This window comes from Colias eurytheme, chromosome 26, assembly GCF_061535395.1.
Source record: "Colias eurytheme isolate Ceu_HAF_F1 chromosome 26, ilColEury1 Martin Lab GWU primary, whole genome shotgun sequence".
Taxonomy (NCBI): Eukaryota; Metazoa; Arthropoda; class Insecta; order Lepidoptera; family Pieridae; genus Colias; species Colias eurytheme.
Window position 1 is genome coordinate 4,478,369 of NC_143005.1, and position 144,179 is coordinate 4,622,547.

Consider the following 144,179-nt stretch of genomic DNA (forward strand, 5'->3'; position numbering starts at 1 on the left):
TATATAATGAAAATGGATATTATAAAGTACGATGAGTTCGGAAATCCATAAAAGTGTAAAGCCCGTTTAGTTGCTAGAGGTATTAGTAAAAATATCGGTTGCAACAATTTTGAACTTAAGTCTTTTAACAGCAGCATGGCTTGTTAGTTTACCAGATTGATTAAACTGCATTTTAAGTGGTCAGTTAATCGTACAGTATATTAAAATACTTGAGGGTGTGAAAAGTGAAAACACTTGTGAACCCCGATTGTAAATTAAACAAAGCATTAGGTAGCATATTGCTTAAAAAGTTGCCAGATGTTGGATTGAAATATTTGAAAAGACTATTAGAAAAAGGTTTTACAAATGATTTTAAGGATCGATTCATGTACATACTGAATAGATGAGATATCTCTAATAATATTTATACTGCTATTATTTATACTGAATAGATGAGATATCTCTAATAATATTTATACTGAATTAAATGTGGACGATCTAGTGATTATAGTGAGTGACTATTGTTGAAAAACGATGCAGAATTTAATGGGTGAATTAATTTAAAATGGGTGATTTAAAAGGAGGTTAAATTCTTATTAAGCTTTAGAATCACGAGACAAAATAATGTCGTAACACTAGATCAAAGCACATAAGTAAATATTAAAACCGTATGAAATAAACTTAGTACAATGGGTGATCAAAATCTTCTTACATAAAATTCAATTTAGATTTTGAGGCAATGGAATCCAATGAGAATGACGGTATTCCATTTCGAATTCTTATTGGAAATCTAATGTATTTAATTTCATGTACAATGATCTGACTTTAACTATAAGCAGACATGTGAATGAAAATAAACAAGAACTCGGTAATGTTTAAAAACAAGTAGATTAAAATTAAATATGTAAAGGAAACATATAAGAACAAATTGATAAGATACTTGATTCTAATTAGACAAATTGATAAGATAATTGATTCGAGTTAGTATTTAAAAAGAAAAGTACAACGGGTTACTTCTTCTAGTTGTATGATTGATGTACAATATGTTGGAGTACAATAAGGCAGGTTCTTCTACAGAAGCTGAATATATGGCTCTGTATGAAGCTGTTAAATGCAATATGGTTGAAAAAAAAAAAACTTTAGCAGCAGGTATAAACCTGAAAACTAAAGAACCTATCTTAATATATGAATAGTAAAATGGATGTACTAGCTAACAATCCAACAAGCCTTATTAGATCCAAACATATTGACATCAAATATTAATTCCTTTGGGATCAATATGAGAAATAATACTAAAATTATTAAACATATGTCAACAGGTGTTCAAATTGCAGACATGCTGACAAAGCCACTACCAGGGAGGTTCCTGGAGTTAAGAGCGAAAATGGCATCAGAAGATTGATTAGTAAATAAGTTGTATCTTGATGTAAACTTATATATTTTTAATGATCTGATAAGGTTTTCCTGGGTTTCCCTTATCGTGAAGACAAATGTCGGATCACTATGTATACGGTTAGTAACAACCGTCCCAGACAAAGAGTAAGCGGAAGGTATGTCGATCAGTATTAAGAGTATTGTATTCAACTTTAGAATTTTGGTTATCATGATGTATTAATATAATTGTATATGTATTAATATGTAATTGCAATTAAAATTGTAACTTGGAAAAGAGATTAACTTTTGAGGGGGCGTGTTGAAATATTGATTTCATTTACAAAAGTTTCTCTCTTAAAAAGCAATTACGTTTCTTACACTATACGTGTGATTTATTGCAACGACCTTTTTTTCTTATCATGCACATTTGGTAAACCTATTGTGAGTCCTGTATACACTCAACACTTGGTAACACATGTTAAACCTTGTGAATATTTATTGTATAGATTCCTAGAAGTACGGGTAAGAAATACTCGAAGAGGGTCATAAATAAAGGTATAATTTTGAGTGTTATATAGACCCTAAAACAGTTGAGTTATATAGCTCTTTGTGTGTAGTTCGCTCGTATCCTTCAGACTGTTAAGACATACCTTCGATACTCTATTTGAAGATAAATAAAGTGACTATCTTCCTACAACAAAGTGCTTGAATTATTTACTAAAAATTAATCACACCACTGTCCATAATCCCAATATTGTTTATAGCTGATTTTTTGCTCAATAATAATTCCCGATACTAATATTCTTCCAACATTAGAATTGTTTGATTTAATACAAATGCAGTACGTTATTCATTTGAAAAACTATTTTTTTCCAAACCCATTAAAGAAGGGATATGGGTTGTATGGGAACAAAACTTAAAAATAGAAAGACAAAATGACATTTGTATCAATTATACTGTGCCGTGGGATGTTATCAAAAATGGGATTAGAATATTAATTCTCTTTATTACAAAAGCTAGTAAAATCATATAAATTTAATTAAAGAGTTTTTCTCATAATAATTTATTCTCTTTTAACATTGATAACCTTTACTTATATACTTTAACAATCATAGATGGCCTGTACAGGAATAGGAACGATCACTTTTAATCAATAACGTAGCTGAATTTCCTAGAATTACATTGCTTGTAGTCTACTGTCTACAAGTAAGTAATACTAGGAAAAAGAGCTACAAGTCGTCGTTATGAGATACCTCTACAAACTTGTAAAGTTTTCTCATAACATGGCACAATAAAGTATACTAAAAATCGACTGAGAACCGAATAATCTCTTACTCTTTATTTATTTTGAAAGAATCTTAATAGCCTAAAATAACGATATAATAAGAAAACCATAACATTATGGCAACGTCACAAAACCCATGATTGTGTGCGTGCCTCGAATATAAGACGAGGGGATTTTACGCGTGACGTTATTGTCAACAACTGTCCATTTTAGTTTTGTTTGGAAGTATTCAGAAGTATTATTTATAAGCCTGTTAGAAAGATATATCATATATTTCTTACGAAAAATACTAAAATATATTAATTATAAGATAAGGTATATTAAAGGTCCAATATTTAAGTGATTTTTGAAGGAAAATATTTATAGGCGCGTTAAGAGTAGATAAAATTTCAATGTCGTATCATGGCAATACCGTAACGTAATGGAGTAAGGCGACGTTTTTGGTATCATTGAATCTTACCAAAGAAGTTTCACTTCCGACACGTGTGCTCTGAACACGCGCTCTTTTTTGATTATCCGTTCAAAATAGATGCGTCTGTTTGTTATATAATATTCAAATAAATAAATGAGGGTGTAGCTTATAAGGAAATCGTTCAGCAAAGATAAATCAAATACCTCGTACCTAATTACATTGTATTTTTTTTATTATTCATTGTAAAAGACGAACAATCCATACTTTATAATATTATAAATGCGAAAGTAACTCTGTCTGTCTGTCTGTTACTCAATCACGCCTAAACTACCGAACCAATTTGCATGAAATTTGGTATGGAGATATTTTGATACCCGAGAAAGGACATAGGCTACCTTTTATTGCGAAATATGTACCACAGGCGAAGCCGGGGCGGACCTCTAGTTTGATATAAATCCCTATAAATAACACCAAATTGATATTTTAAAACTCGCAACCAAATTGGGAATTGATAATTGGGGTAAATAAAACGTTAACTCAATAAAGCGTATTCGTAAATATTGATATTAATATACGAACCGATACACAAAATATGTTTACCTATCTACTTTTTGAGTATGAATGTTGACTTCAAGTATGTATATTACCTATTCTATTAATACCTACAAATACTTATAATTTTAATGAAAACTTAAGTTGACCGTATAATCTATAAAATTATTTATCATTTTATCATTTAGGTACGTATATTACAAACCGATTTTTGGTGTCACAAAGTATTCCATTACTAAATAAAAAACATCCATACACCTATCAAATGAATTTTAATATCAAAGTAACATTTATTAGAACAAAAACAAAACTAACATTTATAAGAAAAATACCAAGCATTTATGTCATATATGGTAAAAATACCATGTATGATGTTAACTAAAAATGATTTATTTTTCGTTTTCGTCAGACATAGGTAGGTACTCAATATAATAACTACGTCTATATTCTACCTACTACCATGAATCGTCTTGTGTGTTTCCTTTAAAAAGCGCAAAATACAAAACTAAACCAGCCAATGACATAACGTTCTCGTTAACGAAAGTTAATTTTCTTTATCGCGGTCTCTCCTTGCCCTACGCGCCATTGAACCCTATTTTCTCACCCGACCTCACACGTTGACGAAGTGCTATTAGGGCCTGAAAGAAATGGACTTTGTCCCCTATTGTACGTAGTAACAGCTTTTTGTTATAATACCACTTTCGAAATTCTATCCTTTTGTATTGCATTGCTTTCTGTGGAACCACATTGTGTTTATGGTTTACTGTGATTGCGTTTTAGATGGCATTTGAAGAAGATTATGAACGAAATTCGCGATCTTATTACTGAAATATTGTTTATGAGAAATGTTTCATGTAATATTATTAGTTTACATATTTTTACGGAGAAATAAATTGAACAGATGTAACTGTATGTTAAATAATTCAAGAAAAGGGCATATTTATATCTCAAAGGCCGGCAACACATTCGCTGTGACCCTATCATCGCGAATGCTTATGGGCGGCAGGCCGCGGCGGGCATCACTTTCCAGTTTCCATCAGGTGACCCGCCTGCTCGTTTGCCCGCTTTAACAAAATGCTTAACTTCGAAGCGCCTGCAGTTTTGATACAGGCAATATAATATGATTGAGGGAAATTTATTTTTTTCAAGGATTTATAACTTTAGAACACGTATTGGCAACAGAAACTAGATTATTTTGGGAAAAGAAACGTTTACGAGGACCTAATGTATAAAAATAAAACTTTGTATTTGAAACAAAAGTATTTATTTAAATATACATGCTGATACATATTTTTTATTATTTGTAAATGTTCGGATAATAAAACATGGTAAAAAATGCTATTTATATAAAAATTCAAACATGTTTTTTTTAATTAATATCAATTTAAACATAAGTACAAACGATTATAAAATAAAAATACAAATAAGAAAAAACTAAAAAAGGATCTCTCCGGCGGGGAATCGAACCCCGGTCTCCCGCGTGACAGGCGGGGATACTGACCACTATACTACCGAAGACTTATGAAATTGTTCGAAAATAACGTATAGTTGAATCAAATTAAGTAATAATATGTATTCAACGCCGTACGTCATGACGTATATTTTTTGTTCAATGCAAAAGGTTGTAAATCATGTAAATTAAGATGCGTACATACACACATGTAGAAATATAGCAAAACTACAACGTTATATTTACAAACTACAAACAAACTACGTTATATTTTCATTTAACATGGCACAAACTACGTTATATTTTCATTTAACATGGCACAAAACCTATGCTATAAAAAAACATAATTCTACGTCTTCATACCTACACCGTTTTTACAGGTTTTTACTATTGCAAATAAATACTTACGTTTTACTTGTCAAATCAAAACAAGATATCTAAACGATAACTCTCAAGTCGTGTCACGTGCGACATCAAAAAAAAGAAAAAAATAAGACCGCATTTGAGGAATCCCTTTCAAAGAGTGTTGGGGCTTTCCGAGTTTCGAGGTCGTTAGAGCCTCATAAGAAGCACTTAGGTTCCACTTTAAAAATCCTTTTACAAGTTACAGCGAGCGTAGGTTTCTCGTAAGTCGGGATTATTAACTTGCAAATGCGTCCAAAACTATATTTTGGTGAAATACATATTTTACAAGTGCACCATAACTGGGATATAATAATTTATGTACTTACCTACTTAAATGTTCAGTAAAAAAAAGAAAAATTTGAATCTATAAAGATAATTGACAAATTCATCAGTAATTTCGCGATAGGAAATAATTACTTTTTGTACAACACTTACATCCATACTAATAGGTACATATTATAAATGCGAAAGTAACTCTGTCTGTCTGTTACTCAATCACGCCTTAACTACTGAACCAATTTGCATGAAATTCGGTATAGAGATATTTTGATACCCGAGAAAGGACATAGGATAGGTTTTATCCCGGAAATCCCACGGGAACGGGAACTATGCGGGTTTTTCTTTGACTGCGCGGGCGATGCCGCGGGTGGAAAGCTAGTTTCAATATAAAAACATTCAGACTAGATAGATTATAGACAGTAGATATCAAAATGATTTTTCATATTAAATGTACCGATTAACAAGTAGATACCGCAAGATTTCTACGCATTATTGAATTTAACCATTTTTGCACGCCTCATAAGCGAAGCGTTGAGGTGGGTACTACTGTCACTTCGCGCAAAACATCTGATTTTTCAAACTTAAAATGTCTTTATGTATCATACATTGCACTTGTAAGATAATACATACACACACATATTAAGAAAAAACACTATTTTTAACGTTCATGATATTTTTGATGTCATTTTTGTTATTTAAACTAGTTAAAAAACAGTTTAAAAAAGTTCTGTCTTGGACGTCCGTGTGTCTGTATGTGCGGATCCTTTTTCTTGTTAACACGATAGCGACCGAAATACTTTACTAATCGAGTCTTTTTATTTCTCTTACGCTTGAGTATGCTCTGGAATAGAACCCTTTCATTTTTCAGGGTCTGATTCGATGTGGTTTAATTGTTATTAAATAAACAAAAATAATAATTAATAAATATTTATTAAAAAAAAATTATGAGGCGTGCACTTTTGGATTTTCCAAATTATTTTTGTAATGCAGTAACTATTTCCAATAAGATCGAACTATATGTGATGTAATAATATGCAAATATTTTTACATAATTTGTGTATCTATATAATGTATGTAACATTGAAATAATATTTAAAGTATTTTCCTTTAAGAAATAGTTAGGTCAAAAAGGTTAGGTCATCGTAATAATTATTATTGTCCTTAATGCCTACCTACAAATTAAATACAAGAAATATTATGATATAAATTTTCTCGGATTATTATAACTCATTTATAAGATCATTTTCTAAATGTTATTACCTACACTTAACGTAATTAATTAAATAACTGTAGGAATGTAGATATTATAGGATAAGTTCCTACGGGAAAATTAAACTTGATGTTTATCTTGCGTGATATGAAATTTTGAAGTTCAAAGTCATTAATTAAGACGAACCTTCTTTAATGAAATAATTAAGATATTTAATTTCAACGTAGACTTATGTATTTGAGATATTTTAATTATAGCAATTAAGCATCCACCTCAAGAAAATTTTCAATTCGAATTTAATTAGGCATTTCGTTACACAAATGTAATCTTCTTATATATAAAAATGAATCGCAAAATGTGTTGGTAAGCGCATAACTCGAGAACGGGTGGACCGATTTCGATAATTCTTTTTTTATTATATTCCTTGAAGTACGAGGATGGTTTTTATGTAGAGAACACGTAAACATGTACCACGGGCGAAGCCGGGGCGGACCGCTAGTTAAGTATACAAATATATAAGTAAGTATTTTTTAATACCTCTATATTAATATTAATTCATTAGTACTATTGATTTGTAATTAATAATACTGATTGGTAATTGATGAGTAATCATTTAATAGTGATAAAAGTGAATTCCCGTGTCCTCTAGTGGGTTTGGGGCAGATGCATTATGCAATATGCATACATCTGTTTCACTGATCGATTATTATTTATAAGGACTATAGTAGGTGATCAGCCTTCTGTGTCCTACCAGATCGAAAAATTTTTGAAGTGAAATTTCTCTAGGCGCGGTGAGTGTAAAATTTCAAGGTCGCGTCATGGCGATATCGTCACGTCATTTTGGTATCTTTGAATCTTGTCAAAGAAGTTCACTTCTAACAAGTGTGCTCGGCACACACGCTCTTTTTTTCACCTGGAATCGAACCCGAGTCCCCACTGTACCTAAGATACAGTCTTATTACATATACAAAATTACAAACACACACATTATACACATAGTAGGTACATCAATTCACTTTAACCTTTCACCTCATCTATAATAATTTATAATATGTCCATTGGTAATTTTTTCTATTTTAATTTTTCATTTAACTTTAGTTACGATTAATTCTTTCTCATTTCATGTTCACGCTCATTGTTTATCTTATAGATGTGATTGTTAATGCTTTGGGGGCCTGGTGACCCGTAACACAAGTATTTTATACTTATCGCGGCCACCAGTCTCTCACAAATGTTAGTGTTAAGATATTATATAGATTAACAATGTATATAATATATTGTGCATTTGTGATGAGAAAAATAAATTAATTTAATTTAATTTAATTTATTTTATAGTACTGCTATGCAGTATGCCGTTATATAGAGTCCACCATGTACAGCGTTTTCATCGTGGGTCCCAGAAAACCAAACAAAAATCTTCAGTTGATACTTATAACGCTAAAAAGCTACCAAAATTGTTACCGTCACAGGAATCATCGAGTTATAATACTGATGTCAGTACCTACATAATTAATAAGTATTTCATAATATATATCAAGGTAAATAGGTATCTTACAAACTTAATAATTTACATGTGAAATGGACGTCGAATTTCAATCACGAATCAATTTCCCCTCCGTCCGCGTCGGTCTCTGATTGCAACTTGTGAGTCCTGTGCATTGCATTTAATTTTTGTAATCAACGGCTGTGAATTGATACTGTTGTTTATTAAAAATGGAGTCGTAATTGTAGGTATACTGGAAAGAATGGAATTAATTTTGGTAAAAAAAATAGTTGTATTGAAAATTCTGTCTTTGAATATTTTTACACTATTTACAGTCTATGTCCTAAGGACGGTTAATGACACGATTGTTTCGAATATAATATTACAATATTAAAAATATTTTTACAATTTAAGTAGGTAATTAAAGTTACAAAGTTTTATTACTTTCGTACCTCTATTATGCCTAATAACTAGCGATACACCAAAAGTTTCACATTTACCTATCAATTTCTTAAGAAAAAACAATATAGGTAATCTACATGTTTAAAAGCTCTATAAATATGAACTCTAACCAAAACTATTACCAACTCCAGCCTTTCTTCACTGACATACCCTCACATTATTTTTAAAGCTAACGCCGAATCTAATTTTCTCGGTTGGCTTATCAAAAGGAACTTCAAATATTTTACAAAGAAATTTGTCTTTCTTTGGAGCTTGGAGACGTTATAAATTGTCCATTAGGACGCCTCGTGTTTAAGTGTCGTCAGTTTTATTTTTGTATTTTAATGAAATTCTGTGACACTTTATTGGCATTTATAATTATAATTTATCCTGAGTATTGATTATTAGATAGAACAAAGGTTATCTTAATTCTTAAGGTTGTAAAAAAATGATTAAACCAGAGCGGTGTGGTAAATCGACTATTTAATAAAATACTGCATGGCTCTGATAACCCAACCTGTTAATTCAGTTCAAGTTCCACTGTTCCAACTTCCAAGTAATATTAACAAAAATGCCATCCCACCAGTTGTGAATAAAAAAATACCTCATGTCGGTTCATGTTGTTGAGATTTGCGGTGTGCGAAATTTAGGATATTCTACACAAGAACTAAAACCATAATCGTAACAAAGTTCTAAAATAAATCACAACAAAGGAACAAACGCTATGCAAACTAACTAAATAGAGCTATAATTCTCAAATAGCAGACTATAAACTAACATTACAGCTACTATAAAACAAATGAGAAACATTACTAGAATAGCAGTTAATGACAGAATAACGTGGACCGTGGTATTTGTGCATTTCAAAATTAATAGCGACGTAAAATTCGTCTTAAAATTGTGTTATTACAAAGTTGAACAAAATATTATTATTGTTACGTTTGAAATGCTAATTTACAGTATGTTTGCTTGAGTTGATGCGAAATAACAGGTGTAGTTAAGAATTCGGATATTTATAACTATGTACCTACTATAACACAGATAATATTTTCACTACCCAGGTAAAAGCATAAGAATATTTTTTTAATAAAATCATTGAAGTCATAATAAAACCATGATATAATGAATATACGTAGAAAACACAATTAAAGTTAAAATCTAAGCTGAAATCATTGGAAATCTATTTCTTAGATTAGAACAAACTCACATTCATTTTTAATTTAAAAGAATTCATTCACATTTACACTAAAAATTGATATACAAGATCACTTGTAAATATACATAAAAAATACAGTTGTAAATTCCATAATTTATCGTAAAGTCGATAATCAGGTTAATTAGCAGTCAATGAAATGGAACATTCTATTAGTGCGATTGCTCGTAGCAATAATCAAGTTAGGCTGATTTACTTTACAGATACAGGATTTGATTCAGGCTTTCAACGCTTGGTTTATACGGCTATAAATTTGCGATACATTAAATACTTGATCTATAAATGGGGAATGGGGATAAGTAAGTGCAGTAAAATTTAAAAACCTTGTGTTTACATAAAAGCCTAAGCAATCTGTAGAAAATTATAAGTGAGAAAACATATTATGCATACCTGTACATTATGTTGATTAAAAGATATTTCATTGCAATTCCATGTAAATACAAATACATATCTGATTTGTAAATGACAATTTCTACAAATAACCTTTTATGTGCTTTTTTAACGTTCAAAATAAGTTTCTAATCTTGCTACCACTTCCACCGAGAATATAGAGCTAAAATGTTCATCTTAAATATGTATCTTAATAATTTTATCTTCAGGTAATGTCCTTTTCGTTGACCTAACTTCTTCATAAATCTAACTTCTATTACACTGTTTATTCTAACACATAAAACTAATAACTTTTCGTCTTGTTTGCCACGAAATATGATAATGAATCCATATATTACATTCTTTCGCATCTCCATGAATGTAAAAGGATCGTTGTCACAACATTATGCCTTATTCATGACTTATTAGAATTTAGATAGGTATGGTATATGATTCTTAATAACATGTAAGGTGTGTTTATCTAAATACAACAAGACATATGAATGTAATCTTCAAAACAACATACGAACCAAGTTTCTAATTCAGTACACATTGACTAGACTTTTTTACGAAATAAAACGTAGATAGTAACGTATTTAAAGATTTCTATTTTATTTGTTGACCCGGCCGTGTAAACACATAAAATTAAAATTCATTTAATGGTTATGTCCTTTGGAAATTATAAGCGTACAAACAATTCGATGACTGTTTTCTTTTTTTATATGGCAATTATTGGATGGATCATACAGGATAGTAATAAATTTAAAATTATGATCTCTTTTATTTGTAAATTAGCAACTTAAAAAAAACTCATGGACACCAAAAAGTATTTACTATGCATGTATTTTATCTGTATCAAAAGCCAAGCCTTATAAATTACCGTTAACCGCGTTCAATCATCGATTACCGTTCAAATTCGCACCCCATACGGGGCTGAAAGTGCCAATTTGCATCTTGCTAGCTCCCTAATTGGGGAGACTGGTGGCTTTGTGCCGGTTCAACCTTTTGAGCTGGTGTTACCATGATGTAGGTAAATCAAATTCACGCGCGGTGACAAGCGATCCTGGTTTATTCAAAGCTTTTTGCACGCGTAGTCATATAGGAAAAGGAATGAGATGTTTCGTTGACAAGTTGGTTTTGTACTGTAAGGGCCGATTTTTCAATACTTTTGATAAAACTTATTCGTCGAATAATGTATAAAACTAACATTTTAAAAACGTAGGTATTCTAATTGCCCGTATTTGACAGTTGACGTGACATTTTAATATTATCGTGTAATACTTTATTGGACGGATAAGTTTAATCCAAGCATTGAAAAATCGGCCCTAAGTCAAAGATAAATAAATAAATAAAAAGTAGCCTATACTATATACTATACCTATTACTCTAGCTACTAGCTAACTGTCTCCAGGCACAAAAATCTCAATCCTACCGATATTATAAAGAAAGTATCTACATATCTGTATGTTTGTCTCTTTTTCACACCTCAAACACTGAAGCGATTTGGTAAAGAGATAGCTTAAGATCTGAGAAAGGATATTATATCATATAGGGTAAGTTTATCCCGGGAATCCCACGGAAACAGGAACTATGCGAGTTTTATGCAATAAATGCGACGTGAATAAAAGCAAAAACAAACAATAATACTTTCATATTTAATAAGGATATGGAACTAAGGATTTATAGACCAGCTTCTCACAACTACTCTCCTTAATTAAGTATAATTAATGAAAAGAGCAACTACAGTTTTTTGCCTGCTTTTCTTTGTAGTGTCTGCGTTTAGAACCGGTACCTAATATGAATATTATAACGTACCTATTCCTTATAAACGTGTCTTAGTTTGAAATGTTTTTAGCTAAAATCATTGTATTTTAGTTTTATATTTTTGATGTTAGAAAATATATAAAAATTCCTTTACTATTTTAACATCATAGGATTAGTTACATAACATAATATCTACATTTTTATCGACACATTAATTATTTCAGGATATAAGTATTTCAGGACAGTTTTCACACACGACACGATCTGATCCCATAATAAGCTTTCGCTTGTGTTATGGAAACCAAATGGCTGATAAACATACATATATAAATTTAAATAAATACTTATATAGATAATTAACACCCAGACACAGAGCAAACATCTAAGTTCATCACACAAATATTTGCCCCGGGTAGAATGCAAATGTGTACCAAAATAAACAAATATTAGCAGGACAACTTATATTTATTTATTAAAACAAATTTAAATCCTATTAGCTGTCCCAAATAGTCGACTGTTTGTATAAAAGTTCGTTAATCTCATCGACCCTCATCACTTAACCCAATAAGTTTGAGAAACTTTAAGATATGATCTGTTTTTGAAGCTCTACCCCAATATCAAATATAATAAACACCTATTAGCATAAATTTTATATTAATTAATTCCACTTTAAAGTTTTTTATTCCGAAAATTTTAATCGAAAATCTGGAACAAAGTTGTTATTATGACGGCCGAAGAATATACATCCATACTAATATTATAAATGCGAAAGTAACTCTGTCTGTCTGTCTGTTACTCAATCACGCCTAAACTACTGAACCAATTTGCATGAAATTTGGTATGGAGATATTTTGATACCCGAGAATGGACATAGGCTACCTTTTATTGCGAAATATGTACCACGGGCGAAGACGGGGCGGACCTCTAGTACATAATATATTTGGCATAGGTAGAGATGGAGATAGATATTATTATAATAAGTATAAAGTCGATTCTACACTTTTTGTTCTAATAATACACTGGTACAGTTTCTATACTTACCTTTGTTCTACATTGCATAGCCTGAATAAAGCCTGAATATGTTAAAATCCAAAGTGTGGTTACAGGCCTTCATTTCCCCAAATTTTTTACTGTATTATTTTGAAACTTTTTCAATAAAGATTTTTTTTTTTAAATTTTCATTTTTCAATTATACAATTCAATCTAGTTTTAGATAGCTGGGCGGAGATGTAGTTGCTCTCCGTTGGGTAATTTTAGTATATGCTAGAGCCGGTTTTATGTTATACAAACTTTCGTACGTTACGCTACGTTTACTGATCTTAAAATTTATTTAATACTAACACATTCGCACAAAATTCTAACTATCTGTAACGAAATACTAAAACAAGATTGTTAAAAATATCTCCACCAAATTACATTTTCACGTTGAAAATTCGTTCTCAAATTCAATTAGAATTTATACGTTGACAAATTTATGTATTTTCCACGCAAAGTACTTTACAAGTGCAGTTAATGAAGGGTGAATCCCTTTTATAGAGTAAAACGTAGTAACGTAGAAAAGTCATGTATTTTTACAACCCTCTAAGTCAAGTTAACTAAAAATAATTTAGCGATCTGGGACACTCGGGCTGTGGTGTAAGATATATTTTTAACCGACTTCAAAAAAAAGGAGGAGGTTATCAATTCGGCCGGTATGTTTTTTTTTTTTTTTTTTTTATGTATGTACACCGATTACTCCGTGGTTTCTGAACCGATTTACGTGATTCTTTTTTTGTTCGATGCGGGATGGTGTCGAATTGGTCCCATAAAAATTTTATTCGGATAGGCCCAGTAGTTTTTATTTTATGAGCATTTTTGTCTGTATTTGTAAATGTTGCAAGTGCAAGTTTGAAGTCGGTTGTTTTTAACGCAGTTATTGACTTGTGATGATAATAGTTATATTTTTTATTTTTATTTTACTATGTTTTTTTCAATGAAAATGTAATTGTTAATGCTTATGGTTCACGGTGTTCTTTCAAGCTGAAATCAGACATATAAATATTATGTGTATTAATATGCTATTTTTATCTGAATACATTTATCCATTCTATTTTTTTAATTCAATATAAATACATATTATAGTAATGTATTTACACAATTACCCTTTCGTGCTTCAATCTAGTATGCAATAAATAGGGACTTTTCTTCACTTTGGAAATTCCTTCATTTATTAATAAAAAGGTAGAAGTAAATAATATCCGTTTCAATGTGTTTTTTCTTGTTATTTTCAGCTAAAGCCGCTCGTCGCTCAAGGATTATCCCATTTATAAGCGGAACCCAATGAGGCAAGTCTCCAAGGGACATAAATCAGGGTGCAGATGTAAACGGAGCTGCTAATTTGAACCTCAAGTCAGTGGTCCTTCGAGCCCGATGAAGAATTATCGTCTCATTACTGCTTTACATAATATAGCTTACGAATACGAATTTTAAAGGGTCTTTTGGCATGTATTTTATGCTAAAAATGTTTAATATAAGAACTAAGAGATACATAATTTATATAATATTGTTGTTTAGTGTTTTATTGATCACTTCAAAAATTGTTAATTAATAATTATATTAGGTATAAAATGAAATAAAAAAAGACCTGCATTGATTTTAAAATTTTTCTTTCATCCCTGTGATGTGAAATGTAAAATGGTAAATACAGGGTAGGATCATGAGTTTAACGAGATTCTGAGCATTGTCGTCTGACATTACTGCTTTGAAATTCGATATTCTTGGAGTCAAAGAATGGCATTTGCACTTCGGAAAATGGAATATTATTCCAATAAACAAATAGAGATCGTCTGCTTTTCCAGTACTTAGAGCGTGGAACTTGTGCAGTTTTTTTTTTGTAAGATGTAAGTACTACCCCCACCTCCTTTAACTATTTCTATTCCTGCTATTCATTAATATTGTTCAATAGATACAAATATGATTTTTTTTTTCGTCATTCAGTAAGTATAGGGAGAAAAATAAGTTATTTAAAACATTATTTTAATAAATGTATACATCAAGAAAAACATGCTGAATCCCTAAAGAATACATAATCAATTTAATTTATTATTATCCCGTAAAGTGTAATAAAAATATTATGAATGACATGTCATGCCCTGAAAGAATCCATACGTGGGCTTCAGCAGTAAACATGTCATTAGTATGCCGGACTTATGCGCGAATATTTTCCCATTTTCCCATCCACGACTAATAAATAACTCTGAGAGAATGTTAAGCTGCCGGCATTTATATTTTTATATATTAAATGGTATTAACAGCTTCTTTTGATGGGTAAAGGACAAAGGTTTAGATATGGCAGGTTATTCGACTAAACACTTTTACAACGTTTGTATTAAAACTAGTTACTGAAACACAATTATCTACATGATGATACATTACTTCAATATTTGCATCCGATTATAAGAAATTCCCATCTCATTCTAATAAATATAAAAATAAGAAAAATTTAAATACCCATTACAGGAACCTACCTGTTGCTATTTAAACTAGCTGTGCTGTGTTAGTAATGCTTTTCAAAAAGACTGAAAACATCACAACTCATAAGTCATTCGATCTATTTATATTATAAAATTTTATAGTGTTAAAATCTTAGATGTTTTCTTAATAAACTGTTTAATGTGAAATCTTAATAGAAATAATGAATAATATCGCTGTATAGACAAACCAAAACAATACGACTAGACAAGCTAAATTTAGTAGAGCATAGAGATTAGAAAATTATTTATTTACGGTTAAGTGAAATAGAATGAACTGAAAATAGCTGATAGCATTTGTTTAAAGTTCCTCGATCGACCTTTTGGCACAGAATAGATATGATTTTGCATGATTTATAGGTTGTAGCTGTAATTACACGATATTTTTATGCTACACTTGTATACTCCTTGTTAAATATCTTTAAAATACTAATTATACATTTTCATTTGGCCATGCATGAATATAAAATACGATAGATATAAATAGTTTAAGCGTACAGTAAGAAAAAAAAGAGCGTGTGTGCTGACCACACGTGTCAGAAGTGAAACTTCTTTAGCAAGATAAACTCAAGATTCAAAGATACCAAACTCGTCGCCTAAACTCCATGACCTGGCGGTATTGCCATGACGCGATCTGAAATTTTACTCTCAATGCGCCTAAAGAAGTTTCACTTCAAAAAGCTAGTAGATCTAATTCTATCAATTTCAGTATCATACAGAAAAGTACTTTATCACATTACATATCAACCATTCACATGCATTATCACTACCATATATCATCCGAAATGTCACAACTCTATTGCCCATTTCGTGATTTTTAATGAATGAGCCAGGAATATTGCTTACTTTACGGCCTACGCCATAATCCCTACACGAGCTAATTCATTGGTTTTCCTATGTAGGTAAGAGTGATTGAAAAGGCTTTTAGTAATATCAAAGCCATGTAGGCGGCTCTATTTACAACACTAATTGATCGTTGCTTATTGGATCGTACTTTCTTTGGTATTTCACATAAAAAAAGGGAGGATGCCGTATGATGGAATACTGTTGAAAAATTGGGTGTATTTCATTGTCATATAAATATCTATATATTTAAATTATTTTTAATTTATCTTTACCAAATAAGTATAAACAGATATCTTAATCACACTTAACTACTACTTAATGAAGTTACAAAATCAAAGTAACATTCACTGTTAAATAAATAAATAAGTCACAGAAAAACTTTATACCTACGTTATACAGCATTAAAATTCTTTCCATAGATATATATAGTACATTTTAAAAATAATAATAATCAAAATGCTCTTATAAATCCAAGAAATCATAACATCAAAAGATACCTACTTTTTCTCTTCAAATGGAAGCTCTCCGAAGTCAAGGCAATTAGGTTGCATTGTACCTGCATAATTACATTGCGAACATTTCCAAGCAATGCGAGCCACTCCATCTTCAGTTTACGAACTTGGGCCCTTAATTAAACAATTAAATCCGAAATCGGGTTTTAGTTTCGAATAGTAAATTGCTTGCATTTCCAAAGTGGACAGAAATTTTGTGGAAGTATAATTAGGACTCAAATGAATTGTGTTCAGAATTTTATTATGTGATGGACTAAAAATTATAATTTCTATAAAGAGAATATAAAAGTCAATAGGTATATGGAGATATTTTCAATGCTATCTAGTTACTAATTTAATATTTCTTTTATTTTGTATAGGGATTAAGTACTTCTATGTCTTATGATTGCCAAGTTCATATAAGTACCCTACGTTATAAACATAAGGTAATTTAACGACTGATCTAAATATTTTTTCAGGTACATTCAGGATGACGTAATTTTCATTACTTACAACTGTCTTTAGGACTTTTTTATAGACTAAGCTGGACCGTAAATATGTCACAAGGCCCTCTTATAGACCGTCCCGAATTTATGTTCGCTTTAACAGTTATGGGGTCACGGAGTCACTATGGTGAGTTTATGACCAACTATCAGGGAACATTCATTTTACGGTATTTTTTATTTTGTCTTTACCTTCGGTGTAAAGAACAAATATATTTAAGAAATGCGTTTTGAAATGAATAGATATTTAATTCATAGATAGATAAACTAAATCTATGTTACGCTCAAAGATAGAAAACGCTCATCGAATGAAAATGAAACACAACGCGTCGTGGTCTTACCACGATCCACGTAACGAAATTCGTGTTTTATAGAAAACGCTTACATATGTTGTGACAACATGTGAATCATAAAAGACCACATAGCGAAAGACGACCACGACGAGTTGTGAAAATGAAGAAAAGCCTTGACTCGTTGTGAACCTTAGGTACCTAAATGGCTTACCATAAAATGAGAGACAGGTTTTCATTACTTGAAACTTCACATTATAGAAAAGTATGTACTTTAACGTAATCCACCAAAACCATACACCAATATTTTATACATACACAATACACATAACATAGCTACCTACTTCCTTCCTGCTTCCCTAATACCATCGATCGGAATCGCTCGTTATCACGAACCAACACGGTTCCCTCCATTATCGTGTTTGTGGGAGACCTCCGTCAAAGGAGATTTATCATTCGACCCAGATGTCACGCACGAACACCTAAGTACTTCAAACATGCTTCAAACTTCGCGCATAGTATAAATACCCTGACGTATACCATCAACACATGGCTCAGATAGGGTTATGTGATAAATAGTTTGTTCTACGGATATTTGAGTTTATAATGGGGCCTATTTATTATAATAAGTTCAATGGGTATGGCGTTTTTGCGAGGTAGTTTTATCAGGATATGAGTTAATTAACGAGATTGGGATACAAATGAGGGTAGGACAATTATTAAAAAAATTTCGATTGCTCTGTTTGTAAGTTATTAATACTAACATAATAGTTGAATCTTCTTAACGAATTTCAATTTTAGTAAGGATGAAATATAGGTTCATAAACTTAATTCATAATATTATGATCGGTGATCCTAAAGATTGTACTGTGAAAAATAACATACAAAATATGTAATTTGGAATCAACTATACATACCTACATAATGTATATTTTTTTACTTTGGTTAAAATATGTACCAACATCCTAAAAAATTCAAAATTCATGTGTTATAACAATTCGACATGTCATGAGATTTAAAATATAAATAAAAGACAATAGTTTCTTTATAAAGGCGTTTATTTCAAAAATATGCTGAACACGTACACATTTTACTACTTATTCCTAGTAATTATTTTACTCAAAAATTCATCAGAATAAATAATAGCTGCTCTGTCGCACTCGCACTTCCCTGAATCATTTAAGAGCGAGAGAGACAAAGCACTCATTAGTTGAGCCTTAAAATAAAGTGTGTTTAAAAAACATTTTAGATTTCAATTACTTTAAAAACTTTTTATAAACTTGAAAATGCTTAAAACTGTATTAAGAAATGGTAAGTATAGATTCTCGGCTTTAATTTAGGAAATTGTCTACTCTTGTTCTTTGCTTGTGTGCGTATTTAAAGTATTTTAATTTCAGAACTACTAGTTTCAAGATTTATTATAAAAACTCTTTTCAAATGAACAATATTTTCTAATAAGTGAGATTATAATTGATTATATGAATTATTAAAAAATCCTTATGGAATACAAACGAGTACTGTGACTAGAAACATAGGATAAATGCACAATGTTCATAATACTTTGGCAAATTTATCATAACGGTACAACTACATAAGGTACCAAATTGAATACAGATGAAAAATAGATATCTCATAAAGATATATCGTAAAAACTTCATTCGTGGCCACACTAAGGCACAACATACACACATTTATCAATGATCTCATAATTTAAAAATACTAGTCCGGGATACATCGCCCATTTTTGCAAGTGATTACTATCAAGCTAATTTTTCGTGAGTAGCTTTATTTTGATGAGATGCCCAATAATTTCACGTACAAAACTCTCGATTGTGGTAGCTACCAGAGGAAACAAGGATAAAATATTTTGATTTGATGGTTCTCAAATATTAATTACTAACTGAATGTTTTTTTTTGTTCAATCTCAAGATAATTATCTAAATTATTCGAAAAAATATTTGTCCTACAAAATCTATGGTTTGATCAAAGAGTCCCCCTTTCCAATGTGTATCGATAACGAAGTCATCATAAATGATTACTAACCAGCTGATTTTTTTATTTTCACTTATTTAATACTTATATAATTCAACAGACATATTGTCCTACAAATTGCGTAATAAATATTTGAGAACCGTCAAATCAAAAATTTTTATCCTTGTTACCTCTGTAAGCTACCACAATCGAGAGTTTCGTACATGAAATTATTGGGCATCTCATCAAAATAAAGCTACTCACGAAAAATTAGCTTGATAGTAATCACTTGCAAAAATGGGCGATGTATCCCGGACTATACCCTCGAGATAGAATAGTAACTACATGGTCTAGTATTTAATTTACACAGTCTACTTAATGCTCTGAAATCTGCAATGCATAAATGCATGCATAGAAAGAAAATTTAAACACCATTTATATAAAATTGAAGTCAAATATCATAGTTAATGTAGATAATTAGACCTTCTGCGTCATAATAGAAATATTTTTAAGACAATCATGTACAAAATTATTACCCAAGGAAAAAAAACATCATTTTCTATTTGATTACTTCTCTTGTGAAGAGAGAAATTGACTTAGAGGCGTGAATTGACATTTTTAAAAAATATTTAAATAAAACAGTATATTTAAGTATTAAGTAACATACTTATGCCTGTCTATTCAATACGCTTATTTTAAATTAAAATGGTATACCTTTATATAAATTCTTGCTTGCTTTCCTGGGTAAGAAACTTTGAAGGTATTAGATAACTTGTTATAAAATTTGTGACTTGTCTTTATAATTTATATTAAAGAAACGTAGACATTTTTATTTCTGCTTAAATTTTGTCAATAAGTATTTAAAATTTATAAAAATCGATATTTAAGTGAACGACATGAATTTGTTTCACGAAATTACATATTATTAAGTAAGTATATTAGGCAGTTTATAGTTATAATATCTATATTTTATTATACAAGTTTTATCTACGATTTACGTGCTCGTATATTTTCTACATAATATATGTATTATGAAATTACAAAAAGCCTAGTATGTTTTTGAAAAAAAATGTCAATGTTAATTTTAAAATGTATAAACAATTGCTTGAATATGGCACAGCTTGACTCCATTTATTAAAAGTTTTAATCAACTATTTAAAGTAATAACACGATTGCTTTAAGCTAAACAATATACATATAGCGTTTTTTTTTATTCATTTTTGATAAACAACAACAGTCTACAGTCTTATGCATACATTCAAAAGGCTATAAGTTCGGATAGGGCAAATGCACTACATATTTAAATAATTTCATCTACTTGCTTAGTAATAATAATTTTAAGGAACTAGTAATCATCAAAAATTGCTTAAATTTTAATACTCTTAGTATATTAACAAGCGTAATATATATTATATATTAATTAAGACTTCATTTTATAAATTATTACTGTGGACAAGACGTGACTAGTTACAATCTTAATAAATTACTTATAACTAAATATGCTATAAAACATTAATTATAGATACATGGACTGTTTATAATATTTTAAGGATTTTAATCGCACCAAATACATTGAAAAAAAAAGGTCTAGATTTACTTTTTACAATAGTGAATCATAAACCTTCAACTAAAAAAAAATATCAAAGTCTATATTTGAAAATAAGTGACAGATCAATTCATATTTTCCTACTACATAATTAGACTTTATTTTGTGCCATAGACAGTTTAAATTGAAATTGTTATATGAGCTTAAATATAATAAAATAATAATATCACGCTTCAGAAGTTCACATTTATCAAGTTTTTAGTAAATAATATAATATCTACAATCTACGTTATCACCAATAACTAGTAACATAGTATAAAGAGAGCAAGTAGGCCGTCTCCAGGAGCGCACGATACCTAAACTCGAGAGGCGCAGGGTTGTCACTTGTCACGTTGATATCCATACTAATATTATAAATGCGAAAGTAACTCTGTCTGTCTGTCTGCTACTCAATCACGCTTAAACTACTGAACCTAATTTGCATGAAATTTGGTATGGAGATATTTTGATACCCGAGAAAGGACATAGGCTACCTTTTATTGCGAAATATGTACCACGGGCGAAGCCGGGGCGGACCACTAGTTTTAAATAATTGTATAAACAAACACCGACCGCTCACAGCACGGGAACAGTCAATAAGAAGGAACCGAGCGGCGTTGTGTGCGTGCGTCAAGCTTGCGTACGGACATGAACGGGGGGCGTGGCCAAGCGCCCCGCGTACATACAAACGGCGTGAAGTACTTTGTTCTCTTTTTACTATGCTACTAATCAATTTTCGTTAATCCATTTGAGATTTTAAAACATATTTAGTATAGGCCGCTAATTTAAGTTCTTGTAAAACATATTTGTTTTAAACATTACAATATTTATTTCTATATAATCACATACTTTAAAACCCTACAAATAATATTGAAAAAGCAGGCAGTTAGTGTCTTGGTAAGACAATAATTACAAAGTGACTAGAAAGTTATTATACATAGGTACAGAGTAAAGAGTATAGAAAAGGTACTTATTACTATTTTAGAATTTTTGCCTTTCTCTCTTGTGTGATGTTACAATAGCTCTTTACTATAGTAAAGTATATTTAAGAAATTCTCATTTCAAAGTATAAGACAGTAGAAAAAATGTACAATGTACAATATAGAACTATTTACAATAAATAAAAATTTGGCAGAACATGCTTACTTCCTTGTGAGGGACATCAAAATCCATGAGCCCAAAAATATTTGTCACTCTGTAAAGACACAAATTGTATTAATAAATTGTTATAAATATTGCATTGAAGAATATTTGAAACCATCTTATTACAAACATGGACTAACTACAAAACCTGGTATAAATCATATAAAACTATGGTCTAAGTACGTCTTATTACAAAATATGTTTTAGTATTAAACCATAGAATATCTATGGTCTAAACTCTTAAGATAAAACATTGCACTCCCTGGTATTACAATGATTTAGATTGTAGGTGCTAGTGCTATAACAAATTTGTTGTATCACTGCTACAGTTCGATTCAAACTTAATGGCGGTTCAGAAGTTAGCTGCGAATGCATGTGCGCGCAGGTATCTGAACCTTTACTTTAAAATTATTTTCCGTTCATCAGCTTGTTTGATGTTCCAAACCACTATTAATATTTATACATTTATAACCACCATTAAGTTAGAATCGTACTGTACAAGTCAATGTAAACCTCTACAACACAAGTTTAAACCACTGTTTTGGCCTGGCAAGACACAGAAGGCTGATCACTTACTTGTCTCTAAAGAAAATCGATCAGTGGAAACAGATGTATGAATAATGCATCTGCCCCGTACCCCACTAGGGGACACAGGGTATCACTTTCACATGGGAATTTCCTTTGAAAGCTAGTTATATTATCTATGAATAATTTCAGTTTCTTGTATATGTATGTATTAAAGCACTATCTACCTTTTTACTGATTTATTTTTCCTATATCCCAAGGTTGCCTGGAAGATATCGCTTTTAAGCGATAAGGCCGCCAATTTGTACATTTATTTTAAGTTACATATTGTTTCTGTAAATTTTATTTTTGTGTGCATTGTACAATAAAGTGTTTTCTATTCTATTCTAATACTTATTAAGCAATTGTTGTAACTTTGAAGGTGTGTGCGAACTTGTGGGTAAAAGAAGTTGTAGTTATACTCACTTGGCAATCATTGTAATCCATTCAGAGTACTATAGCAACATCTGGTATCATTATGGTACAGTTTTCATTTGCATGCGGCGACTGGCAAGTATTCCTTGGTTTTAGTTTTTCTAGATCAACATTCACATTCTTCTTCTTTGCTAATTCCAATATATAATTCCTCATTTTCATGTCACTGGAATTTAATTAAAGTGGATTGCATTAAACAATATTAAGAGACTAGCTTCCACCCACGACTTTATATGTGCATCCCCGTTTTTCCCCGTTTCCGCAAGAATTTCGGGAAATCCTTTCTTAGCGGATGCCTACGTCCTAACATCTACCTGCATGCCAAATTTCAGCCTGATACGTCCAGTGGTTTGGGCTGTGCGTTGATAGATCATTGTATCAGTCACCTTTGAGTTTTATACAGGGTGTCCCAAAAAGTAGTGATGAACGGAAGCTGGAAGGTAGAGGACCTAGAGGGCTATCCGAATCACCCCCATGTATGTTATGCGATTTTTCGTATTTTCGGAGTTATGACGATTTTTTCAATTTTTCACCGATCGCCGAGTACGATGATATTTTCACTCATACTGACGTCAATGATTGCGGAAGATGCTTGATTTTTTTTGTGTGCTAACTTGCTAAGCTGAAAGATAGGCCAATTCAGCATGGTAACATTTACTATCGTTAGATCTTTGAATGGAATAAAAAAAATAATTAAATGGCAAGAAAGATAAAATTACCCAGTATGTTCACCACTTCAAGGGCCCGTAAAAAAATAAAATCACATAAAAAAAATTTTCCGTTTGACTTTTAAAAACTTGCTCTATCTATCAGATAGCTACCCTGAAAATTTCATTTTATTATTCAGAAGGCTTCAATCGAATAATTTAAATCTAAATGTGGTAAGTGCAAAAATTGAATTAACATGATGATCATTAAAACCAATAAATAGGTGTTTAATTACCAGAAATTTTTAAAATAACCCCGCTGTTGCTCAATGCAAGTGCGACATCACCGTAAAAAGTTGTCTTTTAAATGTCTGAATGCCCTTTTATCATTTTTAATGGTTTCTTCTGTTACTATGAATTTCCGGGTTATTGAGCAACAGCGGGGTTATTTTAAAAATTTCTGGTAATTAAACACCTATTTATTGGTTTTAATGATCATCATGTTAATTCAATTTTTGCACTTACCACATTTAGATTCAAATTTTTCGATTGAAGCCTTCTGAATAATAAAATGAAATTTTCAGGGTAGCTATCTGATACATAGAGCAAGTTTTTAAAAGTCAAACGGAAAACTTTTTTTATGTGATTTTATTTTTTTACGGGCCCTTGAAGTGGTGAACATACTGGGTAATTTTATCTCTCTTGACATTTAAGTCTTTTTTTTATTCCATTCAAAGATCTAACGATAGTAAATGTTACCAAACTGAATTGGCCTATCTTTCAGCTTAGCACACAAAAAAAATCAAGCATCTTCCGCAATCATTGACGTCAGCATGAGTGAAAATATCATCGTACTCGGCGATAGGTGAAAAATTGAAAAAATCGTCATAACTCCGAAAATACGAAAAATCGCATTACATACATGGGGGTGATTCGGATAGCCCTCTAGGTCCTCTACCTCTCAGCTTCCGTTCATCACTACTTTTTGGTACACCCTGTATAAAGATTTATTGACATTAGTAGCAGAAAAATCAAACATGATGCGTCACATCAAACTGAAAGAATAGAATAAATTCAATTGCTCTGGCGGGATCACTAGTGGTCGAATTGGTCAGGCGTCCGCCCCGGATTGGCGTGAAAGGATGCAGGATCAAATCTCGTCTAGTGATCGAATTTATTATATTATTCTTTAAAAATTTATACACATAAATTTCAATATTTTGTACCTATTGACTATTGTATAGAAATTATTACTATATTCATCCATTAATAATTAAATTAATTATTACATTTCTCTTAATATACAAACTATAAGTAAGTAATGTTGCAAATTCAACCTTATCGGTGGAACTACAGCTCTACTTCTATCTACCTTCATTCCACTGCACTTATTGTGAATGACTTTTGATAAATATACATGGCAACAGGTATAGTAAAAAGCATCAATTATAAACTATAATTAATGTGCAAAAAGCTTTACAAAATGACAAGGTTCAGCATTTTATTCCATGTTTTAAGAATATCTTTTTTTTCATAAGCAGAGTAAATTACTTTTTCTATTTATAATATTGTAAAGAGATACAAAACTACTATATATAGGTAGATTGAACTTAAGTAGTAGTACAATAATAATTATCTTACCTCAACTTCATACAAAAACAGCAGAGGCAGCAAACAAATGCCAACATCAGAAAAGCTCCTAATGTTGTAATCATGTAGTCAATGCCACTTATATCAGTCATTGTCCCAACTCTAAAAGGATTCATACAAATATTTTATCAATATTCAACAATACAAGAAAATTTTATAAACACCCTCAATAACACAATGATTCAAAGTTGAACTCACAAATGCAACAAATCCAAATGAATAGGTACGTGAATATGCAGAAAAGATGATACTGTCGCTGAATGTATTTTTACTTAAAAAACATATAACAAGATAGAATGTATACGAAGTTTAAAGAAATGTTTTAATATAAATACTTACTATGTATGTAATTCAGGCTCGTAAAAAGTGACACACTAAAGATTACAGATGTAAAAACACTTTCATTATCAGTTAATTCATTTCCCTAGGAAGTTAAAACATTAAGAATACACATAGTATCAAGTTTCATTCATATTTCAGCGTTTATGAGACGATTATTGATTGAATTTTCATGATTGTATTCAAAACTCAGAGGAATAAGAGATTCAAAATGACTGTCAAGTATCAAACGTTTCTCAATATCTCTAAGATGTCAATAGCATAAAATGACACTAGCATTTTTTAATTAGACTTCTTGGTGTTGGTACGAGTCTTTTGGAATGAGAAGGGAATGTCCATTTTTCCGTCAAAGATATCCGATACTCCACAAAAATATCTCAAAAATAATAAAAGGCATTACATGTTTGGAAAATGTATGTATAACAAATCAAATCTTAATAACATTTATTTATTAAACACAATACACTCCTGCGTTATCAACGATTATATTGCAGCTTTCTCCTGATTGGGGTGGTGGCGGCCGCGGCGTATGTGGCATTTTTTTATAACGGTGTTCCCTTTTTAATTTAGCGGCCAAAGCATCAACATCTTTTTTTAATCGATTATCCCTAAAACAATTGTTTAAATACAATAATTAAAGATAGTGACAATAATTTTTAAAGTGGTGACGTAATAGTTGTTGCTTATACAAATTTTTACTTAAATAAATAGAATTTCCTTACATATAATTTATGTGACAGCAATAAAAACACGCCGAGCAAACACATATTCCAGCACAAGCTGCAAATAAAATTACTGAAAAGATTATGTACGTAAATACTCTATTTGCCTCCGAAATTACATTTTCTGTAAGAAAAAAAAATCAATTAATGCTTTGAGAAAACATAATATAGGTAGTTAATGAAATAAGTTCACTGTTTAGTTAATATTTCACCTACCTTGCGTATTATATTTTTCAGTTAATGTTTCCAAAAGTAATTTTACATTTATATCACATTCTTTAGTAGTTTCATTATAGTACAGCATGTTAAAACAAAAATTTCATTTTTATAGTATAAAGAAATAAAACAACATGATACTAAAAATGTTGTGTGGTTTTATGAAACCACGGTAAAAGTGAAACTGTTCGAACGGTTCCAAACACTGCTTTGTGTAGCGCATGTCGCGTGACGGTCGGCTGCCGAGGAGGTATACCTACTCGGCAGCCGCGATACACGCGACATGCGCTACACAGACCAAAAAGTTTGAGACGATGTAATAAAAGTTTCACTTTAATAATAATTTATTGTTTATACGTACGCTGAATATATGTCGCATCCACACTTTTTATTACATTCGTCAGGGCTAGAAATGCAGTCACCATGTTCTCCACAATCACTGATATGTCCCTAAAATTTTATAACTTTATGAATTTATCTTCCCATGAAAACACAACACCATGAGTTTTTAATGTAGTTATAAAATACATACTGACACTGGATTAGAAGACACTGATGCTATGAAAATAAAAAATATACAATTATTTAACTATAATAATAGAAATATTATTCGAATAGAAAATACATAACAACCATAAAGTGTGCAAAAGCTTACACAAAAACAAAAGTAAACAAGTCCACACGACTTTAATAGGCATTATTACTTTAGCACATCCGTTCACAAAAAAAACCCGCATACATATAATATTATAATAATAAAAAACACTTAAATTTTGATAGCTTATTAATTAATACAACTGTTTAGTAAATCTTCCGGGATGAATACAAAAGCTCGGAACTTATATTAGCATTCCATCTGCAAGACTAAAATAGTACTATGACCTCGCCTCGTAGCAAATGACAGTAGGTAGGTAATTTATAACGATGTCGAGCAACTAGGGAATTGTAACTAAAAATAATTTTTGTTTGTAGGCTCTAAGGAGCAATAATGTTCAATTACCATTAGACCAATTTTTCACTTGATACATATGTACTAAGTGGAAAATTGATATGTAGGTAGTTCGTTTATTAATTATACTTACCTACCTAGTTATGTTATAGCTATATAACGCTGAACGGTTAATAATGTTAATTGTGAACTCATAAATGAAATTATGGATATTATAGACCGATTTCGATCCGATCCGATCCGATCAATGTATCTCGATTCAATTTTGCAATGACGAAAACACAGTATTACATTGCAGTATTATACTTTTGCCTATTGTCAGACAATTTTTATTAATTTGTAATCTGCTATAACTGTATTAATTACACATTAACTACAATCGTAGACAGAGAAAGCTAGGATTGTCCAAAGAAATTATACTAATAACTAGACTGGGGATCAAACATATTTGTTTTGATATAATATGCTCTACGACTTTATACTTAAGGTTGCTTTTTCCTTATAAGCGGAAGCTAACTAAAAACGGTCCGAGCGAGAGGTCTCCCAAAAGGAAATGGTCCTTGTCTAACGTTATAACAATTCTTTTGATTGGTTTATCAGTAATGTTTGTAGAAATGGTAGTTAGGGTGACTATGAATTTTGTTTGAGTTTGCACCATCTCACGAAATAAATCGGCAAAAAAATATTTCAATTAAAGAGTTATATGGCTACGATAAAAATTATATTATTCAGCTATGAATGAAAATTATTACTTTCGGTGCTTCACTTTAACGGTACTCTATACGTAGGTACACTATGTTTTGGTTTATTTTTACATATTATTAAATTTACCTATCATAACTAATTTAAAAGCGTATATCCTAAGAATATGTACCCCAACATTTACCCGCTCACTTTTCAAGTAATTTTTCCATTATTTTGATGAGTCATGGTCACCTAGTTAGAAAGAGACAATTTGGAACGAAAAACGCTCTCACTCGGACCGGTTTTTGCGCCATGGTGCACAGTCTAGCTCTAGTGTATATTAGTATTTTTTTTATTACGGCTTTGAGATTGTCCTTCTACGACTTGGAGCAATTAACTAGCCGGCTTGTTAATTGCTCCGAGTTCTACGACCATCTACGACTCCAATGACAGCTGGAACATTTGACCGATCTGTCATCAAATGACGTTTTAACTTTTCCCGTCAAAATTTGACCGTTCAATGCTTGTTCAATGTCTTGGTGTGGTTATAATTTTTTCCCTATTTACAACAATCTTACTGAATAACTCAAACTACCTATATGCAATCATAATATTTTCACCGCTAATGCGAGCAAAGGAGATTTTTAAGGCGTCCGTCATCCATCGGAAAATCTTTTACAAGCTGACACTGAGCTAAAAAAATCCCATTTTCGTAAAAGAAAGTGCAGCGATTTTTATTTATAAATGAAACAACATAAACCAAAGAGTAGTAGGATCTTATAATACTTTAAACTACATTAAAAGTACTACAAAAGTCGCCAGTTGAAATTTAAGCTAAGGTGGCAACCCAGATTTGTCAGTCAAACTCAAGTCTCAAGACTCAAAACCAGTTTATTTACTGATCACATTCAGTAGGAATTTACGACGCGAGTGGTTGTCAATTGTAACAGTGAATACGTCCGTATTCCCGTTAAATTCATTGTTCGTGTGTAACCAACCAAATTAAATATTGTTAGCACACGGTGATATTGTTTGTTGTAGTAGTGGGTTCAGAATTACGATTAATAAAACGAAGGTGAATAAACCGTTTGTTACAAAACTAAGGCTTTAGCGGTATTTTCATAAGGTGTGTCGTTGTAATTTGAAATAGTGAGTGAACCTTGTGCATTCACGTGAAAACAAGTGTTATGTTACTCGCATTTGAATGCACTTTATAAAGATGTTATGTTATATAAAGTAGATTTAAAAGTTTGTTGCATACTCGAATGAACAGCGTGTGATTTCCCAGCGAATGCTCGTCCGGCAAACGTGAGTAAAAGTTATATCTAAATAACTGTAATGTAGTCTAACTTATTGAACATTGCATGCTTGAATAAACATTTTAATTGAACGAAAGAATCAATCAAATATTTTCACTCCAGTAAGATTTCAAATGGAAATGACGTGGTCTTATTGGAATATTATCAAAACTTAATGAATGTTTTGATGCAAAATTTGCATACAAGACGTGCGGCATGCTTGTTTCGTTAGGAGTCGAATGTAAAAGCTTTAGCCATGAGACATTCCATTGTATTGATACTCAATACCAAACCATTTGCATAGAGAACATTGTTATCATTTTAAGTTTTAAATTATTGCGCTTATGTCTAGAATTCTAGAAACTATATTAACTATAACTCTCTAGAATTCTAAATTCTAAATTTCTATTCCATTTTTTTCAAATTATATTTTCTCTACAGAGGTTTACAGGTAAAGGCTAAATAACTAAATTGTACTTTTCGTAACTTACCCAGGTAAATAATTTTGTATAAAAACCCATACACATGCAGATTTTGAACTAGATAAGATATAATACTGCTTTCTTATTAAACTAAAACAAATAATCTTATATCCGACTTAATACCTACCAATTTAGCTGGTCATCTATAGTATTTTTAAATTCTTATTAGGAAGTGATATAAGCTCTGTAACTATTTATTCTACCATCACTTTGAATGCACAAACATTTAAATAAAAATGAATTGCAGAATATCAGTGACAGGCCAAAAAATAGCCTAAGTGAATTTAAATTAAATCATGCATGTTTAAACACTTGTTACATCTTATATTTAATTTTATAGCATTACTTTTTTTAAAATATCTCATTTCCACAGATGAGTGGATCGTCAGCTGTACAACTGTACAGATCCTGATGCCGTCTAGAAGGTTCTACGAGTTTGGCTGAGATGCAGTCATGGCCAGGGGCAAAACACTATACTCATTGGCGGTTGTCATACTTGGGTTTATGTGCTTTGTGGTCGGCGCCATAGCAGTTGGTTTGCCCACTTGGGGCTATTTTTATAGCTGTAAGTGTTTTTAAAATGTTTATGTGTATTTTGTGTTAAATATACCTTTTACTTGGTGATTTAACAACCTTTTCTGAGATGCTTTTCGGTTTATTTGTTTCTTAGATGCTTTTCAATCACAATTTTCTATGGCACTAAAAGTTGTAGCTTATGTATGTTGTGTTATAAATGTATATTTACTTGGTGATTCTTTAGTATATTTGTTTAAGATGGTATTAGATCACAGTTTTCTATGACACATTTTGTATAGCTGTAAGTTGCATGTGTTTGTTTAAACATTAAATAAAACTGGTAATGAGGAATTAAGCATTAAAAATTATACTTCCAACTTGTTTTCATAAAAAAATATTACATACAGAGGATGAATGTACAATATATTCTTTGTTGTCTAATGTTTTAGTTGCCGTGTATTCACTTAAGCTTATTAATGAACATCTATTAAAACTGTAAAAACAAATCTTTTATACCGACATAATAAATACTTAAGCATGCCTTGCTTTTGGTAAAATCACTGAAAATATTGCACAAGTATTTATAATAATACCTTAGTTATTAATGGCAACACTCACATTAGTACTTATTACAATTTAATCAGTGTAAAATATGTAGATATCAAACATTAGACTAATTCTTTCAGATGACTCTGACATAGCACTCTCCCTGCAGTCATATTATTGTAAGTACAGTCACATCACCTTTCATTTAATAATCACTAATAACTTATTTTCAAACTTGCAATTTGATATAATCTATGTGAATTTTTGTGCATGCATATTCATTATTATAAATTTCATTTAAATCTGTTCAGTAAATAAATAAATAAGTATAGTTTTTAGGTAATTATCTGGTGCAATAGTCTATTCTCCAAATGGTGTAAGTGTATGAAACATAATTATTTCGTGTCACTTTAAACTGATAGGTATGTGAGCAGAACAATTCAATCCATATTCATAAACTTCTTATAACATAGAATTGCTATTCTCAAACATAAGCTATTTAAAACCGCGTATTTAAATACGAATCTAAATTCGTTATCATCGCTTGTTTAAATACAAAACGTTAAAAAACCGGATTTATCAACGGAAGTTACACTCCCAGGCGAAGTAGGGCGAGCCGTGGAATCTGCCATACTTGCATTGTCTTACTTTTACCTTTCTAAAGCCCTATCTCGAGATTAACGGGAAATAGATCGGTTTTTGTGTACGGTAAACGTTTTGATAGTCGTGCACAGATCGACACGATAATTGATAGTGGTGTGGCGGAATTGCAGAGGAACACTGGCGAGAAAATTGTATTTATGTTATGTGATTGGCTAGAAAATTAGTAGGCTTTAAGAACGAGTTTATTCATAAGTTTTGCGCAATCCGTTATTTTATGCATATTAGTTTAACTTTTTCGCAATCATTGTTTATGTTTTTGTTTACACAGGTAGGTATATTACCTTTTACAAACTACACATTAAAATGCTTATATTTTAGAAACACACCGCGTCCCTTATCATCTTGAGCACGAAAAAATTTACCGTTTAAAACCTTCTTCGCGTTTATCGCACTGGCCATAAAAGCGTAACACGGAGTTAAAAAAAATTTGGCATTCTTTTCGCGCGTTTTTTTGCATTTTCGAATTTATCATTCTCATGCCCACGTTCCATGGTGCATTTTAAAATGTGGCCCGCCCGCCAAACAGTTCGTTGACCCCGAGACCTTTGTCACAAAACTTGTAGATGTACCAGTGTTGCGCTTATGGCGTTGCTTTTAGATACCGTACGTTCAACTTTGGTGATATATTAAAATCCGGATTCTGTACCTATATGATCCTCGTTAATGCGTCTGTTGCCCAAAATGTTATAGCTACTTTGTTTTTAAATAATATCTATTATGCAAGCTATTTATTAAAACGTAGCCTGAAATTGAAATTTAGTATCTATTTACTGACAACTCATGTTTTTTTAACTAAATAGGTCTATGATTTATGGTGTCTGTTATATGTACATAATATCTTCATCGGTCATACATATTACACCGGTGTTATTACCCATGTACTGAGAAATATACTTCGATGCCCAAAGCATTAACATTTTGCTATTGTATCGTTCATTCTCACGCGGAACCAGAAATGCGTATATCAACGTAGGAATTAGTCATTAAAAAACCTAATTCTCATATTAACTTGCATGGTAATGGACAAGAAAGCTAGACTCATGGGAACAGTGAGAGCTAAATCCAGTGACTACTAGCGTAATTTCTAACGCTAGAACTAGTTGTGTATCATCCATTACAAATATCGATTAAACTTGCCTAGCTTCATACACTGACATCTCATTAATATACCGCCTACATTGTATTGATATGTACAAAAAACTACCTAAAAATAATCTGCTTTTTATAATAGGGCTACATAAAGTTTTGCGTACGACGTGGTTTAACGTACCTGTTTTGATAATAGTATAAGAAGAATATAAGTAGAAGGTCAATAATGAATTGTAAGAGGACGTTGATCCGATACATTGTATCAAAAGAAAATAAGCAAACAACACGTACTACAAAATACTTTACCAACAAAGACGGAAGCGCACAAACAAAATTGGAAAACGGGATGTTAACCTAAATATAATTCTGTTAAATTTTTTAACACATTAGCCATGTCTTGAAAGGAAGACCTGTGAAATTAGTTTAGTTCTCGGAACCCTAAAAAGACGGTCTAAGTAGCCAGTTTAAATATTTATTTCGATATTAATCGCACAAATACTAAAAATGATACGGACGACGTAGAACTAGAAGCTTTATATCTGGTAGTTTGATGCTTTATCTATTTTCTTTTTGTTGCGAAGTAACTTGAGCACAAAGTACACACACTTTTTATCTCTGTAAGAAAACATGTAATATGCAATAGTTTGATAGGCAACCAGATTATGATTTATGTCTCAGCAAATTTAAAGTGGAAATTTATCTCTAATTGTATGTATTGTTGTTTAATTAATATCCTACTGTTTTTATGTCGAAATATTGGTCAATACATAATACAGTTAAAATCTTCAATACAGGTACGTATTCACGAATGAACGCTTTTTGCTGCAACTTCACCAACAAAATATACAATGGAAATTGTTGTTTGCCTATCGATTTGTCAAACAACGTGCATAATGTAGGTACGGATTCTACAGATTAACTTTAACTATCTCGTTCAAGTATTTTTCGTTGTATTTATGAAACGATGGGATATGTACATTTATGTTTAAACATGCGAAAGAACAGAAAACAAGTTCTTCTTTTCTTTCTTCCTTTCCGGCAGATATACGGTTATGAGATTTATTTATTTGGCCTAAAATGATACATTTTAGGTTATTTTCTATTGCTATTACGAGTACTTAGGTATTCTCCTATTAGTAGAAGAAAGGAATTTGTTAACATTAGTTAAAATATATTTTCGTTTCTTATACAACTAAATCCATCTCTGGTAAAGTGCGTATATCACGATGACGATGCTATACAATGACTGACAGTCACCGACCTCGGCTAAAGTTTGGCACATAATGTTAGGAAAGCATTTTTTACCAGCCTTTGTTTTGAGATTAGTATTCAATAGCAGACGAATTCAATGCAAAATGAAATGCGAGACAGAATTTAGTATTTGACAGTTGATATGTTAGCAAAAACTGAACAAAAAACGTTTATTTTATTAGGATTATATGGCATTATGGCTTTATTTAGTAGTAGGCGTTCAAAACCTGCGTATTAGAGACTGCAAATTTTTTTGAAACTAGTTATTATTATGCCTTTAATCTTAGTGTACGATTATTTTTATTATTCCATGGCATTCAAATTGACATAATTAATCATTTGTCCGATATTTTCAGCATATCGTTATATTTAATCACTCCTTTTTTACTTTCTTTTTCATACAAAGGCAACTTAATTAAAATAACATTAATATTAAATCACATCAATCGCCTATTTACTTGTTTGAAAGGCCCGCATTTCTATCAAGCCATTTATAAAGAAAATCATCAACGTATTCTAGTTTACAAAGTCTATAATAAAAGGCGCCAACCAATCAATATCAACCATCAGTCTAATAAAAAATTTACGCCGCGAATTTACCTTCCACAGTGCAGTTTTATGTCTAGATGCGAACTAGGCTATCGGTTTACCGGCGCTCAGTAGAATGTGGTACAATCGTTAAAATTATCGCCTTGCGTTTTACGAGTTATTGTTCAGTACACACACAGTAAATAGATATAATATGAACAGTAGCAAAACTCCCTACAAAACGTTCGAAACGGCTCACTCACACAAACTGCATACGCAACTGGTATTTAAATTTTAAGAGACTTACTTCTAAGCGACCAGCCGCTTCGGAGTACCATTTGGAGACTCGGTATGTTTGTGTGCGTAATATGCGCGTAATGCGTTTGCGTACGTAGTGCATTTTGAACGTTTCGTCAAAGTTTCCGTACCGTTCGTATATTTTTACTGTGGTACACAGCTGTAAGCAGAACTCACGAATGCATTGATGCAAAAGCACCATCCATTGTCAGTGACGACGTAATTCAATTGACTGCTGATTTGTATGAAAGCGTGATTCGTCCTTTTAGATGAGATAAATGTTGCGACATTGTGCTTGAAGTTGGAAGTCACGAGTTTAAAGTCGAATGCGATGCCATTTTTGTAATAAGTTATAAATTAATTTAAACATGAATATAATATTGCATGACGAAGGTTGTTTTTTTAACTGATCAATGTAAAGGCAAAACCAACAAAGGAAAGAGCACTTTTCTGAAGATTAGTCTGTAGATTCCCACGTTAAGACACTACAAGAATATGGCATTTTCTTGTATCTTCTGTCAATGTACACGCGATGGAAAATATTCAATTATAATCAGGGATATACAATACTGTGGATAATATATCGTTTTTGTTGTTGTAGTTTTTCCTTGATTTCAAAGTTAGCGTGTTGTTGTTATCAGTAGGAGGTCAGGTGCAATTATTGGTGAATAGGCAATTTTCAGAATTGTTTTGATAGCTCATTCTTTTAGGCAAGAGCAAATTTTGATTACACACTGTGTAGTGATATTTTCTTGGAAAGGAAGATACAGGAAAATCAAATAACAAGCTCCAGATCACAAGGGAATTCTTTATAGAACTATACAATATACAGAACTACCCCTTGATACGGTAAAGTCTTCGGCCTTACCATTATTAACCTTAAAACATGTATCACATTACATACAGGTGTTATTACGTATATCTTCATACATATATATTTGTATATTCAAAGGTATCGATTCCTATGAATCACTTCTAGCCGTTGACTGCAATTCTAGTGACATACTGAATATTGTTCCAATATATGTACGTACATACATACAACCAAGTGCCTTATGTCGTACATATTAATGTGTGACTAATATCTTGTTTTGATCAGATGTTAACGGCTATAAAAATGCAAGGATAATTCTTCCATCTATTGTAATTTGTATAATGTAATAAAACTGCTTGAAGCGCTTGAAACAGCTAATAATTTATCCCTTTTTAATATTCATATTTAACAATACATCAAATATGTATCCCTATTTTTTCTATTATGTTATCCCATCATCAGTTGGTTGCCTGGAAGAAATCACTTATAAGTGATAAGGCCGCCATCTGTGCTGTGTCTTCTTTTAGTATAAGTTTTCTTTTTGTAATTTTTTTTGTTGGCAGTACAATAAAGTATTTAAATAAATAAATAAATATGTTAATGTGCAAAATAGATAGGATGGTTTCATATATATTGATATCCATTCAGTCTAAAAGTGTTTCAAAGTTTAGCTAACAAAATCCTCATGATTATCAAATATTCATACTAGTAACTTCCCAATTCTTCTAAGGATGTGAATACATCCTACATTATATGCAAACGCAATCTAGCGTCTGAATAGCTATCAATGCAAAAGTTGGCATGAATGAGCCAATTAAAAACGGTATGAGTAAGAAAGCGGGTTGAAACATTTGAACCGCACAAGGTCGGACAATTGACATGTGACTCAGTGTTAATGAGGTGCAAATGTGCCACTCAGGTTCTAGAAGACGTGGTGTAATTAGTACTGCAGCCAGTGATGTAACTTTTGAATGTGCAAAGAGAAGACCCCTATATACTCGACAGTTCGCACCACTACTCATCAAGGCAAAGTCAGAATGATATTTTTGTGACATGGTCTTTCCGATTTCATTGTTATTTAACAAATTGTATTTATACATAAATATAGCTATAGCTAGCAACTTAAATGCAATTTGCCGGCATGCATATTTTTTGATGACGATTTTATTGTGATAAAGGATAATGATTTCCGAATGCGCCTTCGCCCCCATACTCAAACGAAGTTTCTATGGGATTTTTTACAACGGTTAAAAGTAGCCGCTATCTATGTCCGCTAGCCCCCTAAATATCTCTATACAAAAATCATATCTTAAATTATCCGTCGCGACTTCTCCGGTTGAAGGTGACCCAACCTTGTTCGATAGCTGGTCTTCAAACAAACAGACTTCCATTTGCGGCAAATGGCAATGTTCTGTGGTCACTGGTCAATTGTTGATGCGCTTATATCAATTCACGTTCTTGACGCGTTTCTGTCTTGTAATAGCCGATACATATCATTAGTTGAAAGGCTCGACACGTTCGTTTGTATTGAAGTACGTGTTCTATAAGAATAAAGTGCTATCTTACCGTTATAATTAACCTGTTTAAGATTGGTTGATATGCAATAGTAAAACAAATATAGGTAGGTATTTTGTTTTGGTAATCGGCCCATTTGTTTGTATTATTAGAAAAAATATTTTCTTGAAAAATATAAACGAATGCTCACGCTCACTGCATAAGCTTATGCTTGATTACATTAAAAGTAGGTAATCTATACTAATATTATAAAGAGGAAAAGTTTGTAAGTATGTATGTATGTATGTATGTATGGTTTTCACGCATAAACTACTGGACCGATTTCAAAAATTCTTTCACCATTTGAAAGCTGCATCTTTACTGAGCAACATAGGCTATATTGCATTTTCAAAAAAATTAGAGATCCTTACCAAAAATGCAATAATGTAACCCAAGGTGTAAAAAAATCCTCAATAAAACTTCTGTCATCGCGTGCGCTGCGGAATCTATTGAAGATAGAACAAAAAAATGTTCTACGGTATTATAGAATGAATCAATATCTACAAAAAAGTCCGCGATACCATATGTCCATCTTCAGTAGTTATGTTACTACAACAACTTTTTTACGTTTTCAAAGTAAATAGAAGTGCCGACAGTAATCAAACCATGTTATCCATACACATATATTAATCCTTATCCCATTAAATGATGTTTTATTATAGACTGTTTCAATACCAGCAAAATACTTTTTAAATGAAAAGAATTGGATATTCCATTCAAAAGATATAACGAATTTTTAAAAGTGTCAATCTACAGAAAATAGTAGGTATACTGTTCGAGCAGGCCGTAGTGCGGGGGTCACGGAGGAATTCTACCAATATGCGTCTTGACGGAACACAGTGGGGTTTTGGTCGGTAGGAATCCGACATAACCCACGGCCCCTCCCCCGGAGGCCGTGGGTATCTATGAAAGATTTCCCCACTAAAACAAAAAAAAAAAAGGCCGTAGTGCGGGACGGGGTAAAGGTGATTTTCATGTGATTAAAAATTAAACCTATAGTAGACTTTTCACTGTAACGATATCGCTATCTATGCGGGTGAAACCGCAGGGCATTGCTAGTTGACATTTATAAAACTACCTCCATCCTGTTCTATCTGCTAGATGATGTATTTACTCGTATAGGGATGCCAAAAAGGCATTTCTAGTATTGCCAAAAATTTATCAGGATAATATAAGTTTGAAATAATGCATTTTCGGATGTATTATATTCCATCCAAGTTTAGTAGTTTTTGAGTTCAATATAAAATTTGGTACGGCGTAATACTTCATGCTTACTTATATTATGCACCTGCCGATTACCTTACACGCTTTGGAATCGTAAAATTTTGATAAAGCTTACCCTACATTTTAATCTTATTTACTTTCTTTTTACTACTTAGAGCTATTTAATAATCCATACTAATATTATAAATGCGAAAGTAACTCTGTCTGTCTGTCTGTCTGTTACTCAACCACGCCTTAACTACTGAACCAATTTGCATGAAATTTGGTATAGAGATATTTTGATACCCGAGACACGACATAGGATAGGTTTTATCCCGGAAATCCCACGGGAACTATGCGGGTTTTTCTATGACTGCGCGGGCGATGCCGCGGGTGGAAAGCTAGTAATTGATATACACACGCAGTTTTCTATTCTATTCCATTACATTTTTTGTAAAACGGTCGATTCACGTAAAGGATGAAGAGAGAAGGATAGTCAGATATAACAGGAGATTGGAAAGAAATACACGATTTTCGGGTTAAAATAATAAGAAATAGAAATTAGCATCTATCTATGATATAACATAAAAAGGCCGGATTTCGATCTAGACTTGAATAAAAATTCGCCTTTCCAACTCGGGATATCCGTGAGTAGCTTTACAGTACTAACTTTATCAAGAATGTCTTTGCGACCGCGACGGGTAAAATAAGGGCAGACAGTCGAACGAACCTCACGTTTTTAATGTCGAAAAGAAAATGGGTCACGCTCCTACCAATCATGTCACCGCACCCCTCGTTATATAGGGTATAAGTAGAACAGGGTAGTTTTCGTATTTTTGTAAAAGTTTTCATAATATTTCAACTACTATCGGAATACTTTCAAAATCATCTGCCTGGTGGGTTGTTAAGTATAAACGTACGAACGATCTTGAGGTTGGCGTACCTATGTATGAACAATGAATTGTTATTCTTTCCGCAAAATGTTCTGATCCGGTACCTATGAAATTTTGCACAGAGATAGATTAAAATCTTGATTAACACATAGGCCTACTTACCGGTACTACGAGATATATTGCCAGTGAAGTTACAGATACTATTTAAACTTTAGAGAAACCTCCCCATAGTTAATATATTATTCATCGACATACAATTTAAACGTTTATTTATGAATGAAACCAATCTGTGGTTGTTGTTTCTCACGTGAAATAAAACTGGTAAATTATACTCAATGTCAGCTAAACCTCGGTACAAATTAGATAGTTGCCAATTCGCAGGATCATTTCAACCTAGTTAGCTTGTATTTGATACTGATTTACGAATGTTTATGAAGATATTATAATAGACGTAGGTATTGTTACAGAAAATATCTTTCCTATAACTAAAAATCTTAACTATACTGTGGTCTGTGCCTTTGTGTATATTTTTTCTTTCTGTCATATTCTATATGCATATCAATTAATGATCATAAATTCATTTAAAACTAAGCATTAAATAAAATAAAAATTACACAACTACAAAACATGTCACGTCATACATGGTGATGTCAATAATAACTTACAAAGACAGGTGAGGTCAAAACAATAAACATTAATTAATTATTATTTATTTTTACAAAGGGAAGCTCATATTGTGTGTAAAATAACTACAACAACAATTCATGTAAAAAGGGAAATATAGACAAAACATTTTATACGTGTAATCATTTACATATATGTTTATGTACATCGTAAATTTTATTAACTACTAAATATCGTCAATTTGTAGATGTACAATGTAGGAATATAGGTACATAAAAAAACTTCCATACTTCTATGAAATAATAAACAAAATTTAATATTTTCAAATTTATACCTACACATAAAAAGTTATAAAACAATTTTAAACTTAAAACTATTACACGCAATTGTTTCCCATGGCGCCATTCAATAAGACAGTGCGCGCACGAGCAACTTTGTCTCCGCAACTATTTTGTCTCTCCCACCTATGGGCTAGTATGAAAGTGCGCGCACGTAGCGACGCAACTCCCCATACAAATTGATGGGAGAGACAAAATAGTTGCGGAGACAAAATTGCTCGTGCGCGCTAGATCTAAAAGTTACAGCAGAAATTATCTACACGTTTCGCTCACCAATTATCATTGTGGTTTGTGTAATTATCATGACTGAATAAGTAATTAATAGCTTCATTGAGTTAGTCTTGTACGAGATTCTATTATGTCACAAGCAATTTATTAAGCAGGTGATAAATGTAGCCCGTGATGAGTCGGAATAGAAAATATCATGTTTGCTAATGCATCAATGAAGCCCTATAAAATTTCTTTAATTAAAATTGCCCAACTTTCCTACCTATTTTTAGCATTGTAATGTAGTTATTGTGTTGGTTGATGAAGGTTTAATATTACTTAATTCATGATCTTATCCAGTCTTGAGGTTCCAGAAATCTAAAACTAATAATTTTACTGTGTCAATATACTAACAGTCAATACATTGTGTATGACGTGTTCGTTTATCTTCTTGTTAAGAAAATTATAATAATACTAGCGGCCCGCCCCGGCTTCGCCCGTGGTACATATGAAAAATAGATGTTGGCCGATTCTCAGACTTACCCGATATGCACAGAAAATTTCATGAGAATCGGTCCACCCGTTTCGGAGGAGTATGCAGACTAACATTGTGACACGAGAATTTTATATATAAGACTAGCGGTCCGCCCCGGCTTCGCCCGTGGTACATATGAAAAATAGATGTTGTCCGATTCTCAGACTTACCCGATATGCACAGAAAATTTCATGAGAATCGGTCCACCCGTTTCGGAGGAGTATGCAGACTAACATTGTGACACGAGAATTTTATATATAAGATGATTATTATAATTCATATAATAGTGTGTTAATAATGTTATAAAGTAGAAAAATATCCATGGTGAAGGCGATACCCTCACGTTTTGTCTTAATTATTGCAATCAACATAATTATCATTTTTTATAGCGCTTCAATAATTTAATCGTGAGGTTTTCGACAATCCATACTAATATTATAAATGCGAAAGTAACTCTGTCTTTCTGTCTGTTACTCAATCACGCCTAAACTACTGAACCAATTTGCATGAAATTTGGTATGGAGATATTTTGATACCCGAGAAAGGACATAGGCTACCTTTTATTGCGAAATATGTACCAAGGGCGAAGCCGGGGCGGACCTCTAGTAATAAATAAGTCTTGATATCAAAATATTCTAAAATATCTAAAATAAGTTTTAAAAGAATAAATGTGTTTGGACATTTGAATTTACTGTTATCCCTTTGTTTCAGTGGAGAATCCAAACTTCGACCAAGGATACTTCGGACCATGGCGTGTTTGCAAGAAACTTTTATACAACAGGGAGAAATGTGGCACGGACGTGTCGAAGTTTCGACCGACCAGTAAGTACAAAACTTTATTTTTTTTATACATTCGAATTTTTGAAGTGAAACTTCCTTAGGCGCGTTGAGAGTAAGAGAAGAGAAGATTTCAAGGTCGTGTCATGGCAATACCGTCACGTCATGGAGTAAGGCGACGATTTTGCTATCTTTGCATCTTGGCAAAGAAGTTTCACTTCTGACACGTGTGCTCGGCACACACGCTCTTTTTTATCAAAACAATTGTATTCGCTATATAAATACAACGATGAAAAAATAATTTTATTTATGATGTGCAAAATTAAATATTTTAAATTTTAATCAAATAAACAATTGAAGTTATTGAAGTGAGAAAATATTAATTCAAACATGAATTTTACAAACATACTGACATACATTCAATTAACGTCACTCGAGGTTTTATTAAAATATTTTGATATAAAAGCGTTATTATAATGTCCGAGACGATATCGTATGTTTTTTGAAATAAAAAATAAAAAAATTATCGTTAGGTAATTTTTTATTATTTCATATTAACTACCTGAAATGACATAATGCTTGAACGTAACGTAAACGAAACGTTTGAAATTCATTATTTAAATTCAATAATAATAAGCATAACTAAATATCAGTTAGATACCTACGTAAAATCTCAAACATGAAATTTGATCCATAGTAACAGCCTGAGCCGATTTTTGGGAACTTCTATATGATACTTTATGGGCGGTAGTAAAATTCGAAGTAGATGATATATGAGATGGAAAGTTGTATAAGGCACGTGGAACATATAGGAGTGAAGCCACCTGCCAAATTCTAGTGTTTCAGTTCATGTTAAACTACTTTTATACAACATGCCCAGCAAGGACGTGAAATAGGCTAGACAAAAGATGCCAAAGGCGTTTCACCTTAGAGCCACTAATTGTATTCGTTGTTCGTATTAATCGTAAAGTTTTATGCCGTAACGATATCGTATCGAATACTATAAAAATACCCATCGCGTTAAAAATTTAATTGGCTCGTAATTTTCGCGTAAGCGTATATACAAAACACAGTTAAAATAAACCGACTGCCAGATAAAAGCATTGGTGGGCCTAATCGAAAATTCAGTATTTATTAACGATATTTAATGTGCCCTTGAGTTGAAATGGGATGAACTTCAAAGAACCAGGCATACTGATGCGTAAAACATAGAAAGAAAATCGGGATGAAAGAATTTAGGGTGAATCATTGCTGTGAAAAATAAAGAAAAATATACCTGATATTAAACGCGGCATTTCGGTTTTTAAAAAGCGAGGGCTGAATGGAAAATATAATTGAGAAAATTCTGCGTTTAATGTTACAGAATACAAAATTCAGTAGGGATTGAATGGGATTGCTTTAACGTCCAATAACTTGGTATTTTTTGTAATAAAATCCATACATATACATGACTAGCTTTCCGCCTGCGGCTTCGCCCGCGTTTTCAAAAAAAAACCCGCATAGTTCCCGTTCCCGTGGGATTTCCGGGATAAAACCTAGCCTATGTCACTCAGAAATGATGTAGCTTTCCAACAGTGAAAGAATTTTTCAAATCTGCCAAGTAGTTTCGGAGCCTATTCAATTCATACAAACAAACAAACAAACAAAAAATCAAACCTTTCCTCTTTATAATATTTGTATAGATAAACCATTCCATTGAAAGAATTTGATTTTAGTTCCTTAATTTATATTTCAACAATCGAAATAAAATACTACCTAGCGACTATCTGTACATCAGAAGTCGACGCAATAAGAGCTCTTGACCTATAAAGACACAACAAATTTACGATGCCGAAAATAACACTAATATAGACTGAAGGAAAACGCTTTCAATACATTTGTTTTTTTAGGTTCATTTGATTGTCTTGTTGAATCACGGATATCTGCTATCTTTAAAATTCGTTGTAAGTCACTTAAGAAATAAATTGTAGGGAAAAATAACTGCATCCTTTTAAATACGTTTTCTTTTTTCAGACGTTCATCTTTCAGAAATACATTTCATTAAATTTCACACGGAAATAATGTAACAATTTGGATTAATATTTTGTAAATAATTCGTAAAGTAATTTAAAGTTACACGAGTTGTCTGCAAGTCTATTAGTAATCGTTTGAAATAGTATGTTAGCAAGGATACGTCTAACAAACTAGGAAACGTCTAGGAAAAAGCCATAATATAAAAATAGTCCTTGGTTCCTTTATTGATATTAATTTCACTAAAGGAGATTTGCGTTTTCAAATTTACATGTTTTTGGAAGTTTGACTTTGGAATACACATTTTTATTAAGGGAAAGAATTTACGTGAATTTACTGTTAAGTTATTGCTCGTATAGAAGACATTTAGATTCTCTAAATCTCTAGATTACTACATTAAATTCTAGTCCTCCTTTCCTTCTCTTCATAATATGATACTCTATTCGTAATATGCTCAATAAGATAGAGATATGGAAATTATCTAACACAAAACTAGGCATTTTTGTCAAATCATGCATTCCTCTGTCCTCTTAAACTTTCTTTGGTTGACTTTTCTTTTAAAACGTCGTACATATCGTGTGCTACGTTTTTTGTTTTTACCTGAAGTAAGTACGCACAATTCGGTTCAGTGACATTTTAAACATCTGATGTGAACGTTGAATATTATAATAGCGTAAATTGTTGGAAATAGCTTGTGAATTTCCTTTGAGGTTATTGTTTATGACCTTTAAATAAAATAAGTATTAAGCGCATCGCACACGGTGAAGATACTAATATTTTATCTTAAGATACTCTAATATTTTATATTACAGTATCTTAAGGTATCCGGTATCAGCGTTCTGACCATCATTTTTCTTTTTGTCATTGCGTACTAAGACCCCTGTAGAACCGCCATCCTGTTACAAATGACCCGAAATTTTGTGGCGGTTCTACAGGGGTCTTAGTACTCAATGACAAAAAGAAAAATGATGGTCAGAATTTTGTTTCTAGAATTCGGTCACATTACGGTCTTCGGCTTTTCACCATTGTCTATACATTTAAACTCTCGTAAATTTTGCTCACTAACCAACTAAACAAATTTTCTGGCCTACGAATTTTCACGCTCTTTCTTCATCTGAAAGTCTGTAAATTTCTAATACCTTTGTAATACGCCCATATCGAGTATGCTTACTTACGACATCATACGCCTTTGTTATTTATTTTGGATATTTTTTCAAAATGAACAACAAGATTTTAAGACCAAAAATTTATATATAAAGTTTGATGCATGTCTATCTGGTATTGTTCAAAAGAATATTGATCGATTTCTAACTGCGTAATTTCTATGTTTTTGTTACGTAAATCACGAGGTATGTTATAGGTAAATAGAAGGTTTGGTGAATTCTACAGAACGTGTCTGTCAAACCGTTTTCATTAGCACTATTATGTGACAGTTGCGTGTTCTAACATTTTGCAAGCTTTGGATATGTTTTTCTACATATTTTTAGATATAGTCAAGGGTAATGTTTTATGGTAGAACCGTTTTGGTATGATTTATTCGTTGGATAGATATTTTCTACTAAATTGGTGTCTGGAAATAGATAACCGCAAGCATTTGATCGTTTCCGAAACAAATTTGTTATGCATGTGTTTTTGTCAATAAAAAATGTAAGAAGCAATGATATTCGCCGCTTAGGTAATAGGTACGTACCTACTGTTCCAATGAAAAACCTGTTGTGTACATATATTTCTCTGTTATGGAATCAATTTCATTGCATACATTAACTGTTATTTATTCAGCTTTCAGTTTACATGTTCCTTTCATTTCATCCTATCTATCCAACATTCATTTTATTCATTCATACAACTGTCATTCCTTGAAAATTCTTCAGATGCGAAGCTCTAAATGAAATAGTACATTTATTTACCTTTCAACAATTGAACATAAATCGTATGTCAAGTCACCAAAACCTTACCCAGGTAATTAATTTAAGTACATAGCTTCCCCTTAACGAAATGAGCAGACCAATTAGGGCTAGCTCACGCACTCTGTTAGTTTTCTCAGTACCTCGTTGATAGCTTAACGTGTTGAGTAATCATACCGTATCTAAAGGCTTATGGAATTTTTGAGGTAACCGTTTATTTCGTAATTGTTTCAGTGTTATTTGGGGACGTCTAATTCCTGAGCAGTTGTACATTCGTAGATTTAGTTTTTAAACTGGTCGAAGCTACGAATCTTTCTAAGATGCTTATTATAAATTTGGCACCAATTTTATTATGAAATCTACCTACTTAAACAATAATAATTACCAACTTCGATCGTTTTGTCATTGGTGTTTTAAATATCATATTATGTGGTTCCACGGGTCGAAATTTGTCCTTCTTCAAACCACACCTGTCTTCCCTTTCCATTTAGTATTACGTATTATCTGTTACGTATTGCAAACGCTACATAAAATGTGGGAACACTGAAATACATACAAGACGACCCACTACATATTAATCTAGATTCACATTAAAGCTACAGTTAGCACCTCTTAAATTGATCAAATTATAAAGGCAAAAGTTTGTATGGATGTTTGTTACTCTTTCACGTAAAAACTACTGAACCGATAACAATGAAATTTAGCACACATATAGAGGGTAACTTGGATTAACACATAGGATAGGTTTTATCCCGGAAAACCCACGGGAACGGGAACTATGCGGGTTTTCCTTTGAAAACGCGGGCGGAAATCTAGTAATCAATAGGAGGTAAAAGTTCTGTAAGTATAAAGTTACAGTCTAGAGTTTTAATTGTGCAAGTCCAGTTTTAAAGATGTGCTCCACAGAATGGTCACGATCAGAGAGAATCGTGATCCTTGTAGTTGTAACCTTACCTTGTTACTGGCTAGATTGATGCGGGCTTAAATGATAAGGGATTCGTGCTGGTTATTAGAGTTTAGTGGTGAGATGGTGAGAATTTACACTTACCGTTATGTTGTGGCGATGTTTGGCCGTTAGTGGCCAGACTATTTTGTTTATGGATAGTCTTTTGAGCTCATAAAAAGTTGTAGGTGATGACAAGTAAAGGTCAAGAATGTGTACGACGAAGTTTCTTAAGTTGTTCTGTTTTTTTCTTATGGTGTAACTATAACTTTTTTTTAATTGGTCAACGCTTTACCTATATGTTCTTAATTTTAAAATTATCGATTTATATTATGTTCAAAATGTACAAGGGATAAATTATAGAGTGCAGCAGTATTATGGAATATAATTTATTTAGCAACTACAAATAACAGGATTTCAATGTATATTTTTATGACGATTGATGATTCACGTTATATTCTACTAGATTTCCGCCCGCGGCTTCGCCCGCGTTTTCAAAGGAAAACCCGCATAGTTCCCGTTCCCGTGGGATTTCCGGGATAAAACCTATCCTTTGTGTTAATCCAAGTTACCCTCTATATGTGTGCTAAATTTCATTGTAATCGGTTCAGTAGTTTTTACGTGAAAGAGTAATAAACATCCATACATCCATACATCCATACAAACTTTCGCCTTTATAATAGTATTAAGAAGATATTATTAGGGTATAAGATCTGTTTTATTAGGGATATCATACTATGTACATATTATATGTATAACGCATATCATATTAAATAAAACAAGTCGTGGGAAATTTGTTCATACCGTCGCTTATTGCGGTCATATATTGTTGCACTTCACACGTACTACTTTTAAACTTATATGCTCTTATGCTAGATAATTATTATTTTTATAATATACTAGCGGTCCGCCCCGGCTTCGCCCGTGGTACATATTTACGTTTTCTCTACATAAAAACCATCCTCGTACTTCAAGGAATATAATAAAAAAAGAATTATCGAAATCGGTTCAGCCGTTCTCGAGTTATGCGCTTACCAACACATTTTGCGATTCATTTTTATATATAAGAAGATTACACTCATATTATGTTAATACTAGCTGTGCCCCGCGGTTTTACCCGCGTGCCTCCGCTCCTGTTGGTCTTAGAGCTATATAAATGGGCTATCTAACACCGAAATAATTTTTCAAATCGGACCTGTTCCTGAGATTATCGCGGTCAAACAAACAAACAATCTTCTTTATCATAAATGGTCCAAAACCTACGTTTACATGCTTTTACACTACCTACAAGGTCTGTGGTCTTATTAAGTATTCATTTGAAAATTACTAGGACAAATGGAATTTATTATATTTAATAATACTAACGTTAAATTGTAACAATTAAATTGCCATTATAATAAATACCTTTTACATAGCTGAAAATGTAAAGAAGCTGTAAGTAATTTGTAATTTCACAAGAGTACTATTAGCATCGCAATTACAAACAAAATGGACCTGTTTTTACTTATTTTTTTCACAAAGTACGTCATAAATTATTATGAGCCACTGTAAAAATAGATTGTTTTATTCGCTGCTATAAATCGATCCTTCATACTTTCACTAGTCGGGGAATGTTCATGGTAATAAGTAAATTAACTATTTCTTACTGAGTTTTTGTCTGATTTGGAAAGCACGTCGCCTCACAATCAATTTCTGAACCGGTCTATAAATTGCTTGTATGCGCAAATAATTTTTTATAATTTCTCTATGAATCCATCACGTTTGAATTTGCATAGAATATTAGTCGTTATTAATCATAATCTTAATCAAGTCTGGTCGTTTCATATTAAAATTGCTCACATAGAGCATAATCGATATATTACCAGTAATCTTTGAATAAGAATTTAGTAACTTTTCCAAAAGATCCAGAAATCACAAATTTATATGTTTTTCTTTTTATTAACGGTTATGTGTTAGTTTGAAATAAACGATTCTCTTTTTCTTCATTCAAACCGAAAACCGCAGATGATCCTGCGCTCTAATATCCATTGTTTTCAGAAAAATGCCTTTTTTTTTGTGGTGTCTCTCAATGTTAGCCAGAAGGGCTTCTACATTTTAACGCGGACGCGGGGGTGAACTGAAGGTTCACCCTGGTAGCGACATGCACAAGGGCGTCCCCCCTTGACGGGGATCTCGAACCTCGGCTTGGGCTGTCGCTTGAGTGGAGGAGGCCAGAAGGGCCCTAATCGGACGGGAAAAATGCCTTGTCGTTTGTCATACTATAGGAGGGATTCCAAGATATCTTATAGCGGTATTACGGCGCTAGACAACCTATACATAATATAGTCCTGTCATGATTCCACACTGGAAATAATGCTGCTTTAAGACATCATGGTATGGGGGCAGTTCATTAACGAAGAAAGCTAGGTGTGTTTACGTACCTATAGAAAGTAGCTTTAATTGAAGCGTCGTCCGGTGCGAGCGTAATTACTTTGCGATAATATGATTATTATGTCTTATTCGCACGATTTGAATTATTGTATCCGAGTAATATAATGAACTTGGGTCACGTTCTATGTTTTCCTTTTTTTCTGATTTAGAATTCAATGTGTTGAGCAGTCAAGTATTTGAGATTTCATTTTTGTTCATTTATCAATTTACCTACAAGTTATTTCATTCTTCTTTATCAGGTGTTTCAGCATTCATATATAATCACACATTTATATGTTATAAACACATATATTATGAATTATGATATTGTCATAATTCAAGCAATCAATATTTAACAACTTATTTCCTTACTAGCGTCCGCCCGCGGCTTTGCCCGCGTGGTGTTTTGATAAAAGGTAGCCTATGTTCTTTCTCAGGGTCTAAAGATTTGTCTGTGCCAAATTTCATCAAAATCGGTTGAGAGGTTTAAGCGGGAAAGCGTAACAGACAGAAAGACAGACAGAATTACTTTCGCATTTTTAATATTAGTAGGGATAGGGATTAGGTGTTAGCAAAATACATTAAAAAAATTCTAGTGTACGAAAATTAATTTCAGTTGTATGCCTTGTAGACTGTAGTGCCTATGCAGTGTACTATCATGAAGCAGTCGAATTGAAATATTGGAATACTATGTTTTAAGCCAATAGTGATTAACTCATAACTGAAAACCATTAACAAACGATTAAATAATACTTCGTACTTGCTAAGGAAAATCTTCCTTTGCTTGGTCAATAACCTTTATCACTATAACGACTAAACAATTCTGGATATTCAGTAGGGTTATCACGTATTACTTAGAATTGTCAAGAAAACCATACCTAGAGGAAATTAGTTTGCCTACTACTTTTGTATTTATTTTTTAATACCCAATTTATATTATAAATAAATATACAAAGTACTATTTATTATATTAACAATGACGAAAAACACGGTGGGATCATGCTAAAAATATAAAAATCTTCGGTAAAGATTTAATGTATATAGGTCAGTATTTTAAATTGGTACTTTACAGTTAGTATTTAGTAACCCTACTCATACAGTTCGAGGTTATTTTAAAGATTTCGTGTTAGATTACACCTTCAAGTATCAACCCTAAAGCAGAGGGACACAGGTGCGCGCTGGTTTAGGCATTCTTACTGTATAGAAATCCGTATATGGGCCAGCTTTGTTGTGTCAGGTGGCGTTTTATTGTTTCAATTAGATATTGATATAGTTTTGCAATAGATAAAGTTGGTTTATGCACGGTTATACCAAACAAACATTGTGTTATATTCTTGTGAAGTTGGTATTGTAGATACTATGTTTGCACGTTTACGTACGTTACGTATGTTTCCACTATATTATGTGGGTGTGATTAAATATTAACTGAATTATCAATTGTATTATTACCTCTAAGGTACCTTGTACAAATAAATAAATTAACGAAAAATATAGTAACGTGTTTTATATCATTATTCATTATGCCTATGTAAACGAAGAAAAAGCAAAATGCTTAAGGTAAGGGTGACCCAATTCGTGTCTAAATACGCTTCGACACATATTCGAATCCTGAATATTGCTCCTGGGGGCGATGACCTAATTCCAAACAAAATATGCTCGAAAACATTTCTTATTAAAACACACATCAATGAAATTGCTGTTGCCAATGAGATCGAGGAAAAACGATACACTTAACAATTCATGATAATAACTCAAAGTCACGTTATGAAACGTGCAGAAATGTCGCCTACGAATACCTCCGTTCATTGTTTGTGTGATAATAAATCATACTGTTGCAATTATCTATCGATTTGTAAGACAATTCGCTACTAGTAAAATATATTAGTCCGGGAGGCGAATTTGCTAAGGCCTTTGTAAGCTAGAACTAAATTCAATAGTAATGTTAACATAAACCATTGTAATTAAATGACGAAACGGTTGTTATAAATGATACCTCCACATAACTTAAACAACGCAATAGCTGTGTTTTACCTGAAAATAAAACACATATTAAATACTTACCTATATTTGAAGCTTACTTCATTGAGAAGGTACCTAGCTTTTTCCGCCTATTTTGCCCTCTCTTTCCGTTGTATATATGCTATCTCTCTCGCACACCTCTCCACCAGGTGGCGGGGCGCACGATAATGTGCGGGCGCTGGATGTTTTTTCATTGAGTCGAAATCCACAACAGGTGGACGTTAAGTGTAAGCTTCAAATATAGGTAAGTATTTAATATGTGTTTTATTTTCAGGTAAAACACAGCTATTAAACACTTGACCGTAATTTGAAGCTTACTTCATTGAGACCTGTTTGTTACCCACCTGGTGTACAATGTGACGCCAATGTGAATTTGAATACATAAGTACTTAATTACTTATTTCTTTATTTGAAAGAGTAAGGTGTGCAGATAGTATACCTACTAATAAATCACACAAATTTTTATATTATATAATATATTAACAATCCCAGATGAAAAGTTAATCAAATAAGAACCAAAAAGTTAATCATAATGATTAAAAGTATTAGAACTTATGAGATTGGTTCAAGCGTACCTTAGTTAACCTTTTTGGGCTTGAAAAGTTAAAGTTACTACAATTTCCACTATCTTTAGCGTAAATCTGCGAAAGCGCCAGTAACGACTTTCAATTACGCATTTAGATGTTACTTACAAAATGAAGCAACAGCTGATCCCGACGAGGCAAAAATACCTCAAACTCAAACCTTTATTTATTCAATTAGAACTCTGCAGAAGCATCATTGAATCATCTTAACATAGAATTACCAAATGTCTCAACTCACACAGTTTTAACCCAACCTGCTACAAGCGGACAAGAAGAGACCTTGGTCCTTACTTTTGGGGTCAGAAGTAAATTTAAAAGGTCACCCCTTGAATAAGGCATTAAAATAACAAAACAGGTAAATGGTTTAAATTATAAAACAGATTTTTAACATCCAACTAAACCGTGCGGTATCTTTTAATGTTTAGAGCCAACGTCGCAATCATAATCTAAACATGGCTGGTACTTTCAGTACAATGCATGAATTATTTATTTAAAACTGATAGGTCATAAACTCTGTACTGGAAACAAATATACTGAACCCAAGAGACTAAAATGATAAAGAGCTTATCTGTGTCCCAAAACTGCAATTACTACAGCTAAGTACGTTACTTTTAATCAATTCAGTTTTAAGATATAATTATGATTTACATCAGAACTTATATACCGAAAGTCTCGGGACTACATAACGTGACTTATTTATAATAGTGTTTGTGCATAACACTAGGCAGTCAACAGCTATATGAACGTCAGATAGGAAAAGAGCCAAATTTATCCAGTCAGTAATAAAGGATTTTAACTATACTTATTCTAATTCAACCAACTACTACTAGCTACTCCGTATGTCTTTTGGATAGACGGAGGCAAATAGGATTTTTATTCCAACTATATCATTTGATATTTTGAAAATGTACTCCACATTTTCATACCGTCAGAGTCATTTTGCAGATTATAGTGGTGCAGCACTGAACACTGTCTATTAGGTGGCTGGTGCTGCTGACCGGGCCTTCAGTTCCGCTTTCCAGAATACCTTCACCCTTCTAGGTGCTACTACTACTGAAATAGCGGTACTCTATCGCGTCGTTCAGGTCTCTAACTGACAGGATTTCTCATATTATCGTAACAACCTCGCTCGTTCTAATGCTGGGGCCACACTAACGGGAAATGCCATTAATTAACGCGATAATGGACGTTAACTTTAGGTGTAGCCAGTATGATTTAACAACGGCATTAACATTGCCGTTTGGCGAGGCGATAGCTTTATCGCGAGAATTAACGCAATGAAGCGGTCACACTACGTCCATCTTGCTAGAATTTTAGTAAAATTAACGCCGTTTTTATCGCCAACAATCGGCATTCACGTTGACCGTTCAAGTGTAGCCACCCACTTAACGCCTTAAAAATTATCGGAATAATTATCGCGATAAAGGGCATTAGACGTTAGACGTAAGTGTGGCCCCAGCATTACGAGAACAAATTATCGCCAAGGAATTCTGCTGCAGGATAATGGCAAGAGAGATTATAAGCTTAACTATGCATTATTATGCTCTGGAATATGGTGGATTTTGAGTACTATCGTCGTCTGAAAGTATCTCCTTTCGATTAACTTCATTAAGGATGCAGATCTGATCCCATCTTTGTTCCGTAGGAATGCTACGACAGTCTAAACGTTACACTGGACAAAGAAAATTGCCCTAAATATAGTCGGTTGTTCCAACATCCGTAATATGGCTAGCCTACCTTGCTAGCCCTTGATTGTAACTGCTACCAATGCAGGCATTGCTCTCGTGTTGTCCACAGTTGTGCGAGTGCAAAAATGAAGAACAGAGCTCGTGGGGAGCTATGTCCAATGAATCTGTGTTAAGATTATGACAGTATAGGACAGTTAGCTGTGGATGCGAAGACAGGATATTACTTTATTCATCCGTAAACACGCGAGGCAGCCACGGACAGCGATATAGCAAGAACTAAACTAGCAAAGTTTAGTTCGCTTACCAGACTTATATTTTAAAAGCCGTATAGTCTGTACCTACTGCATTTCATTTATTGCCCCCCCCCCCCCCTCAAAGCAAAGAAATGAACAGTCATTTGGCAGAGCTTTCTCGTTAGGGTAGGGGTTCCAAGTAATATCTAATAATAAGAGGCTTTTGTTTGGATAGATTGACTTTCCGTTATTTATCCTCTATCCTATGTAACTCAACAGTCAGTATTCTCAGTATTCGTTGAGTACTTAAACGTTTTACGTAAATAGTTGTATATAACTTTATTATACAATATAATAATCCTGGTGGGATGACAAGAAACTTGTCTAACAAACGATTATCCTAATCCCTCAGCGATTTATTGTTTGAGCCCTGAAGAAAAATCTCATGGGTGCAATAATGAGGTCAAATGGGTTGAAAAACGAGTCAAATAAATTGCCTACAAGACCGGGCAACTAAAATAGGCCTATGAGAGGTCAAATATACGTAATCAATCGTTTGAAATTTGAAATTTGATTTTGAATCAATCGTCATTTGTTACATTCAATCGCTTTGCGATTAAAAAATCTCTTCCGATGTTTTTATATGAAAATTGGTCGGCTAGTGCCATTGAATGACGATACCACACATACCGTTGACCCGCCACAAATCATCTGCGAGATGATATTTGATCCGACTCGCCTTCCTTTGTTGTGAATAGGCTTTACATTGGTAAATACGATTTGTTCAATTCCAATTTCCATAATTGGTAAACCAATGGTGGTTTCCTGATTCCTGAAGCGTAAACTTTTAGGATACGAAGTATCAATTTCATGCGCCCATTATTTGACGTCTCTAACCTTTATTGTATTTATTAGGTCATATTACTATACTGCCCACTGTGAAGAAGATTTCAAAACCTTTTTCTACCTACCTTAGAAGAGTGAAGATCCGATACGGTCATATCCAAAACTTCTTTCGTGGGTCCTCGTTGACGAAAGCAAATATCTATGATCATTTTAATGATCAATCCTTTGTATATTTGCACCAATCGCCATCAAAGCCCCGCGAGGGCTGATATATATTTGCACCATGTCTCCGTGAGGTACTGTTGTAGTCAAAGCCCCGCGAGGGCTGATATATATTTGCACCATTTCTCCGTGAGGGACGGTTGTAATCAAAGCCCCGCGAGGGCTGATATATATTTGCACCATCTTTTCCGTGAGGGACGGTTGTAATCAAAGCCCCGCGAGGGCCGATATATATTTGCACCATTTTCCTGCGAGCGACAGCTGCGCGAGGGATGTTTGTAACTAGAAATAAGTAGGGCCTGCCAAAAAATGCTTAAGAGACACCCTGCGAGGGTGGATTTGACCTGGCTAACCCCTGCGAGGAGTAGTGGCCACATTTATGTATTCTGCTTCGAGCAAGAATACACCTTAGTGCTAATATAAAATTAGCAGTAAATAATCATTTAAATAATATAGCAATTAACAAGGTCCTTTAACTTATTTTCCAATGTTAGCGACAACTGTCCAGGATGAATTAATAAGAATTGATTTGACAATGGTAATTAATTATTATGTTTATATAAAAAAGAACTAACTATTTAATAAATTCATAATTCAAATCAATTCACTAAATTTTAAAATGAACTTCGATTCATTTTTATTTTTGTTCATGCAATCGATGTAACATTTAGTTGCTTTATATCCGTTAACATTCCTTACGAACGCAACCATACCGTCGTAGGACGTTATATTTAATTGAACAAAATAATCTCCACTCACCCGCAATTTTTTACTTTTTGTCAAGGTGTACAAGTTTATAATATTATTGTAAAACGTTAGAAGTGAATTGTAAATCCTTTGAAATAAATGTATCTAAATCTAATTTATATTAAGGTATCTCGATAATTATTATACGATAACCCTTTCAGCACAAGTTCAGTAAACCAAAGAATTTAATTGTAAAATTTTGGTACTTACTCGTTTAAACAAAAAAGTTGCATCATTTGAAACATAGGAAACGTAATTTTCAATCAAATTAGCCGTGTGTAATATGTATATTTTCACATAAAAACGGATCAGAATAATACTCATAAAAAGACACGTATAGACTACGGATAGTTTTGAACGTGTGGTACATTCATGGTACGTATCTACTATACATGAGCGAATTCCATCATTATTCAGTTGAGCTGTAACTCCCGTACGATTTATAAAATAATATCACAACATGTTCTGACATGTCGTGACTTCTTGGAGCTGACTCATCTCGTTCGATAATTTTTAGTAATAAACTATTATAGGAATTCCGAACCGTTCCTAGCGATAACGACAATGTAATAAAGTCGTAGCAATGGATTGTATGCCTGTAAAGCTTTGAGTTGGCTCATATCCATACTAAGTAGGTATTAATTGTAATTTTTCCAAGAAAAATTCACTTGTAACCTTGTAATAAAAACACATTATTAAAAACGAAATAAATAATTAAAAATATCTATATACAAGAGAGGGTATTTGATATATCTAGTAATATCAAATAATCACAAAAGTAATATTAACGATTCGAGTAAAGCCGAACGGTAACACCGTTAAAATAGCTTTACTCACAGTATTAAAAATTCAAATATTAATTAGTACATATTGCATAATGAAATATTTCAAAAGAAAAGTTACTATTTCAAGTAAAATGTAACGGTTGTATCGTTAATTTTAAATATCTTTTTTCATGCTATTAAGTATTTAAGCATATTGAAAAATAAACTATTGCTGAAGGATTCATTAAAAACCTCAGCATTTTAAATAAAGTCCAACGATTATACCGTTGACTTTAAAGATTTTTACTCATTTTTAAGTAAAATATTATTAGAATAGATGTAAAAATAACTCACTGTACCGATCCGACGGGATACACTTTTTAACACTTTTAGCACTTGCTTTAAGCAATACTTAATAGCACCAAGGTTGTAGTCTTGTAGACAACCTTCTCGCGGCGGAAGCTAGACGCCAATGAAAAAACATCCAGCGCCCGCACATTATCGTGCGCCCCGCCACCTGGTGGAGAGGTGTGCGAGAGAGATAGCATATATACAACGGAAAGAGAGGGCAAAATAGGCGGAAAAAGCTAGGTACCTTCTCAATGAAGTAAGCTTCAAATTACGGTCAAGTGTTTAATACACATTGTAAAGTGTTATGTCGTATCTATAACATAATGACTTTGAAGTTTGAACGTACACAGATGTAAATGAAGCACCTACGTTCTCATGTGTCGCATAATTCGTTACATTATTTACAGTGTACACCATAATGGGTTTGACGCACTTGGTGCACTTCTCAACTTGTACACCATGCTCAAATGGTGAACTTAGCAACTTGTACACTTCTCAAATGGTACACTTCGCGACTGGTACACGTCTCAAATGGTGCACTTCGCAAATGGTGCACTTTTTAAGATTAGTTGAGATTTGGAAAAATTGTGTAAAAATGAAAGAATTTTTAGTTTTGGATGTTTAATTTTTATAATTATGTCAACACAATAATAATAATTAAACTATACAGAATCACCTTAAACACTATAACATTTTGGGTCATTTTTATTTTTTCAAAAATAAAAATGTGACTCGGATATAATAAAAATAATATAACTATGTCAAAAAAAAAGTAGATTTACAGTAAAAAAAATCGAAAATATAAAATAATTTGGAAAATCCAAAAGTGCACGCCTCATAATTTTTTTTTAATAAATATTTATTAATTATTATTTTTGTTTATTTAATAACAATTAAACCACATCGAATCAGACCCTGAAAAATGAAAGGGTTCTATTCCTGAGCATACTCAAGCGTAAGAGAAAAAAAAAGACTCGATTAGTAAAGTATTTCGGTCGCTATCGTGTTAACAAGAAAAAGGATCCGCACATACAGACACACGGACGTCCAAGACAGAACTTTTTTAAACTGTTTTTTAACTAGTTTAAATAACAAAAATGACATCAAAAATATCATGAACGTTAAAAATAGTGTTTTTTCTTAATATGTGTGTGTATGTATTATCTTACAAGTGCAATGTATTGTACATAAAGACATTTTAAGTTTGAAAAATCAGATGTTTTGCGCGAAGTGACAGTAGTACCCACCTCAACGCTTCGCTTATGAGGCGTGCAAAACTATTACGTAAATTAGAAGACAGAAGTATTGCGGTGGAACATTTCATGAAGAAGATCACGTTTCTACAATTATTCAAGTAATTTAATTAATAGCTATTTACTTAATTATTAAATAGTAACAATTACAAAGTTTTACTTATTATTACTTTTACTAATTTGTTTTTAAGAAACAGGTTATGATTTAATTTAAAGCTTTTATTTAATTAGTAATAGTTAAAAGTTAAATAATAATATTACAAAGGTTATTGATATAATATGATATTATATCATATCTTTATTATGATATTTTTTTACTGTAAATCTACTTTTTTTTGACATAATTATATTATTTTTATTATATCCGAGTCACATTTTTATTTTTGAAAAAATAAAAATGACCCAAAATGTTATAGTGTTTAAGGTGATTCTGTATAGTTTAATTATTATTATTGTGTTGACATAATTATAAAAATTAAACATCCAAAACTAAAAATTCTTTCATTTTTACACAATTTTTCCAAATCTCAACTAATCTTAAAAAGTGCACCATTTGCGAAGTGCACCATTTGAGACGTGTACCAGTCGCGAAGTGTACCATTTGAGAAGTGTACAAGTTGCTAAGTTCACCATTTGAGCATGGTGTACAAGTTGAGAAGTGCACCAAGTGCGTCAAACCCACCATAATCACTACATAGTTGATAGTATAAAACAAAGTCGCTTTTTCTGTCCCTATATCCTTTTGTATGCTCAAATCTTTTAAACTACGCTACTGATTTGATGCTTTTTTTAATAGATAGAGTGATTCAAGATGATGGTTTTAATATATAATTTATTAGGTTTTAGACAAAGCGGGCGAAGCCGCGGGCGGAAAGCTAGTATATTATAAATCAATAAAGTGGGCTAATATCAACCAGATCTATCCCCAATCCATACTAATATTATAAATGCGAAAGTAACTCTGCCTGTCTGTCTGTTACTCAATCACGCCTAAACTACTGAACCAATTTGCATGAAATTTGGTATGGAGATATTTTGATACCCGAGAAAGGACATAGGCTACCTTTTATTGCGAAATATGTACCACGGGCGAAGCCGGGGCGGACCTCTAGTATTATATAAGTTAGTAGATATTAAATAAACTTTTAAAAAATCTAAAAAGATCATATAAACAACAGAACATCATTTCCTCTATACATCCGGCATTCTATCCTTGTCTCGATTCAGGAACAACGCAAGTAAAACGAATGAAACAATGGTTCTACGAAATTGCATCGACTGTGAAACAATTACGAGATGCAATTCAATGTCATACCATTGTGTCGTGATCATAGTTTTTATGGTGTTTCTTGTTATTGTAAACAACCATCACGCATAATTTAATATCCTAATCGCGGGCGTCTGTGACCGTGCATAAGAGTAGCTGATTGTTTCACTAAATACTGTGGTACTAATATTGTTTATGAGTTGATTTTTAATTCGAGGCAACTAGGAAATATCCTTGTTTAAAAAAGCCTTATTTTTGTTTTCTATTAATTCATGTAAAATGTAAATGATAGAACTGTTAACCCATTGAGCCCCGAACGGCCCGATCGGTCCACGACACAATTATTTTCTATTGTGTCTGTGGTTCCGGGGCCTGAGTTAATATTTCAGTTTTTATATTGAGTAATTTATATCTGAATATATTTTGTGTATGTATTCCACTTGTATCTTGTTACTTTGAAGATGTATACGCACAGTGGATTTTGAACAGCATGGTGTTAAATAATAAGACACTAATTGGCCATACAAATAGAAATCCATCAATATGAATTCATTATCTTCAATTTTAAATTGCGTTTTAATTATGTCTCGATTAATTAGTATTTTATTGACGTCGTAATTGACATTTACACGTGCACATTATTACGTTTTCTTTGAATTGACTAAGGGCCGATTTTTCAATGCTTGGTTAAAACTTATCCGTCGAATAAAGTATTACACGACAAAATTAAAATGTCACGTAAACTGTCAAATACTGGCAATTAGAATACGTTTTTAAAATGGTAGTTTTATACATTATTCGACGAATAAGTTTTAACCAAGGATTGAAAAATCAGCCCTAAAACGCATTAATTAAATTTAATAAACAGTCGATGTGGATAAAAAAAACATATACCGTAAATAAGAAGTAGCTTTTGTACACTGAAATAATGATCTAAGGCTTAAACAGGACAGATATAACACTACCAGCTTAGTCTGTTTTTGCAAAGGAATAAAATAAATATAAAATTGTTGAACCAATTCAATTTTCAATAAATGTGTATTTATTGCTCCAATTTGAATGTTCGATAAGAAGTAAACGAATATTCACGTAGCATTTACCGTACCAAGAAAATGCTAGAGATGATTTGAGTAAATGACCCCTAATTCAATCATCTGTACTGCGAAACAACCTTGAGTGAATTTAGGGTTGTCTCTGTGGATAAAATAAAACACAAATTCATATAATATAGAAATTGTATCGTAACCAAACTTTTCGAAATGTTCAAAAATCATTGGGAGTTCTATAAAAGTAGTAAATTGTATTTTTTAAAGCATTTTAATGCTATAAAAATACAGCTAAGAGTTAAAAGAAGTAAAATTTTGCGTATTTCCTATTTAAGTATCTAAATAGTTGAAGGTTAATTTAAGATATATTTTGCATACATTTTTGAAAAAAAAAAATTGATCGTGATTTGGAATTCGAAGCTGAGTCATATTCAAAAAAGTTGTACGTCAAGAAATGGTTAGTAAATGGTATTGTCACGAAATGTCATGAAATGGTAAATGTAAAGATGCATACTCAACAGTGACATTTCTGGACCATCAATAAATGAATAGCCTATTTAACTCTAGCCTAACCTATTTTGCACTGACTTTTGGCATTCATGTTCTTATAATAATATAATAAAACAAAAATATAAAACCTCTGGTAAAGAAAATTTGAAAAACTTTCGATTCGACCTTCTAAAATAATAAGGAAGAGGTAATTAAGCACATAAAAAATTTAATTTATTTACTTTATTAATAATTAAAAATGAAAAAAAAATAAACAATTACAACACGTGTTATTTTACTAGTGTGTTGGACATTACGCTTCTCTTATATCAATATCATTGGCAAATATATAATTATCGCCATTTCTCAAAGGTTCAGGAAGATATTTAACAATTTCCTTATTATTACGTAGTTTTTTGGTTTAATAGTTCATATTATCTGAAACTTTTGAACCGATTTTAATGCACTGTACCCTAACTAAATCCATAAAAAAAAATTGTTTCAATTTAGTTTCAAGTTTCTGAAAAATATTTGCACAAACACATAAATATACTCATTCATATTATGAAAGTTGGCACACGTGTTTAGAATTTAATATAAACTATTGTTATATAAATATAGCAAAATGCCTACATTATCCCATACTCTTCTTGAATTGATAACTTCCACACCAGTGAAAATGCAGCCTTAGAGCTTGACGTCACTAAAGTCATGAAATGGTCGTCAGTAAATTGGTGTAACACAACCTAAAAATTGTAAAAATGTCTCGCGTATTAAGGTTATTCATTTTCACAGTTTACTGCCTTAAAATGTCTAGTTTCTTAGAGCTAAACACTGATAATCAGTTTTTTATACTCACATTTAGTCCTTCAAACTGCGTTACGAAATGGTATTATATTTTTTACTCCGTACAGTCTTGGAACTTGGAACAACATTTGTAACAAGAAAACAAAATGACAGCCAACTTCTAGGTTGTCTATGAAATGGATCGGTGTTTCCATCTGATATTTACAAAATCTGCCATTGATCTACTAATTGCTGCTAGGAGAAACCGCCTCAGTAATAAATGTCAGTAAATGGTGTACACTTTTAATGACAAAATGTTTTTAATCATTTTTATTACTATAATTTAATTGTAATTATAATGCTATTCACTGAAACATACTGTATACTCTAATTATTTATGTGCCCTCTTTACAATGTGAATATAAATACGAGAATCAATCCAAAATTGCTGTTTTATAAATTGTGTGTACAGGAGGACACTAAAAATATATATGGAATGGATTGGGTAATGACAAAATAAAATGATGATTTCTCTTATTATTTGTTAGGAACAAATGCTATTGATTATTAATTATATAAACAATAACAATAAGTAAGCTATATGAAATTGAAAAATATCAAAAGTGAAAAAAAAACAGGTTTATGGCGGGTTTGTTCCTTACGGACAGCATAATAAGAGACAAGGTACAACTTTTTTGAATATGACTCAGCTGCGTCTTTCACTGTTCCGACGACTGACCACTCGGCCAGTCATTAATAAAATGCGGCAACCCTAATTATTAGGGTTGTAACGGAACTCCGCCTCCGCCTCCGTTACTGCGGAACTTCCGCAAAGAATTTAACCTCCGCCTCCGCATCCGCCTCCGCAAAATTTATGCGGAGCCATATCGGAAGTTCATTTACGATCACAAACAACGCGCAAGGAGCGACGCTAGGCGACGCGGCCGCTCGGCTGCGTGTTTTCAAGTGAAATGGTCGCAGGTCGAGTTTGCTTAAGCCACGGGAACACGGCCAAGCGGGTGGTGGGAGTGTGAGTGAATGAATAACAGGAATCAACTTGTCAAAGCGTTCGGTACCGCGATTGAGCCGTGATTGTTTTAACTTTTAAGTAATTTTGTGCGTAATTATTAGTTACTAGCTGCTCCGTGCGGTTTCACCCCCGTGGCTCCACCCCTGTTGGCCGTAACGTGATGTTATATAGCCTACCTTCCTCGATAAATGGGCTATCTAACACCGAAAGAATTTTTCAAATCGGACCAGTAGTTCCCGAGATTAGCGCGTTCAAACAAACAAACAAACAAACTCTTCAGCTTTATAATATTAGTATAGATTAGTATAGATGTTATTTAAATAACGTGATGAAGCCGAAAACTAGTGAAATTTGGCAGTACTTTGTAGAAGTAGACGATAATTATAAATTTTCCGAACAAATTACACCTCCGCCTCCGCCTCCGTTAACCTCCGCATCCGCGGAGGCGAACCTCTTCACCTCCGCATCCGCCTCCGCCTCCGCTAAGTAGGCCTCCGTTACAACCCTACTAATTATGACCTAAATGTGTAAATGGCGAGTCATTTTATAGTGCAAATATTTAACTTGTTTATAGTGAGTGTCAATAATTATATTATTAATGATCGAATAAACCTCTTCTTCAGCTTAATTAAAATTACTCATCAATTCTTCATCTTTTTACGATTTTTTTCAAGAACAATATTTATTTTCGTTGACAGTATGTCGAAATCAATTTCCTAATGTAATTTCTAAAGATAACAGACATTTAATCTACTAATGAAATAGCACAATGTAATTTTTATATTGTGTTCTTCATTTCAAGGTGTATCCAGGCACTATTTTTCTTTCATGATTATTATTTTTTCCTTGTAATTATGATATTGTTGGATTTCCTGAAACAAATTAATACTTTGTGATTATTATGTACTTTGTAATTTATAAATACAAGATATCGTGAAACCACTCAAAAAGGTTCATGAATTTGCCAAGAACTGGAAAGATTACATTATGCGTCTTTATTTTTATTCGCCTTTCTTTCAATAGAGATAATGGATCAAACTAGAATGTCATATGACAAATTAGATCGGATTTGCAGTTTTTATAACCATACAGAATATGTATTAAGCATATCCATTCAAGAAATGATTAGGTACTTCTAAATGGTTTTATTAAAAACTCTTCATAAAATAGATAATAATTAATATCGTCACAGTGAATTTTACACAAACTAATGTATGGTTATTAATGGTCATGCGCAGCTTGTAGGGCTTATTCACGTACCAAGTGATACGCTATTTTATTTGTTACGTACTGACTGTAAGGCTTATCATTAGTATGACATTATATATTAGTATAACACATTAACACATATTAGTATAACATTTATGGTAAAACTAGTTTTCCGCCCGCGGCTTCGCCCGTATTATCAAATAAAAACCAGCATAGTTCCCGTTCCCGTGGGATTTCCAGGATAAAACCTATCCTATGTGTTAATCCATGTTACCCTCTATATGTGTGCTAAATTTCATTGTAATCGGTTCAGTAGAATTTGCGTGAAAGAGTAACAAACACACACACACACACATCCTCGCAAACTTTCACATTTATAATATTAGTAGGATCATAAAACGTATGTTAAGTAAATAAGCAATGCAATCATGTGTAAATTCGTTGTTTTACCGTATTAGGTAACAAGTGTAAGATCATCCTTGACTTTCGTTAGTAATGAAAATGTTTTATTCATCGCTTTTACTACATGCACGTTGCATATACAGGATGTTCCCTTAAGCAGTGAGTAATAGGAAAGTCTACCTGAGTTGATGATTCAGTTTTCTGTCATTCATTCATCCGCCGGTCTAGTGAAACGTTCTATATTTGATTTTTTTAACATAAACTAACAAATATTTTTGTGATTATCGCTGTTCTGTTTCGATGCGTCTTTTACAAACAATTAAGTAAGTACAGGGTGTTTTATTTCTGAATAGAAAATATTGATTAGTTTTCTACATCTATGAGTATTGTAGGAACCTTGACTTTGTTTGCTAATGGTTAGATAATATTGACTCGAAATAATTTTAAACGGAGTTGAAGCTAGTGATGTGGTAAATAATAAATTGATTATATCACAGTGTATTTGTAAATCTTAGTTGTAAATCATATATTTTGTTTTCAATATAACTAATGATTTAATTTCCTTTTTATGTGAATGCGTATGCCTTTAACACCTCTTGAGTTTATGCTTTCATCTGATAACGCTGGCATTAAAGTTTTTAATTTTCATCCACATTGAATTTTAAGGATCACTTCTTCCTTGGGAATGCGTTGATGTTTGATTTTTGTATATAATAAAAATATGAAGGTTTATAATTTCTGATAACGGCTCAAAATCTGTTACATTCAAAACTAAGGCGAAAAAAAGGTTTTAAAAAATTAAGAAAAAACAATTAATTGAAACCGTATAACCTTATAGATCGGAACGATGTTCGCTCGTCCATAGAAATAAGTTATTTCACGGACTTTATTATGAGTGAAACTCATTTATATTAAAACTGTGTTCATTTTGAGTACTGTTATCTGTATTGGTTGGGTGCGAGTCGAAATCTTTAACAATTGATCACAAGGAGTTATGTTTATTATTATATTTATGGAAAAAATAAGTATCATGAGGTTTTTGAACTCAGTGCAGTGTTTATAGTGTTTATGGATATTGTTGCAGGTACGTAGATGGGTTGAAATTTAGAATTTTTTTCGTCGAAATAGCCTTTTTGTTGATAATGTTCGCAAATATGCTTGAAAATCCCTGGCTAATATTTTCCATGCTAAAGTAACCTGTTTGTCTTTTCATCTGTTACGGTTGAATTTCAAGTTTAACCAATAATAATAAAACTTGAAACAGAATCACAAAGCCTCGGAAAAGCATATAAGCTAGTCATAGCTTTTTTGTGGGTGAAACTTGCACAGGAAAAATAGCTGGTATGGCTTTCACGCTATAATGTTAAATACACGCAAACGAAGCCGCTGGCGGAAAGGTAGCGAGTTTTAAAAAACGATTGATTTAAATTGCCGCTTTTACAGAATCCGTAAAATTGAGCGTGCACAAAATACTGTATAATATGTATTTATAACATTAATGAAACCAAGATTGGTCGTTGAATGTATGAAACTGCATAGTTAACTAATAGATACTTTATTTATTCTTCTTCTTGACTTCTTTTTTTCAAATGGCAACTCCTGATCCCAGTGAGGACGGATTCTGCCAATGTCAAGTTTTGAACGGATGGTCATCCGTTTATTTTTTCGTTAAACGTATATTTGTATGCCGTTATTATAATATATGTAATCAAAACTGTGTCTGTCTTTGTATCTTTTATGACAACTCTAGAAGTAATTATGGTCAATGAATACATAAGTATACAGTGGTAAAGATGTTTCTTATTTTTTGTATTCAAACTGAGACTGCTCATTGTATTTATTTTTTGCTTTACATATGGAGTTATTTCTAAATTTATGAACGAAATATTAATTGTATTATTTAACTATAAGGCATCATTTATACATTGTTTCATGTTTGTTAGAATTTCAGCTTTTTATCCAAACTGTGGTTTTAAATGGAAGTTTTTTGATCCTTCAAAATTCAATTTAAGGAGTTAAAAAAGAGCATTGTACAAAATGACGACGTTAAGCTTTTTATATATTATTGTGCAATTTATTACAATAAATATCTATTCTTGTGATTTACTAATGAATTGTTAAGTGATTTGAAGAATCATTAGATCTATAACGCAAGATCATTAATAACTCACTTTTGAGGTCTTTGCGAATATATTTTGTTCACATAGTACCTAATGCTCTGCGGTTAAATACAGTTATTTATACAGTTATTGTGAATCAGTTTTATATAATTGTAGTACCTAATAAATAAAAAAAACGCTAATTTTAAAGTGATAAGTGTTCCTAAACAGTGTTTATATTTATAATTAGAGTATAGTACAAGTGTATATGACCAAAATTGGCAAAGGATTTAATTCCACATATTATACACAGTTAAACGTAGGTAATAAATAATAATTATTGTAACGTTTCGTTCGGTGATTGAGGAAATAAAAAAAAAATCACGGAATAAAAAAAAATACTTCTTAAATCTTAATTTACTAAGTACATAAACTTACTACTAAATAAATCTTACAATATTATTGAATAGATCAAAGTATCCCACCCTATATGATATGCATAGAACTTTAAAACTACGCAACCGATTTTGATGAGGTTTTTTAGTAGAGATTCGTAAATGTTTGAATGCTATTTAATAAATGTACCACGTTTTCTAATAAATTATCTCTCCTTACAGCGGCGGTGTACCTAGCCGGTGTGGTGGGTGCGATAGGGGTGTCAGTTCTCGGGGTATTCTGCGTGTTGTCCGTGCTGCAGCTGGCCATGATCTCGTCCAAGGAGAAGGTGGGCTTCAAGTACACCCACCTGGTTATGATGAAGTTGGCGCTTGCGTTGCTGGCGAGTGAGTATAAATAAATGATACATTATTATTTCCTACTAATATTATAAATGCGAAATTTTATGAGGATGGATGTGTATGTGTATGTTTCTTACTCTTTCACGCAAATACTCCTGAACCGATTTCAATGAAATTTAGCACACATATAGAGGGTAACTTGGATTAACACATTGGATAGGTTTTTATCTCGGAAATCCCATGGGAACGGGAACTACGGGTTTTTCTTTTAAAACGCGGGCGAAGCCGCGGGCGGAAAGCTAGTTAACCATAAAACTTAAACCACCTTCAAATGATCAGAAATGGGACCAATCTTTCAAGGTCGTTTCATCCAGTCGAAAATATAATAATACAGGCGATTTGAAAACCTCGCCTTTTTTGAACTTGATTTATAAAAAATAAAAAATATATAAAAGTTCGATAGGTATGCATCCGTTCATATGAAGCTTTAAAAAGAATGCGTATCGTATAAAATGACGTAATATATAACAATATTATGTATATGATATGTTCTTGTATTCATACATGCAAATATTTTTGGCAATAAATACCTTTCTAGTTTCTATCTTTCTTTAAGATTATATTTCTTGATTTAAGACATAATACCTATATTATGTTTATATTTTCAGCGCTCCTGTCAATCGCTGCAGCCGGTCTGTTCGCAGTACAAGGCGATGACAGAGGATTCTATCTAACTAGGGGAGAAGCTTTTTATGTACAGGTAATTATTTAAGCATTATACCAAGTGAAAGTAGTATTCAAAATTCATATTTATAAAATGATTATAGAGGATACATATAGGTAAATATAACTGAATTAAAAATAATGGAAGTATAAACTGAAACATGTGAGTTTAATTTTAACCAGAACCAATATAACTGAATCGATTTTAAATATATTTTCTTTAACTTCATATACCTAACTTTTCTTACATTCAAAGTAGTTCTCTTATGTTTATCATGTTTCTCGTGGTATGGTTTTAACTTTTTAATTGGGGAATTTATAGATAATATTAACTTATTTCGTTATTTATATTGACAAGTTACGGATATATTATCTAGCGTTATGTAATATTATTACATTTTGATACATCAGAGAAGAAAGATACCTTCTTCATAAAAGAAAGAGATAGCCAATACATAATATTATATACATAATATAATACATATAGGTATTTATTTCTATCACTATTCTATTATTTAAACGCTAATAATTTTCAATTACAGATAGTATGCATCGTGATAAATTCCCTCCTATTCATAATGTCGTTATACGACACGTTATTCTCGAGGCGGGAAGGCGGCGACCCGACCATACCGATCGGCGAACCGACAGCAACTACTATAAATAATCCTGGTTTTAAGGAAGGAAGAGGTAGTTATATTTTATTTGTACAAAAAGATTGAAAAATTTAAATTATTACATATTTACAAAGATATTTTAGGACAGATACACGCAACCTGTTATAAAACAAAAGTCTGTCTGTTCTCGAAAAACTCGAAAACAACTGCACCTGTTTTCATTCTCTTTTATGGAACTGTTACTATAACTGTTTTTTAATTGGTTCTATATATAAAGTGTATTATTATGGTAAAATTACTAGGGAATTTTACTCCATCTTAGGCCACATTTCGCTTACCAGCAAGCCAGATCGTGGTCATGCGCTTCCCTATTATTAATAAAAAAAATTGGTTGTCTGTAAAGTCGGTTTACTGACGATAGTTGAACGTGACAACGGCCGATTGTGCTTCTTTGTCGCTCGTTCCGCGCTCTCGCTTGCACTTCAAGCCTTACATGGAACGCCTCAGAGCGAGGCAACGCCGCATGAGTCATGTTTTTTTGTGCGTGCAGCTGGCTCTATCAAATTATAAGACGTTGTCACGTCAAAAAAATTAACACAATCTTAACTCAAATATGCATATAAACCATTCCAGGCATATCTATGACAGACGCATCGGGCAAGCCGTATTCCACAAACGGACACGGATCCGTGGCCTCAATGAACACAACGGCGACAACCCTCACAGGGCTGTCAGATGCGAGCACAATAACAAGATCACCGTTACGGTCCTCATTGAAAAAGCCAAAACAAGGCGGTCTGGGCATACAGAACCCGGGGTATTCTGGCAACTCGCCACCGTTAAATCGGAACGGTAGCCAGAAAAAGGTCAGGATACAAACGCATAGCACGGAAGTGTAATTTACAAGGTATTTATCAGCTAGACAAATGACTGGGTATACACCGTTGACGTACAATAAATAAATGGATTCACAATCGCGCTAAATCTGTCAGAATTATAACTGTCGCAGGTCTGTCAAAAGCAAAACTGTCACAGGTCTGTCAGAAGCAAAACTGTCACAGATCTATCAAAAGCAAAACTGTCACTGTAAATTTATTGGATATATCCCGTTTTATTACAAAAAAAAATTCTTCCCGAAAGAAATTGTTGTTATTTGATTTTTAATCTTATTTTAATCAGAACAATGTCGATAATAGTATGCTGCGCCGGCCCTAAGTATATTATTATTTGTACCATGCAGAACATAATATTATGTAATTGTAGATCATATAAAAAAGATGACTGTGAGTTTATGTTTATTGTATGTCAATGTTTATATTAATTTGTTTTTACGAATTTTGTTTATTGATATTCAGGTATTTAGATAGACAATTGTTGTGCGTATGACTGTATAAGAATTGTTTACAAGTTCTGCCATTTTATGTTATGTATGTTTTATGTATGTGTTTGTAAGAAGAAAGGAAAGAGTAATATTATTTTCAAGTATGCAATAATTTTTGGGTTGATAAAAAATAAAAATGGTTTTTGATGTATTGCTTCATTTTGTGTATTTATATAAATATAATATATATACACAAAATGAAGCAATACATCAAAAACCATTTTTATCAACCCAAAAATTATTGCATACTTGAAAATATATAATATTTTAATATATCAAATACTATATGGAGAGTAACGAATAAAATCAAACACATATTAGTTACATTGTTTGATAAGAAAAAAATGAGACATAAGCAATTAAGAACAATTTGACAGTTTATTTTCAACTTAGGGCTGATTTTTCAATCCTTAGTTAAAACTTATTCATCGAATATCGTATTAAACAACCATTTTAAAAATGTGTTACTTGCCCACTTTTTGACAGTGTTTAGGTCACATCTGTATATTATTGTGTAATACTTTATTGGATGGATAAGAATTAACCAAGGATTTTTAAATCAGCCCTTAATTGTCGAAAAATAAAGTATTTATAGGAATTGATTTTTTACATATGCGGTCTCATTTTGAATTTTAATTCAGTGTTCAATTTCTTGGACTACAGAGTAAAAATGTTAGAAATAAAGTATGAAAGAATGTATGAACTTAAAATGCACACATTTTTTTAACAAAGTATGTATTATAGATACTACTTTTGTAGGATATTGACTCTCAAAATGTACGTGACGCACATTAATCCATACTACACTGTATTTTCTTCTCTATTTTTGTCCGTAGTTTTTTTAACAGAAATTTCTTCTACAATCAACAAATTTTAGTGCAATATCATGCAATATTTTATTTTATATTTTCTGGTTTTTATTTTTATTTCTGATAAGTATGTTTGATTTTGAAAATCAATCTTTTATATGGTTTTATAAGAATTTTCTTTGATATAATAAAATTACATTATTTTGTGTATGAACAAAGTTCTTTTCTATAAAAATTGTAAATAGCTTGGCACATAGTGTTGCATTTCTATAAGGGAAGTTTGTGGAATTTTATTATTATAATATTTTAAATATATGCAAAGGTTTATCAGTAAAATAATAATTTTATATAGTTTGTATGAGAAGACAGGGGCAATATTTATTTATCTGTTACTTAAATTTTTCGACTGAACACCTGTCTATGAATTCAAAGCATGTTTGTTATAAATAGCAATATATATATTAAATATTATAATTTCTATATACTTTTAAATATTAATAAAAGCATTTTGTACCTATTTATTCTTTAAAGATTTTATGTTAAGCCTCATAAAAAGCTCTTGTATCATTGTATGTATGAATTAGCTATTTTCAAAATAGATACAATTTATGGAATGTTGTATGAATGAAATTGTAAACATTTTAATATTATAAAAATAAGTATAAATATTGTCCCTTGATATAAAATGATATTTTATTATGTGTGTAAATATGTTTTTATAGGTATACTTTACCCACCAGGCTTGTTAGACGGTAACAAGTATGTTGTTTTGGTCTCGTTTATAAAACTGATAAAAATAACACTGATTTAGTTTTATATAATTTTTTTCTTAATGGTTATTAATGTCTCATTTATTGATGAAAGTCAAAAATGCTTATTCTATATTAACATTATGTTAAGAGATAAAAGAAATATATTAATTAACCTTCACAAAAAATATCTTTACCTCTAAAATATAACTAATTGTGCCTTAAATGAAATTCTTAGGGAAATTAATTCTTGCACTCTGTGTATAACTGGTTAATTTTTATACTTAGTTTAGTGTAAATCCGTCCGCATTCTGGTCTTATTTAAGTCTAGTTAGTTTCACAATATATCTGTAAGCTATTAAAAGGTATAATACCATTATGTTGTTTTGCTTAAATTATATTCCTCTGCGTCAGAAGTGATACAAATATATTATGTTTTTCCGAATCTAAATGATGTATTTTGTATGTAATGTTTAGTGTAGCACTTGTACCTACATAGTATAATGTCAGAATAATAGATGATTAAGTCTCCGTCCGTTATATTTTATGTTTTGTTTGAAATTTCGAATTAAAATGTCGATAATTATATTGATTTTTTATTACTTACTAGAGGTCCGCCCCGGCTTCGCCCGTGATACATATTTCGCAATAAAAGGTAGTCTATGTCCTTTCTCGGGTATCAAAATATCTCCATACCAAATTTCATGCAAATTGGTTCAGTAGTTTAGACGTGATTGAGTAACAGACAGACAGACAGAGTTACTTTCGCATTTATAATATTAAGTATGGATTGCATTTTATATTGGTTTATACTGGTCATGCTTGCATGTATAATTATTTTTATAGTCTTTAATAAAACACCAGTAGGCAGTATCAGTAAGTAGACACACAACTCTAGACACACAACACTAGAGTAATATAGAATGTGTCATACAACCCCACTGAGTTCAGTTGCCCATCATATTTTATTTGATACTAGGTATCCTTCCGCAGGCGGCTTCGCCCGTTTTGTCTAAAACCTTAAAAATTATATACTAAAACCTTCCTCTTGAATCACTCTTTCTATTATAAATACAAAAGCACACGGACCGCGGTCCGCCTGTTGCCGACCGTTGATCTAGATCATATAGGTACCCGTATATAATAAATTACTCTAGATTCTAGATGAACGACATTGGCGAAAAGGCTTTCTGTCATTACCTTAGATGACAGAAAATATATATGAAAAAAGATTTATCGTCTCCTGACAGTGTTGCCTATGTCAACTTTATAACCTCGAAAATTAAGTAGTATCACAGGTAGTATAAAAATTAAACGGTAGCTTATAAATGCTTTTTTGTTGATAATCCCCCCCCTACAGTTTCATCCAAGCCGAAAGATGCTATCGTAACTACTTTATAATACCTATAGCATTAAACCAATCGGGGTGGCCATTGGCAGGCGCTCCCCTCTCGTCAAAGGTATGAGTCCGCCGGTCATAGCGGTTAAATATAAAACTAGTCAGTGAACGTGTAAAAACAGGAGCGAAATATGCCAAATTGCAGCGTATTTACGTGCAAGAAGAGGTCAGAAACGTGGAATGTAATAAAGGATAATGTTTCTTTTCATCTGTAAGTACTTTTACATCAAAATATTTTAGAAATTTTGCAAAATACTGAAATGTATTGTGAATGTTGCCACATAATGGTACTATATCCACTTTTGGGTAATTTTTAAAGTACGTAGACTGTTTTCATATTTAATTATACCTAACTTTTACTTAGTTCATAGTTCATACACAGGTTCATATAATTTGTTATTATAATACGACTAGCCGCTCCGCGCGGTTTCACCCCCGTGGCTCCTCTCCTGTTGGTCGTAGCGTGATGATAAAAAGCCTATAGCCTTCCTCGATAAATGAGCTATCTCACACGGAAAGAATTTTTCAAATTGGACCAGTAGTTCCCGAGATTAGCGCGTTCAAACAAACAAACAAACAAACTCTTCAGCTTTATAATATTAGTATAGATTTGGCAGCACTGACTACGTGGTACATCTATAATCTATAAGATGAAAATTTAATTATCTGTGGTGATGTCATCTATATTAATTGTCAGTTGTTTATGGTTGTGTCATAATGATTCTCTCATCAATAATAATATTTGATACTTATATATTTTGATAATATGTAATTGATATTGTTATAAAAGCAGTATTAGCTAGTAATTGTTGTTCCAAACAGGAGAATAGTTCAACTTCATAATAATAAGTAAAATTACGAAGGTAATTAAAAGGTAAAAAAATAACAACATATTTCTATAGAAATGTTTGAGATTTGGTATGTACTTATTTATATCTTTAATTTCTAGAAATTCAATTTATATCGTAAAACGGGGTGAAACGGAACAAAATCCAACTTCACGCTTTAATTTCCAATAGTACCTAAGTCAGTAAAATGTATAGAATGACTACACAGTTACTGTAATTTAAAATCTGAAAGAATACAAAAGAAATTAAAGAACTTTTTCACTTTTTCCTCCTACATTGTAAATTAGTTAATTTTTGTTGTCATCTTATTAGAAATTCATATTATTAGTCATATTATTAATATCATAAAGAACACAAATACCTATCACTTAAATCATAATAGAATCAACAGTCAATGTACTTTCTTCATCAATCAATAGGTCTTTGGTCTTTTTGAAAATAGGAGATCAAAATTACTAGTAATAATAAAAACTAATAAGGAATATGTACATTCAGTCTTCATGATACTTTGTGTGCATGTCGCATTATCATTCACGGGTAAATTTTGCTAGAATACTCTTCTATTTTCCGGCATAAGTGGTCCTAATTCTTTAACTATTCTCATTTTTCGTTCCGATGTAATAAATTAACATCTGTTAGTTAACTTTGGTTTGGGAAGAGGTATTCCATTTTTGATATTCTTTAACCTCAAGAAATCTAGTGAATGTTCATCACCATCACAATTAGTTTTGTAAAAAAAAAGTGTGTTGATTACATCTGCGAAAAGTAATTTGACATATATCAGCTAAACGTACCCGTGGAGTCACATTTTGCAATTTATAGTCGCAAGTCGGTGGACTATAAATTGCAAAACGGGGACAATTGGGCAGATTTTTTCTCACAATGATAATTAAGTTCAGACATTTTCACTTCTGTACAATTTTTATTAGGTGACGGTAAATAATACCTTTAAAATTCTCGATCATAGTCACATCAACTGCTGAACATTCATTCAAATCATGTTGTTCAATGTTGTTGCTAATCAGTGGAAAACCACCTCTGTTGTTTCTATTCCGCATTTGACTCAGTCGTATCAATTCGTCGTCTGATTGATCTACTTCAGTTTCAACACAATTTGGTGTATTTGAATCTGGACCCTGTGTTACCGTAGTTGCCATATTCAATGAATTTAATGCTCTTCCTTCCTTCATTAAAAAAAAACCTGCAATTAAAATAAATTTGGTGTAATAAAAAATATATTTAGCCTTTTTACATACTTAACATCATAAAGGATACATATATTAAACTGAATTGTAATGTAACATTTATGTATTTAAAAATAGAGCCCAGATATACACTTTTCTCTCAGGAGCAGATTTGATTTGGTTAAAAGTTAATCTATGCCTTACACATCTGTATCTTATTTTTTTCATTTCTTTATTTCATAAACCCCTGTCACTGTGCTTTACTCTTAAGATAATAAATAATAGGTATCTGCTTAGACAGTCGTTTTATTGTCGTCGTCGCTTATATAAAATAGAGAGAGCTAATTGGAACTGGTGGAACCTGAAAAAAAAAGGTTTATATTAGCATTCTAGTCATGAAAAATTGTTGCTTATAACTTTTTGATATTTAATAAGGTTAATATTGTATAAATTAGTTTAATAATAGTACCTGCACCAGTCTTGCTATATGCTATTTTTGCATGCATCATTCCTTTTGAAGGCTCAAATTTTATGGCGTTTTGTATGTTTGCTTTTGATGCCATCAAAGAAGAAATAGTTTCAGTGTTCAGTCTGTTCCGGTTACCGCATTTTATTAATTTGAGCTGGCTGAAAATTCTTTCCACACTAGCATTGGAAAAAGGCAAATCAAGCAAAAGCCCGACAATCTTTTTTAAATTTGGGAACATTTCAGTATAGGTCCTTTAACTTTAAAACTCGTCTCCAATATTCTTCCACTTCCAGATTTTGGCACAAACCTAAATCGTTGTGGTCCAGGAAAGCATGTTTTTTCCATTCTTTTTGAAGATCTACTTCATTTACATCCTCTTTAAAATTTGGAAATCTCTTCAAAACATTTGACAAATCTTTTACTTCAAATTTTTGAGCAACGCTTGGTTCAATCAGCTCTATAATACCGTATAACGGGTCAGAAACATCAAAAAGTTGTACGATTTGTTTTATGGTTTCAATATAAAACATGAGACAAGTTCTCTTGAAGTCTGTTATTACCATTTTTGGTTCTGGTATTTCTTTTGAAAGTTCATCAATGACTGCGCAGCTACACCTAAATATATTTTTTCAAGAGGCACGAAAAAACTTGGGATGGCGTATTCTATTTTATATGCATCGGTTGTTCTGCAATAAATGAAGTTCATGTAATTGCTGGCTATGGTTTTTATTAGCTTATGCGTTTCTGGTTTGAGCTGATGGAGTAATGGCTTTTCAGATTGGAACAATCTGTTTAAATCATTAAATTGTTTCAATACATACGACATAAATTCCAAGTAAATTTTTGTTAGCTTGTTGTCTAGAACGCCAATTATAGACCGGGAGATATTGACACAAAATTTCGAGTCATTTGTAACATGGATGGCGGTTCTACAGGGGTCTTAGTACGCAATGACAAAAAGAAAAATGATGGTGTGAACGCTGGTACCGGTGGGCGCTTAGTCGCGTGGGCGTTAGGGCGCGTTCCCACCGTGTCGTGACGACAGATAATCGTGTAGTTTTAAGTGTCGTGGCTTATATGTTTAAATGGAGGTGTTCACATTTAGAACGACACAATTTACTGTCGTCTACGACAGTTTTTGCAGTGACGACACTTTGTCGTGACAGTGGGAACGGCAAGCACGACAGTCGTAAAACGATAAAAAATCGTGGACGGCAACTCTATGACGTCCATTGAACTCAGGAGAGTAAACGCACTAGTAATCACCAAGCGAACGCAGAGGCGACTAGATTTGTAGCTTGCTGATGATGTGTAAACGACAAAGCGACTGCCAGGAAACGATAAAATGTCGTCGCGATCCAATGGGAACAGCTAGATACGACAGTCGCTAAACGATAAAAAATTTTGACGACAAACAATCGTTATAATGGGAACAGGTAGAGACGACAGTCGTCGAACGATAAATTAGTCGTTACGACATAGTGGGAACGCGCCCTTAGTCGAACTCGTCGGAAAAATAGCGATGCAATGGAGCTGTACTTGCGGGTTGAGATCTATTACGACGATTACGACGACATAACCTACTTCCTTTTAAAGAAGTATTGCTGTCACTACTAACTTCATCATTACAAGGATTATAGTCTCCGTCAGATCCATGTTCATCATCACTACTAATACTAAATGGATCTGGTATCGTGCTTCCCGTCGATGACGCTTCTACGAAAAGTTTCATGATACGTTCTTCTTCCTTATCCATCAATAACAATGCAATATTACACCTTTACTAAAGCAAATAGCAATGTATATGTATATTTTATATTATTATAAAAACCATAACAACATTTATTTTATGATTAATTAATTAATAATTAATTTAAATTCAAGTAACTGTTCATCGATAGTTATGTAAGAGCTAGGCTTGTAAAGGTCTCTACATCTTTGTATGTCTATCTTTGTATATCTCCCAAATGTCTCCAATGATTTTTCAAAACAGTCCAATGGTTTTACGACATATCTACCATCACGCTTTGGTCCGGGAAAAATATGGACTACGTTCCTCGCAGCAGTCCTCATAGCGAAACATCACTGCATTTCCCTCTTCACCCCTCCACGACGTACACGAAAACTTTATTAAAAAGACGCAATTGACAACTTGTGTCACTGGACCAAATATAATGGTCCCTCTAAGTACCTCTGAGTACTAACCTCTAAGAACAGATGCAAAGGGCAAAACAATAAGACAATGAGGTGGTGACTCTTCTTGTAACGTAGTTGCTGGAACAGGCGAATTTGTCTCGTCCGCGTCAATTGTATCTTGAAATGGTACTGAGGTGTTCAGGGGTTCTGACTTCTGAGTGATGACTCAGTAGTACTAGTACTAGTAGGTACAATATTTTCTAAGTCTTCTTCCAGTCGATATGGCACGAAAGAAGGATCTGCCACGTTATCGTCAGAGTCATAATGATCAATTTTCAGGTATCATTTAGTAAAAAATCGGCTATTTGTTCGTCGTTGAGATACATCTAAAAATGAAATAAACATTTCGAAAGTTATAACATAGCTACATGCTAAAAAATCGCAAAACAAAAAATAGTTACCAAAAAATAAACTTACCGTAAATACTAATGATCGCCTCCCAAGCGATTTCAGCAATAAGGCCGCCTTTTGTACAAATGATGCCTTTGAAATTTTGTTCTTCTTATTCTGTTTTGTCCATTCATGTTTGTACAATGAAGCATTATAAATAAATAAATAAACGTTCGGAGAGAACCGAATTGGCGCGAAAGCACAATATGCTTCGCGGGCGCGTACTTGTAATAACCGGAAAAAAACTGACCGCGCGCGGCCTGTCAGGCGATGTTTAGTATTCTAGGGTTGAAATGAAATGAAATGATTCTATTCGCAAGAAAAGTGGTACCTAATACATTGGTGTAATGAGAGAACATGTTCTACACAATTCGCCAGTCACAGCTGGCATGCGAATGGTTAATGTTGAAACATTGTCAAATCTTCAGTTGGTAATGCATCTGCCAATTCTGACTTAAGGTAAGTAAAACATTTGTTAAAGGTGTCTAGTTTAGGCTGTGTGAATATCTTGACCATTTGTTCTTCGAGGTGGCTTAAAAAAGCTTGGTTTTTTGTAGAATCACATGCACCTTTATTTGTCGATGTTCTGTTGTGAACGTTTAACTTTGTAAAGTCTACAAGATCTGGACCGTAAGGAAAGAGCCCTCCCACTCGAAACCCATTTTTATGCAGCTCGGTGTTATACTTTCTAATGCACGTTTTAGTATTGGGGCAAAGTTTTCTTTTTTCACTTGCTCCCTCAGATTTTCTGTTTTCCATTTCTTTGTTTCCTGACGCCAAAACAGTTTTAGTGGTCTAAATACTGACACATCCATGGGTTGTAGCAAGTGAGTACTATTTGGGTATAGGGCAATAACTAAAGTTGATTAATAAGTTTCGTTACTTAAGTTAATTAATAAGTTTCGTAACAATGCACACAAATGCAGACTTTATGTGATTGTACAAAGGCCCTTCATTCAATTAAAAGATCTAGGCAAGACGTTAGGTTGTTGGGGAATTCCCCGAACATAATAACGGGTCCGCCAAATAACGTTTTTTTTAAATGCTACTTAAAAAAAAACTACTAAATATTTTTTCAAATTTCTTTTTTTATTTGAAAGTACAATCCTTCCGGTTAATGATGGAAAATAATTTCATTCAAATGGCTGCCTCGGCTGGCCATGCAGTAGCCTACACGATCGGTCATATTTTTGAGTACATTATCGATTGTGTGCAGCTGTATTTCACCAATCACGAATATTGTCCTTTAAAGCGTCAATTGTCTCTGGCTTGTCGGCGTAACACTTATCTTTGACGGCACCCCACAAATAATAGTCCAACGGTGTCAAATCGCAGCTCCGAGGTGGCCAAACGACATCAGCTCTGCGGCTGATAATGCGATTTTCAAAAATAGGGCGCAAAACATCAAGTGTAGCGTCGGCTGTGTGGCACGTTGCGCCGTCTTGTTGAAACCAAATGTTGCCAATATCCTCCTCTTCAATTTCTGTGAACAAAAATTCGTTCAACATGGCCCGATAACGATCGCCATTGACTGTAACGGCCACACCTTGCTCATTTTCGAAGAAAAATGGCCCAATTATGCCTCTGGACCAAAATCCGCACCAAACAGTGACTCGTTTTGGGTGCACCGGCTTTTCAATGACTATCATCCATATCTACACTAAGGCGTTCTGTCCACGGACGCGTCAAATGACGAATCCATGCAACCTACAAATGACGGCAGGCGTATTTTGCATATTTGTTATGTCCACGCTATCGTCATGCAATCGTCAATCACGCTACAAAACTTCTCAGTTTTCTTTCAAGTAGCATCGCGAAAGCACGTCTTTTCGTTGGGAAAATGTCAAGTGATGATGAGGATTGATTATAGCATACAACTTCATTAGAAGACGACGAAACAGGCGAAGAATGTACTGGCTTCATCCATACATCGAAAGAAATATAAATTGTAGGTTATTTGTTGCTGCCAGAGAGCTATCAGAAGATGATTCTGTATTTCAATCATTTTACCGAATGACTAAAAATACGTACCAAAATTTAGTCTCTATTGTTGCACCACATATACAAAGACGAAATACTGCAATGCGAGAATGTGTCAGTCCAGAAGAAAGGAAACTTATAACTTTGAGGTAAGTTATATTTTAAATACTAGCTGGTGCCCGCGACTTCGTCTGCGCAGGATTAGGGCTTTTTTGACATCTGCATATTTTGGACAATTCACACAATATCTTTATAAATTGTAGCCTATGTGTTACTCTGATTTAGAAGCTATATTATTGTTAAGTTTCATTAAAATCCATTCAGTAGTTTTTACGTGAAAGAGTAACAAACATCCATCCATCCGTACTAACAAACTTTCGCCTTTATTGGTAATATTAGTAGGATAATCATAACGTACTTGTCTAGTAAAAAAAAATATTGTAATAAAAATGTATTTTAATATTAGAAAAAAAATTAAAAAGAAACGTAGGTACTTTAAAGTACCGATTACAAGTTTTCAAAGTTCTCCAGTTGTGATAAGTCTTCAGAAAGATTTACATTTATTCGAGAATAATTAATTGGAGATACTGGAGGAAGCGATGAATTTGAAATAGAATCTACAGAAGATATTGGTGAATAGGTGTCCCTGTATTGTTGTGACTGCTGTATTGGATAATAGTGGTTGTCATGTTGCTGTGGCTGCTGTGATTGGTCTGACTGAATTTCTTCGAGTAATAATAAAACCTTGATTCTAAACTTTCTCATTTGCTCCTCTGATAAATTTTCTACGTCTGGCAACAAACTTAGTAAAAACATTTTTCTAGCACTGTCTGTATTAATTTCTTTTTTTTTTATCCAATCGACAAATGCTTTGTCAGCCTTGTTGGTAACTTTTCTTATTTTTGGCTTCTTAAATGTGTTTGAATCGACGGATCCAGAAGATGGCGTTTCCAATGTATTCGTAGTTGCTTGAGTACATGGGACTTCGTCAGTTGTAGAATTAGATTCAATATTTTCGGTGTTCACCTCAGGTGGCACAGGTATGTTCCCCGGTTCATCAGTGTGAACAATTGCTTTCACAAAAGGAAGAACAAACTGTAGTTCTTCATGTAGGTAGTATAATTTCTTTTGCTTTGTCGATGAACCACTAGGAGTTGGTTTCAGGCTGCGGACAAATCCATTCCTTATATTTCTCCACCTAGTTTGACAATCGGCCACTGAAAAGCAACGTGCAATTAATTCAATATGTCTTTTTTCAGATATCTTTTCTAGAGTATTCTGGTAATTTATTATTGTATAAACAAGGATATTGTTCAATAATATGAACGAAATTCACTGCCGAGCCCGCCATTTTGTAAAACAACAAAGCAAAACAACAGGTGTTTCCGTCTTACAAGTCGGTCGAGTAGTGACATGCTGCCACACGCACCGCATGACGAACGCAAGACGAAAGGCGGACGCGACGTTGCCGCCCCGTGGACACAGATTTGATTGTTTCTACGCAAGATGCAAGCAATCGGCAATTGACGATAGCGTGCGTATGACGTGCGGTTTACGTGGACAGTACGCCTAAGTTTTTGCAGTTTTAAATACTATCCTATCCTATCCTACTTAATATTACAAATGCGAAAGTGATACCGTACCTACTGTATTATGGATTCTGCCAATGATCTATAGATATACAAAGAAGAATTTTGTATGGTACTTTATTTATAAATTTAATTTAAAGAGCAATATTGAATTTGATAATATTGTTATAGAAAACTAGCTTTCCGCCCGCGGCTTCGCCCAAAAAGAAAAACCCGCATAGTTCCCGTTCCCGTGGGATTTCGGGGATAAAACCTATCCTATGTGTTAATCCAAGTTACATATGTGTGCTAAATTTCATTTTAAACGTTTCAGTAGTATTTGCGTGAAAGAGTAACAAACGTACACATACAAATCCATCCTCACAAACTTTCGCATTTATAATAATACTAGATTTCCGCCCGCGGCTTCGCCCGCGTTTTCAAAGGAAAACCCGAATAGTTCCCGTTCCCGTGGGATTTCCGGGATAAAACCTATCTTATGTGTTATTCTGATGTATAAGCTATATTGTGGTAAAGTTTCATTCAAATCCATTCAGTAGTTTTTACGTGAAAGAGTAACAAACATCCATACATCCATACTTACAAACTTTCGCCTTTATAATAGTAGTAGGATTAAGTAGGATAGGATTTAAATCTGCAAAAACTTAGTGTAGAATATTATGTGTATTTATAGGTACAATTTTTTTGATAAGTCTTAGCTGTAAATTTGAGATTCTATCGATGTAAGTTTTGAATGTGTGTCCATAACTTAGTCCAGGAGCAAGCGCAAAACGTCGATGAGGAAATCAGCAATTACAGGAGGAGTACGTCTGATTACTATGGAAAGCAAAATAGAAGTGAAGGCAGGGGTGTGGGGGTGCTGCAGTGTTGTTGTTGTGTAAATATTATAAGCGTTAAATTATCTGGAAATTATAGCCAGATATGAAAAAAAATATATATTTAAAAAAATCATCAAGTTACATAGAATTTGACACTAGATGTAGCCCGATCAGTTTAAACCAAAAAATGAGGGTACTACTACATAAAGTCCCAACAACAATAGGAGATCTCAGTCTTGGTAAAAAAAATGATCCAATTTTAGGGTGTAATCCATAAATTGGATGAAACTGGTTAGGTAAACAATTAGTATAATAGTGCAACAATGGAATTTATCAGTCTTGTGAATTAAAGTCTTGAGATAAAATCACTCATTCATCAGCCTTCTCTTCTCTTATACATACGTAAACTTAAGATATATTGAGACAAAATTATTATCACATTCTGGTTCACTTATAGTGAACAAAATAACTACAACAAATTATTATTGAATTAGCAAAAATAGGAAAAAATAGACTTATTCAAAGACCTAAACACAATTACATATATGTATTTATAACATGACATAATGCTTAATATATTATAAGAAATTACACCAGTGGCGTAGCTAGGGGGACAAGGGCCCTGGTGCATAGGGAAAGAATCGGGCCCTCCTCCCCTCTTTCCGCGTAGTTTGAACTTATATTTGCCTTCAAAATTATTGATAAGAATAAGACTAACTTATCCCTAGTAGGCTAAACCCATACGTCGTCTCGATTAGAATCTCCATGTGTTTAATAGAAGAAAAAGGGAATAAATAAACAACGACGCACATGACAATATAGAATATTTATTATACAGATGAGATTAATTAATGGAAAAAACGATTTTTAACAGAATTCTCCGCCCAATTCACAATCTCTTGCGCGCTTTAAATTTTGCGAATTTGTCTATAATTTCACTCAAATCCAAGTTTGATGCCGCCTCATTTTCTATTGCAAATTGCAATCCATACTAATATTATAAATGCGAAAGTAACTCTGTCTGTCTGTCTGTTACTCAATCACGCCTTAACTACTGAACCAATTTGCATGAAATTTGGTATAGAGATATTTTGATACCTGAGAAAGGACATAGGCTACTTTTTATCCCGGGAAATAGGATAGGTTTTATCCCGGAAATCCCACGGGAACGGGAACTATGCGGGTTTTTCTTTGCCTGCGCGGGCGAAGCTGCGGGTGGAAAGTTAGTTAACGATAAATGTCGGAGGCGATCTTGTCGAATGCTGTTTCTTAAAAAAATTTTTATAATCTTCAGTTTACTGAAAGATCTTTCTGCTGCCGCGGAAGTAACAGGAATTGTATGAAACAGTAGCATCGCTGTATACACTTCCGTAAGGTCACTTTCGAGCACGCCAAATTTTGTTATAATTTCTTTGCAAAGCTGGCGAATAGACCACGTCTCCATCAATTGAGGGAGAATCAGATGATATACATTAAGAAATTGGAGCGAGAAATTGGGTCCAATTATATCGCAATATTTCTTCTGAAACTGATCACATTTCTCGAGTAAAATCGTTTCATTCCAGCTAAGCAAGTTTTTTGGCATCAGGAAGTCGAACGATTTACAAACTGCACTCATACCAATAAAACGCGCATCTAACTGATTGATTATTATGTCGAGTACATTGTTGAAAATAGTTACTCTAAAGACTTCTTCCTGGTTTTCGAATCGGTGATCAGAAGCCAATTCATCGAAATGCTTTTTAGTTTTTCTTCGTCGCTTTTCTGGAAAGGTAGGATCGATATCGTATTTTCTCGCGGTTTCGGTGGCCTTGGATTTGAAGGACTCGAAGTCATTTCTATACTTTTTCAATTTATCCGTTGTTTCGTCCAATGATTTCGTCCAAAGTCGAATGAGGAAGCGCGGCGCGATCGTGCCGCACGATGTTTAACAGAATGGCGTAATTCGTCATAGCGCGGCCCGATCGGGCCGTTCGGTGTTTGAGAGGGTAGTCAATACTAAATAAATAAAAATGTTGTGTGGTTTTATGAAACCACGGTAAAAGTGAAACTGTTCGAACGGTTCCGAACACTGCTTTGAGTAGCGCATGTCGCGTGACGGTCGGCTGCCGAGTAGGTATACCTACTCGGCAGCCGCGATACACGCGACGTGCGCTACACAGACCAAAAAGTTTGAGACGATGTAGTAAAAGTTTCACTTTAAAATAAATATTATAGGACATTATTTAATTATTTATTAGTAACACTGTAACCGTTGCTGCTGCGTACAGTATGAAAATCGGTGATGTCATCTAATTTTGACAGTTGAACACTTTTACTGGAAATATTGATGAATTTAGTGTCAATTTTTTTTTTTTAATTGAAAAAAAAAAAATTTTTTTTTTCAAAGCTGAGGTTTGAGGGCCCCCTGAGCTCCGGGGCCCTGGTGCACTGCACCACCTAGCCCTATGATAGCTACGCCACTGAATTACACGCGAGGCCGGGTTAAATATTAGTTTGAAATGTAATAAGAATGTACTGCGATTCTACACAGCTACCTAATTGATGTAGGTAGTTGATAACAAATCGCAGCAAGTCAACGACTATTAGCAAAGTGAAGGTAGTTGGGTTGAACGTCGTATAAACAACGTCCGAGCCCCGAGGCACGATTCGTACGAATGCGCCACGAGTCAAAGGAACGCGGCAAGTGCACGCCTCATAAGCGAAGCGTTGAGGTGGGTACTACTGTCACTTCGCGCAAAACATCTGATTTTTCAAACTTAAAATGTCTTTATGTATCATACATTGCACTTGTAAGATAATACATACACACACATATTAAGAAAAAACACTATTTTTAACGTTCATGATATTTTTGATGTCATTTTTGTTATTTAAACTAGTTAAAAAACAGTTTAAAAAAGTTCTGTCTTGGACGTCCGTGTGTCTGTATGTGCGGATCCTTTTTCTTGTTAACACGATAGCGACCGAAATACTTTACTAATCGAGTCTTTTTTTTTTCTCTTACGCTTGAGTATGCTCAGGAATAGAACCCTTTCATTTTTCAGGGTCTGATTCGATGTGGTTTAATTGTTATTAAATAAACAAAAATAATAATTAATAAATATTTATTAAAAAAAAATTATGAGGCGTGCACTTTTGGATTTACCAAATTATTTATAGTATGCGACAGCTAAGCATGTTCGGACAGGAAACAGTGACAACTACTCATCCACAAAAATATTAAATCAAAAGTTATGACTAACAATATATTTTTATTTTGTTAATAGTAAGCAAAAATTAAAATATAACTAGAAAAAAATTTGAAAAGCGAATAAAAGATAATTAAATACGTCACTAATGTGAAACTTACGCTGAGTTGCATGGACCTGTAACATTGGAGTTGCAATGCAAGCACAGCTGCGTTTAGTAAATAGTAATATAAAATTATTAGTAAGACTTCACTTGTTACAACAATTCAAAGATTTATGACAATATTTGGAATTACAAAGCAAACCGTGCTTTTTACAAGCACACTTATTTGAGGAACATTGTTTGCTTGATTTCTTGCAATGACATTGCTTATACCCTTGTCCGCCGAATGTTGATTGTTGTGAGGAAATACCACGAATAGGTAATACTACCTCGGGAACGGGGCCGGTAAATTGAGCTCCTGGAGATATTTGAAGTGCGTTTCTTGGTAGCCAATCTTTAATTATACCAACGGACGACCAACTTGAAACAAACCATTCTTCTGATCAATTACTCGTCCTGTAATGGTTTTGTTATCTAAGGGTGCACGATCGTACTTCGGAACATGAACCAAAATTGTAGCACTTACATCTATTTCTTTAAATTTTTTGTTGGATGTAGTACACATAGTCGCAGCTGCTCTTTTTAAATTTTCATGCGAACTTGTTCTTTCTTTCTTAATAGGATCTTCTTGCCAGCATAAGTTACATTTAACATTAGAAGAACTACTACCTTCTCTAACTTCAGACATTCCACATGCGCCGTGAATCACTTGTTGGCATTTTGAACATTTGAGTGAATCGGATGTGGTAATTTGGCAAATACAACATTTAACTTCAGTGGCAACAATATTATTGGAATGTTGTTGTAGAACATTTGTGTGGGAATTTGTGTCATTTATAGCTATATTGTTATCAAGACGGATCGTTTTTGTTGTACTTGCTGGGACAATTATTACATCTTCTAAAATTGTAATGTTATTTGCAGATATCCTGTATTTATTTAATAGTATCACAGTTAAGAAACTAAACTATATAATATATTTGTCCTTGTTCATCCACTGTAATTAAACGAGTGCCTGGCTGTTCATATACTGTAATAAGTGAAGTGTCTTGCAGAAAAGTCATTTCATTTACAGCTACAATTTGTGTAGTAGTTGTGGTAGACATTGGCGAAGGTTTGCATAATAATCACTATTACTAGTATTGGGTCTTGGAGATAAGGCTCTGCCTTCAGGTGAATTGTTTGAAATTTGGCGTAATTCAGCATTATCAACTAATGACCATAATTGCAATCTTAATTGTACTTGCTCGTAAGGTGGCAGCTTCTTTACAATTTTTGCCATTAAACCAAAAAACAGATTATTTTCATCTAATCCACTTTGAGTAGAATTTCTATAAGCAATTTGCTTAAATAAATTTAGACGCTCTTGACTGTGCGCATTGTGTTTCTGTTTCTTATCGTTCTTAGCTTTATCTTTTTAATTTTCTATTTCCTGAGTGTCTGATTGTGTTTCTTCATTATTGTGAGTATTTTCCATAGTTCCGTCTTCCGGTGTTTGTATTTCTTCGCTAATATCATCAGTGCTTTTTATTATCACACTATTATCTGTTGGGTTTTCATCTGTAATACATTCATTAGTAATACTGCTTTGGGACTAAGGAAGGCTGTCCAAGAATGATAGGAGATCAGATCTTTTCTTTGCTGCTTGTCCGCTTGAACCAGTGCCCTGTTTCCTCTACGTCGAATATAATAGTCACGTATGTAACACCATCTCTCAGCAATCGGAATCTGTAAAAAGTGTATTTAACTTGTAACTATATTGAAAATGATAAAATCGCTTCGAAAAAAATGCTCACATAATTATCACCGAACTTCACTTGTTAACTATGTTAAGTTCGTTTTATTTTTAATCATACCCTCAAACAAACTAGCTTTCAGTAATCCATTATTTATATTTGCCTATTTAAGTTGTGCTGCCTCACATACTCCGCCAGTTCATTTTCTCTATTGATATTTTCATTAATAATAGTAATGAATTGTTCAGCGTATATGCTGTCCTCGTACGGACGTCGTGTTGCGTTAATGATTGCTGCGGTAATTCTGAAGTCTGTCATCATGTTTGGCAAAGAAACATTAAAATAAACGTGCCGAAAGATTTTAAAATCTTTTTTAAATCGACCATTTATGGTCTCGACCACCCAACGGGTCATCGTAATGAGTCTCGACTTATTGGCATCTGCTGTCGTCAACTGTTCCCCCCTAGATCTAGTTGGTGGCATCTGAGGGTTGTAGCCACATAGTTCAATACTGGGAATCGCATCTCGAAAGCCACGGTCTAGTACAAAAACATCGTTAGGCCTAAGAAATCCATGCCAAGCAGAAGCTTGGTCGTCCATTAGGCTACGCATAATTGTGGCATCGGAACTTGTTGTTGCAAAGGGCCCCACTACATCTAAAATATAGCCATCCGTACACACGACCAAAAAAGGTTTCACTAGGTTTCGGAACTTGTGCAGACTGTATGTTACCCGTTGAAACAGAAAATTGGAGCTCTTTTGGACGTACAAATAAGTGCCGTCAAACACCAAAATGGCTGTGTCGTCGTCACCTCCGAAAATATGAGCAGGAATCGAAAGACTTCGAGCTACTACATCTTCTCTGGTCACTTTAACTATTTTAATTTTAAATAATTGTGAATATCCTTCTCCTGGGTATTTTCATACTGTAGAGTTAAAAACTGTCCAGCCTGGCTATCTTCAGTCGGTTCAGTTTGAATAGTATTAGTGTTTGGTTCAGAATTTTCAGGATATTCTTGTATGGGATTTTGTTGGGTAGGTGAGTGAGGAGGTGCTATATTAGTAATTGAGTGTATAATCAACTTTGGCTTAGAGGTACTGGCACTTGAAACATTTGGTTGATTGAGAGAATGGATGATTTGCTGGTGGATGATTTTGGGGCACATACATATTTTGTGGCAAAGTTGGTGATGGTGTTGAAATATTGTAATATGAAGGTGAGCTTTGATGTACAGGAGTGTAGGAACTATAGATGGATTGAGGGCTTATCGAAATCAAAGATAAGTAATTTGAAGACTGTTAATTCCCTTTATTAATTTTCTTGACGAATTGCAGCATTCCTAACTGAAAATCTATTTTTTGGTTAGGATTCATTTTTTTCATGTTACTTCTGAAACTTAATAAAAATTTGGTGTCATCACCTTCGTCAGCAATGGGTGTAGCTGTTGCTCGCGGGTGTAGCTGTTCCTAATACACAAAGACATGGGACTGACATTTACAGGCATAGGTGCTGATTGGATTTGGTTCATGTTGTTAGTAATCATTTCGCTAGCCTTTATTGATGCTGGAGCCGATTCGCATGTAATAATCTTAAATTCTTCGTGCTCAGGAAGCTTAGGAACATCAGAAATTAACAACCCATCTGGCATTTTTTCTATCGTAATATCAACAACAAAAGGAGATTGCTCTGCGCCCATACATTGTTCGCCCTGGAACCAAGAACATCCGAAAATTATATTTTGTGTTGTCGATCATTAGTAAACTCCTAAATGATCTTATTTTTATAGCGGACTAGCTGCAGAATAGATATATTCCAAAAAAAGAATCAGATTTTGAGGTTATAATGGAACCATAACAACGAATATTAGATATTAGTTTTTCATAGCTTAGTGATTTTTAAGAAACTGAAAAGCAATATATCATAATATATTTAGCTATTTTAAGCACCACCCTAGATAATTGGGTAGGTACCTATGCAGTTTTTTTTCTAAAGCCTAAGTGTATAATGTAAGTTAAACGTTTAAATGCATAGAATCTATTTACAGGTACCTGTATTCTAAGAATTCGTTTAGGAATGAGAAAAAATAGTAAATAGATGCGGCGCATGCTTGAACAGCGCAAACGTGTGACTTGTTAACCAGCCTTACCAATTTTGTACCTAGTAAGTTGTTGTTAAACCTAGTCCTTCATTAACTTATTATGTTGGATTATGAAATAAAACACATACTTATTTTAATTTCATGTTTATTGTTCATCGTCTCAATTGGCAATTAAAATATTGTCTAAAAACTGTGCAGGGGGTTCGATATTATTTTGATGTCTCGCATAGCTCAGATACCAAATAATTGTCATAACATGGGCGCAGCAGCCGATGGTTCTGCGCCCAACGATGCAATTACAGCAATATTGCACGATTGCTTGTCGACCTATTTGTGATGCATCTACTACAATATAAACAAAATATGTTTTATTACTGATATGACGGCTGTGAATTTTGCCTCGTAATAACCATATGGTTTCAGAATTAACCACTTCTAATTCATTAATCAAATCCTGATCGACCTCCCTGCACACCACAATAATATAGGAACCATCGCGCCGCACATGCTCAACGTAGTATGAACGGGCTTGTTTAATTTGATACACACCTAATGGGATTAAAATCATGTCATTTAAATCCATTTGGGGAAAATCTAGAAGAGTTTCATTATTGACAGTAATACTTTCAAACTGGGCCCGTCTTCTATTTAAATTGTTTCGTTCTACAAAATCAGCCAATGAATTATTGGTAAACATTCTTTCCTGTATTATGGAGATTATTACCCTAGCATCCTCTCTGTCTTCTAGAACCGGGTGAAACTTGTTTATTAACCCATTGACCACCGAGCGGCCCGATCGGGCCGAGACACAATAGATTTTCTATTGTGTCTGTGATCCGAGGACTGACGGATTAATGCTGCTGCCAGTGCCACCTTAAAATCTTGCATCAAATGATTAGATGCTCTATTAAAATATTCCTGGCGCAGCAGCTTAAAATCGCGCTTAAAACGTCCATTGACCACTTCTACTACCCATCGACATAGGGTCACTTTACGGGATTCGTTTGCATTTGTTGTACTCAATTGATATTCACCCGGTTCTATTGAGAGAGGATAATGAACTGAGTAGTTTAAACTTCGTAAGAGGGAAATGCTGTCACGAAAGCCTCGGTCTAAAATCATTACATCACCATCTCTGAAATATTGTCGCATAGGTTTTGAAGAATCATAAAATTCATCTTTTAAAATGTCTGCATCTGATTTTGTGGCTGCATAAGGGCCCAGTACTTCAATTATATAGCCATCACAACATACTATAATGAACGGTTTGACAAGGTTCCTATATTTATGGAGGGAATATGATTTCTTTTGGTAAGCATAATTGCTACTCTTCTGAACATAAATATATGTTCCATCCATTATAGTAATTGCCTTTCTATCCTCCATATTAGTCCCAGGGTTTCCAAACAAAGACTCAGGAATATATAGGTTTCTTGCTGCCACTTCTTCTCTACTTATATGTTGTAACCCTAAATGTGCTGGCACAAAGCATTCCATCATAATCTCTCGTGCTTTAGCAACAAGTCTTGAGAGAGTACTTCTTCCAATTTTTAATAATGAAGAGATTCTTTCGTCCGAGTCTCCTGTTCTGAGCTTCATTAAATAAGCGCCAAGTGATGTAGCTCGTTTTTGAAAATCAGGGAGTTCTGCTTCGAGTTCTCTGAATTGCTCTTTCGTGCGTCCCAGCCAATACCACACTAGATGGTCTTCCATTTGCTCAATATTTTCAAAATCTAAAGTGTGATTTTCATTTTTCAATAACTCACAAAAGTCTTCTATGTAAGCTGCTGTGAAACTTCGGTTAACATTTTCAACTTCTAAGAGTTCTGACCATGACTGCCTTGACAAATGCAATTCACATATACGACAACCCGGCGGTATATAATACTTGTGATCTATAAAGAGCCTCACCCTTAATACAAAAGGAACTACTCGCTGTGAAGTACTATTACATAGCAGAAATATACATCTGTTATGTGTATCTGATGCTCTAGAGTAATTTGGCAAGGTTATTCTTTCAATTTGTTGTGGAACTGGATTGACTCCTGACACAGGTAATAAATCATTGACAGCTGTGATGTTTGCTCTTTGAAAGCATCTATTACAAAGCAAATCCGAGGGCCGAATCTAAAAAAAAAAAATAAAAAAAATTACACATTGCATGGTATAGTACAATAAATAAAACAATTTACACTACAAATGTTGCATGACTAGACTGACCAGAAAAAATCTATTAAGTAACACCAAATAGTACAATCGACAAAGTTGAATCATGACCCATTTTGACAATAAATCGTTTGAATCCGTCAAATTGACAAAGATCAAAGTCGTTACCATGGTTAGATAGGTTTACGCGAATGTGGACCTAACTGTATTTGAATATCTGTAGGAAAATGAGCTTATGGTGGGTCATAATTCAACTTTGTCGATTGTACAGACGCCAGCAGGTCAAACTACCCGAATCTGTCAGATTTTACCAGTCAAACATTAACCTACTACTCTTGTGATAAGGTTGAAATTCTATTGAAGAAATCTGACAGATTGTGGTAGCTTGATGTGCTGGGCGTCTGTACATCAGGCATTGCTTTCAAGTGTAAGCTAGCTTATGTATTGCAAAAGTTAAGTCATAAGTCTCTCACCTCTCGCGGTTGAACCCAATTTCGCACAACATCTAAAATGTGACTGTTACTTTCTGCTTGTACAGAGTGACTTTGGATTCGTGCCAGTGAACAACCACATACAACACAAATATGTTGATGACTATTGAGAAATAATGTATGACAAGCATCACATATGTAATCATTTGCAGTCACCTGTAATATAAAAAACATGTAGTTATTTTATACCTTTTCTTCTATACAGAGTTATTATAAATGCAAATAGTTTTGAATGGAAATAAAAGCTTACTATTTGTGGTGCAACTCGTTGCTGTATTTGCACAAGAATGGCATCATTATGAAGAATGTGTCGTCTCTGTCTATTGAAATGAATACCACAATTGGCACATCTTGATTGATTGCTTGTTGTAGGAGTATTCCTTGATGTAGATGGGGCTGAATAATGCCTGGCAGCACGATCAGATCTTTTCCAACAAGGATGACAAATATAATGTGATGCACGTATCTAAAAGAAAAAAATATCAATGACACCACTGTAAATCCAATGTTAAATATGACCCAAAAATAATTTCCTTAAAATATTATACGCAGAATTGTGATTTGAATTTGTTATATATGTTTGGTATTGGGGCGAAATCAGACTTCATCACTTTATCTCTTAAATCATCCAGCTTTTTTGCCATTACATTTTTGAATTCATCGGGCTCGCAGCTATGATTTTTCTCATTGGAAATATTGCCATCCTGTGAGGACAACAAAATAGCTTTAGCAAAATAGTTTTCGGATAAAAATACATATTGAAAGATGGAACACTAACTCGCTAGCGCTGTCTCATGAATGTGCTTGGATAGGGAATTGTGTTATATTGAGTTAAAAAATATTACCAAATTACTTATATCACCGACATACATCCCCTTACAGATTCTTTTTTAAGTTGAAGAAAAATTCTATAACTCATGTTATTTAATTTATTTCACATTCAACTTATCATTGACCACAGTTGTTGATTTATTTACTGAGTTATTAATTTTTCCTTCTAAAAATTTGTGTTAGTCTGGAGAAATTTATTATTCCATCTAATGGAGAACAGTGGCTTGTGAGGTCCGGTAGTGTGTCGACTGTGCAGCATGTGCTCACGGTGGACGATGAGATTGTCAGGACCCCATTAATTGGTTTAGATAGGGATAAAATACTTGCGATAATTAACGAATTTTCAGATTTATTTATCTCGGGCACTGCAACATCCACCGTGAATACAGGCAGCATGGAAATTCGATTAACTTCCACTTCCATAATAAATTGTCGTCCTTACAAGCTTTCAGTAGATGAAAATAAAAGAGTTCGTGAAATTGGCCTTTACTGAGCAAATCGTTGACAATTTCACGAACTCTTTTCTGAACGTTAATCGAATTTCCCTTTTGAATTGAATTTAGACACACTACCGGACCCCACAAGCCGCTGTTCTCCATTAGTTCTAATGTATGTCAAACCCTTTCGATTCAACACATCGGTGCCAATCAAAATGGATGCGTTTATGCACTCAGAAGGAACCAAAAATAAATCTATTTCTAATGAGACTTCAGGAAATTCTATAATTGTCGTGACTAGGGAAGTCGACTCAATTTCATCAAACGATTTTGATTTTGCATCAAACGATAAGTTGAGGTTCTATTAAAATTAAAACATCTCAGTACTGATTCGGAAATTAATTAAATATCTGACCCGCTATCGATAAAAACGTCAACTGGTACTTTTTGAACAACCGCTGATATTACGTTACTTTGTTTGGGATCGTGTCTGCAAAAAAATACTTCATTGATTTTTTACCATTACCGTCAGAACGCTGTTTTTGAAAACATGAATCTATCAAGTGTCCATTTGTAATTGGACGCAATTGTAATTGGAGATGGCTTCGCGATACTGTCAACCTGAGTAGAAGTTGTAGAGTCAGCTCTAAGCTATTTAGGACAATGCACTTTCTTATGCCCTAAATTTCCGCAGGTGTGGCAAATATTTTTGTTATTATCAAGCCTAAACACCTCGCGTTTTCGCGTGTAAGACGTACCCGAACTACTAGAAGGACGAACAGTATTGTTGAATTGACATATTTATTACTCCTATTTCATCTTACCTAGCAAGGTAGGATATAGCAATATCAATTGCTGTTTTGCACTTTATCATATAGCCAGGAGATTCACGTAAGTTTATTTGAAATTTTATATAATAATATGTGTATGAGTTATGCCAGTGACATGATATAAAGTGAAGAAAGTGATACGATAGGCCTGAAGGCCTCAGTCCGTCAGCCACGGAAGAGCTCAGCTCTTCCGTGTCTGGCGCACATTCATGTTTTTTTATTTTGATACTCAACATGTCGACCTGTATATTTTCTTGCATAATTTCAACACTTCTGTCTCTTGAACTTCGTGAAGTTTTTAATAAATTGAAATGAGACATCTCGATCCTTTGTTGTTAATGTAATATTCTGAAAAGGCATTTCTTGCTAGCTTTAACATATGCGCAGCACTTAATAGGCAATTCACATTAGTTGACCCATTTGGGTGGAGGAAATAAGATTTTGGAATCGTTTTGAGATAAACAGCAGCCTAAAGTTTCTAGCGCTCTTATATTAAATTTAGCACCATCGCATGTGATAGAACGCATAGTAATGCCAATCTCCTGTAAGAGACCACTTTGACAACTTGATTGACCTCATTGGACTGCCCTGGTCTTCCAGAATAGTCGATATACTTTCGGCCTAACAATTGGATAATAAGATTTTCAGTAAAATTCAGTAGAGGTAGAATCTGGATGGTAGAATCTGGATTGAAGAGATCGGAAAGAAAACCAATTTCCGATCTCTTCAATCCAGATTGACCATTATGTATTTTTGCAGCATTATGTATAAACATTTTTTTTTTATGCTATAGGATAGCAAACGAGCAGACGCGTCGCCTGGTGTTAAGCGATACACGCCGCCCATAAGCATCCACTCCACTGGGAAGTGGATGTGTTGCTATCTTCAAAAGGATTTGGAAGGAGTTAGGTAGAAGGGGCGAGGATGGGAGGGAATGAGGATAGGGAAGGAGAGGATGGGTAGGGGATGGGAAGGGATGTGGGAAAAACATTTGAAAAATGTGAAATTTTTTGTACTAGTATTTTATTTTTTTCATGCTATCATAATAGGAAATCATTTGGTCAGAGTGGTCTACTCCTCCCATTCCTTTATTGTAATCAGCATCAATATTAGGTTTTAGTTTAGGTTGATTCCTGCGATTTCTGGTAGTTATCATTTCAGGATTGTGCATATTTGAAATCGTTAGAACATCGCGTTTGTCGTTCCATTTGCAAACACTACTACTGCTACTACTTACTCCTAGTAGTACTACAGCTACTTCCCCCTTTCTACTACAAATCAACTCGCCTTTCTTCAGCTTTGCCGATGTCACAACTTTTGGATTACCTTTATGCCCGCCTTCCACTAAAAAAGGGTAATGAGCGGAAACTGAGCTAATGATCTGAGCGGACCGGAGTAAAAATAGTTGTGCACTTCCACTAAGAAATAGTTTTTCTAGAAAGGGGTGTAGGCTTTCCATTGGCGAAATTGCGAGCGGAAACTAGTCGGGAAATGAGCGGAGGCAGATGAGTGAGGCGTCGCGGACGATGTCGGGCGCAGTGTTCTTAAGACCTTTGTGGATGTGTAGTGTGTTCGGAATGTCCGACGATTCTAGCGACGATGATTATTTTAATACCATAATTAAATGTTTGCTACTATATCACAAGAAAAAGAAGCATCCCAGGCGAAAACCAAGGTTTTGGCTGAGCAACCACATTAGAGAAAGAGCCGTGAAAGGTGATTTACTGCGAATGAACCATGACTTACAGGATGAATATTTCAAAAATTATTTTAGAGTCAACAGAGAACAGTTTCAAGAATTATTTTCATTCATAGAAGAAAATATAAAGAAACAAGATACGAATTTTAGAAAAGCTATCACACCACTGGAAAAGCTTGCGGTAAATTTAAGGTAAGCAATGAAATCCTTGATTTTAATTGTTATATTTTTAATGTGAACAGAAATTAGATTGGGTACATTATTAAAGTATAAATTATGGTGTCTTGTTGCTACAGTTGTTCAAATATGTGGATGCTGCTGAGGATGTTGAATATCCGTATGTAGGAGTCCTAATATAAGATTCAAGTTCTTCTTCGGCCTCACAAACTATTTCTAGGACCTTTCTTTTAAACCTGTTTTGCATAAAAGTTGGCATTGGTTTCGCTGTTTCGGCCATACTTTGAAAAAATATTTCGATTGGATGCTTTTTCTCTTGATTTCCTCTTATGTCTCGTTCTTCTTGACGTTGTTTATGATTATTTTCCAAATCCCTTATAATGTCAATAATATGATCATCGTTTTTCTTTTTCTTGTTCTTTGTGCTGACAGTGAGCTTTCTGATTCTTCTAATATAACCGTAGAAGATGATTCATCATTAACATGAACATTTTGTGGAGAGTGTTGGCTGGATTCTGGATTCTTAACCTGAAGACTTTGTACTTGAAGATTTGATAGACGTTCCAGCTGCTAACTACTCCGTTCAAATAGATTTTGAAGCAGATGCTACTCCCGGAGGAGCTGAAAGCCATCATTCATCCCCGACAATTTTATCATAAAATGTGAATGCACCAATTTGAATCCATCACATAGTCATGATGCTAATATTTTATAGCGATCCCAGTCAATGTCTCCAGAGCATGACTCTTTTAAGCAACTTAATAATACAGACGAAGAGATGGATGTAACTATTTTCCCAACTGTCAGTCACTCCAGGTAAGTAAAACAATATAAGTATAGTATTTATTTGTTTATTAATATATTAAGCTAAAAAGTATCTATTAACTTTATTAAAGCGTCGACATAGTCACGTCAAAATAATCATCAGAGTCTTGGGAAATCTCGGATTCAGAAGCCTGCAAATCTTCAACCAAAAGTTTTTTTGCAGAGTTTCTTCGTGCTGATCACAATATTTCGTGGATTCACAAAAAGAGACGAGGATGTTCCCGGCTTGGAATATGTGGCACTCGTATTTGTGTAAATCGATAGAGAAATAGTTATTTTATTAGCTGATCCAGGGTGTATCAAATGTGGAACATTTAACATTGATACGGCATATGTAGCTGGCAGAGGAATATATTTTTGGCCCTATCCATGGCATTTAAAATTTCGATTTTTGCATTAAACTTTTAACCCTCATTTAGTTTCCTTAACATTGGAATCAACATCTCTGCAAAACTAACGTCTTCGTCCAGAATTTGTTTCTTACGTAAAATATTCAATAATTCCTCTTCATCTGTATTTTCTTTTTGTTCTTTATTTTTTCACAGCCGAGGCAAGTGTGACATAAATTTAAGTGGTACAAATTATTATATGATGTAATTAGTTATGAAGAGTTAGGAAAAAATTAAAAAAAAGTAAAAACTCCAATATTTTTCTAAAAAATCAATTTTTTATTTCAGTTCCATATATGGTACACTGAGCTTTAACTATACTATTTAGTACTGAATTATATTGAAACGTAATTATTAGGAAATAGTATCTTATTTTAATTATTACAAGCTTTTTTTATTTTAGACTTATTAACATAATTATGAAAAAAGTGCATTACCATGTCTGAAACAAAATTAAATAAGGAACAATTATGTTTATAAAAGCTATGTATGAAAGTTTCGGAAACAGTTATTATCTTTATTCAGGCAAAGTTCTGCCCGTCATTTCTCACAAAAAATAAAGGTTTTGCCTTTACAACTAGGATATTTGCATCTTTGTCTTTTTTCACCCCAGACGGGAAAATGCTCAAACCCGTCACGTCTGACATCACGAGGAGGTAGGATTGCAATATTGGGCTTGCAGTATTCTTTTCTTCTCAATTTCTTCAGACACTAATGATGGTCTGTCTACCTCTCTTCTTGTTCATGGATGGCCCAAACATACATAAACATTTGCCTACCTCAAATTTGAAATCTTTTTGTTTTAGTAGAACTGGTGTGTTATTCTGTTCCCCAACTCCTTTGTACAATAACCAGCTATTGATCAGAGTAATATCAAGAAGATGATAAAATAGTCTCAAATACCATTTACGAGTACTAATTTTTATTATATATTTCCCTAGGAGGTCTAGAAGGTCGACTCCACCCATATGCTGGTTATATGTTTTGATTATTTTGGGGCAATCTACTTGAATATACTTTTCTCTTTCTTGCAATATCTTCTTACAGATTCTTTTGGCTCTACGCCCACAAAAGATGACGATAAAACGACCGGCTTGTTATCGTTCCACATAACGGTTACAATATCTGTGTTATCACAGTTTGCCACTCATTCCTCTAAATAACCCCTCTGAATCTTCTCCTTTTTTAGGTCTTTGATGGTAGGTATTTTGAGATCTTTTCCGAAGCGACCTTTGTTGACAGTTCCTAGCGACTGTATCCCTTATTTGGCCAAATGAGCAATTAATTCCGTTGACGTATAATAGTTATCAAAAAATAGCTTGTAATTTTGATTCCTTGGTATTGACCTAGCTAAGCGCACTACGATATTTGAACTTTTTTTTACTTTTTAATTTATACGTTAATTATTCATTTGTTCAATGTTTTAACAATGATTTGTAATGTTCCTAGAAGTTTTGTGTGACATATGGAAGCAAAAAGAAAGGAAGGTTGGAGATTGACACACTTACCCCAGGAATGGGGCAAGTGTAACAGATAGCATTTTTATTTGTTCCTCTGGTTATTGTTGCTGGTCTCTTACTGAAATTTTTCGTTGTTCTGGTCTACAAAATGTTTGTAATACAAAACGATCATTACGATCATACGATCATTTTTTTCAATACGCTGTACTATTTCAACATAGTATTTCCATTTTTTCTTTTCGTAATATCGAACCAAAACAGTGTATTTTACTTTCAAAATCAAGTCATTGCTATTTTCATCCGTGTATGTTTCTATGGCATTCAATATTTCTTCATTGGTCAACGGCTGGTGGTTAATGTAATTTTTTGTGTCAAATGTCTTCTGCAAATGTCGGAAGTAAACCGTTCAAATGATCCATAACAGCGTGTGAAATTTTGTGCTCTGCCATAAATGCCGCCAACTTTAATTCAGCTCGTTGAACTTTCTTATCGGCGGAATGCATTTTTGTTTTTTCAAAAATATTTAAAATTGAAAGTTGTTGACTGATTCCTTTAATTTTATCTTTATGTTTTGTACCCTCTTTGTGTCGTTTTATGACCAAGATCACGTAACCAAGATGAAAAGTCCTTTTGGTTAACCATTCCGATCGAAATTTCTGTTTATATTTACTTTTCTGTTTCTCACCTGCCTGTGCCTTTTGTTTTTTTGGAGTAGGTGGGCCATCACCATCGCTGTTACTGTCGATACTAGCCATTTTAGTAACACAAAAGCATAACACGGTTTTTTAAACGCAATGAATGTTGTTACGGAATTTTACTTTTAGCGACAATGAACTCACACAAAACTTTATCTAATAATGAATGTTATTATTCTGGGATAATAAGTAATCGTTCATTTCATTTAATTCAGTTACAAAAAAGTGCAATTTATTTGGTCGGGTTATAAACATACGAACCGTGGAAAGAGCATGGGGGTTCCCCGCTTTAATCGTTTCAGAGACAGAAATTTTTAGTGTTGTCATATATTCATCAATGTTGCTTAAATCCAAAATATAATAATTAATAAGAAGGAAAATAAAAATAAAGAAGAAACGCCCGCTTCGTTAGTAGAGCGAACCTTATTTTTATCTTTTAAAAATAATAGCAACTCGAATCCAAACCATTTTGAAGAAATTTCTTCTGCTCCTGCCCCCGATTTAGGCTTTCGCGCGTCTTAGTACACGTGACTAAGTTATTTAACATTGTTGTACATAATATTGTCAATAACATATTATTATAACATGTTTTATAACATTCAGTGTCCACATCACATGAGTAGAAAAACGGAACAGAGACTGCTTCCTAAGAACGTGCAAAATTGTTACCTATTTTGGTAGGGTTGTCACAATAGGTTAAGTCTTATTAAACAAAACATTTGTTAAATAGTTTTATTATTCAGTATAATAGAATATTTTGTTATTTCTTTTGATAGTGTGGTAAATTCTGAATCGAACATATAGTTTTTCAAATAATGTAACGGGAAACACTTACATGGCATATCAAATTTACAATCCTCAATACGTTTAAGTATTTCGTTTCCAACATTGACAATATTTATTTCAAGATCGAAATATTCGCGAAACTTATGCTCGAGCAATTGAACAATTGCAATAAAGTTGTCAGGAGGAATAATTAAAAAACCCAATTGTACGTTACCATGTAAATATTACGTTTTATATTAAAATATTCAAAATTACTAGCCACTAATCATAATAATGTTTAAGAGTTATTCCAGCGTCATTGGTAGTTATCATTTTGGTAAAAGACAGTACATTATTTTATAATGATTATGTTATATTAAAAGTTACCGAATTTCGTTTATAACAAAATTAAATAAACAGTTTGGACATTGCTGGTTCTGGAATATAAGAATGGACTTTGCTGTTTCTGTTGCCTGTAATTATCGGACGTTGTGTATTTTGAAACATACCTATTTTAATGTCACTCGCTAAACAAATTTTGATATTTGACTAAGGTCTATTTGACTAAGGTTGAAAATCGCTCGTATAGTATGATCATAAGTAGTTTGCATAGAGTTATAGAAGTTTACACCAGGATTATGTACCTAATTTACATGGGTTAGGTACTGATTTAACGACATAGAAGACTATTTAAAATTGGCGGTACTTTCATTTAAAAATAAAAAATACTACACATAATGTTTAATTAATAAAAAAAAAATATTTAAACAAATATAAAACTAAATTATTAATGATGGCAGCTCTTCTTGGACTTCGCACATGGATTCATCATCGTCTCCGTCGTCGTTAACATTAAGATTTACAGGAATGTCGTGTGGCAGTACTCGAGCAAAATATCCTAAGGTATCTAAACTGAGCCAATCATTGCCGTAATGAGTTTTAAGTAATTGGCCGACGTCTTTCAGTTTTGAGGTTTTAACAGTTTTACTGACACTCCTTGTGTCACTAGTTGGTGCAATCATTGCAGAATTTTTATTTTTCTTACAAATATTTTTATACTGACATAAGTCTTGTTTAAAGTGCAATTTAAACATTGCTTTTCTTCAATATATTGTTTGAATAATAAATTTGACATTTTGGGAGGCTGTTCGTTGGATGAAGAGGTCCGGTTTGATAGCTGGGACTGTGGCCGTGGCGACGCTGATAACTGCGACTGTGGCCGTGGTGACGGTAATAGCTGCGACTGCGGTCTTGGTGATATAGACTGATTTTCGCCATCTATGGTAATATCTGAATCTTCTGGCGAACTTGTTAAATTTGAAATTTGTTTTGAATTGGAGCAGATTGAAGTACCAAAGCAAAGAGAAGGTACATAGACCTCGTCTGTTGATGAACCCCTTTTTAGTTGATTGACGTATTTTACGCAATTCACGCCTGTAGAAATTTCTTAGGGATTCTATTTTATTTTTAAAATATGCTAAATCAGCTCCGAGATAAATTTCTTTACATTTTTCAATCAAATACGTAGGCGGTATTACGTATTTCACTATTCATAAATTTCTTGCTTTTTACCTTCCATAAACATGGATAAGTTTTGCATTCAGTTATAAATTCTTCCCAGAATATTGTATTCTCATTAAAACTCATTATAAATTAAAAATACTCCACAACTCGTCGAATGATAATAAGCGGACGTCTCGTCTAAGCGGTTGCTGTCACTGCCAGGTCTGTCCACAGGCCGCCTGGAGTTGCTTGAGCCGGTATTTGTATCACGTAAAAAAGAATAATTTGTAATGATATCCGTAAACTCGATCAATTTATTGAGTATAGCATAATTCATTACTTTTGTTATTAATGATTCCGCATACATTTTTTGCACCGCATTCTGTATTTTTTCTAATTTCTTATTAACGAATTTTCCAAGCGCTTCAATATCTGTTTCATTATTTCCTAAAGCAGCTGTGCAAGCATTTAAAATTTTTATCACGATATATGTATCAGTAGCTTCTGCACTCAGAAAAAAATAACCTTTATTAGTTGTGATGAAAATCAAAATAGACTATAACTTATATTTATATTATTAACTTATATATATAACTTAGATTATTACTCTTTTTTTCAGTTCCCTACATCTGAGCGTGAATGGTTGGACATAGGCAAAATGTTCGATGAGAGATGGCAATTCCCCAATTGCGGAGATGCAATTGATGGGAAACACATAAGAATTACATGCCCCGCTGATACTGGAGCACTGTATTACAATTATAATTTTTTTTACATCGTAGTTCTCATGGCTATAGTTAATGCCAATTATGAATTTTTATTCGCAGATGTAGGAAAAAATGGAAGGAATTCAGATGGAAGAGTATTTGAATACACTTCATTTCGGCGGATGCTAACAAATGACGGGCTTAATATCTCTAAACGTGAAGATAATGTTGAAAAAATGAATTACGTTTTTTTGGCTGATGATGCTTTTCCCGCACATGAACACCTACCTACCTAATATACCTACTTTTAAACTTGTTATTTAATCTAAAAAACTAAAAAAGAATGGAAACAAACAAATTTAATCCACTTCAGAAAAATCTGCCTGACTCTCAGAATGTTTTAATTTTTTTTATAATAGGTGTGGAATTCCTGTGGAATCCACTGCAAAAGACTCATCAAATCATTGTATTTCGCCGTTGATATGGGCTTTTCAGTTTGACTTAGACAAGCTAAATATTCAGGGAACTGAATTCGCTTAGAAGCATTTCGGATGAAAGATATTTCGGTAAAATCTTTTTCAAATGTATTTTTATAAAATAACTTTCCGGGCTTTAATGCTATTTCTAGTTTTGTTCGAGCAGGAAAATTATTACGCTTTGTTGTATTTTGCCTTTGTATAGAAGAACCAATTTTATCTAATAAATAATGAAACTGGGTTCTGTTGATACGAAATATGTTCTTAAAGTCATCTTCATTTTTTATTTGTTATTCTCCACAAATTTTATCTGATAAAATCAGTCAATAAGGATTTTGACCGACACCCTCAGTCAATAACCTTCTTGACTAATTTAAAGAGCAGACATTCACTCAATATAGGTTTTAACAAACGTGCCCAGTCAAAACTGATATGGACTGATTAGAAAGTCAAACGTTGAGGTAAAACTCTTAAAAAGTTGGAGTTGTTTCAGTTTTGGTTGATTGCAGTGTTTGAGTTTGAGGGAAGTTAAACATTAAAGCGTTTTAGTCTATTATACTGTGTGCCAGTCTTTTTTTCCGCGAATTTTGCATCTTCCACCTCAACTATAAACTTTTCAAATTCTTCTTTCACCATCACATTGAAATGAGTAGTTTTCATATCTTCTAGCGCTTGGATTCTTAGTAGAAAACGTTCGTTCTTCTTGATTCCACTCATTTTATTTAAACTCTACAAAATTTTACGTTGCACTGATAGCAAAAGTTTTTTATACAGGTTGGTCCAAAAATTATGAATGAAACTTAAAGATCAACTTTTGCTCAAATTCGAAAAATTTGAACAAGACTACAAGTCCCCCCGCGCTTAGTATACCAATAGCGGGACACCCTGTATATATATATGCATTAGTCAAAATTAAAAATAATATCATTCAATCACAAATTTAAATAGTCCGATACATTATAGAAATTTTTATTATTTAGCCACTCATATAGTTTTGTCTTAAAAGGACCGATATTTAACATTTTTATAGTTTTTATAGTTTCGGGAAGTTCATTGAATATACGAATGCACATACAATGACAATTTTTAGTATACAAAGTGGTCCTGGACGTATTATTGTAAACAAGTCTATTTGGATGACGGTGGTCATGGCTGTATATTTCTTGGACCTTGTTAAAAAGATATTTATGTCTTATTGTACTGATGCGAAATATTGTATGAGTGATTAAGAAATTTTTTTATATCTAACCTCCCAGACCCAGATCGGAACTACCAAAGGTAGTCGTAAAAACCCACTGTACAAAATTATGCACAAATTAATTTATTGCTGTCAGACCCAGAGACGTAAAACATCGTAATTTTGAAGCTATACCTTTTAGGGTTTCGAAAGTATTTAGTAGTTTTACCGTAATACCAGGTGTCTATGGGACATTTTTGTGTAAAATGTAAAAGTAGGTTAGTTTGTTTCTAAAATTTTTATTTTAGAAACAAACTAACCTAAACTAAACACTTTTTTTACTTATTAAATGTAAAGTTAACTTTAATCATACACATGAGCTTAACATCAAATTTTGTTCTGTGTTTTGGTAGGCATGAGATCAATCAAAGTGAAATTTTAAAAACTTAAAACAGAAAAAAAAATCAATCTTATTTTCTTATTAAGACTTAAGTTATTATTAAAAAAAATATATTTAAATGTGTTGGTTCCATACAAAAAATCAAAAGCATGCCCGATAACAAGTGACACAAATTTTCTCAAGACAATCTAGACACGCTGGTTTTCCACACTTCCTGCATAAGTATGACGTTCGTTTTTTTTCTTCGCTGGACATATTGTGTATGTCCCACGTTTTTCCAGCTTTGTAAATGTAGAAGGTTCAGGTTCTGCATCTTCTATCTTCAAGATGCATCCTATGAGAGCACGTAATTCAGTCACATCGATGTCTTTCAACTCGGGTCGATCTTCCTTCTTGTATTTATGTCTCATTTCTTGTAACTTTCTATTAGTGTGTAGAACAACTATCTGTAACATATCTTCAGAGAACAAAATATTCCAGAAGTCTTCTTCTTCAGTACAATCACGCGGTTTATTTGAGCCTTGAACTGTAACAATATTATGGCTCGGAGTTCTAACACTGCTTCTGTGAGGATCTTTATACCACTTGAACGGTTGTATATTTCTCACTTTTTTATCTGCTACTAGCTATGTTGATCAAAAGCTCATCGTCGGAGTCGCCATCAATCTCTGATAATTGATCTTCACCCTCAGATTCTGCAATCTCACTTGAAGTGTCATGGTCGGATTCTAAGCAATAATTTTGATCCAACTCGCGATCCTCTTAATCACTAATATCACTGTCGGTTTGTTCCAAAATTTCAGTGACTCTCCGCTCGAAATCGTGATCATTTGGATTCATTTTGAATGAAATTGTACAACTAAACTCATAACTAAAACATAACACTAAAGGTGACGTAACGTCAAAGTGACGTCGGGTACCCTCAACAACCTTCAACAAGCGGCTCTTCATCTTCACTAGAAGAACTTGAAGATGAATGATTCCTCTCTTTCATCTGGCCTGTACTCGTCATCTGTCTCATTATATTCAAAAGGGTCCTCTTCAGCTTCTGACTCATATTCTGATTCATTTAGACACTGAAGAATCTCACTTTCATTAAGATCTAAAATAAAAACAACAATACTCTCAATGAAAAGCAGACACCTAACGTATGATATAATATCCTGGAATGCTTTACCTAATTCTTCACATTTTTTTTACTCCCGAAGCTTAGATTCGGTATGTTTTTGTTCTTTCTCAACATTTTTGTTAATTCTTGCTTTATCATGCAGAGCTTGTTTTATAACGTAAAGCGCATTCCGAAGTATTTTTTTCATATGTGCATATTTATCTGCGTTGTCTCTTTGTAGTTTCTCGCGGTTTCCGCCACAAAAAAAAGATACCGCGAGAAAAAAGTACATCATATTGTTATTGCATTATTAATAGTATAAAATATTAAGTTTTTTTTACAGATTTTAATTACCATTTCCCTTTATTATACTAGTATCTACCTGTGAGTTCATCCGAACGGATCCCGTTACACCCAAAACTTTTGTTTTTTTTTTCTGCGATAAACGTTAATATACAACGTGTTATTCCAATCCTTCTATCTACTCACCAAATTTCATCTAAAGCCTTTGAGGCCTGAAAGCGAAACTAATATTATAAAGCTGAAGAGTTTGTTTGTTTGTTTGTTTGAACGCGCTAATCTCGGGAACTACTGGTCCGATTTGAAAAATTCATTCGGTGTTAGATAGCCCATTTATCGAGGAAGGTTATAGGCTATATATCATCACGCTACGACCAACAGGGGTGGAGCCACGGGGGTGAAACCGCGCCGAGCAGCTAGTATATAATATTCATTTTACTATTTACAATTTTTCTGCAACAATCTACACCGACAACATTAAGAATAGCTTTTTAACCCCAACAACATTATTAACACAATTGAAAACAAAAACCAAAAAGATTTCTTCTCCGTTACAGATCCTTCAGCGATAACTACGAAAAAAGAAAAATCTGCTGTCGAAGATAAAGCTTCCACGAGCAGTGATTTTGCTAGTAAGCAAGCTCTCAATCAACCAGCTGTGCTATTCTGTAGAGTGCGTTTCACCAAAGAGTTCCCTTCGCCGTTATGTAGGTAGTGCTTGAATTAGTGTTGCCAGATTGCGAAGATTGTTATTACCTAATAGTGAGGAGATTTCCTACATTAGGCAGCCGACCCCGTAAGATACGGGATAAGGCTAGGAAGAAAGGAGAATATTTTCTCTGTCATTTTTGATTAAAAATAAATATTTTCGATAGATGTTGTCTTCCTTTATATATGAATGCGTGGGAAATATCAATTTTATTACGTACACGATCAAAATGAAACTCCTGTAATTTAACCATATAAATATTTATTTTAAAAAGGCATTCTTTTTAAATAATTGTGCTCCTCCAACGGTCCTACACCTGATATAGTACTGCTGTCACTATCTCCAGGGTCACTGCTATCTAAAGTATCACTGTCATCCCCTACTGCGATTATAAATCGATCTATTTCATGATCAACAGCTATACCATCGTTAAAGTACTTGTCTTCAATGCTCTCGACGTGACAGCACTCTTTCATCCATTCTTCTGGTGTAATACTACGAAATGCATCTTCGGTTATTTTGACTATATTTTTTTGCTTCTTGACCCACGTTTTTTTCTGCTATCCGCCTTTTTAAAAGACCCCATATGAGCTCGATTGGGTTCAAGTCACAGTGGTAAGGAGGAAGTCTTACCACTTTATGCCCATGATCTTGTAATAGTAAATCGACTTCGTAGAGAGGTGGTTCTTTGTGTTCTTTGATAATTTCAAATAATTGACTTTTTACCATAGTTGGTAAATATGCAAGGCCTTTGTTCACAATCCATTCTTGCATTTCTGATTTTGTACTTGACATGGTGGGTGCTTTATTTACCGCTACCGTGTGGTACGACGCATAATCCATTACCACTATTGACTGCGCAGGCAGATTTGGCAAAAGCTTATCTTTTATCCATTTCATGAAGTTTTCCCTGTTCATATCATCGTGGTAGTCTCCTGACTTAGTTTGAGATTTGAAAATCAACTGCGCATCGGGTATAAAACCCATTTTACCGCCTGCATGTACAATGATCCATCTTGGGCCTTTTGAATCTGAAGACAAAACCCCTTCCTCAGTTTCACTTTGCCAGCATTTACCGGCACTGAGAAGATTGGTAGGTCACTGAGACGATTGCTTCGAATTTCTTCTACATATCTATGGCGCCATGCCACGATGTCGTATCTTTCCATCAGTATCTTTCTTTTAGATTAACATTTTTTGAAATAAAATCCCAACTCTTTTAAGATTCGCCACAATGATGTACGACTACTCTTGAAGTCAATTTCGCTTCGCAATTCATGCAACAATTTAGTAAGAGTGGGCAACTCCTTCTTCACGACATAAAATTCGTGAATTTTGTGACGTATAGCACAAAGTTCAAAGTCATAAAGCTTTATTTTTTTTCTCTAGGACGATGCTTGCCCGGTGTTGAAATTTTTGTTTCTGTAAGGGCAGCAACCTCACCTTCTTTCGTGATTTTTGAAACGGTTTTTTCAGAAATGCCTAAAACAAAAAAAAAAACAATTTAATAATTTTATAAGTATCTAAGGCATTTTTTAATAAGTACCGTAAAACGGGGTAAATAGAAACAATCTAGACTTTCAAACCGACTTTAAAAATATAAATTGTAAGTTTCGGGTAATAAAGCTGCTTTCATTGTGGAGTCCTTTGCTATTTTACAAGCTAATTACAATTTTAATGCCAAATTATTATCTACTTAGGAGAAAAAGACAAAAACCTGGTCAATTTCTATTTTCCCGGAATACGGGGTCAATAGATACGACATATGGGGTTAATAGAGAAAAATGATAGGGTTGTCAAAATATTTTATATAGTGGTAGTGACGTCACAGAGATAATGAAATAAAAGAGTGTACATAATATATTAGAAAACCTTTTTATTAATATTAAAAATAAAATAATCCGAACCAATAACAATGCATATTAAAAAATCTGTTCAAAAATAATGGTACCTACTTAACCTTAGAATTGAGATCACAAAAAAAAAATAAGCTTAATTAATAATTATTCGTAATAAAATTATATTACCTACTCATTACTCAATCTGAATTCTGAAACATAATAATCTTCTGACAATAATGAACAAAACAGAATAATCAGTTCAAAAATAATTTTAGCCTTAGAAATAAGACTACAAAACAATTAAGCTTAATTAATAATTATTAAGCGTATGTAAACTATATTACAACACAGTCTGAAACATAATAATCTTCTGACAATAATCAACAAAACAGAATAATCAGTTCAAAAATAATTTTAGCCTAAGAAATGACTACAAAACAATTATGCTTAATTAATAACTATTAAGCGTATGTAAACTATATTACAACACAGTCTGAAACATAATAATCTTCTGACAATAATCAACAAAACAGAATAATCAGTTCAAAAATAATTTTAGCCTAAGAAATGACTACAAAACAATTATGCTTAATTAATAACTATTAAGCGTATGTAAACTATATTACAACACAGTCTGAAACATAATAATCTTCTGACAATAATCAACAAAACAGTGCAATAATCAGTTATGTATCTACACAAAGTGAGTATTTATTAAAAATTTTAGGATGTCAACATAAATAATTCTGGAATGTTATACTTAAATGGCTCTTATCACAAACTCCCTTTTTTTAATACTTACGAATATTTTTTTAAACAGTATCAGACATTAATTCGGATAATATTTCCTCGTCATTTCTGTAATTATTTCGATGTTTTTGTTGTTTTCTTTTCATTTTACTATCATATAATATTTTTGCAATTTGTTTAGGATCTGTTACTGAAATATCAGATAAAATTTCAATTTTTTTATTGCTTTTTATTTCATTACTTGAAATCATGGCATCAGAACTGACATTTAAATTGTCAATCGTTTCAAAATGATCAATAATAACATCATCACCAAAAATAATTGGTACCTTTTCTATATCTAAGTAATCATTAGCCTCACATGTACTCAAAGCCTGTGGTAATAAGGCTGTTTCAGAGGGTAAATGAATTTCATGATCGTAAAACATCTGAGACGTTCTAGCTTCAAGATCATCTTGTAAACAGTTAGCGGCGAGAGATTTCGTTTCATCTATTACATTTGTATGTGGTTTTTTTTTTTGATTTCTTTCCAATTCCCTTTCCTTTCTTTGTTATTGGTTCGTTTTGCTTGTTATTGTCTTTACTTTCTTTATTTGTCTTCTTATTTTTTTTCTTTGGCTCTTGGTTCTCGATTTCTGTTTCAGCATAACTTTCTTCAAGACTAACGCTCTTTCCAGGTTCTACTTCAATTTTTCTTTTTCTTTTAGGTTCAGTGACATTTATGGTTCCATATCTCATTTCTTTTAGTATTGTTAGAACAGATTCATTGATAGTTTCTGTTTTATGGCTAACTCTGTCATATTCAGGTAATCTTTTCAATACTTGTGTAGGGTCCAGTCCAGTGGATTTATTCCAGCTTTTTTAAATCCTGATAAAATATTTTCTTTAGCATTGTGTTTTAGGGCGTCTAAAAGCATGGATAGTAGACGTGGAAAACATCCTTTTGGAACCGATGCTTGTTGGCGACCATCGGCTTTTTTCCATTGATACAAAATATTTCGCCAAGCTATTTTCATAGGCCTGAAAAAGGCCACATCCAATGGCTGTGTCATGTGGGTAGAATTAGCTGGCAAGAATACGAAACTTATGTTTTCTTCATGACACAGTTTAATTAGATCTAATGAAAGGTGCGACGATAAATTATCACCGATCAATATTTTTTTCCGGGTACTCCTTGAAAATAGGGTATGATTATCGATTTAATCCAGTCTTCAAAAATGGTTCCATCAAACCAACCTGACTGTGATCTATTGTAACGAGTCCCTTTTGGCCCCTTAACGGTCCAAGTGTCATACAAATGTTGTGCTTTATAGACAACATAAGGAGGCAGTAATTCTCCCTCAGCTGTGCACGCAATCATTATAGAAACGGCAGACTTCGAGTGGTTCATCACCCGCTCTGGATATTTCACGCCTTTTTTTGTAATTATTTTCTTCCGCCCAGGATCATCGGAAAGATTCGTCTCGTCGTAATTTATAATATTGCACATAGGTACACCTGATAATGAAATTTCTAATTCTTCAAAGTATTTTTTTATTATTTCAGGGGAAACAGCAGCCCGATTTCGCTTTATATTTTGCGATAATCTCTGAGAAATTGCATCTTTGTGCCTTTTCAGAAAAGAGGAGACAAAATCTGGTCCAGGCATATTATTTTTAAATCTCTTTACATTCACACCTAATTTATCAAGATAGACCTTAACAAGTACTCTTAAATCATACGCCTCCAAAGGATAGCCCCAGTCAGCACATATATTTATATATTTAAGAAATTCTTCTTCAGTTTCTTTGGATAAAACAGTTTGACCTCCTTGACTTTTCATATTTCTTGTGCAGTGTCTGTATAAAACAGATCTGTGTATATTATATTTCTTTGAGATAGTATCAAGAGAACAATTACTCGCAGAATATTCATTAACAGCCTGTTGTATTAAGTTGAGGTCATATTTTATATATTTCTTACCCCGAGGGTCTGGTTTGTAGTTGCGTGGCATATTGCTCGCAACTATACCTGCGTACACAAAATTAATTATTAAATATTAAAAAATCAACTTTTTAAAAATGTAGGTACCTAGGTAATAAAGTTAAAACTCAACAACCTGCATAAAGTGCCAACCCTATCAAAAGCGTTTCTAAAAACCTCTTTCGCGTTTCTATTAAACCCTTTCTCGTTCCTATTTACCCCTTTGCCGTTTCTATTCACCTCATATGGCGTTTCTATTCACCCCTCAGTCGTCTCTATTCACCTCTTAATCATAAATATTTATGGGTGCAATTATTTTACTAATTTACCAATAAAAATCAAACTAATCAGTAAAACTTACCTTTTCAATTTATTCTGGATACACTTCACCGTTGAATAAAGTTATTTCACAATCAAAAACACAATTTAAATAACTAGAGAGAAGTTAATAAGAGCACAAAAGACATACATACAACCGTTGCACTTTGAACTCACTTATTGACATAAATTGCTAACTTCATACTATTCAAATGTTGTCAGACCAACAAAAAAATGTTGCCATTGTAAAAACTAAAAACACTATTGCGATTTTTGAAGTAGTTCTCAAATATCAGGCTTTTAGACTTTTTCCCAAGAATATTTCTATTCACCCCGTGAATTCTATTCACCCCGTTTTACGGTAGCACATTGGGCGAGTCAAGTTGACGGCGGAGTATTAGTGATTGGTATTATATGTTATCGGTAAAGTGTCTAATTCGTAAAACAAATATAAGTTTACACTTTAATAATAATAATACCTTAGGATAAGGACTTTAGGATCCTTTAGCTTGTAACCCTATTTTACTAACCTGTCATGGCGGCGACTCGACGTCGTACACATTCTAATGGAATTATTGGCACATTGTTACGTTTTTCACTCTCACAAAATGTTTTAACTTTTAAAACCATTTCTCTTTCACCACTTCTAAGCGTATGCGGCATGATGCCAATCTCTAAAACATTTATAAATCTCGGAAAACCTCGACAACTCTGTATTTTTGACAGTCAGTTATGCCAACATAACGGCAGGGGAACTCTTTCGTGAAACGCACTCTACACATCATGTCGTGAAACTTGGGTGACGTGAGCTGTCAACCTATAGAATGATCTTGGAATGATCCATAGCGTTATACCCGGCGCGGCCTAAGATGATCCCTATGACACTGACAGTTATTCTCAAGAGACAAACTTGTAATGGCGTCACCATTAAATTAGAAACGTATTGGAGGCGTCTAAAAATGTCATTTATTAATTTTTACGTAGCTTTATCCCATTACAATGATATTCCGTTGGAATTATAACAATTCTTAACATTTACGAGAAATTATATCAATCTGACTTTACGTTTACGTCCTTCAAAACTTACATCGTTGGCATTTATCGACTAGTGCGGAAAGTATCGATAAACAAATTTCGATAATGGAAACGAGTTCACATTTTTTCCATGCTTAAGCTATAGTTCATTCACTATTGAATGGAACAGAAGATCGCAGCATAATTAATTAATTAATTACCGTTTGCGTTAATTTACTTACCTATGATAATATAAGTTTTTTAGAAAAATTAAATGGGGGATTCCATTTTCATGATAAAATAATATACACTGTGTTAAACGGGTTAAAGATTACGAGAAAATGATAAGGTGCATTTTTATGTTTTGGAAAACTTTCGTTTTACTTACCGTTTCGTTTACATAATAGATGTTAAAAATTCATTTTATAATATTTGTAAAAACATGTTTACCGACGTGACTGATTGCAAACCACGCCTTAGCCTATAAAATAGTAAAGTATCGACACGATCCATCATACGAGCAATCACTAAGACGAACTGTCATAGGGATCATCTTAGGCCGCGCCGGGTATAGGTACAAATGAAATCGCAGAGCTTATATTATATTAATTACAAATTATATTATGTAGTCTATAGAACTTAGTTATTTTCGTGATTATTTCATTCATAAAATATGATGGATGAACTCTTAGCAAAATTCGGGATATACATTAAAAAATAATGGTACATTCAAATTACATAGTTAATATAATAGACCATAATATACGCGAAAACTCCAACTTATTGATATTTAATAAAGTTATTAAATTTATTAAATACCAATAAATTAGCTTAGTTCTACAGTTTCCAATGTGCATTAGGTTTTACATCACTTTTATGTTACGTAACTTAAAAATTAAAATAAACTACAGTGGTAACATAAGTAACTTAAAAGTAACATTAAACCTAACCTCTTTTCAAAAGATCCTCAAGAGTTTTTTTTTTTAATTTGAAAAAATACAAAAAAATTAAATACCTACATTAATCATTCATGATTATTTCTGTATTTTTAGTACATAGGTTGCTCTTCATTTAAGCACCTTGTGATACACGAAATTTTTTGTTTTATTATCAGGCGCAAAAACAAACAACGCAGATGGTCTTCCGACCCGTGAACATGCCACGTATAATTGAACAGGGGGAAAACATGAATGTTCTAACTTTTAAGGATTGGCCTTGTAATTTGTTGATAGTCATGGCAAATGCAAGACGTATGAGAACTTCCTCACCTTTGTATTTTCCTATCATTATCGTAGCGTAAATTACAATGTTCATCAATTTTCTAACCACTAAACGCGTACCGTTGCACAGTTTTGGTTTGTTTATGTTTCGAAGCATGATTACTACGGAGCCAACCTTTAGGCGTAAATTGTGCGGTGGTAAGCCAGGCACGTCCAAAGAGTTAAAAATTCAATTGGATAGTTGGTGGCTTCATTTTCATTTGTGACGCAGTCAATAGATTTGAATGAATGCATTGTTCCAATGATCTTATTTTGAATTATGTAGTTTAGGCCATCTACATCTTTATTCTTAGCCGCTAAAATTGCTCGCTCACTCAACCATTCATTATTTTTGTAGTTAGAAATAATTTCTGGAAATACATTGTTGATAAGTTCGTCTTTTGATGAGACAAAGTTACAGAAATTATTTGGAAATGATATTAATCCGCTCGATTCATCGACAGGTACTTGACCATTACCGATAGTCAGCAATTGCTCCGAGAAATCTTCAGCAGATGTATCATTAAGCAGTGTAACTCTCATGTTTGTTGTCAGTTGCAGTTTCTTCACATAGCGCCATAGATTTGACGATTTGAGGCAAGCGCGTTTATTTCGTCTTGGAATCAAAGTCAGTAAAATCATTGCTCCTCCAAAACATTTCGAGTCATTGCGTAAATCTATTAATGTTCGGTTAAGTGCTTCTAATGCGCCATTTTGCATTCGTCCCAGATGATGATTATCGATACCGCAATATGTTATTGAGATACATTCATTTATAGATAAGTACAAGTTGCTTTGTGTTCCAAATGCTGCTCCTTATTCTCTGTAATTAAAATTATACAATATTACATTGTTACATTCCTCCTCACTACAGGGACCACTTTTTATGTCAGATTCAATTCATATTCAGGATTTAAGCTGTTTAGGGGTTACTTTTTAACTGAAAAATTACTGAAAAAAATCTATTCCTGTAACAAAGAGTTTTTCCTTATGTCCTGCCACTAGGACAGATGCAGGCTACTTATATTTTCAGGACTATTTTATGTTCTGCATACAAGACAATTACAGCCAATGTGAGTATATTATTGTGTAATGAAATAAGATAAGCCTATAAAGTACTCAATTTTTTATTGAAAAAACATATTATTAAACTTTAAACTTAACTTTTTCGTTATTTATTTTGAACAGATAGTATTTTTATAACATTACTTATTGATAATTGTACATAAAATCAGTCTCAATAAATCAGTCATCAACAGTTATAGAATCCTATCTAGCATACAATCAAAATTGACGCCATTTGCGTAGCTATATAATAATTATGGATTATGAAAAGCTTCAAAACAATTTCTCTGAGCCGTGAAACATAAATACACAGCACATTTTTTGCAGGTAACTGTAGTTTTTTTATAACAACCCTCATTTCTGCATCTATTTTGCTTTGAGCTGTGTTGTGGCATGTGATTAGCTTTTTTTTGACGAATAGCTTTGGTTGGTAAAGGAACTATAGTAGTCTTACGTTTCTTGTGCTTTGGTAAAAGTTCTTCGAACTCATCAGCAGGGTCATCTGTATCTGTAGAATCTAAGTTATCAGCAATCAACTTTTCACCAAGTTCCATCTTAAATTCACGAATGCCTATAACGTTTTTAACGCCTTTTTTCTTCTCTCTCTGTTTGAACTGAAGGTATGAGTTAGCAACAGCCAAGTCTATCATATGAGATATTACTCGTATTGTCCACTTTTTTGTTCTGTTACGTGAAGGGCATACAGCTAGCATTCTATCAACTAAATCTACACCCCCCATATTTTCGTTATATTCTTTGATAACTTCGGGGCGTCTTACACGTTCATACACTTTGTTTTTCTTCGACCATCTTTCACACTCATCTGCATGTGTATTAGATAAACGCGTTGACAACATCACGACGGGCTTATTGTCCATCCAACGTGTCACTGCCATCTTGCCATCTGCTCGTGTTTTTATTTCGCAATAACCACGTTGCTTTTTCATAAAAATCTTATCTTCTTCCATCATACAGTTTTTGGGCAATCGGTTTCTCATAATTGTTCCAGTCGCGTGAAAACCTTTATTCAATAATTCATCACACAATTTGATAGTGGTAAAATAGCGATCAAAAAAGATGTGGTGACCAGGGACAAGTGCTTCGGTCAGCCGAAGAATAGCTGCTTCTCCAAGACCAAAACCCATCTGTCTAATTTCTGGAAAAGTTGTGTCTCCTTGATATATCTCGAAATCTATAACCATTCCCTGAGGCGTTGCTAAAACAAATACTTTTAACCCTAAGGGATTAGGTTTGTTAGGGTTATATTGACGAATACAACATTGACCAGTAAACGGAATGATCATTTCATCAATAGACATTTTTGCTGTGCGAGGTTGAACTAAACATCCTTGTCGTACTTTCTCGAAAAGGGGACGCACTTTCCAAATCTTGTCTTTTTGACGCTCTTCGGCGGTAACATCAAGATCATAAACCACTTTTAACGACGTTCTAATTGCGTAAAAACGCAGACGTGTCATAGCTGAGGTAATGATAGGCTGTTTCCATTTAGACGACCAATACATGTTTATTTGAGGATATTGCAATGAAGCCATAATCATTGTCACTCCAATATAAACTTTTAATTCCTTAATTGTAAGACCAAGTGACCTGCCTTTTACATGAACTGCTGTTCTGTTTGTACAATCTACAATTTTTATAAGTATTTGTTCATCTATATAACGTTCAAAGAACTGTTCGTATGACCATCCATGGTCGAAATTTGGCACGTATGTTGGTTCGTATAGATTTATTTCGAGAGGTTCAAAATTTCCAGTCCATAAATCCACAACATCAGGTTGAGATTGAGACGGTATTTGTCTGTAGGTTGGCTGAGCTGACCTTCGAGGGCGACGAGAAGATCTTGCTCGGCGTAAACCAGAGCCAGTGGCCTGGCGTATTATAGATCCACTCGATAAAGCCGGCGATGGTGGCTCAACAACATCATGGGAGTCTGAATTTACAGAAGAATCACTAGAATCATACCTTCGACGCTCTTGTGTAGCCATTTCCGTGGGTTCATTATATGTGGGATCTTGGGTATCATCGTCGCTGCTAAAATCGACATCAGATTCTTCTAGTAATGCTAGCACGGTATCGTCAGAACAGGCTAAAACAAATATCAAATAAAATATTATTTACATAATTCCCTTACAGGTACCTATACACAGGACATAACAATATTATTTCAAAAGTAGCAGTCTGCATGATTCCTAAATACAGGACATATAATTTTTATCCCCAATGAAAAGAAAATCATGGCAGAATTCGCGTAAATATTGACAAATCAAACTAAATCTGCTATTCGAAAACGTAATTTGAATAAGTTTTGATAGAAATAGCAACATTTTTATAAGATTCAGAAAGATTGAACTTACCAATGCCCGAGCGCGGCTCGACACGTCTGGATCTCGAAGCCATTTTGGCAGAATTGACCTTCAGTTGAGCTGTCAAATATTTTTCTATACCTACAATAATCTTCAATAGATGTCGCTAGGGGTTTTTATTTGACGTGACGTGGATATTTAACTCGCAAGATTTTTTGTATTTTTATGTTCTATAGGTAGTACAAGTTCAGTGAGGAGGTTAAGAACATTATATGAAAAAAACCCCTAAAAACAAGAACATTATCATTTAGTTTTATTTAGTTATGAACATTTTTAAATAGGTTAAGAACATACATCTATGTTTATAAATTACATACCTACCTATTTAAAGCTGTTGCATTCGTTTTTGAATAACACTATACATCTCCTTCCTAAAAAATTTCTTTACTTTCTCAGTACATTTACCGCAACACAAGTGACATTAAATTATTATAATTAACAAGAAATGTAAAAGTTATGTAATAATGATTTTTTATGTGTCTTTCCACATTATAAATTGATTAGCTCCATTTTGAGCTATAATTATTTCCTCGTTTTTACTGTAAGTTTTACCGATCTTGAAAATAATTTTTATTGGAATGTTACAAGATTGCGATTGTGGATTGTGGACAGTAATATTCGTAAATTTAGTTTATTTGCTAAAGACTGCGTAATAAAAGATCGTCCGCTTCCGCTATCTAAAACTGCGCGTGCGCAATAATACACACCCGATTCATTACATACTTCGACTATTGCCGTACACAATACGACAATCTTTTTCGATGAATAGGGAATATGCATAAAATTTGAAATGGCCTAAAATATTTTTTTCACGAATACTTATTATCGTCATATTATAATGAAAAGGATTTTTTTTATTTACTTATTATTTAAACCCCTAAAATAATATTCAAAAAGTGCAAAATAAGGCAGCGAAATTCAAACTTCCAAAACGCGCCACCATTGGTCGAACGAAATGTTATTATTAATGATATATTATAGTACTGTTTTCCAAGTTTTTGTGAAGAAAATAAATAAATTTAAACCTATATATAATTATTGTGCTGATTGTAGTGAAGATTAGTTAAGGTTTGTAGTGAATCTAGGACGATGACTGAAGCTGGTTTCGTCAAAGCACAATCGGACAATCTACCGAAAATAGATGTGATGTGAAACGAAAAATGAAACCTATAGTAGACTTTTCACTGTCACATATCGCTATCAATGCGGGTGAAACCGCAGAGCATTGCTAGTCTTTCCTAAACTAAATATGTATGACTAGATAGATATTTTTTTTTGTTTATTGTAGGGGTACTGCTTTGATTTCTGTCTAATTCTGTTAATCTGTTTTTTATGCTATGAAAATAAAACAAAGGTAAATATATTATATTCATTTTTTTATTAAAACATCCTGCATATTTACCAATCCACAAGCTACTATTGTTACATCATCTATGATAGGAATTAAATTATAGTCTACACAAGCATTGAAGCATGAGGCAGTAACATATGAAACTCTCTTAACCTTTTTATTACCCATTCAGCATGTATTCTTGCTGCTATACGTTTTGATAGTTTCACTTCATTTTTAGTACTGGGGGTAGACTTTGATACAGAAGGTGGTCGTATAAGGCTACATCTTTTAGCTTCTAGCAAACATGATAAGTCTTTAAAACCTCTGTCAGCCATCACTGCTTTATTTGGAGGTAAAGCCTGTAATTAACTACTATCTTGTACTATCATAACATCAGTAGCCCTACTACCATATCCATCAGAGATAAAATGGATCAAGCCATCAGGTGTACATGAAATTAAATACTTTAAGGTGTTACATTTTTTATACCGTGACCAAGTAAGTGATTGATGAACGGCATTTGATGGTTTTTCTATCTGAATTTCTAGGCAATCAATAATGGAAACAACATTCCCATTCCTACGCCTAAAAGATATGGGTAAATTATTGTAAGTATATTGTTGTTATCTTGTTGGTATAGTCAATAAAAACCCAGGTGCACGTTTTACAAGAAAAACTTTATTAAGTTGAAAAATATACGTGTTACACGAGCAATGTCCGCAGAGAAGAGGAAGTACAAAACAAAATGTTGCCATTACATGAAAAGTGACCACAGATTATTGAAGGCGCAAATTTATTACAACACTCCTCCTAAATTAATGCCTTCAGAATGCAACAATTTTACAATTTTACAGAAATTTAACTTTTACTGTTAAAAACAAACACATTATAATTATTACACGGTACACAAAAGTTTACATTTACTGCATAGCTCTCATTTAACGTTTGCTACAATACTCAACAATCTTAACTTCATACAAAACAAATAAAAGAAACAACTTAACATTTTCAAAAAGAAAACTAATAACTTAACACTTGATATTTGTTAGAATTCTAACAGACAGTTTACAGAAACAGTTTTACCTTTTATACACAGAAATACATGAAATTAAAATAATTAAAATAATTTATAAACAAAGTTTACATTGGCTTATACAATATAAATAATCAAGTGTTACTGGTTACAATATTGAATTCCAATTTTGTCTCTCAGATAACTAAATTTTACTTTAGACAGTGGTTTGGTAAAGATATCAGCAAGTTGCTCATCGCTACATACATAGTTTAAATCTATAACTTTACTATAATATTTCTCTTTAATAAAATGAAATTTAATATCTATATGCTTACATCTTTTATGAAAGTTTATGTTTTTTATTACACTTATGGCACTTTGGTTGTCTAAGTTCAAACATACTGATTTTTGATTAAATTCACCTATATCACATAACAATTGCTTAACCCACATAGCCTCTTTGGTCGCAGCGCAGGCTGCCATGAATTCAGCCTCGGTAGTGGAGAGGGCAACTGTCTGCTGCCTTTGAGAAGCCCATGTGACTGCTCCTCCATTCCTCATAAAGACATATCCCGTGACTGAACGTCTAGTGCTGGGGTCGTTTGCATAATCGGCATCACTATAGCCAATGATTGTGTTAGGTTCAGACATTGGAGTGTAACATAGACCGTAATCTTTAGTCTCTTTTAAATATTTAAAGATTTTCTTAACAGCGCTCCAATGGTCTTTGTCATAAGAATTTAAAAAACGGCTTACCAAACTCACAGCATATGAAATGTCAGGTCGGCTTACTGTAGCTAGATGCATCAATGAACCAACCGCCTCTCGATATGGAATGTTCCTTTCATTTTCCCCTTCTCTTTTTTCTAGTTTTAAATGTGGATCAACTGGAATGCTGTTGGGATTACAATTATATAAATTAAATTTGTTTAATAACTTTTCAATATAACTTGCCTGATGTATGAAAATATACTTGTCACATTTCTCTATTTCCATACCCACAAAGTTTCTGAGTGAGCAAGTTTTAATTTCAAATATTGATTGTAAATCATTAATCAACTCCTTTAATGTTGATTCATCTTTTGAAAATAATAATCCATCATCAACATACAGACATAGGTAACATTTTTCTCCATTGATAGTGCCAATATACACACATTGATCAGCTTTACTATTTACTAGTCCAAATTTCTTTAAAACAGTATCAAATTTAGAGTTCCAGCATCTGGGAGCCTGCTTTAAGCCATATAAAGATTTATTAAGCTTACATACCTTGTTTGCATCATAGGTTAAGCCCTCTGGTATGGTCATGTATATGTCTTCTTCAAGCTCACCATACAGGAATGCTGTTTTAACATCTAGCTGTATTATCTGAAGATTCTGTTGGACAGATTCTGAAAGTAAAATACGTATGGAATCATACCTGACTGTCGGAGAGAATGTTTCCTGGTAATCGATACCTTTTGTCTGTGAATATCCTTTGGCACAAAGCCTTGACTTAAATCTTGGACCTGTAGTTTCCTCTTTAATGCGAAATACCCATTTACAACCAATTATTTTCATATCAGGGGTTTTATCCACTAAAGTCCATGTGTTATTTTGTTGATGAGAATCAAGTTCTTCGTTAATTGACTTTATCCATTTAGCGGCATCAACAGAATTAATTGCTTTTTCATAATTATCAGGAACTTCATAATCTGGTTGATCTCCATAGCACAGGTAAGAGCTTTCACTTTTATTTTTAATATTTAAACAGATATATTATCATCCGACGAGTCATATTCAATTTCTTCTACATTCTGAGTTTTATTTAAACTTTTATTTGTGGCTGATTCAATAGGCACATAATCTCTTTTCACTGTTGATTCTAAGAATATAGCGTCTCTGCTTTTAATTGATTTTCTTGTATTAGACGCTATAAATCTGTATCCAGTACACATCTCTTCTGGTGTTTTATAAGATAGCGATCTTGTCGGAGAGCGATTAACCAGGTACTCAGCTGTGTACGTTTGGACAACTGTTGGTCTGCGGACAGCTGTAATTGGTCTACGGACAGCTGTTGGTCTACGGACAGCTGTTGGTCTACGGACAGCTGTTGGTCTACGGACAGCTGTTGATCTGCGGACAGCTGTTGGTCTTCGGACAGCTGTTGGTCTACGGACAGCTGTTGGTCTACGGACAGCTGTTGATCTGCGGACAGCTGTTGATCTACGGACATCTGTTGGTCTTCGGACAGATGTTTGTCTGCGGACAGCTGTTGGTCTTCGGACAGCTGTTGGTCTACGGACAGCTGTTGATCTGCGGACAGCTGTTGGTCTACGGACAGCTGTTGATCTGCGGACAGCTGTTGATCTACGGACATCTGTTGGTCTTCGGACAGATGTTTGTCTGCGGACAGCTGTTGGTCTACGGACAGCTGTTGATCTTCGGACAGCTGTTGGTCTGCGGACAGCTGTTGATCTACGGACATCTGTTGGTCTTCGGACAGATGTTGGTCTGCGGACATTACTCAGTGCAACACACATATTTTTCATCGTCTGAAAGTTCAACTGACCCATTCTCTGGTGCCACAGGTAAGTATCTTGCTTGATTACATCAGATATGCATGCATAGCCACCAGGCATATTTAGGCGATACATATTATTAATCAAATTTGCTGTAGCTATGATAACATTTTTATTGTTCAGTATAGCACAACCATTCTTATTAAATCTTACTTGGCCACCATTGTTAACAATTTGACTGACAGAAAGCAGGTTTGTAGTGAGTTCAGGTACATATAAAACATTTGTAAATATTATTTCATTTTCATGGCCTCTATCGTTAAAAACACTCAAGCTAATTTTTCCTGAGCTTTGAACAGGTAGTGTTTTGTTGTTTGCAACTTTAATTGATTTAATATTTGAAGTATATTCCTCTATGAATAAGTTTTTATGTTTTGTCATATGTGCAGAAGCGCCAGAATCAATATACCAGTAATCAGAGCACTCAGAAGATGCTATAAATACAGCAGCATATGATGACCTGCTAGTCGGTTTATAAGAAATCTTCCGATCATTATTTACTGTATTTGATTTACACTCAGGACTTTTATGACCATATTTGTTGCATGTATAGCAGCGGGGGCCTTTAGAATTTCTTTTACATTTATTATTAAATCTCTGACTTGAAGCAAAAGCTCTATCACTATTTGATTGTTTGACATCCTGTAATAATTTTGATTTGACGGAGTCTGATGAAATTTTCATGCCTGAACTTTCTATAGCTATAATCATTGGTTTATAAGTTTCAGGTAGACCGGAAAGCAGCATGGTGCCGAGCCACTCATCATCTACTTGAAAACCAATATTTCTTAATTTATGAGCAGTAGTCATAATTTTACTCACGTATTCCTCAACGTTCGGACATCCCTCAAGCGTTGTGTTACATAAGTCACGTAGAAGACCAACTCGCCGTGTCAGCCCGGAGTCATCGAAGACACGAGACAAATTTTCCCAGACTTCTTTCGCAGTTTTAGCTTCTTGTATGTGCACATAATTTACCGGATCAACTAAAAGAATGATCTTTGATCTTGCTTTTGTATCTTTTCTCTTGTCCAATGTCTGATCATCCACAATGCAGTCCCACAGTTCTTCGTGTTGAAGATATGTTTGGACAGCAAAACGCCATGTGGCGTAATTATCGCGGCCTGTTAATTTCTCAATTAATGCCAATGTGTTTGACGACATACTGATATTGTTGTTGAAAGAACTTTACCACGAATCTTTACACTTCAGAACACGTGGCGTGACCGGTACAATTATTGTTACTTTTTCTTCGTAGGTTTTTATACTGATTGACTATATTTTGTTTCGTAGTCTGGGCCCATAACCTGTTGTTATCTTGTTGGTATAGTCAATAAAAACCCAGGTGCACGTTTTACAAGAAAAACTTTATTAAGTTGAAAAATATACGTGTTACACGAGCAATGTCCGCAGAGAAGAGGAAGTACAAAACAAAATGTTGCCATTACATGAAAAGTGACCACAGATTATTGAAGGCGCAAATTTATTACAACATATATGATGATGCTGGCCACGCAACCAAGTCCTTAAGTTTTGCTGCTATAATTTTAGGATTTATTATTATTTAGGATATATATTATCCCTTCTGCACCTTACACCACTGTTTTCGTATTTTCGCATCATTTGAAATACGAAAAAACACTTGGTCGGGTGTTTTTCGAGTAGTATTTGTGCACTCCGGTACTATACAATACTTATAAGATATTTTTTTTTACTTCTTCCATGGTTTTAAAGTTATTAAAACTGTAAATATTACGAAGTAACTGAAAAGTCCACAGTAAACACTAAGGTAAACACCCACTGGACGTATCATGTGACGTCACGCAAACCGCGCGTAAAATGGCGGCGTTTGAACTGCTTAATTTTTTTTAAGTTTTAAATTTCATTTTTAAAAATATCTAGAGTATTTTGAAGCCCATTAATATTTTTTTCTACGTTATAAAATAGTAAACTATTAATTTAAGACAAAAAAGAAAAACATGAATATTCCCTATTGTCATCCTTTGTCCACCCTATCCACATCCATATAATGTTAATGGTTTGTGCGTGATTAGTACATTGAAGTTGCATTGCAAGGCTGTGTGCGTTATCTGCTGAAACGGGATGCGTATTGGCCAATTAAGAAGAGCTGAAACGTCAATACATTTCACATTGCACATGTGCAGTGTTTGTGAAGACGCGGCGTGACGTCATACTGCATACGCATCATGAAAAGTTTGCCCGTCTCTCTCGCGCGCAGATTAGCTTATAAGGGTGAAGGGGGCAATAATTAGAGGGTTTTGCGTCTAACCTAATACTACTTGGAGTATGACGTTATGCAATAAAATCGAAAACTTTTATTACTAAACTTTGTAACTGAGACTAAGGTATAAAGTAAAATCACAAAACAAATTACAAAATGCGTAGGTATAAAAGTACTTTAAATGAAAAAAAAAAATTAAATATGTACAGATACATCTTCGAATCCACGCTCACAAAGGTCATTAATGTCATTATTATCAGCATCGGGTATGCGAGGCTGATTTTCAATTTCGACATACAATTTTAATTCCGGTAAATTTTTCCAGTCTTGCCCGAAATGCTTTTGAAGTAAATCGCTCACATCTTTGGCTTTGCTTTCTTTAGGTAAAATGTTTGGGGTTATGGTCAGAGGGGTAATCATAGTAATTTTTTTTGTAATAATTTTTTGTTATTAATTTCATTCCGTTAGGTCTCTTCTCTTAGTACCAAGATATTCTCGGTTTTAGTACGAGTTAGGAACAATCGTTTACTTCTCATGAATGGAAAGTGCCAGGATGAAGTAGGTTTTATCACTGGCTCATAAGCAGCTTTCATAACGTAGACTGGTATCGTTGTCAGATCGATGTTTGATCGATTATTTTCCTTTAATACTTTCGTGTATTCTGAGGGAGAAACAATCACCTCTTTGGTTCTTAACGTCCTTTCAATTTTAGAATAGAATAGAAAACATTTTATTTGCCACCATGTAAAATAAATATAAATCTTAGTAATATAACACACAAAACAGAAAAAAAATTTTCGTTAACACCCGGTCGGGAGGAATGAAGGAGTGACCTACCATTGGAAAAATTATTTAATTTTTTTTTACATTGCGTGGTGCTTCACTGTATAGCCATTTTCCAATCATACTGACCATTCTCATATTTTTGTTTTGTCCGGAATATACATCACAAACTAGGGGAAGGCGGGGTAATTACGAATACCTAAGGGAGATTTAAAATAAATCCAAAAATACGATATATAGGTTACATTTAATCAGTCATTCTGAAAGTTACATTATTATACGTTACACTATTACAATGAACATTATTAATTTCTCTTGATAAAATCAACTTTTCAAACAAAAACAAAACATTTAGTGTTCGTGTTTACCCGACTCTGGTCGGGCAATCACGAACACCTGGTGGGGCAATTGCGATCGTTCGCCATTGACCCAGACTAGCCTAAAAATGAGATCACATATGACAGATTAGTCACAATTTAACCTTAATTTTAAATCAGTTTGTGCGGCAAAGATCACAACGATAGCCATAAGAAGATGATTGTCCGTCTGTACATTTTTCGTGTGCCCAATTTTTGCAAACATAGCACTGGATCCAATCTTCACCATGTGGGCTATCTCCGTATTTTTCATGACAAAAAATGCAAAAATACTCTATATTTTCTTTGGCGCTCTTTGGTGTTCTTCTTTTCTTTATATTCTCATTGTCAAGACAAAACTCCTTAACATTTTTAAAATTTATATCCTTATTATCTTCACCTGTGGCTCTAATGCGATTCCTTGTAGAAAGTGACAAACTGCACTAATAATTTGTTTGGTAACTTTATTATGATCCATCTCGGTCCAATAATATGAACGCACATTTTCCGTGGTGAGTTTTGCTTTACAAGTTCCTTGTACTATAGCAAAGTGGTAGAAGTTAATCTGCCTGCTAAAATAAGCAGACTGATCAGGCAGTTTTGGGAGTGGTTGGTTTTTTTGGCAATCAAATGTGTTGTCAAATGTCGCCACATTTTTCGGATATTGAATCCTTACGGCAAATAGATTCTGCTTGTTTGCGATCTACAATCGGTTCATCACCCCCTGAACACGATCTTTTTTTATCTGTAAAGCGACCAAAAATGCGAGTGGGAATGTAGTATCTAACTTTGATACCAAGATATAAATATTTATAGTGTCCCAGTATTCAGTGGGTTCCCCTATAATTTTAAATTCGCCTTTAAATAATGAAATTTTGTATGATTTCGAATTATGAATTAAAGACGAAAACGTGTCGCGAAATTCAACCCAGTGTTCATGTGAACCGTCAAAGCTAGGTATAAAGGTAGTGTGGCCAAAGATGGCCACAATGGTTGTTGAAATATGAACGCATTTGTTGTTTGTCAATTTCATATTGTGAACGCATCTTTTTAATCTGTAACCTCTCTCTATCACAGATCTAGCACTATATTTGCAATGCTATGGTGAAACGAGATATATAGCTACGCTTTCATTATGTGAGTGAAGGGGATGTAGCAGGGGTGACAATCTTAAAGCGCTTCACACACAGCAGCTATAATGTATATTAATGTACATTACATTCCGGGATGTATAGCTTAATTAAATTATCTTAATGTATCACACACACAACAGGTAATGTAATGTATCTTTCCCTTCATTTCATTGGCATACGTCCCGATTGACATACTCTCCAGCTGCTAAAGTGTTATAAAGGGTGTTCTTATTTTTAATGTTATAATACTATGGACCCGTCGAGTTACTTACTATTAGATCTACTAGATAGTTCATCAGAAGATGATTTGGATTGTGATTTTGACGCGCGTATTGCCACATGTGCCAAAAACAGAACGATGTGGACTGAAGATCACATAAAGTATAAGGAAATTTCCGGAGAGTTTAAAATATTTGATGAATTATCTGACGGAAAATTTTGTGATTATTTCCGGGAGTCAAGATCAACCTTTTCCGAACTTCATGATCTAATTAAAGAAGATATTAAGAAAAATGATACCCACATGCGAAAAAGTATATCTTCCGAAGAACGACTTGCTGTGTGCTTAAGGTAAGAATGAAATGTAAGTATAAAATATTCATTAAATTTTTAATCGCTTATTCCAATGACAGTAAAGTGCTTATTGTAATCATTACACTATTGATTATATTTTGTCAACTCAAAGTTCACAAGATAGGAACGGATGTCTTCATGAGTAGAAATGTCAGTTGTGTTCTGCGGTGTCATTAAAGAATTAGATTACGGTGATGGATTTTGAACTGAATAAACATGATGTCCAGAAGAATGTGCGTCGGTAGACATATCTGTGTTTTGTTGTGAAAACAGACGAATCAAGTCCGAATCATTAGTGTTTGGTGGCATCATTGGAGTACTGGATTCCGTCGGTGGACTTTGTAATGAATAATGGACAGGCGAATTTAAATAATCAGAGGTTGCTGAGTTCGAGCGCAATGAATTAGGGCTAACAGCACGCATCGGCAAATTCACAGAGCTGGCCGGCGACATATTGTAATTAGTAGCATGTCCTGGACTCGGGTAACTTGGTGTTTGCATCAAATGTTGCTCTCGAGCTTCCATTACTATATTGAATAGTTGTCTCTGAATCCTCATTTGAAGATGCTCAGGTAGCTCACATGTGGCATCACACATGCTCATGAAAAACTTTTGCATGCTTTTGTTGCTCGATGATACATTTTTATAATTACTCTCCAGGATTTGTTTCCTCAACATATCTCTCTCAACTGCTCTTTTTTCTCTTCTCTTTATGTCCTGTTCTAATATGTTTACAATAGATTTGTTATTTCTTTTTCGAGGCTGAGAATTTTCATTGCCAATGAGAGAAGCAGTTTGCTGTTCTCCACTGGTTGATGCATTAAGTAGTTCCGAGTCATTACTTGCTTCACTACCTTCATTCATTAGTGTTTGTGAGTATATTTGTATATACAGGTCTATTTCTCATATTAGGAAGCAAAAATGACATCTGGTCTTCATATTTCCATTTTGGGGTGCTATTTGACGCTTGACCTGAAGTTGTTTTCTTTCTTTCTTGACGATGTCCATCCCTAAGCTTCTTCCATAAAGTTTTTGCTTCTTTAACTGCAACAAAAGTAAATAGAATTGTTTATGTTACAGGTAGGTACTTGTCAACTGGAGATTCATTTCATTCATTCGTTCATTCATTCACAGATTAATAGTGGCAAACGAGAAAACGTTTCATTATAAGTCTGTAAAATGAAGTTAGACAGTAAATGCATTGAGGCTTCACATGAATTTGACATTTTAATTTGATAGTATTATAATTTATAATGTAAGGTATCTAAGAAACCTAAATTAATTTGTATAGCAGCCATAATGGCTGCTATACACGCTACGGTCCACCGGAAAGGTAATCTGTGCAGGTATGCCTGCGCAGGTGAACCGAACATTGGTAGCGTGTATGGGGACGTTCCGGTGTACCGGAGCGGTCTTCAGTTCTTTTTGCGATGGCATCGAATGAGGACGATGACGCGCTGGCATTGCTAGGCCTTGCTTTAATTTTGAAGATAAAAGAAACAAAAACAGTGAAAAGGAAGCGAAAAAAGTGGTGTAAGCATTGGTTATTGAAAAGGAAAACATATAGTCATGTTAATTTATTGAATGAATTAAAATTTGAACCAGAGGCGGCTCGCCCTAAGGAGCGCTGGTGCAGTGAACTCCCATAAATAATTATAATAAAATCATACTCCTTAATTTCATTATTAATATTAATTATTACTATTTAAAATCAATCGTAATCGTAAAAATCTACTGTCAATACCAATGAATATATCCATCATTCCATCATTCCAATTTCCATACACTTGAATAATACTGTATTTATACAGTAACGCGCGAAGGGGAGCGCTCACGATTGCGCTCCAATGAAAAAATATTTAGTACATTTCCTAATACGAAATCCAATAGGAGTGAAAGAGATGGTTTGCCAGTGCCCTGCGCGCGTGAAACAGAAGATTTTCTATGGAAAGATAGCAAAATTCGGTGCGCCGCTCCCGCAAACGTTGCCGGTTCGTTTTTACCGCCGCGCGCGACATTGCCACTCTCTATATTATAAACAAACACTCGACTCTCGAGTCAACTTCAATGCACGCGCGCGAATGCAAATTCGGGAATTTTCTAATTAAAATCATAAGATACGTGTTGAAATAGTCTGTAGTTATCAGTATTACTTGTGAGTGTGAAAATGAACAATTATAATGTGGCGTTCATTAAAAAGTGTGTTAAAACGTTACAAATTCGGCTTGAATTGAAAGCAGGGACTGCCACGGCCTGACCTTGACCTTACGCAAAAATGTACGACAAAAACGAAAACATAATATACGCGTGTGTTTAAATCCGAACAATATTATGTGAAAACACCGTGGTTGTATGGTTGTGATGAAAGCAACAACAGACATTTACGAATGTCATGTCGCTTTAAGTTATAGATATTTTTGCACACCAAAAAGAAAGACGTATGTATTTCCTTTATAAGTAATTTTTTTGATAAATGTACTGCTTTACACCACGTATTTTCAGTGTTTTATTTCAAGTGAACACCCATAAAATTTTGTCACGAGCCGCCTCTGATTTGAACCAGAAGATTTTAAAAACTATCTCCGAATGGACGAGAAAACATACCTTAAATTACTTGAAATGGTTACTCCTATGATAAAAAAAGAAGACACAGTTATGAGAAATAGTATTTCTGCGCACGAAAGATTATCAGTTACATTGAGATTTCTCGCAACTGGCAGAAGTTATGAGGACCTAAAATTTTCAGCAATTATTTCGCCTCAGGCGCTTGGAAAAATTATTCCTGAAACATGTGAGGCCTTGTACAAAGTTCTTAGAAGAAATTATTTGAAGGTAAGTAATTAAAACACTGTTATATTACAGACAATTTTTATTGAAAAAAATACCAATTATTCATTATCAACATTGAAATTATTAAGGAATACCGCTGCTGAATCTGGAATCGATAAAACTACCTCTGTTTCACCGGGCTGATTTCCCAGAATTGTATGAGTTCGCATTTCTGTAGAGTAGCCTTGGGAATTGTTGAGTAGATAGCTAGTTTGAAATGATTGAGAAAGATGCTCTGGATTTTGACTGGTGGGAAATGGAGAGCAGGGTGGGGTAGGACTTCCGGAAGAAACAAAACTTAAAGGGGTATATGCCCTATTGGAAGTAGGAGAGGATTGATATACATGTTGTCGCTATTGCTGAGCAGGAACATAGCTTCGTTGATTTTGTTTCAAAATATCTCTCATGTTAATATAGGCGTGCTCGGGAGTGAGGTGTCCTATTTCGGCTTCAAAAAGTAAATCATTAATAAGTTTTTCTGCGACTATTAATTGTTTCGCATCCAAAGCCTTCAATTTCATCGCCACATTTTTGCCAATAACATCGCACCTATCTTCTGTTACAATTGGGCGAGGGCGCTTAAAGTGATCTCGAACCGATTCCAATACTTCACTTGCTATGCTTTCATCTTTTCTTTTTGTTTTACAAGGTTTTGGTGGGCGAGATGAATTATTATTTGACGATGTCGATTGGGCCTCGTTGTTGTCGGTAGATAGGTACTCTGTTGGATGAATATTCTTCATCGGCATTTGAAGAATCTTCAGTGTTGTCTCTCTGAAAACAAATAATTTTGATACATGATTGTGTCCCGCCGCTATAGATATTTCACATCAAAAATAGCTACTTATTGTCTTAATGATAAATCTGTTATTTTTATTTTACAGTTTCCTTCATCTGAAGAAGAGTGGAAAGAAATTGCAAAGATGTATGAAGAACGATGGAACTTTCCTCATTGTCTTAGTGCAATAGATGGAAAGCACATAGCGATTATTCCACCGGCTAATAGTGGATCGTATTTTTATAATTATAAAGGGCAACATAGTGTGGTTCTTATGGCAATTGTTAATGCAAAATACCAATTTGTGTACACAGATATTGGCATGAATGGTAGAATATCCGATGGAGGGGTTCTACAAAACACAAAATTTTTTGAAAAATTAGAAAATAATGATTTACATATTCCAAGCAGTGAATTGTTAACAGGAAGTAACCGAAATTTACCATAATATGTATTTGTGGCAGATGACGCTTTCCCATTACGCCCCGATATGATAAAACCGTTTCGGCAGGCAGATTTAACATCGCGAGAAAGAAAAATCCTGAATTACAGATTGTCTCGCACGAGGCGCACTGTTGAAAATGCTTTCGGGATAATGGCATCACGATTTCGGATATTTTATACTCATATAAATTTAAAACCCGAAAATATCGATAAAGTAGTGAAAGCATCTTGTGTATTACATAACTTTTTAATTGAACACTCAAAAAAGTCTTATGCACCTCAAAAATGTTTTTATCGAGAAAACTCTGAAAACGGGACTATAATTTCTGAAGGATACAATACACAAAATAGTACCATGGAAAACTTGGAAAGAAGAAACCCAGGAAATACTTTGAACAACGCGAAGATAGTCCGAAACAATTTTATGAATTATTTCAATCAGGAGGGAAGGGTACTATGGCAAAATGATCATGTAAATTAATAAATAAATCGGATCGTTAAAAATGTATATCCGCGGATACGGACACGGATCTTTATTTTCGATGATACGGATATCCGGAACATCACTAATTGTTATATTATAAGCTTTGGTGAAATTTAGAATGACGGTAAATACAAAATAATTAAATGTGTTCTACGAGTAGTTATGTATTCAACTTAATAAAAATGTATATTACGAAGTATGAAATATTTTACTTACCTCACAACTATTTTCGTCATCACTATCTAAGTTGGATGAAGATTCCCTTGGAGTGCATTGATCATGAATGAAATTGAACAAATCGTAGTACCACAGTTTTATACAGTACACATCAAAAAAAATTTATATGGGAAATATTTATAGACCTACCGAAAAGCATTATTTCTGTTATGAAACTATTTCATTACAGTGTTCTAACTACACATTTTGCCAAAAAATATGACTTGTTAATTTAAAGCTACAGAGTTCAGAAAAATCATAATATCCTCTTTTGACACGGATCTTTTATAATATCCCCCTTTGTTTTGTACTTATTGTAAATATCCCCTTTAGTTGTGTACTATTTTGTAAATATCCTCTTTTGTATTGTACATCTTAAGATTTTAAATTATAATAAAACACAGAATATTCTTATTATTTAATAATAATGACCAAAATTAAAGACATACTTATTAATTCTACTAAAAAGAATAATAGTTCAAATCCTGATTTGTCCAATATCAGGTGTCAAACAATCACACATAGATTCCATTTCGGTATTCTGTTCTTCTTCAGGGCTGCAGTTTGATTCATCAATAATTAATTCTTTATACCACTTCAGTTCATCTAAATTATACCACTCTTCGCCAAACTGTTTCTTGAGCAAATTTGAAATATCTTTCTTCTTGCATTCTTTTAGTGGACGTTGTACTACATCTAAATCATGTAAAGACAAAGGAGATCGCTTGCCCTTTTTGAGTAATGACATTGATTTTTCTGCACCTGTTTGGAATCTGTAGTTTTCATAGACCTTCAATTCAACAGTGGCTGAACCACGAACCCGTTTCTTATAGAAAAAAATTCTCTTCAAGGACTGTATACCATCCAGTTTCCTGTACTGCTCTTCCAAGCTTTTTATATCCTTAAGAATCCAGTCTTCTAGTACTTTTAGCTGACCATATTTCTTGAAAACATCATAATATTCTTCTTTGTTGGTTATCACGGGTTTCTTTCTTATTTCTTTCTCCAGCCGACCAAAGACTCGGTCAGCTGGGAGAAAACTATGTCCCCTCACTGGGAATATTAGTGTTATGTCTTTAAGATGTGGTGGGGAGTCATTTAAAAGGTAGAAAAGCAGCATGTGTATGATGTGGCTGTTTTTGTTCTGCCCACCACACCCGTCGCAGAATAATCTCAGATGGTGAATCTCCTCATCAAGGGTCAATCCTTTTAAGTAGTTATAAACTGCAGACCCTACTTCAGTAGAACCTCTTGCTGACTGTGATTCATCCCAAGTATAGAATATTGGGTTTCTAGAATCTAAGGGAACAATACAGAAGTTATACAGGCTGAGCTGTCTGGCGTAGAAAGCATCCTGAATAGGAGTTCGTGGTAAACTTTGCACCTGTTGTAAATCGAAACATGCAGATATACTATTGGGCTCATTTTTTTTCAAATGTGCATAAAATGCATTGGCTCGCAGTTTATGTACTCTCAATTCTGTCATATATAATTGTTTCTTTTCGTTATCTTTTTCTTGTTTTATTTTATTTTTCCATAACACACACACGTTACAAGCATCAGTGGCTGGAGAGGAAAACCCAATATTGAATTCTCCTATAAAAATCTTGTAAAACATAGTTTTTTTCACTTTCAAATCATCTGACACAGATTCATTATAAATTTTCAACAATTTTCTTGCACTTAAGTCACATGACAAGTAGATTCTCTTGGACTTTTCTCTTCCGTAATGGCTTTCCTGTGCTGGTAGCTTATTTAAAAAGTTACGAAGACTCTGTTTTTTAGCTTCATTACGATTTCCATATTTATTACCACCACGGTTTTCTTTAGGCGTTTGTCCATTGTATAGTGTTTTGCTTAGATTTTCCACTCTTCTTTTTGTTATTCCAAAAGCACTCAAAAAGAAGTTCTTGCACACTTTAACCACGCGTTTGCTTTTGGAAAACAAATGGTAGGAACAACTGATTTGTCTGCACCTTTTCTTTACATTTTCTTGAGGTATATAGTTACCTTTATAAACGGCTGTTAATTCATGGGGAAATTAAACATTTAAATAATTATGGGAACTGTATCTCATTGGATGATATTAGTATTTTAAATGTTAGCAATAACAATTATACCAACAAGATAAACGCCACTAGTTTGTTAATCTATGACGACGATGACGATGACGAGATTTTACCAATGGACCTTCCAGAAAGTCATGATTATTTATTAGATGACAAACTTACTGAATTTTCACAAGAAGTGACCATTTATATTGCTGGTTTCATAGTAAAAAAGTTGAAAAAGCAAATTAAATGCTATGATTGTATTCTAGCTCTTCAGTCCACTGAAAAGTTATCTAGATTAATTGCATTGAAGGATGTTGGTGGGCTGAACTATCCCTCAACAGATACAGTTAATATTTGTGTGTACTCAGAAAAAGTAATGAGATTATTTTTGAATTCCCACGAGCCTAGCTTCATTAATGAGAAAACGATGCCAAAATTAGTTTTAAGCGTTTTTAAACATTTTGCCACCAGAGACACTTTTTCCACATTAAGAGCTAGCGCGCACGAGCAACTTTGTCTCCGCAACTATTTTGTCTCTCCCATCAATTTGTATGGGGAGTTGCGTCGCTACGTGCGCGCACTTTCATACTAGCCCATGGGTGGAGAGACAAAATAGTTGCCGAGACAAAATAGTTGCGGAGACAAAGTTGCTCGTCACTTGCACTGTCTAAAAAATCATATACATGACCAAAATCCCTTTGACAACCACTTATCTTTACTGATAAAGTCAATAGCTTTGAGGTATTTTCAAATAAGAATTAATCATGTAGTTACTAAAAACAATTTCAAAAAATGATTTATCAATTAGAAAAAAATATACCCAATTAATCTTGTTCAAAGGTCATTGATTTAAATAATATTTTTAATTAAGTTTTTTTTTCTTTTTGCATGATGCCTCGAATTATTTCTTAATACTATTTGATGTAAATTATTTATTGCTATTACATTTATACCAATTATAGTAGGGGAGGCCAAGATTATATCCCCTCTATCCCCTCTATATATATATAGAGGGGATTTTGGGATTTACTCGAGCGCGTCAGATTACTATAAGGGACGGTACCTTAGCTATTCATTAGTACCTCTAGTCAATATGAGCAGTTATGGTTGGTGGGTGCGCTCAGGGGCCCCGCTGGAAAATTTGAATAATCCATAATTCCCTAAGGTTGAGCTCGAATCGTCAGATTAGCGAAATGGGGACTTCTTATATTGTAATTAACCCCCCCATATATTAATCTGACGCGCTCGAATAATATTACTTTAATTTTTTACCCTTTCATCATAGCGATTAAATCGCCACTTAAATCGTCAGATTAACGTATACTTTTTTTCAGTGACGTCCTGGAGCATGCAAAATATCAATATCTAACGCGCTTGAGTATTTCCAAGCCAATTTTTTTCTTTTTTAAATTAAAAAAAATCAAAAAACCCTTCCCCACCGCTAAAAGTGAAAACATTATAGGACCTTTTTTTTTCGCTATGGTCTAATCTACCAATTCTAATAGGTTCCCGTGACGCTCGAGTAAATCCACATTTAGCATCCTGGGCTCCCCTACTATTAGGGCCGATTTTTCAATGCTTGGATAAAACTTATCCGTCCAATAAAGTATTACACGTTAATATTAAAATGTCACGTAAACTGTCAAATACGGGCAATTAGAATAAGTTTTTAAAATGGTAGTTTTATACATTATTCGACGAATAAGTTTTATCCAAGCATTGAAAAATCGGCCCTTAGAATAGTTTTATAATTAAAGAATATATAAATACTAGCGGTCCGCCCCGGCTTCGCCCGTGGTACATGTGAAAAATAGATGTTGGCCGATTCTCAGACTTACCCGATATGCACAGAAAATTTCATGAGAATCGGTCCACCCGTTTCGGAGGAGTATGCAGACTAACATTGTGACACGAGAATTTTATATATAAGATATGGTTTCCATTTTTGCTAAAAGTGGTCCCCTTTTGCGATAACGGATCAAAATCACTAAAGTTTTCATTCTAATTATATGTATCTGAATTAATATATCTAATATATTTATATATCTAATTTGGAATATCCATTAAGGGATAATAGCGCTATGCATATATAGTTTTTTATTGTGAGATTGAGTAATTATATTTTATATATTTATAGGAAGTTACTAAGGAGTCTGCTGATGATACATTGAAATTGAATGAAAATGATGAAAGCACTGCACATGCAAAGGTAATCACATTATATAATAATTTGTATAATATTTTTATCAGTTATGTTATACAAAAATATCAGTATTATAAATAAAATTTATATTATTTTAAAATAATTATTATTTTTTTTATTTTTAGCCCGAATTGCCAAATTTCTCCACTGAATTGCCACGAATAACAAAACCTACAACCTACAAACTGCACAAGCATCATATTTTCAAAGCTAAACCAAAAAAAACGTAAGTATGTAATGTTGAAAATAGAATTTCATGAAATTTCCTGTGCTTATTGTTCAGCTGTGATTTATGTGAAATAATGTTTAATGTTTATGTTATTTTTACAGTGGGAAATCAAATTCCAATTACGAGCATCAATTATTCCTCCTTGCAAAAAAAAGCAGCGAGGAATTAATGAAGCAACAACAAGAGTTGCATCTAATTAGAATAAAACAAGAGGGGGAGCTTACCTATTAAGAATAGAACAAGAGAGAAAGAAGCTCCAAATACTTGCATTAGAGGAGGAATATTTAAAAAAGAAAATAAATTTTGAAAAATAATAAAATATGGTTTTTATTAATTAAAATAAGTTTCAATATAAATGGCCCTGTTTATATTTTCGTCTTCATCTTCTATATTATCAGGGACAGTTGAATAGATTAATAATTGATTTTCAAGGCCTGAAGGATCTAGAAAAATACAAAATAAAGTATTAAAATATGCTTATTTTTATGTATACTTTGTTTACATATTAGTTTGCACAAATACCTTGATTTAAAATAGACTCATTAAAGAGTATTGCTAAATTGTGCAAAACTGCACAAGCAACAATAGTGGTCTTGATCACTTGCAGAGACCCTCGCATTGTTTCGTTGAGTATGCGGAATCTTTGTTTCCACACCCCAAAGCAACGCTCTACAGTATTCCTCGTTCGTATGTGACTCAGGTTGTACCTTTCTTCTGCCTGTGTCCTTGGTCTTAATATTGGTGTTAGAAGATGCGAAGTACAAGGATACCCGCTATCTCCAATCAGCTTCCCATGAAATTCATTCTCCTCAAACCTCCGCTTTATTGAGCTTTCTCTATATATGCGGGAATCATGTGTACTTCCTCTCCAGTGACACACAATATCGCAGATTTTAAAGTCAGAGTCACATACCACCTTATTATAAATTAGAAACACATAATAGCACACATAACAATGAAAATTTATTACTTTAAATACACTATGATCAAACTAAAATGTTATTGTACAATGTTCATACTTGAGTGTTAATGGAGTAATGGCCCTTCCTATTAACATAGTACTGTCCAGCCTCTCCACTCACTTTGCGTATCTTAATATGAGTGCAATCTATTGCACCAATGATACGCTTCATCCCGCATATGGCCTCAAATTTCCTAATTGCTTTGGCTTCCTCGGTTGAGTTCGACGGCATATTAATATAACGCGAACTTTTAGAAGCTAACGCAATAGCAACATTTCGAAAGTCTAAATTTTTGACATTATATAACTGTTACTTATACACCTCTCAACACTGAATTGGGTTTATAAGTGAAAAAAACGTTGATCAACAGCTAAGAGGGGCTCTTAAATTTGAGAGACGTTTATAAGTAAAGCGCGTCACACACGGTGAAGATAATATAATATTTTATCTTAAGATACTGTTATGAAAGGGGGCAAAAAATACCGCTTGACATCCGTGGAAGAACACATTTCAATAATTAAAGAACCAGGATCGTTTTATGTCGGGTATGCCGTTCCAAGCCATGGAACTGCAAAAGGGTAAGAGTCAGCTATCTTTCAAACAGTAACAGGTCAATTGAATATGTCTCTAGAGGATACTCTTGCGGCTTGCCATAGGTTGTGATGGGACGGTAACCAATACGGGCAAATACGGCGGAGTCATACGGCTTTTAGAAAAGCGTTTACAACGACCACTTCAATGGATCATATGCCTTTTACACTTAAATGAACTGCCCTTGAGACATTTATTTGCAGAACTTGATGGCACCACAACAGGACCTAATACTTATTCAGGTGCTATCGGAAAGTTATTAGATGATTGTGAGAAGCGACCTGTTATCGTGTTTGAAAGGATAGAAGGCATGTTACCAGACATTTCAAATGTAAAAGACCTCAGTTCTGATCAACGTTACCTTTATGATATCACATCTGCCGTCATAAGTGGTAAGTGCTCTCCCGATTTGTCTAATCGCTCTCCGGGAAAAATGTCACATGCCAGGTGGCTAACAAAGGCTAACAGGATTTTGCGCTTATATGTGGCTACTGAGATACCAACAAACGAACTGAAACAACTAGCTGTTTTTGTAGTGAAAGTATATTCTCCTATTTGGTTTGAAATCAAATTAAATCCGACGTGTAAAGATGGAGCAAGGCACTTTTGGAAGTTGGTTTATTATTCTAGATATCTTCCGCAAGAATTGCAGAGTGTTGTTGATCCTGTACTAAGGCGAAATGCTTTTTTTGCGCACCCAGAGAACTTGCTCCTGTCTATGTTATCTGATGAACAAAAACATGTAAGAGAACTTGCCGCTAGACGCATTTTAAAGGCGAGGAAACCATCAGAACCCCGTCAGCTTCGAGTTTTTGAAGTGCCAAAGATAAATTTAAACGCTTCGACATACATCGATTTGATAGACTGGCAGCAATCTTACTCGCAACCACCTATACTGACCAATGTCCCGGATGAGACTCTTCATTCCCTAGTTGAGTCAGGTGGTGATGATGAAGTCCTTTTCCTGCGGCTACCATGTCATACTCAAGCTGTGGAGCGAGATGTTAAAACAGTGACCGAGGCATCTATGCAGCTTTGCCATAAAAAAGTAAGAGAAGCTTTAATTAAAAATAAAATTAGATCACGAAAACTTATGCCTAAGTTCGAAAGTAAAAAAGATTTTATCGTGATTTGAACATGTTTTATTATTATTTTGTCGTATTATTTGTTGATTTTTCTTTCTTAATAATAAAAATTAGTCCAAAAGCACTTTATTTTATTGGTTTACTTAGTTGTTTTTCCTATAGGTCACGAGAAATTAATTTTCAAATAAATTACAAAAATATCAAAAATTTCAGTTTTTCAAACTAAATGCGCGGGTAGAAGGGGTTAACCTAGAATTTTTTTTTTTTCGTTATTTTCCCATAAATGTATGTGGGTCACGTTATTTTTGCTATTACAAAACTTATTGGACAACTTTATTTTTTTCCATACAAAAGCGACCCACCCTACTGTATACTTGTAAATGTAAATACACTATATAACATATAGTTAAACTTACGACAGAAATTACCCTAAAATGCAGGAAAGTTTATAAAATGGCAACACTCGAAGATAGAGCGAAATACACTGAGGTGGCCACGCATGTTCAGAATCTAGGTGTAATAGATATGTGCTCTCTATTATACGATCTGTCATGTTAAGAACGCTCCGTGTTTTATTTAAAACGAAATCCTAATATTAACTAGCCATCTGCTACTTTACACACAAGTTTTTATCAGGTTATGGGTCCAGTCAAGCCTATCGTTTAGTGTTTTTTTTCCGAGTTTTGTTAAATATTTTCAAAATTATAGTATAAGTAAAATCTCACGAGTATAACCTCACTTAGCTCGCGAGTGATTTCTTTTTTTTTCAGCTAAGTATTTTCAGATTTATATAAATATTACAAATATGGTTGGAACTAACACTAATGATGTCGATTGAGAAGTTGAGGGGTCGTGACAATTGAGCAAATTGGGGTTTGCAGTTACGGCATACCTCCAACATGAAGATTTGCATATCTGTATTTTGAAAGCACCAGATGCTTCCGATTCCAACGCAATTAAGCAAGACACCAAAGCAAAATCAAAGCTAATATTATTGATCGACCCAATTTTATATGTGCACATACAGATTGCACAAAATGCAAATCAGGTGTGGGACAATTTGACAAAAGCTTTTGAAGACCGAGGACTGACACGGAAAGCTGGCTTATTAATAGAATTGATTAACACTAATTTAGAAAGCAGCTTGTCAGTAGAAGATTATGAAAATAAAATTATCACAGCCGCGCACAAATTAAGGAATGTAAAATTTCATGTAGATGATGAGTAGTTGGGCACATATTAATGCTGGCAGGACTGCCAGATATGTATGCCTATGATTATGGGCTTAGAAATTCCGGTATGAAGATTAGTGCTAAGTAACTTAGTAAAAAATAAATTGGACTTTGAATTGTGGGGTTGAATTACACTGTGAACCTTCTACTAAGGCTAGCAGTATAATCTTACTATGTGATAATCAAAATGCAATTAAAGTTATAGGTAATTCTGCTTATCATTCAAGGAGCAAGCATATTGATGTTCGTCACCACTACATACGAGACAAGGTCAGGTCTGGTGACATCCACATTGAATATATGATGCTTGCCGACTGTCTGACCAAAGCCTTGGCGAAACCAAAGCATCACCAGTTCCTGATCGGCACGGGTCTGCATTCAAGGGAGGATGTTGAAATATGAACGCATTTGTTGTTTGTCAATGTCATATTGTGAACGCATCTTTTTAATCTGCAAACTCTCTCTCTATTATACGATATGTCATGTTAAGAACGCTCCGTGTTTTATTTAAAACTAAATCCTAATATTAACTAGCCATCTGCTATTTTACACACAAGTTTTTATCACCGGCCCTTAATTTATCATTCATTACTTTAAAAAAAAGTAAATAATTAAAAACATTTAAAATTTCGCGGGTTTATGCGACTACAAAAATGCAAGTGCGTTTCGTATTCAGAGCGCCGCCATTTTGAAGACAGGTGACAGTTCGCTTCGTCATATCAAAAAGAATACACGTCTTATAACCTCCGATAAATAAACTTTTTTACTAATTTTCATTTTTAGTCAGGAATATTTAACAGATTATAATGAGACATTTACCCCCGTTGCAAGAATAGCTAGTTTCCGATTTATTACATCACAACCCTTATGGCATCTCTCAACTATGCAGCAAGCAATGCGATAAGTGCAAGAATTAGGAAAACCTGTCAAAAAAGTAGCAACTAAATATGGGATTCCAAGAACGACATTACAAAAACATCTCAATTCGGGTTCGTGTGAAGTAAAGCTTTCTAGGTTTACTACTTGTTGTAAATTTTTTGCGCCTTGTGATTTTTTACAGTGATATTTCAGATTTAGCATGTTTGCTGCTCTTTTGTGTAAGGTATCTATTAAAGACGTGTCGACGTAACCTGGGCTCTTCATTTAGAAATAACAAATTATACCTAAATACTCCTCCAATCCCGCTACATGGTCCTGGATCTACGCCTGATTCATCAATATACCTGGTTTATAAAGAAACTTGGAGAATAAACGATTACAGAAGGAATTATACCTATCGGTGGAGTTGGCGGAACATCACACTCAGCCGCATTGTCTGAAAAGTGGAATTGGACTTGGAACTATCGTTTTCGGATTGTAATTGTCGTAATTTGAACCCATCACTCTCTTCACTACATAGGTAATATAGTTTTAGGCTTTTAGGTATAAGTTGGCCAGACAAAGGTTAGTGAATGTTGCATTTGTTAATTTTTATATTATAACCTGAAATTCATTTATTATTGAATAGTTTTCCTGTTGTTTTTTTTGTTATAATTACGTTACTACAGTGAAATTTACTGATTTTGTTTGTCTTTTTGTTTTGATTGTCTTTTCTACGGAACAAGAAATGGAGCTTTTGGAATACGTATTCCACATGAACTCTTTGTTTTACGGGCTGTCCAAACAAGAATTTTTGGAACTTGTATATAACTTTGCCCAAATGAATAAGATTCCACATCCTTTTCAAAACGGAGCAGCTGGTTTAGATTGGTACAAAGGTTTTGATAAACAGCATCCTAACCTTACGTCTTTGTGTAAACCAGAGCCAACATCCATTGCTCGAGCCAGAGAGCTTACACGCCTCAAGTCAATATTAATAGACTGTATAATTTTGTGTATTTCTTTATTTATTCATTCTTTATTAGTAAGTAGATATAATTACATATGTTCCATTGTAATCCAAATGTCCATCCAAATGTCCATCAATTACATAGATGTATACACATATATACATAATATGTATAAGTAATCTGCTTAATGATTATGAAAAAATTCAAATGATTCCAGAAGATTTGTATGTTGAAGGAGCACCAAAAGAGGCAAATATAACCAGAAAAAAGAAGTTTAATAAAAAATACTTAACAATTATTTAGATAATATACACATATCAAACAACTGAAAACAATATTTTATTATCGTTGAGTCATTTTGATCCGTTTTTCAATTATTTTCAATCATTCTATTCACATTTCATTCATGTATGCTTGCATTACTGAAGGAACCCTCAATGAATTATCATTGTTTTCTAGTATAGCTACTCCACCATATCGAGAAGTACTATGTTTCTGCCTACTCACACAATGAAAATTGGGAATATTTATTTGCTCATTATTTTTCAAATTAGTTTCACAAAAACAAGAGTATTGATTGATTTTATTAGACTTGCAGAAATATCATTCAATTAGCTTTTTCAGAGCTGAGTGCGATGAGTCTTACAGTAGAAATACTCAATGCTGTGTGAATTGTAGTTCCATCGATTGCAACTGCAGTTTTACCAGTTGATGCTGCAACAATATATGCATTAAGAGCTCCACAGTTATCTGTAAAACGGTTGTAAATTTCTTTGACCATTAAAACGGTATAAATTTTCCCACTACCGGCAGGCCCAGTTAAAAATACTTGCATTGGTGGACGATTGGGCGTATGCAGATGATTAATCATATGATTGAGCAAAGATATTTGACGAGTGTTTGCTCGTTTCATTAGCTCATAAAACACCGTATTATCCATCAAATTTTTCTTCCCAGCAATGGGTCCAAGTAAATGCATGCTCGACACAAAAAGATCTTCATTGAATCCTGAAACAAAAATCATTATGTTGAAAATCATCATTATCGTTTATCATTATTTTACATATTAATGCTATACTCTAAATCAAAACAGTACCTGAGTCTGGATTGTTGTAAAATTCAATAAATGGATTTGCATCATGTTGTATAAGCGGCAATATTTCAAGGTCTTCCTCATTTTCATCAGGGTGACATAATTTTCTGTATGCTTCAATAATTTTGTCAATATCTTTTGCTTCGAACTCTTCACGACGAGCTAAAATCAGTTGTTCGTTTTCTTCATAAATTTGATTGAATCGCATTTCAGCCAAAATGTCCCTTTCTTCATTACGAAATGGAATGTATAAAGTAACCATTTCACGTTTGTAGTCTAACATTTGATTTGCCATATCATAATGTCGATAGCGATCGATATACTTCATCGATTCAGTCGATATACTTTATTACTTTGTTGATTAATGTTTTCTTCTGGTAGCACTCTTCCTCAATGTCTACTTCATCTTCTGAATTCGAATTTTCGTCTGTAAGTGCAGGTTCTGACGGGTTTTGTCCAGATTTGACTGCATACCAAGCAACAAACTGAATCAACGAAATATCTTCTAATTCTACAGGTCGATTTTCGTATTTTTCGAAAACATCATCATAACAAAATATCGACGTCCTAACATTTCTCGATCGATTGTTTTTTATTTCATCAGGGATTTCTCTTTTGTTTGCACGCAGTGTTCCGATGATAGTTAGTTTGTAAGGTTGTTGTAATTGTTTCGCGAGTGGTATCGACGTAAACCAGTTATCCATGCTGACGTTTCTATG

General features: G+C 33.5%; 6 protein-coding genes, 2 long non-coding RNA genes, 1 other non-coding gene and 4 pseudogenes across 14 annotated transcripts; 2 read left to right on the top strand and 11 right to left on the bottom strand.

Annotated features, from left to right (window-relative positions):
• Nucleotides 1-5,048: 5,048 nt before the first annotated feature.
• On the bottom strand, nt 5,049-5,120 carry TRNAD-GUC (transfer RNA aspartic acid (anticodon GUC)). The gene has a single exon. It is a non-coding gene; the product is annotated as a tRNA-Asp (tRNA).
• Nucleotides 5,121-21,365: 16,245 nt separating this feature from the next.
• LOC149897139 (uncharacterized) lies at nt 21,366-26,371 on the bottom strand. Of its 2 annotated transcripts, none has more exons than XR_016458219.1 (4): nt 26,190-26,371; nt 25,842-25,952; nt 23,545-23,719; nt 21,366-22,606 (listed from the first exon to the last, which is right to left on the bottom strand). It is a non-coding gene; the product is annotated as an uncharacterized LOC149897139 (long non-coding RNA). The 2 variants fall into 2 exon arrangements; XR_016458220.1 differs by lacking the exon at nt 26,190-26,371 and adding an exon at nt 26,049-26,151.
• A 250-nt stretch (nt 26,372-26,621) lies between these two features.
• LOC149897140 (uncharacterized) lies at nt 26,622-28,056 on the bottom strand. Of its 3 annotated transcripts, none has more exons than XM_090116927.1 (6): nt 27,783-28,056; nt 27,660-27,685; nt 27,489-27,577; nt 27,128-27,216; nt 26,912-26,969; nt 26,622-26,797 (listed from the first exon to the last, which is right to left on the bottom strand). In XM_090116927.1, exons 1-6 carry the CDS (start codon nt 27,862-27,864, stop codon nt 26,641-26,643), a joined length of 501 nt encoding a protein of 166 aa, XP_089973053.1. In that variant the 5' UTR covers nt 27,865-28,056; the 3' UTR covers nt 26,622-26,640. The 3 variants fall into 3 exon arrangements, with proteins under 3 accessions (XP_089973053.1, XP_089973052.1, XP_089973054.1); XM_090116926.1 differs by having other exon boundaries at nt 26,912-27,035; nt 27,783-28,046; XM_090116928.1 differs by lacking the exon at nt 27,660-27,685 and having other exon boundaries at nt 26,912-27,035; nt 27,761-28,051.
• Nucleotides 28,057-29,646: 1,590 nt separating this feature from the next.
• LOC149897141 (uncharacterized) lies at nt 29,647-70,258 on the top strand. Of its 2 annotated transcripts, XM_090116855.1 has the most exons (8): nt 29,647-30,068; nt 30,914-31,105; nt 31,743-31,781; nt 42,310-42,420; nt 67,294-67,458; nt 68,082-68,173; nt 68,679-68,826; nt 69,387-70,258. In XM_090116855.1, exons 2-8 carry the CDS (start codon nt 30,994-30,996, stop codon nt 69,650-69,652), a joined length of 933 nt encoding a protein of 310 aa, XP_089972981.1. In that variant the 5' UTR covers nt 29,647-30,068; nt 30,914-30,993; the 3' UTR covers nt 69,653-70,258. The 2 variants fall into 2 exon arrangements, with proteins under 2 accessions (XP_089972981.1, XP_089972982.1); XM_090116856.1 differs by lacking the exon at nt 31,743-31,781 and having other exon boundaries at nt 29,649-30,068.
• A 3,583-nt stretch (nt 70,259-73,841) lies between these two features.
• On the top strand, nt 73,842-136,615 carry LOC149897142 (uncharacterized). Of its 2 annotated transcripts, none has more exons than XR_016458205.1 (4): nt 73,842-73,965; nt 106,688-106,762; nt 136,374-136,445; nt 136,565-136,615. It is a non-coding gene; the product is annotated as an uncharacterized LOC149897142 (long non-coding RNA). The 2 variants fall into 2 exon arrangements; XR_016458204.1 differs by having other exon boundaries at nt 73,842-73,954.
• LOC149897143 (uncharacterized) lies at nt 80,597-82,356 on the bottom strand (annotated as a pseudogene).
• Nucleotides 106,759-108,075, bottom strand: LOC149897144 (uncharacterized; annotated as a pseudogene).
• Nucleotides 109,917-111,824, bottom strand: LOC149897145 (uncharacterized; annotated as a pseudogene).
• LOC149897146 (uncharacterized) lies at nt 118,627-119,379 on the bottom strand (annotated as a pseudogene).
• On the bottom strand, nt 119,459-121,521 carry LOC149897147 (uncharacterized). Its single transcript, XM_090116936.1, has 2 exons — nt 121,053-121,521; nt 119,459-120,675 (listed from the first exon to the last, which is right to left on the bottom strand). Exons 1-2 carry the CDS (start codon nt 121,064-121,066, stop codon nt 119,940-119,942), a joined length of 750 nt encoding a protein of 249 aa, XP_089973062.1. The 5' UTR covers nt 121,067-121,521; the 3' UTR covers nt 119,459-119,939.
• LOC149897148 (uncharacterized) lies at nt 130,142-132,297 on the bottom strand. Its single transcript, XM_090116650.1, has 2 exons — nt 132,183-132,297; nt 130,142-131,034 (listed from the first exon to the last, which is right to left on the bottom strand). The coding sequence occupies exons 1-2, from the start codon at nt 132,200-132,202 to the stop codon at nt 130,614-130,616; spliced, it is 441 nt and encodes a 146-aa protein (XP_089972776.1). The 5' UTR covers nt 132,203-132,297; the 3' UTR covers nt 130,142-130,613.
• Nucleotides 132,368-134,217, bottom strand: LOC149897149 (uncharacterized; the record flags this gene model as incomplete). Its single annotated transcript, XM_090117006.1, has 1 exon — nt 132,368-134,217. A coding segment is annotated over one exon (1,557 nt), but the record flags the coding sequence as incomplete, so codon positions are not given.
• Nucleotides 136,616-142,769: 6,154 nt separating the features above from the next.
• Nucleotides 142,770-143,755, bottom strand: LOC149897150 (uncharacterized). Its single transcript, XM_090117031.1, has 2 exons — nt 143,464-143,755; nt 142,770-143,375 (listed from the first exon to the last, which is right to left on the bottom strand). The coding sequence occupies exons 1-2, from the start codon at nt 143,753-143,755 to the stop codon at nt 142,975-142,977; spliced, it is 693 nt and encodes a 230-aa protein (XP_089973157.1). The 3' UTR covers nt 142,770-142,974.
• Between the last annotated feature and the right edge of the window lie 424 nt (nt 143,756-144,179).

Excerpts from the sequence above, each read along its gene's own strand:
- LOC149897148 (XM_090116650.1), bottom strand. The coding sequence starts at position 132,202 with ATGACGAAAATAGTTGTGAG. Across the intron at positions 131,035-132,182 it reads ATGACGAAAATAGTTGTGAG|AGAGACAACACTGAAGATTC; the intron begins GTAAGTAAAATA and ends ATTTGTTTTCAG.
- LOC149897140 (XM_090116926.1), bottom strand. The coding sequence starts at position 27,864 with ATGCGGGTTTTTTTTGTGAACGGATGTGCTAAAGTAATAATGCCTATT. Across the intron at positions 27,036-27,127 it reads TGAAAAATATAATACGCAAG|AAAATGTAATTTCGGAGGCA; the intron begins GTAGGTGAAATA and ends TTTTTCTTACAG. Across the intron at positions 26,798-26,911 it reads TGCTGTCACATAAATTATAT|GGATAATCGATTAAAAAAAG; the intron begins GTAAGGAAATTC and ends CAATTGTTTTAG.
- LOC149897141 (XM_090116855.1), top strand. The coding sequence starts at position 30,994 with ATGGCCAGGGGCAAAACACTATACTCATTGGCGGTTGTCATACTTGGG. Across the intron at positions 31,106-31,742 it reads TTGGGGCTATTTTTATAGCT|ATGACTCTGACATAGCACTC; the intron begins GTAAGTGTTTTT and ends TAATTCTTTCAG. Across the intron at positions 68,827-69,386 it reads TGGTTTTAAGGAAGGAAGAG|GCATATCTATGACAGACGCA; the intron begins GTAGTTATATTT and ends AAACCATTCCAG.
- LOC149897150 (XM_090117031.1), bottom strand. The coding sequence starts at position 143,755 with ATGGCAAATCAAATGTTAGACTACAAACGTGAAATGGTTACTTTATAC. Across the intron at positions 143,376-143,463 it reads TTACAACAATCCAGACTCAG|GATTCAATGAAGATCTTTTT; the intron begins GTACTGTTTTGA and ends TTTTTGTTTCAG.